Source organism: Manis pentadactyla, chromosome 4, assembly GCF_030020395.1.
Source record: "Manis pentadactyla isolate mManPen7 chromosome 4, mManPen7.hap1, whole genome shotgun sequence".
Taxonomy (NCBI): domain Eukaryota; kingdom Metazoa; phylum Chordata; class Mammalia; order Pholidota; family Manidae; genus Manis; species Manis pentadactyla.
Window position 1 is genome coordinate 183,645,397 of NC_080022.1, and position 122,633 is coordinate 183,768,029.

General features: G+C 55.1%; 5 protein-coding genes across 9 annotated transcripts; 4 read left to right on the top strand and 1 right to left on the bottom strand.

The window, feature by feature from the left end:
• Window positions 1-4,137: 4,137 nt before the first annotated feature.
• On the top strand, window positions 4,138-40,926 carry TTYH2 (tweety family member 2). 2 transcript variants are annotated; one of them, XM_036900059.2, is made up of 15 exons: window positions 4,138-4,337; window positions 11,611-11,783; window positions 16,581-16,692; window positions 21,369-21,589; window positions 24,659-24,754; window positions 25,305-25,377; window positions 29,407-29,476; window positions 29,746-29,801; window positions 30,139-30,231; window positions 30,482-30,574; window positions 32,196-32,338; window positions 33,023-33,208; window positions 33,661-33,739; window positions 34,247-34,293; window positions 39,011-40,926. In XM_036900059.2, the coding sequence occupies exons 1-15, from the start codon at window positions 4,209-4,211 to the stop codon at window positions 39,024-39,026; spliced, it is 1,587 nt and encodes a 528-aa protein (XP_036755954.2). In that variant the 5' UTR covers window positions 4,138-4,208; the 3' UTR covers window positions 39,027-40,926. The 2 variants fall into 2 exon arrangements, with proteins under 2 accessions (XP_036755954.2, XP_036755953.2); XM_036900058.2 differs by lacking the exon at window positions 34,247-34,293.
• Window positions 40,927-53,327: 12,401 nt separating this feature from the next.
• On the top strand, window positions 53,328-75,423 carry DNAI2 (dynein axonemal intermediate chain 2). Of its 2 annotated transcripts, XM_036900175.2 has the most exons (12): window positions 53,328-53,556; window positions 54,443-54,604; window positions 55,846-55,967; window positions 58,607-58,749; window positions 59,740-59,853; window positions 66,053-66,192; window positions 67,059-67,181; window positions 69,306-69,529; window positions 71,778-71,913; window positions 72,414-72,560; window positions 73,372-73,593; window positions 74,679-75,423. In XM_036900175.2, exons 1-12 carry the CDS (start codon window positions 53,374-53,376, stop codon window positions 74,769-74,771), a joined length of 1,809 nt encoding a protein of 602 aa, XP_036756070.2. In that variant the 5' UTR covers window positions 53,328-53,373; the 3' UTR covers window positions 74,772-75,423. The 2 variants fall into 2 exon arrangements, with proteins under 2 accessions (XP_036756070.2, XP_036756072.1); XM_036900177.2 differs by lacking the exon at window positions 53,328-53,556 and having other exon boundaries at window positions 54,474-54,604; window positions 55,796-55,967.
• Window positions 75,424-81,258: 5,835 nt separating this feature from the next.
• On the top strand, window positions 81,259-106,282 carry KIF19 (kinesin family member 19). 3 transcript variants are annotated; one of them, XM_036900179.2, is made up of 20 exons: window positions 81,259-81,495; window positions 83,136-83,216; window positions 93,856-93,966; window positions 94,554-94,641; window positions 94,923-95,059; window positions 96,147-96,272; window positions 96,648-96,842; window positions 97,974-98,120; window positions 99,326-99,448; window positions 100,690-100,855; window positions 101,488-101,662; window positions 101,781-101,979; window positions 102,524-102,794; window positions 102,885-103,006; window positions 103,466-103,599; window positions 103,856-103,937; window positions 104,138-104,234; window positions 104,792-105,186; window positions 105,369-105,528; window positions 105,807-106,282. In XM_036900179.2, exons 1-20 carry the CDS (start codon window positions 81,457-81,459, stop codon window positions 105,893-105,895), a joined length of 2,937 nt encoding a protein of 978 aa, XP_036756074.2. In that variant the 5' UTR covers window positions 81,259-81,456; the 3' UTR covers window positions 105,896-106,282. The 3 variants fall into 3 exon arrangements, with proteins under 3 accessions (XP_036756074.2, XP_036756073.2, XP_036756076.2); XM_036900178.2 differs by having other exon boundaries at window positions 81,261-81,495; window positions 105,765-106,277; XM_036900181.2 differs by lacking the exon at window positions 81,259-81,495 and adding an exon at window positions 84,559-84,648 and having other exon boundaries at window positions 83,140-83,216; window positions 105,765-106,277.
• A 449-nt stretch (window positions 106,283-106,731) lies between these two features.
• On the bottom strand, window positions 106,732-111,481 carry BTBD17 (BTB domain containing 17). The gene is made up of 3 exons (XM_036900183.2): window positions 111,330-111,481; window positions 109,463-109,739; window positions 106,732-108,071 (listed from the first exon to the last, which is right to left on the bottom strand). The coding sequence occupies exons 1-3, from the start codon at window positions 111,412-111,414 to the stop codon at window positions 106,997-106,999; spliced, it is 1,437 nt and encodes a 478-aa protein (XP_036756078.1). The 5' UTR covers window positions 111,415-111,481; the 3' UTR covers window positions 106,732-106,996.
• Window positions 111,482-115,690: 4,209 nt separating this feature from the next.
• GPR142 (G protein-coupled receptor 142) lies at window positions 115,691-118,305 on the top strand. Its single transcript, XM_057499539.1, has 3 exons — window positions 115,691-115,715; window positions 116,418-116,663; window positions 117,335-118,305. Exons 1-3 carry the CDS (start codon window positions 115,691-115,693, stop codon window positions 118,234-118,236), a joined length of 1,173 nt encoding a protein of 390 aa, XP_057355522.1. The 3' UTR covers window positions 118,237-118,305.
• The last annotated feature ends 4,328 nt before the right edge of the window (window positions 118,306-122,633 follow it).

A 122,633-nucleotide genomic window follows, 5' to 3' on the forward strand; every position in this document is an offset into this window, starting at 1 on the left:
AAACAGTTGCAAATTCAGCCATCCCATCCTTGGGATGTAGCGTGCTTTTATACTTCCGCGTTGAAGTAGTCCTTGATGCAAGCATAGGAGTAAGGTTTTTTTATTCAGACAGACATTTGTGTGTTTCCTAATTGCTGCTCTTGATGAGGTGGAGTTGAGCAGGATGGGATGTGCTAAGATATATGCAGATAAAGGACAATCCAGATGAATAGCTCGGAGAAGCGACCTTTAAAGCTGAGAGCAGAGATGAGTGGCTGTCAGCCTAGCAAAAAGAAGAGGGAGCTTCCAGAAACACGGACCTTGGGACAGAAGTCGGTCTACGAAATCCAGTAGACATTTAAGGGAAGGAGCCAGGTTCCTGCAGGGATCTGACCCTGGGCCCAAAGGCCAGAAGATAGAGGTTTGAGTTCACTGGGGTGGTGGGTGTGAATGGGGCACCCTATTTCAACAGGCACAAAAGGCCTAAATCCCCATGTGAGCAGTGGCCCAGGTCCCAGCCACACCTGACTGGGCAGTTGAGTCCTGGTTCTGCCACTGCCAACTGGCGTGATCTTGAGAAATGACTGTCAGGCACCATCCAGCCACACTACAAACGTTTCTGCCCACTGCGTCTGAATTGGACAAGGACACCAGTCCATCCACATGCACTCCTCCTGCCTTGGTAGGAGGAACCCAGAGGATAGAGAGCAGCGTTGGCCAGGTGCCGTATGCTGCACACGTAAGCAAACGACCCTCACTGAGCCTGAAACAAGGAAAGTCCTGTGTGAGGCAACAAGCCCAGCATAGGACTTACACCCTTGGCCAGAAGTCTAATGTACCCAATACACGGTCTTGTGCAGCTGATAGAGGTTGCCATGCTGATGTGCTTTCTATATGGTTATAGCAGATAAATCATACTAATGCCAATCTGGTTTAAGGATAAATGAGTAACAAGTATAGCAAAAGTCCTGCCACAGCAAATTAGGGAGATGGTTATGGGTCATACATGGGCAGGCCACAAGGTGGCGACATACTACAACAAATGAGCGCCTGTGAAAAGTCTGGAAATTGTTTACGTGATAAAATCCATTCCCAAGGAGTTAAGCGCCTGAGATCATTAGCTGACTTTTTTTCGACAACTGTTTTAAGGGTGTGAGGTAGTATTTGAATCCAGTCACGAGAGGTGTAGGTTTTGTTTACTCCAAGACTGTGAGTGTTGACAGGTCCAGATGGGGCACTTTCCAGTCTCCCCATTCTTTCAACGACCAAGATTCCCAGGGAGAGGGAGGGTTTAACACTTGGGCTTCCTTTGTTCCAGCACATGGTCTAGAGACTAGCCCCAGCTCCTAGGAGACGGTCCCTGCAGGCTTTTGGCCGTCTAGTCTGGAGAAAGCACCCTTTCATTCTGTGGTTCTCAGCCCTAGCTTGTGCCTTGAAGTCATTTGGGGCACTTTTTAAAAATATGCCATCGTGGCCAAGGCTAATTCCAGAGATTCTGATTAAGCTCCTTTGAGGCACAGGTATGTTTTTATGACCTCAGGGTCTCAAGACCAAAGTTGACAACTGCCTTGCTGAGTGAGCCTATTCCGCCGGCTCCAGATGAATGTCCTGGCGTGGGCCACAGTTGCTGGTCGGACCCACGGGAGTGCTATTCAAATTCAACTCCCTAATGTCCCTGGAAAGTCTCCTGTTCTGTTCTGCCCCTCTTCTGCCCTGGCTCACCCGCCTAGGTCATCAGGCCCCTGGGGAAAGAAGCTAGAATGGTCACTGTCTTGCTGGCTGCAGACTGGCCAAGCAGGTTTGGGTGTGCATGCTGCACCCAGGTGGCTCCGGTGATGGCCCTGGGGGTGAGTTTTGCAGTTAATGTCTCCAGGTGTATGTGCAGACGTTCCCCCTTCCCCCACGCACTCCCTCTCTGGGGCCTAGCCCCAGCTCTGGCAAGGTTTTCCTGTACCAGTCTCAAGGTCAAGCCTCCAGTCAGACCCCACCCCACTTCCCAGGAGACCTCTCCCACTTGGGAGTCTCTCGTGTCTTGCACCACTTTTCCCCTAAGGCACTCACAGTTCACAGTTGTGACTAATCTTCCTAGAGGACTGCCAAATCCTCAACTTTCCAGGCACAAGGATCAGCAGCTGTAGCCGGATGTGCTGTGGACAGGGAGGAGGGCGGGGGCCTACGTGGCACCAGGCAGGCCTTTCACAGATGCCAAGGCGGCTGGGGTCGTGCGGGTTATCTGTGCCCACTGAGGGGCCTGCAGAACTGCTTGAGGCCTGAGTTCCTCTACGACCGGGTGCGGCCACTTCAAACACCAAAGCCCTTCCCAGGGCCTGTGGGGCTGCGTGTGCAGCCCTGCCTGTCTCCCTGTGAGGTATTCATTTTAAAGCAAAGTTTAAAGTATAATTTACAGTAAAATTCATGCTGTAGCCTTCTTTGAATTCTGACCAACACTTACAGTCGGGCAACCACCACTGCAATCCAGAGAATATTTCTGTTGCCCAGCAAGTTCCCTCTGGCAGCCGGCTGCCCATCTGTCCCCCTGCAGTTTGCCAGTCTTTCCTTGTCCCTCCCCTCCCTACGGGTTGCACTTGCTTGATACCCCTTCCACTGATGCCTCCAGCCCACCGTGGTCCCTGCCCCCCTGCTCAGAGCCCTCCCCTCCATCCTGCGCTCTGTCATTCTTCAGGAGACAGTCCTGGCCTCAGGCCCAGCGGGGCTCCTGACAGCACTGAACAGGGTTGGAAGCTGCATCACTGCGCGAGGTAAGGCTGCCTCCCCTGCCCTATTAGACTCTAGACCCCATGCAATGGAACGTGGGAGTTTTATCTGTCACTGTATCCCCTAGAATAAAGGAGGTGCTCAATCAAGATTTGTTGAATTAATGACAGAAAACCCGGATGAGAACTAGGGTTCTCCAGCCTTCTGGGCCCCAGCTTTGGGCATGCACAGATAGGATGGCTGCAGTCAGGCTGGGGGAGCTGTGACCCGGACTGTGACCACGGGGAGGAGAAGCCCCCACCAGAGGACAGGACTCTCTTCCCACCCCTGGCTCTCTGATCTGCACCGCAATAGGTCTGTTTTCGCCCAGCAGCCACGCGTGTTTGCGGGCGTTTTGGGAGCACCGCAGTCAGCTCCCCAAGCCAGGACAGGAAGTCTCTCCTGGTCTCCTTTCCCACCGGTGTGTCTGCCCCCTCGCTACCGCCCATCAGACTGGCTGCCAGAGAGCCGAGTCCAACTCAGGCGCCATCCCTGCAGGACCTCCTAAGTCCAACACTCCCACTAGGCAGACCTCAGGCGGCCCTGTCTCCAGCCCTACCCGCCCTGGCCTGCCCGGCGCATCCACGGGTCGCAGTGCATTGTTTGCAGCTGCAGGACGCTCCTCTGGGCGCTCAGAGCCGGGCGAGCACCTGAGGGCGTCGCCGCACCTGGGGGCCCGCTGACCCTGCTCTGCCCTGACTTTTCTCAAAAGCACCCCCCGACAGCACGGATTGTTTCCGCAGGTGCTGCTGCCAGGCCGCTAATACCCTCCGGGTCAAGGGCTTTCGTCTGCTTTTGTTCACTGATATATAACAGTGCCTGGCAGGTAGTAGGTGCTTAGCAAAGGGGTTGTTGGCGGCCTTTCGCGGGTTCCCCGTGCTGCCCTGCCTCCTCTCTGTTCAGCTCAAGGGTCCCTTCCTCCGGGGGGCCTGTCCGTCCCGTTCCGCAGGCAGAATCAGGCGGCCCTTCTCCACCGGGTGCTTCCCGGTCAGCATCAGTTGTTGCAGCAGGTGGGCCAGGCGCGCCCTAGGGCAGGATGGCGTCTTACTTCTTTGTCCCGTGGCTTACACAATGAATATTCAGTAAATGTCCGGAGGTGAATTTAGAACTAGTGACCCAGGGGCTGAATGATGCTCCCTTCCGCCCCCAATGCATCAGCAGCTCCCTGCACTTTGACACTCTATGTCCTTAACTTGTTAAGTAATGAGAAGCCGCGGGGCCTAGAAGCTGCCGTGAAGCCGACTCAGGAGAGTTCTGGGCCTGCTTTCAGTTCTCCGCGCTCTTAAATCGGTGGGGTCAGGACAGATTCCAGACCAGAAAAATGCGGCGGATTCTCGCGCGCTGCCCCTTGGAGCCGGAGGGTGGGCCCAGGGCGGGGGCGGGGCCTAGTCCGGCCGGGGCGGGGCCGGGGCGCGGGCGGACGCGCGTCCCGGGCCGGGTGGCGGCGGCTGCGGCGGCCGCAGTCCTGCCAAGCCATGCCGGCCGCGCGCGTGGAGTATATCGCACCCTGGTGGGTCGTGTGGCTGCACAGCGTCCCACACCTCGGCCTGCGCCTGCAGCCGGTGGACAGCACGTTCAAGCCCCGCGATGAGCGTTACCAGGAGGTGAGTCCGCGCGGTCCCGGACCCGGGCCACGGCCGGCGCCGCTAGTCCCCGCACCGCCCCTTCCCCTTCCCAGGCGCCGCTCCCTAGCGCCTCTCAGGCGCCCCCTCTGCTCCGCAGACTCTCCACCCCTCTCCCCTTTCCCCCGGGACCCTGGGCCCACGGTCCCCCCATCCAGGAATCTCATGGACCGGGAAAACTGGGAAGATGGGAGTTGAGTCGGCGTTGGGAATGGGGCGGAGGGACGGAGGCTGCCTGCAGGGGTGGGCGGAGCGCCGAGGGGGAGGGCGGCGGGGGGTGTTTGTGCCTGTACCCCGGTAATTCCCGCGCGCGAGCTGCAGGGCGGGGGCGGGAGGGAGGGAGCCTCGGGGTTTTCCTTCTACGGTTCCAAACCCGACAAATCCGCAAACCCGGGCGCTCTCTTCCCGGGTCTGTGCGCCCTGGGAGAAGTTCGGGCAGAGCCTGACGAGTCTCCCTAGTTGTCTCCGCGGCAGCCCTTCCGCCCCAGCCCCTGCCTGCAGGGTGGGAGCCGCCGCCAGCACCTCTGCCTGGGCCCCTGGAGGAAGGCTGCTGAGCTGCGGGAGGTGACCTCCCTACGGGGCGCTGAGAACCCACAGCCCCGTGGATGTTTGGGGGGAGGAAGGTGGCCCCCAGACTAGCCTCTCACACAGGCCTCCCCTTCCCCTCTGTACATGGGGTACACACCGTCTACGCCCTGGACTTCTAGGGTCGTGGCTTCACCCTTGCACTTCTGTGGCCTCTCCCTGCTCTGCTGGCTCTGCGCTCTGTGGTTTCTGCACCACTGGGGGTAGGATTGGGGTGGGGGCTCCCAGACTTCTCCAACCAGAGACGGCTGCACTCTCCTTGCCTTCTCAGGTCTGGCCAGGCCGGCTCCTGCCCTTGTGGCCTGGCTGAGTCAGTTCTCTGCCTCCTCAAAGATTCAGGCTGGGAAGCCCCTGACAGGGCGCATCTCAGAGCTTTGAGGCCCAATGGCCTCTGTCGGCAGTCAGGTTCTCAGGCACCTCTTCCGGTGTGGAGCAGTGGGGCAGAGCGGGGGAGGCGGGGGCCTTCTTGGAGGCTTAACCAGGAGTCAGCTGTTCGCTTCTTCCCTCTCCAGGCCCTTCTGCAGGGCGCAGGGGATCCTGATCCCATAGGGTGTGCAGTGCATCGGTGACAGGGCGGCTAATAATAACCCCTAGCGTCCCTGTCACCCTCAGGCCCCAGGCAGGTAGATGGTGCCTGCCCTTGCAGGAGGGGAGGCTCAGGACCCCTTCCTGCTGTTAGGCAGGGACGGGGAGGCAGTCAGGCGATTTGCCAGGCTCCCTCCTGGTCTGTGTTTGCCCCTCCCACTCCCAGAGCCCTGCGTGGGGAAGTCAGTGCTGCCTGAGAATGTGGCTGCCCGAGGATGGCCCCAGGGAATCTTCCACTCCCCAGGAGTGTATGAAAAGAGGCAGATACAATTTCAGAGACAGCTGTGTTGTTGCGTGTGTGTGTGTGTGTGTGTGTGTGTGTGTGTGTGTGCCCGTCCTTGTGTCCCAAACCCTGCACCCCTGATACTGCACCTGGGTCTCCAACCATAGCTTTCTCCTCCCAACTGGAGGAAATCTAAACTCCTGTCTGGGTGGAGAAGACCTCCGGATGTGAGCAGGACACTCCACCACCCCACTCCCCACCAAAACAGCTCCTGTCTGGCCAGCAGCTGTGGCCGGTGGGACCTGAGCCTGCCCCACCTGCCTCAGTCCCATGGAGAGGTGGCGGCTGAGCTAGAGACACCCATTCACAGCCGCTGGGCCCCCAGCTGCTCGGCCCACCCCTGCTCTTCTCAACTTGTCAGGCCTCCTAAAGGCGCTGACTGGGAAGTGAGTGCAGAGGGCCTGGACGGGAAGTGTGACTGGTTGTTTCTTAAGGTAGCTCCTACTTTGGCCATTTCCCTGGTTGTCTGACTGTAGTTTCTCCTAGAAGTCCCTTCGTCCTGAGTGACAGTCACTGCCAGAGTCCACTGGCAGGTCAGTTAATACCAGGGCTTGGGCGCCTTCTGCTGTCCGTCATCTCAGTACTGAGCGAGCCTGAGTGGGGCCTTGGGGTCACATGACACCCAAGGCAGCCAGGCCTTCTGGGCTCAGGGCTACAGCAGCTGAGTACCTGGGCTGGGGACTCTGCCATCATCCCACTGTCTGGGTTGGAATCTCTTTTCCCACTGTGTGACCACAGCAGTTTTCAGTACCTCTCTGAGCCTCACTTCCCTCATCTGCAAGTATTGAGATAGTCCATGTAACATGCTTAGTACATACGGGGTCCCATACCACGTAGTAGGACCCGGGGATATGGTCCATTAGATGGACTGGCCTTGAGGTTCAGCTGTGTGTCCAAGTCCAGTACCCACTGGGACACAGGAAAGAGATCTGCTTCAGACACTGGTCAGGGAAGACAGATACACATGCAGACCGGGTTTCCACTCATGCCCCAAGTTTCCAAATGAGCAGGGTGGCTTGTGGCATGGTGCACGTGTGTATGTGTGTGTGTGTGTGTGTGTGTGTGTGTGAATCCACACATGCATTAAAGACTAAGGGGAGATGGAAGCAGGTAGATGCAGCTTGGCAGAAGCAGGACCTGAAGGCAAAAAGGGATCTTAGAAGAGCGGAGGTGACAAGTTGCATGGTGAACTGGAACATCTGAGCAAGTTCACTTCCCAGAACTTCGTGAGGAGATGGGGACTCACACTCACTTTTTCTGGTCTGCGTGAGCAGTGAAAGTCCCCTGATAGCTGATCTTTCCACCCCTCACCCCCAGAAGACCCTGCCCTGAGCTCAGGCCACCAAGCTCCTGGGAAGGTTGGTGGGCAGGCAGAGGTGGGTGAGGTGAGCACAGGTGAAGGAGGGGATCCTGGCCCTGCCGGGCCTGCAGCTCCAGGCTGCCTGTCGTGGCTGTGTGTCTGCACAAGAAGCAGCCCAGACCACCCAGCCTGAGCCTTCCCACCCTGACAGGCAAGGAGTGGAGATGGAGATGATCCCCTCTCCAAAGAGATCATGAAAGGACGCGCTCAGCTAATGGATGTACAGAAAGCACGCAGCCAGTGCCTGGCCTGCCATGAGTTGCCACAAGCACTGCTTGGGAAGGAGACCCAGCCAGCCAGGTGTCCACTGGGCAGAGTTAGGGACAACAGACAAGGCACGTGACTGTGCACCCAGCTGTGTCTTCTGCCGGTTGCCACTGTCACCTCTGCTCTCAGGGGGACGATGTGCTGGAAATGTCTTAGTAAGCGACCAAATGCTGTGCAAACACTGCCTGTTGCTACTGCCACCATGCAGGAGCCCCATGCGTGCGTCCTGCCTCGGCTCCTTTGCCTGCTTCTGTAGGCCAGCCGTGCATGAGGAAGTTGGGGGGTGTTTTTAACTTCTTATATTTAGGCGTGTGTTTTCATGTGTTCACATTGGGTGGTTCAGTTCATAGACTCCCCAGAGAGTCCCAGGTGTGTGTCCTCATGCAGGGGAGGGGACAGAGTGGGGCCTAGACCCAGAACTACAGCTACCCCCACCCCCGTCCAGGAGGCAAGTGTCGGGAGGAAAGGCCAGGCAGAGAGCACAGCCAGTGGGATCTGACAGGAGCCACGGTCAGGACGAGGGAGCCCCATTCATCCAGCCTGAGCAGTCGTGGTCATCCGCAGGCACCCGCACCCCACCCCTGCTGGGGGCTGCGGGGGGAGGGGGCAGTAGTCGGGGAGGAGCCTCTCCCTCCATGTGCTCCAGTTCCCTTCCTCTGGCCTCACGCGAGGCTGTCTCATGCTCTGTATCCTGGGGTCTTAGGGTGAAGGGACAGGCTGTCCCTGCTGCCCCCACTGCGGGTCCTGGGTCAGTGCTCTGGGTTTCTCAGTACAAAGTGACAAACTAGAACTAATTGAAATTACTCTGGGTTCCATGTTGGGGCAAAATATGGGAGTGGTGGGGCTGCGGGGCACTGAAGAGGCCTAGGGAGACATGGGAGACTGCTTTCTAGTGTGTCTGTCAGAGCAGGAGGGACTGAGAGCTCCCAGCTCCCTCTGGAAGATTGTCCCTTTCCCAGCTTCCCCCTCTCCCCACTGCACAGGGGACATGCAGTGTTCATTACAGGCAGGGAAACACTTGCCTCTCAGAGGGTGGCAGGTGACAGCAAGGGGATTATGGGAGATGGATCTGCAGGTTAGGCCTCCTCTCCCTCCCTGTTCCCTCCCCCGCCTCCCCTCCCACCTCCTTCTCTCCCTTCTGTCCCACCCATTCCCTCCCAGCACCCAGGGACAGTTCTGGAGGTGAACTGCTGATAAAGGGGCTCCTCCTGCATTTGGGTTTCCCAGGCCTGGCCTCCTCGGAGCTGGACTACATCATGGGTGACCTAATTGAGGCCAGCTGTCCAACTTGGAGAGGCCCCAGCCGCACAATCCCAGGGTCCTGCCCATGGGACTGAGCTTGCAGGAGGCCAGGAAGCTGAGTGGCTGTGAGAATATGAAGTAGGAGGGCCAGCTAGCTGCAGGGACTGGGGGTGGGGACAGGCTGTGGTTTGCAGAGATTGAAATGGCCCCAAGCCATGTCTTGACCATTTCCTGGGGGTCCTCCTTCCCTGCTGGGTGGAGACACGTGGTATAGAGTCCATGGGCTTTCTGTTTGGGGGTCGACTGAGAGTGGGACGGTCCAGGAGGCCAGCCAGAAGTCAAGGGTACCTGGGTGATGTGGATGTGAACCACTCTCATCTATACAGATGGTTTGTCTGGGTTTTCATTGCTTTTTTTCCATAAGGAATAACTTACAGGGAAGTGCACACTCTTCAGTGTTCACCTCAGTGCATGAGTATGCTTGTGTGGATGTGTGTTTGTGAGAGAGAGAGAGAGAGAGAGCAGCACCACCCTGATCAAAGCGTGTTCTGACCCCAGGAGGCTCCTCCCACCTCCCCCCCAGCTGATACCCTCCCAAATTATTGCTGTTCCAACCCCTGCCACCACGGTTGAGCTTCTCTGCTTTGGGCGCCTCATATAAAGTCAACCCTGAAGTCACTACCGTTTTGTCCGGCTTGCTTCCGCCTCCTGTGCGCCTGTGACATGCACCCGTACCCCCCTGTGCGGCTGCAGCTGCTCATGGCTGCGTGGTATTCCATTGTGTGACTAGAGCGCATTTTATGTATCTGTTCTCTTCTTGGTGGTCATTTGGGTTGCTTCCAGTGTTTGGCTATTACTGCTGTATTCAGCCACTGTGAACATTCGTGTGTGTGTTGGGGGGACATGAGCCCTCCTTTCTATAAGGTAATTATCCAGGAGTGGAGTTGCTGGATCACAGGGCATGCCAGTTGCCCAGCACTTTGCAAATTGTTAAGAGGATCCCTGCATCTTAGCAGAGGGGCCTCAGGGTTTGGGGGTGGCGGGTGGCCAGGACAAAGTGTGGCATTTACATCCACTCCTCTGTCAGAGGAAGCTCTGAATATTGGGCTCTGCTAGGTGAGTCTGTTTAAAAAAAAAGGTCAAGCTGGAAAAAGCTTGAGAAAGAATCAGTGTTTCCCAGACTTGAATGGGATACAGATCTCTCTAGATGCAGCTTGATTCACCATCACACCCACGTCCAGGGTGGGCCTGAGATTCTGCCTTCTGACAAGAGTCTGTGTTGCAGAAGATGTCAGCGCCATGGTTTTAAGTAGTGAGGCTCTAAGTGTCTGTCCTTGGCCCGGCTTGCCGGACGCTCCAGTGAGGGGGCCCAGGCCAGGGACCTCCTGGGCCAAGCCTCCTGGGCCAGGCTGGGGAGTCCCAGCCCCGCCCCCACACCAGGACTTCCGCAGGGGCACTGTGCTCAGGTCTACAGGGCCCTCCCAGCTGCCTGGAGGAGAGCTGTCCATTCACACTGCTGGCGGCCGTGCGAGGCTGGGGAGGCAGGTCCTGGCAGCACCTATGACGTGCTTATCCCCGTGCAGGTGAAAGCCACACTGGACCACACCCACCATGCCCACTCCCAAGTGAACCACCTCCCCTTCCCCTTCTGGGCTGTCCCCACCACTTTGGCCATTTTCCTTGGTCCAGGTGACCAGCAGAGCAGGTCAAGTCAGGGGTCCCAAGGCCGGCAAGAACCTCCCAAGCTACTGCTCCGGCCCAGGGAGGAGCAGGGTGGGTCCCGCAGGCATCCTCACCACTGAGAGGCTGTGCCCCGCACAAAAATGGCCCCAGGCCTCAGGAAGGCAGACCACAGCCTCTGCTTTTCAGGGCTGTCTCCTGGCGTGTACACACTCCTGCACACATCTCGTCTCCCCCTCAGACTGGAAGGGTCCCAACAGCTCCCCTACCCTACTGATCACCACCGTCAGCTCTCGCCTCCCACCCTGACAGCCCAGACTGGAGCCCTGGGGGTTCCAGACCTGGAACTACTTGGGGGGCACGTGGGAGGCAGGGTGAGGCTGTCAGCTTGCGAGCCTGACTTAGAGCCACGTCTAGCCCTGGCTGGTGGCCACCAATCCTGGTGCCATCTGGTGTCCATCTGGCTGAATCGAGACACTGGGCAGCAAGTGGGGTGTGGGCTCTGGGCCTCCTGACAGACAGCAGCTCCCCGTGCAGGACCCTCGGTGCTCGGTGGACCTGAGACAGCACTTTCTGCCCCCTTCAGAATTCTGGGCTTTGCTGCTACCACTGGCACAGGGCAGGGTGGCGGAGGGTGGAGGGGGGCGTGGTGGGGAACAAGGTTCAGAGGAAGCAGATGCCCCAGGCTGTCCCTCCTGGCCCCGCCCCAGGTCCCACTCGGATTCCAGGCCATCTTGCCCGATACCTGTGTCCTCCAGGATTCCCCAGTGCCCTCCTGCTCGTGGGCATCCCCCTCCTGGTCTGTCCCCATCAGTCTTGAGGCTCGCGGTCCACAGCACCCCCTGCCAGTTGGCACCCCTGCCTTGTCCCTTGAGCGGCTCAGAGTGGCTCATCAGGCAGACGCTAATGCAGATCTCCATCTAGGTGCGGAAGCCTCAGCCCTGGGGCCAGCGCTGGGCTGCTCCTTCTCCCTCACCTCCCCTAGTGACCGTGCCCCAAAGACTCATCCACAGCCTCTGCCCACCCTCCAGGTCTGCGCTCCATCTCCCCAACCCAGCCCAAGTGACAGGCACTCAGGGTACAGTAGAAGCTTCAATCATAGGGAGGAGGAGGGAGGGACGGACAGGGAAGGGACGACAGACATCTAGGGCAGTCACAGCTCCCACCCCCGCACCCAGCAGAGCTCAGCCAAGCACAAGGCCCTTCCTGGATGCTGTGGGACCCCACACTGACGCTGGCCTCTCCCCCTTCAGTCTCTGCTGTTCCTGGGGCTGGTGGCCGCTGTCTGCCTAGGCCTGAACCTCATCTTCCTCGCGGCTTACCTGGCCTGCGTGTGCTGCTGCAGGCGGGACGATGCCACACAGAGCAAGCGGCGCAGCTCCTGCTGTGTCACCTGGACGGCTGTGGTGGCCGGGCTCATCTGCTGGTGAGTGACCTTCTGTGCTGGGTCTGGTGTGTGCAGCTCGGGGGCTTCTCAGTGCAGTGGGAGGCGAGGCGGGCCCAGTGGATGAAAAGTGAGCTGACATGGGCCTGAGCATGTGTCTTGCCAATGGTTGGCCCCATGACCATGACAACCCCTCCTTCCCTTTCTGCCACCAGTCCCCCAGCAACCCTAAGTGGCTCATCAGCTGTCTGGACACATTCTCCTAAGTCCCAGCACCTCAATGGAGAGAGCCTGTGCCTAGGGAGGACGCTGTCCCTTTTCCTGCCTAGCAGTGGGAATTGGATGCCTGAGGGAGGTAGGCGTCTCTCTAGTGCACTCCAGCCCCTGCTCCCACGAGGGCCTGTTGAGCCTGGCAGGGATGTTTCTGGCAGCCCCACCAGGGAGCTCCCTGAGCAGTTTCCCAGACAGCGTTCCTGGACTGAGGGTGTCTCCTCTCTGTGTTCCTGTCTCCTTCCAGCTGCTGCCCTGGGTCTGCAAGATCAGAGAAAATCTATCTGCAGCCCAGATCAATTCCATCTGCTCGTGAGATCAATAGCTCTTAGTGCCATCTGCCAGGTCTCCTTTGCTTTGGATGGTGAAGTGAGGATTTCTAACCCCAGGCAGGAGCCCATGCTGCTCCATGCAGTGTCCACTCAATGCTCACTCTGTTTTCAGGCATTAGTTGTTGTATTTTCCTTATTTTCCTATCTACAAAGGTTTTTTCCAAAGCCTCAGATCCACCCTGAGATGCTCCCAGGGGTGGTCACCCTCAAGGGGCATAGGTCCTCAATGCTAAGTGTCCGTTGCCCCCAAGAACCCACAGTGGGAGGTACCCACTGTCTCGGCAGCAGGGCACAGTCAGTCCGGGAGTGAGCCCGCCTGGGTTCTCATCGCCGGCAGCTCACCCAGCCACTGCAGTTTTCCTCTCTGCTAGAGCATGTTCACGGTGCGGTCCTGCTTGCAGTGTGAGGGTCACCTAAGCCAAAAGACAGGCAAGAACCTGGAGCCAGGGGGCAGGGAGACATGCACTGAGCATACGTGGCTGGCTAAAGGCTGCAGCCGAGGCTAAAAGCATTAACTTAAAGAAAAGTGTTCCATCCCAGGGCGGGAGTTCCGAGGTGACTATGACGCCCAGCAGAGAGGGGCTCTTGCAAAACACCTGGAATGAAGAAGCCTCCTGCTGGGAGCAAGCAGCTCAGCGGGCAGGGAGAGGCCGGGTGCAAGAGAACAAGAAACCAGTGGTGCTTGCTACACGGGGAACCCTCTCTCATGGGAACTCAGACTTTTAAAAACACGCTGCAAGTGACAGAAGAATGCTTAGGAACAGCAAAAATGACTTTGAGGTCAATTCCAATAAGTAATAATTACCTGACATGTAAGAATAACTCAAAACAGAAGGAGTGCATGTGGCATTTTTGAAATTCCACGTTATTTGTACCAGGCAAGAGTGAGCCAGTGGTAAGAACAGGCACCAGTCCTACCTTCTTATAGCTCGTGGTCTACTGGGAGAAGCAAAGAATCACATGCTTGTTTGGTTTGAGTAATTATAAACTAAGGAATAAGCTTGAAGGAATAGGCATAAAGTTGGATGGCACACCCCAGTCAGTATCACTGGGTGGCAAGGGGCCCAAGATCCAAACAATGAGGTGTTAACTAGGCAAAGGTGGGAGCAAGGTAGAAGGAGGTGCTTCCAGGCAGAGGGAAGAGGAGTATGGGCAAAGGCCCTGTGGCTGGAGGGGGTGTGGAGCACTTAAGGAACTGGAAGAAGCCAGTGTGGCTGGAGCAGAAAGCATATGAGAGGCCTGGGCTGGAGGGTGCTGCAGGGGTGGGGAGACCAACAGTACTTGGAATGGACGGCTTGGTCCTTCCGCTGGAGCTGGGCTCAGATTGGAGTGAACTGAGGGAGGGAGCTAGGGAAGGGGAGTTGAAAATGCAGAAGCCTAAGGGCGTGAGGTGAGGTTAAGGGATTAAGAAGGAGGGATCACGCTGAGCTCTGAGAGCAAGGATCCTGGAGAAGAGGCGAGATTGAATCCATGGAAGAAAGTGTAAACAAGGGGTTCCCAAAGAGGCAAAAGGAATATGAGGAGAGCCCCTTACGCTCCACTATTCCGGGGACAGCGGTTTTATATTTGGAAAGGATAGTGGTGTCACCATGGAGAGGGCATAAATCGCCTGCTGTTTTATTTTGTCTTTTTCCCCAAGCAGAATGGTCTTGGGGCCCAGGCAAGACTGATGTTCCCAAGAGGGAGCTAAGGGACCCTCATTAAACAGCTAGGGTGATTTCTGGTCCTGGAAGACCAGGTGTGACTGCACAGCCCCTCCTGGGCCGCCTCCAATGAACCCACAGACCAGGGTAAGGCAGGAAAGAGAATGCCTCCGTTCTCAAAAGCAGGAAAAGGGAGGCTTGAGAAAGGATGGAAAAGCATTGGCTTGATGCAGAATCCACAGAAAACACTAGATGATGGCACAGATAACCAGAAGAGGAAGTTACAAGGGGCAAACCAAAGGTATTTTTCAGAGAATAATAAATAAAAAAATTAACTTACTAAGTAGAAAATTACAGAACTACAATAGGTTTAATGGGTGAATGTTTCAGCTGGGCATTTGATCGGTTTCCTCACAGCATCCCAGTGGCTGCTGTAGAGAACTTTGGACTGGACAGTGGTGCAGTTAAATGCATTCAAAGCTGGTTGACCACTTCTGGTGAATACAAAGAATACTGATTGCACAGTGGCACCCCAAGCTGTACTAGTGGGTACCTGTGCATGTGTGTTAGACACACAAAGCCTGTAGGAACCTTGTTTTAAAACGCACATGCCCAGACCACACTGATTGGGTGGGTGCCCGTTACCTACACTTGAGCAGATACCAGAGTTGATCCTATTCTGCAGTCCAGGGTCCACTTCCTGAGAAACACCAATGGAGGGCACCCTGGGAGGAGGTTTCTGTATTCCTTCCTCGGTCCTGTCCTGTTAAAAGGAAAAGTGTAAGTGTACACATGTGTACACTCATCTCGTCCCCTTAAATTGGCGTTTGGGATGCAAACACAGGAGGCTGCCTAATGAGTCTTCAGGTGATCCCTGGTGGTGCGGGCCAGATAAAATATGCTAGAAGACAGGAGCAAGCTGTGAACTGATTTGTTCAGGCTGGAACGTTGGACCAAAACCAACTAGATGAAATTTCTCAGGGACAAACTTTTGGTTAAAACAAAACAAAAATCAATACAGCACTTTAGGAAGGCAGAGAGCTGGGCTTCAGACAGTGTGACGAAATCCAGGGGTTCGTAGGCCATGAGGTCAGAGGCGGGGAGAGGAGGCTCCCAGAGTGTGAGGCTCCTGGTGCTTGGAGCTGGGTGGACAGCCTGGCCTTGGGCGCTTCACTCGGAGGCCATGATTTAGGGCAACGCCGGCCAGTTAGAGAGGGTCGGACCAAGAGGGTGGTGGCGATGTACACAAGGGTCTGGAGGCCACATGTCTGACTTGGAGAGCAGGAGAGCAAGGGTGACGCAGAGCCACATTCAGAGGCTTGGCGGGGTGTCCTGGAGAACAGGAGGCTTATTCCCAGCAGCCCAGAGGACAGCCAAGGACCAGCAGGTGAGGTTAGGGAGGTAGGATTTGACTCGATCTAGGAAGGAACTTTCTACAACCTGGAAGTTTTTGGTAGGACTGGCTGCCTCATGGGGGGTGTGGGGAAGCAGGGGGAAAGGGCAGAGAAGGGAGGAGGAGTCCCCAACTCCTGGAGGTTTCAGGAGAAACAGGTAAGGAGACCTCCGTGGCTACACCCTAACTCTGTTGGTCATCCGGGAGCTGATAAAGATACAGGTTGCTGGGACCTGCCCAGACTTCCTGCATCAGAATCCCTAGGGCCGAGTCACAGTCCTCCACCCTTCGGAGCCACTGGGCTGGAGGGCAGTAGTATTTTCCTGCCCCCTGAATGAAATACGCTGTCGAGCTAGTCGGCCAGGTCAGGGGCAAGCTGACCCTCAACCTTTACCACCCTCCCCACCACCTGCCGGAACTGACATCATCTCCCCCCTCCCCCCCAGGAAAGAGTTCTTCAACTAAAGTGAAAAACCTGCTCTCTAGGGATGTTTATTGCAGCTTTATTCATCATCACCAAAACTTGGAAGCAACCAAGATGTCCTGCAGTAGGTGGATGGGTAAATAAACTGTGGTCCACCTAGACAGTAGGCTTTCAGCACTAAAAAGCAATGAGCTATCCAACCATGAAAAGGCATGAAGGAACCTTAAGTGCATATTGCTAAGTAAAGAGGCTGTATCCTGTGTGGTGTATGACATGCTGGGAAAGGCAAAAACTATGGAGATGGCAGAAAGATCAGTGGTTGCCAGGGGGAGGGGGAGGGAGGGATGGATAAGCAGATCACCCATTTCTAGGGCAGTGAACCTGCTGTATATGAAGCTATCCATGTCATTATAGGTTCGTCCAAACCCATAGATTGTACGATACCAAGAGGGGACCCTAAAGTCAACCATGGACCAGTGTAGGGTCATCGCTTGTAACAAACGTGCCAGTGTGCCGGGAGGCTGTGCCTGTGGGGGGCAGGGTTTGTAGGAAATCCCTATACCTCTGCTCAGTTTCGCTGTGAATCTCAAACTGCTCTAGAAAATAATGTGTTAAATGAGAAACAGACCTGTTCCCTCTGAGCCCTGCTTATCCTGCACAATCATGAGCAAATAAATGATTGCTGTTTACGCTGCAAAAAAAAAAAAATTGTGTGTTAAAAATGACACCCCCTTCTCCTGTGGGCGTCACCTCTAACTTTGGGGTCTTGCTTTGTAGTGCTGCAGTGGGCGTTGGTTTCTATGGAAACAGTGAGACCAACGACGGCGTGTACCAGCTGCTCTACTCCTTGGACAACGCGAACCACACCTTCTCCGGGGTGGATGTGCTGGTAAGGCTGGTGGGCAGCTGGCCCAGCTGGGCCTCAGTCTGGCCCCAGCTAGTTGGGCTCCAGGGTGGACTGACCTCCCTCTGGGGCTACAGTTGGTCCTGCCAGGAGCAGACGAGCAATGCCTGCTCTGGGGCCAGGAGGGGCGGCAGGGACAGGAGCGAGGGCCAGAGGAGAAAGGCTGTATGAGTCCGGGGGGCTGTGGGATCAGAGCCCTCCTAGGCTCTGTCTCCCCACTTCCTCCGCCCCAGCACCAGAACCCCTGGAGTAGGAACCCAGCCCTGAAAGGACAGTCCCCTGGGCTGTCCTGATGGGAAACTGGAGCTCATCATGTCGGTAGCCCAGGAGAGCTGCACCTTCCTGTTGGCCCAGGGACCCTGAACGTGGAAAATCAGCCCCACAGTGTTTATATTCACTTTAAGGGCCATGTACCCAGTCTTGTGTGGTCCAGGAAATGCAGGGGGAAAATTCTTCAAAACCCCCGGAAGCCCCCTGGGTGGTGAGACTGCCTGAAACCCAGTGAGGTGCCCTCCGGACGCTGGCTTCCCGGCTGGGAGCTCGGGATGCAGGATGGTGCCAGGCTGGCCAGAGGAGATGCCAGACTTCCAGTGAAGGGGCTGCTCTGTTGAGCCTGAGTGAGAGTCTGAGCTGGCAGGACCTTGGCCCCCCGCCCCCGGCCCCCAGGTGCATGCCGCCGCCGCTGTGAGCAGCAGGTCTCTCTGGCTGACTTCCCAGGCAGTGCCCGAGCACCTGGGAGCTGGGCTCCAGTGGGAAAGGCAAAGGGCACCTTTTAGGGAAACTGGTCCTTGGACATCCATGCTGTCCCCCATCCCATCTGGGCCAGGTCCCCAGCAGGGGGGTGATCTCAGCAAATGGTCGTTTGTGTCATCAGGCAGCCTTAACCACAAGACCCAGCCCCAACTGGAGCATTTGTATGCGTCCTGGCATTCGCTGGAAGAGGATTTGACTTCGTTGCCCGCCTCCTTGCTAAGCTCTTTCAAGGCGTTAATCCCTTAGCTGGCCCCGGAGCGTTGGGGGCACCTTAAAGAGACAGCTGTGCTGCCCACCAGCACCCAGGACGGCTGCGTGAGGTGGCTCTGGCCTCAGAGGCGCTTCTCTGAGCCCTTCCTCCAGAGCTCGCCATCCAGGCCCTGTGGCCGCTGGGGCCTGACCCTGGGAGATAGAGCTGTGTGGACACTGGGCTGGGGCAGCAATTTGCTGTGAAGGTGGGGCAGCCTTGTGGAGCCGAGCACAGCTGAGCAGCCCATGGAGGCATGGGTACACCTGACCTGGGGTCACCCTCTGGACACCCGCACCCCCGCCTCTGCCCTGGGTGGAAGGGCCTCCATAGTTACGGCTCCTAGGCTCTGCCTCCCCCCTTCCTGCACCCCAGCACCAGAAGCCCTGGAGGAGGAACCCAGCCCTGAAAGGACAGTCCCCTGGGCAGTCCTGATGGGAAAACAAGCTCATCACGTCCGTAGGCCAGGGGCTAAGCGTGTGCCGGGAGCTGAGCTGTGAACAGGGCCCCGGCTGGGTCTGTGTGCCAGAGGGCTGCGTGCTCCAGCCCGGGAGGACGTTTCCGCAGCAAGCCCCATGTCTCTGCATTCCCACAGGGAAGCGTCCTGTGGGGCTCAGCCCCTCGGCTTCTCTCCACCATTTCTGAACAGTGAGGGTGGGAGTCCTGGGAGTGGTCCAGCCATCTGGGAACTGCCTCCATCCTGGCACCGCCTCCTCCAGGCGCCCAGAGGGTCCAGGCTTGGGCTGCACCCCCGGTGGAGAGGCAGGGCTCTGGGCCCTTGCTGGGGCCTGGGATGCTGGTTTGGGCCTCAGGGTGGGCACCCAACACTCCCAGTCCCAAGGGCTCCAAGAGGGGCAGCAGAGCGCAGAGGACTCCCCCGATCCCGGGGTGAAGGCCAAACATCAGAGAAATGGTGCTGGACGAGGTCAGGCCGGGAAGTGCCTGGTAATCTACATGGTACCCTCCGCAGGCGTGGCCGCGCTCCTGAGGGCGTTGTTATCATTCCCGTATCACATCATTACTTCATCACCTGAAGGAGAGAGACCTGGGCTGGTGGGGAAGGTGGCGGAAGGGCGGGACTTCCTAGGGGCAGGTCAGGCAACTCAGCCCTGGGCCAGAGTGAGGTGGACCGTCCTGGGGCCCCTTTCCCAGGCCAGGAGCACCCCCAGCCCACCCACCCCATCCAGTGAAGGAGGCCTGTGCTCCTGTGACCCACTCGGGGCCCAGGCACACGCCTCACCCCTCAGGGTCTCAGCTCAGAATAAGGGTCCCTGTGAGCTCTGCTGACTCAGGTTTGAGCCACATGATCCAGAGGCCAGGGTGGCACCTTGAGGCTGCAGACTGAACTATCAGCAGGCCTGCAGGCAGCCCTTGGGCACAGGAACTGGGGCAGAGGGGAGGTTGCCTTTCTGTCTCCTCTGGAAGCCAGTGAGTTTCAGAGCAAGAGCTAGAACCCAGGGGTTCTGGTCTCTGCCTCTCCCTTCAAGGACCTGGGATGGAGGCCCTCCCGCCACCCTGCCGAGGCCCCAGCCCTCTTCCTGGCACATCTGCCCTACTAGAAAGCCTCCTCCTTGAGAAGCTGCCTCCTTCCCAGAAGGTTTTTAAACTTCACCTTGCGACACAATCCCCCAGAGGGTTCGAGAAGCACAGATTGCGGGCCCACCCCAGAGCTCGCGAGTGTGTCGGTCTGGGGCAGGGCTGACAGTTCCCAGCTGATCACCCTGTTGCTGCCGGTGCAGGGACCTCACCCCAGCCCCACCCCAGCTGGGGAGCGGAGCCGGGCCTCTTCCCCATGGGAGAGCCCCATTCCATCTTTAGGGCACCCCCACTCTGTCTCCCTGTGGGACTCGGTGTGCAGAACCCTTAGTGGGGGGCAGGGAGGCCATAAGTAGGTCAACGTTGTGATTTTGATTTCTTGTTTCTTTTTCCATCTCGTTTGCCATGGGAAGACATCAGGAGGGAAGAGAGGACCTGGCAGATGTTTACTGTGTTTTGTTTTTTTCCAAGGTGGGATCTAAGAAATAGAGAAGTGGAGCTCTAGAGCTGTGGAAGGGGGAAAAATGTGGTCTTACGGGAAAAGTTTACGGACCATTTTTAACAGCTCTGCTCTAACGTGTGTTAGGTATGACATAGGAACATCAGAATATCACAGTACGAGTTCTCCTGATGTTAGCATTTAATAATAGCGCCTTTCGGATCGATGGTTACAGAACACTTGTCCATCAACCTTACTGGATTGACAAGGAAAGTTTATTAGGGTGATGTTTAGTTACTGAATTTGCTTTTACATGGTTTTTTCCTACCTCCGTGTGAGGCTAGCAGCTGCCTGATCTGTAGGATACAGTGTATCTCTGCGTCCTGGTATCTTAGTCCATAACCGTAACCAGCTGCAAGAACAGAAACAAGCTGCTGACATTGAAAAAATAAAACCAAAGGAAACAAAGAGGGCCATTCTCTTTTCTGGAACCAGGAATTCACAGAGCAGCGCAGATGGGAAGGGCCACAAAGTTGCTGTCAAGGCCCCCAGCTCAACACCAGGAGTGTCCTCTAATCGGCCTCCCGTAGCGCTCTCGCTGTGGGAAGCTCCTGCCCTCTCCGTGGTGTCACTTTTAGTGACCTTGCAGGCCACGGAGAGCAGAAGGCACCCGCCCTCCCTCCCCACCAGCTCTGTTTGTTGGGGCAGCAGGACAATTTCAAAACAACAAAGCCCTTCTCCCTCTTGTTGCCAACACCCAGGCTCAGAGCAGGCTTCAGGGGAACCTGGGCAGGGGGTGGGTTCCCAGCTGCACCCTGGGTCCTGCAGGGTCCCTGCATCTGGGCTGTTTGAAAGCGTCTTTCCAACCCAAGCCCTACTTGTGCTCCTTGTTTGAAAGCCCAGGGCAGTCACTGCCATGTCCTTCCCTTTCTGCCTTTGAGTAAAAAGTTCCTTCCTTCCGGGTCAGCTCAGCTCCAGCCCCCAGGCCCTTCAGGCCCAGCCAAGGGACGGGGGCCTGTACATCCACCCGGCAGGAGACACGTGCAGAGGCGACCGGAGCTCACAGAGAAGGCGCCGACTTCCTCCTCCTGTCACATGTCCAGGCTCTTCCGAGGCAGGGTCGGGTCTCTCTATGTCATTTCAAAGTCCCATTGTTCGGCCTCGCCTCTGGCTCAGGGCTCAGAACATTGTGCTGTGCACTGTTGCTCCCTGGACAACAAAGCCTTTCTCTTGTGAGCCATTTAGAAATCCTATTGTGGGAACAAAGGTCAGGTAGCAACAGAGGACTGTTCGGTCTAAACATTCTATTCCTCACTCTAAAAACCGATTCCATAATCCAAAGTGTTCAAAGTTTTAGGAGAACCTTCAAGGAAACAAAATAGATTCCCTTGCTTGTTTCCCCGTCTGGGTCAGTCTCTACAGGAAGATGCGGGATCTCGGAGCCCAGGGCCTGGTTGAGGCCGGATCGGGGCCTGCCCCCTGCGGGAAGGGACAGGAGGGCTGGGTGGGTCCTGGGGGCCCCTGTGTCACATTTCTCTCCCTGGGCAGAGCCTCAGGGCTGGTGGAGGCGTCATGCCCACAGGTGTCTCCTGCTGCCCATGACCTTCTCGCATGTCAAGTTAGGGGGTCTCCCTCTCTGGCTTCCTCCCACCCGAGGCCAGTCTCGCAATCCCAGCTGCTCCCCAGGTGTCCGGAACCACCCAGAAGATGAAGGTGGACCTGGAGCAGCACGTGGCCCGGCTCAGCGAGATCTTTGCTGCCCGGGGAGATTATATCCAGACCCTGAAATTCATACAGCAGATGGCGGGCAACATCCTTGTCCAGCTGTCAGGGCTGCCCGCGTGGAGGGAAGTCACGGTGCGGCTGACCGAGCTGGCTGAGCAGACTGGCTACGTGGAGCACTACAGGTGAGGCGCCAATGTGGGGCGAGGGAGGGGCCTTGGGCTGCACTGGCATCCTTCATCCAAGCCTGCATCTTAGGGCCCACGCAGGGAAGTGCCACCAGAAGTCTTTATTAAGCCCTTAACTTAAGTCAGAGCTCAACATGAAAGCTTGTGGGGCCCTCATGGTGGGCATGTAGAACAGCCTCCTTAAATAGGCAGTTACCGAGGCCCAGAGAGGGGCAGCAAGGTGCCAGGATCCCCGTGCTGGAGGCTGGACCTGACCTCGGGCTCCTCTGGAACCAGTGTTCTCTGTGGCTGGTGCTGGGTGAAGTGCAAGTGGTTCACAGGGGCCCCCTGCCTGCTAGGGTTTATGAGGCAGGACTGCCCGCACCTACAGACTCGGCCACAGGAGTGCAGGGGGTCAGGCAGACAGCAGCCTGTTTGTGTGCACAGAGCCTCCCCTGATGGCAGCTTCTCAGCAAGCCTGGAGATGCCGCCAGCCCACTTATGTAGCGCCTGGGTGATGGGGGCACCAAGGGGCACCACCCCTACCCTTGATGTACTCAGGTGTACAGACTCATACCTACATCATCTAAGCTTTGGAGCTCCATTTATGTTTCCTCTGCCTCCCATTCCCCAAACCCCATCCCAGGTGTGGACACTGGCCAGCCGGCCAGGGCCCACTGCCTTCCTCCCTGGGCAGGGTCTAGTGAAGGTCACTCTGGGGAGAGCCAAGGAGGGAGGCAGCAGCCTCTGCTTTGCGTGGCTTCCTGCCAAAGGGCAACGCCTACTCATGAAGTGCGCCCAGGGCCCAGGGCCCAGCACCAGGAGGCACAAGGGCGCGCTGAGTGAGCGAGCCCTGAAGAACAAGTATGAGCCCTTTGGAAACCTCCCACCACGTCCACCAATTCGTCGGCCCCTCTTCAAGCTGTTCGCAAATATAGGAGCCTTGCACGAATTAGTCTGGCTTTCCGGATTCATTTCCCCTTTATGAGAAAGCTCACCCCAGGCTGAAATAACACTGACCCGGAGAAAATGCCCCTGACAGTCCCTGTCCAGGGCTCTCCTTCCCCAGGGTGGGAGACGGCAGGGCCCTGAGCAGAGAAGCTTCAGGAGTTCCGGGTCCTGGATAGCGCTCCCCGGCCCTCCCATCCCCAGCCCATCAGCCCCTGCATTCCCAGCATCCAACTTCCCTCTAGATTTTTTTTTTCTCACATGCAAAAGTGCCTTTCTCCCAAGCAACAGAAAGAAACTGCCAACTCTAAGGGCTGGCTGTGACCTGTGACCCAAGACAGTGTCATCTGATTAATCCTGTGACATGAGGGCCTTTCATTGCCTGAGCCTTTGAAATCTTATTGTCCCTGGGGGCAGGGCAGGTAGAAAGCAAGTGCCCATCCTGACCCTGGTATTCTCTCTGAGCAGACCTAGTGTAGGACCATGCATGTTAGTAACATGCACGCTTAGGAAGGAACCTGGTATGTGCATTTTGTTAATGACAATGATGAAATAAGTTTATTTATATATGAAAAGGAGTTTATCTGAAAGGTGAATTCATTAAAAATGGGGAAGGGTGGTGACAGCTGCACAGCAGCTATTTGAATGTGGGTGATCGAGGGGCCCCTCTGCCCTGTCCCCACTTGTTTAGATAGAGGCAGAAAAGGTCTAGTCCAAGGTGAGCGCCCTTGGCTCCTAAAAGCCGCTGTGTTCTGTCCCTTCCCCTCATCTTCTGCTGTTTGCTTGCTCCGTCTTGCACCTCTGCAGCCCTGGAACAGAGGCTTTACAACTCGGGCTACCCAGCCTTAGGGGCTGGGGGTCCTCTTTGCTTTCCAGATGGTTCCAGAGCATAGCCATCCAGCTAAGCAAGTATTTCTTAGCACTTTTATACGAGGCGGTTCCCACGGTTCCTTCCAGCTCTGACCCTGGTTCTAAGAAAATTGGCCCTTTGGTGGCCTTGTCTTAGTGGGGGATAGGCTCTGTACTTTCCCAAGAGCCCCCAACTCCATTCCTGGGAACCCCAGACACCCCTCCCTATGCAAGGAGTTGCTCTGTACCGGGAGTTGAGGGTTTTAATGAGGGGGAAAGACTCACTTGGCTGCCTGGTGGCCTCCGGCATGCTCCCTGACCCTGGGAGCCTCTGTCATTTTCTCCTGCCCCACCTTGCCCCCTACCCACACTCCGAACTCCTTCTGACTCTCTTTACAGCGTTAGTGAAGTAGAAAACCATTGCTGGTGGGGAGGGGGCCAACCAACTTGTTTGGCTCTTCCATCAAGAGAAATAATAATGATCAAAAAACTTCCCTCTCTTGGGACTCGGGAGAAATCCCTTCCCTCTGCCCCTTGCCTCCCCTGTCCACCAGCCCTCTGCTGCTCAGGCTTGTCCCGGGGCAGGGCAAGCGGAAGTGGCCGCTAGGTGAAGTGGACACTGAGCTGTGAGGACCTCTCCTGGATCCTATTTGGAAGGGAAAGGAATGAGGGGGCTTTACGTGGGGCCACCCTGGACCTCAGGCACTCCAGATTCTTCAGCCTGGGCTTTGGAGAAGCAGGAAAGCAGGGACTTTGAAGTCTCCCCCTCCCCCTTGCCTTATTATCCTTAGCATTGAGCGAACACTTAATCCTCACCCAGCCCTGGGAGGTGAAGCTTCCAGCTGCTTGTTCAGGTTTGGAAGCCAAGGCCTAGAGGGGTGAGGGACTTGCCAAGATACCCCAGCTGGTGTGCAGTCGCCTCTCCCCTCAGTTCAGCCTTGGAGGCGGCAAGGCCCAGGGAGTGAGGGGTGCCCGGGGATGTCCTGACCTGGGGCTCCCTGGTGATCTGGGATAGAGCCCACTCGTCCAGACCTCCCTGGCGCTACGCTTAGTGCCTGCTCCAAATGTTGGTTGAAATGAAAAAAGATCATCTGGTGGCGGGTCCCAGGCAGCCCCTGGAGAGCCTGTCCTCTGTATCTGACTTCGTCCTGTCCAAGGCAGGGGACGGGCCCTCGTTGAGTTTGCTTGGCTGCTGGCTCTGGCAGCTTGTTAGAGTGGAGGCTCAGGCAGGCCTGCGGGCTGCCATTCAGGCACCAGGTGGGGTCCCCTGACCATCCCCCCTCCACCCAGGTGGCTTTCCTACCTCCTGCTCTTCATCCTGGACCTGGTCATCTGCTTCATTGCCTGCCTGGGGCTGGCCAAACACTCCAGGTGTCTCCTGGCCTTGTGAGTATCCCTGTCCGGGGGCCTGGGACAAAAAGCCCGGCTGTTACTGGGGTGACTGCACCGCCATCAGAGAGAGACGAGGGCCTGACTCGGCCTGGCCCTGCCTTCCGACCCTTCCTCAGCTCCCAGCCCAAGGGAGGTAACAGCCCCAACTCACTGTCTGGGCACCAAGCAAGAACTAGGCTTTCCTCCAAGTGTCCCCGCCCTCCCTGGGCCTGACTCTGTTGAGCAGGTAAAGAAATACAGCCCAGGCACTAGAGCCTCTTGCCGTCCCTCAGCAACCCCTCTCCTTCACTCCCATGTCACTGCTGTGTCACTCTGGCCCGGAGACCTATGCCCCAGGCAGTGGGTTCCATATCCCCCTCCCGTATCCACATCCGATGGTCGGGCAGGGCCAAAGGCTGCCTTCAGGGCCACTGCAGCCATCTCGGGGCCAGGGAGGGCAGGGTCATGGCTGGGAGGAGGGACACTGAGTTTGGTGGGGTGGCAGCCATCCTGGTGTGCCCGCCTGCCAGCCGTGGCCCGGATCCCACCAATGTGCCTCTCCCAGGATGCTGTGCTGTGGGGTGCCGGCCCTGCTCCTCAGCTGGACGTCCCTGGCTGCTGACGCAGCTGCAGCAGTGGTGAGTGGGGGGCTGGGGTGTGGAGGTGGTGGGGCGTGTGACCACGACCATCTGTCTGGTGGTCCCTCAGTGTGTCCGATCCAGCACCCTCAGGGCAGGGCCAGCTTCCGGCCTCTCTCCCCTAACCTAGCATCCCGGAATCTCAGAACAGAGGGGGGCTTAGATCGTCCGCACCAGCCCCTCACCCTTCAGATGGGCACACAGGCACAGAGAAAGGAAGAGGCCTGCTCACAATCATGAGGCACTCAGGGGCAGAGCCCAGATAAGATGCCTGATGCTTGGTCCCTTTCCTATACCCCACTGACTCCTCCCCAGCCACTCCTTGTAAGGACCTGTGTGGGTGGCCAGGTGACTTCCCTCTGGGTGTGAAGAACTAACCAGGTCCGTGGGGGCGGGCAGGGTATGAGCCTCAGGCTGGGGAAGCGTCCAGCTTCAGAAGCACATTCCTGGGCCAGCTTCCCCAGGCACTGGGAGCTTGGAATGTGGTGTTCAGCTTGCCCTGTCCCCCTGCCTCACACTCACACACACAACCTGAAACACAATGGTATATGTTTCTGGATGTGGTGCCTCAAAATGTTTAAAAGCACACACACACGAGGTGGGAGGAGCATTCTGTAGAGGTATGTTTCATCTTCAGTAGACCTAAGCTGCGTGCATGAGTCACTCATTCATTCGTTTGTTCAGATGACTTTTTGGCTGTGTGGCACTCAGGAGTGCCAGGTGCCTCGGGATGCAAAAACCAGGAGGACATGTTTGCTCGTGATAGAGTCACAGCCTGCAGAAGAAGGACTTGCAGGCGGGTCGCTGCCACCCTGTGTTAGCAGATACAGCGGAGGTGCATGCTGGGTGCGGGAGGGTGGGTAAGGGGGTAGGACTTACCAAGGGGGTTCAGGAACCCCTGCCTTATTCAAGGGCTGCCAGCTAACCCCATGACCCACATCTGTTCTGCCCTAGCTCTCTGGGAACAAAAGAATGGGGGCTCCTGCTGGAAGGTGTCCCAAGCTCGCCTGGCCTGTGACTTGGTGGCTGGCGAGGAGCTCTGGCCCTGGGCAATTTGCCTCCGGGATGTGCTGGGCTCGTGGCAGCTTTCCGCAGAGTGTCTCTGGAGGAGAGAGGAGGTGGTGCGGCCTGTTTTGCGCCCCCTTTACCATGCACTTTGGGGAGGTGCAGGGAGAACTGGACAGGCATGTGCCTACGTCTCAAGGGCTGGGTCCCCTCCAGACACAGGGGAGGAAGAGCAGGATAGGAGGGCCGAGGTCAAGCTCAAAAGTGTCCTGATGTCATCAGAAGCTGGGTGGGCTGTACATAGTCCAGAGAGTGGCTGCTGGCCAGGGCCACATGCACAGCCGCCTGGCAGACAGCCCCTCCCACTGGGACAAGTGTAAGCACAAGATGCTTGCACGTGGCAAGCTTTCCCCGGGCCCTCTTGTCCCTGGGCACCCTCTGCCTTCTGGAAGCAGCAGTGGCCTCCAGCTTGCCACCATGAGCTGCCCTGTGGCAGACAGCTCCCTCCCTGAGGGGCTTCTCCCCACCAGGCTTCCCTGTTCAAGGAAACCAGAGGCGATTTAGTCTCCCAGCTGGGTGCTCTGGAATGCCAGGGAGCTGGAGAGAAAGGCGTTTTCCTGATCCTGATCCTCCTCCAGGCGGGCCGTGTGAGGGAGATGGTGTGGAGCTGAACGGGCCTTTGACGAGGCTGCACGCTCTGCTGCATTTTAATGGGAAGCGGGGTGAGGGGGACGCTGGCCACCCTCAAAGGCTATTGTGGGGAGTTTCTGTGGGGCTTTGCTGCTCCTGCTCTGAGGACTGGTGTGTTGTTTTTGAGAGCTGTGGGACTGACACTGCACCCCCCGCCTGTCCCGCAGAAAGGACCCCTGGGAGGAGGGGGCACTGCCGGGAGAACTACTCCACTACTCCACGTCTGGGGGGTCAGGCCAGAGCTGACAAAAGGGCCCAAGAAGGAGGGAGAAAGCAGATTCGGGAGGGGGGAAGAGGGCCTTCCGGGCACTGCTGCAGAGCTCCTGCCACGCAGGGAGGGCTCTGGGAGGTCCGCGCCAGCAGGGCCCGGCTGCCTCACTGAGCCCGCCCCAGGGAGGTCGGGGAGCAGCAGCGAGGCCTCTGGGACCCCCACCCGGGTCCACATTCCCTGCCCCCTTCCCAGAGGTGGGCCCTCGGGGGAGTCACGGAAGTTCTTCAGGCCTCAGGCTCTTCATGTGTAGAGTGGGGACATGAATGGTGCTTGCCTCACAGGGCTGCTTGTTAGCCCACGGAGGCACATAGCGAATGTCCAGTAAGCAGCTCACCGCACACTTAGCCATAGTATGTGAAGGTCAGGCGGACCCCTTTAGACCGTCACCTCCGCACTCAGGAGCTGCCTGCAGGCCCAGCCACTAGCCAGGCTGGGCCCTGGGTGGCTTCTCCTCCTGCCCCAACTGTGCTCAGTGCCCCCCACCCCACCCCCACCCCCACTGAGTGAATGATGCCTACACACGCACTGTAGAGGCCTTGTCTTCATTGACAGCAAAGGTGAATCCCCATGAAAGGGTCTGGGGGTGCGGGGAGGGGGCCGTGGGAGGCCGCATCCCTGGTGGAGCCTCTCTGACAGGGCCCCCTGTGCCCCCCTCAACCCCCCACCCCTGTCACTGTTTGGATCCCAAACTTCCTGACGGTGACCCAGACCAAGATGGCAGCCTTGCTGGTTTTTTTCCCAAAGCCTCCCCACCCCCAGCTCTGGCCTGGCTCCCTAGTCTCTGCCACTACAGCGATGGAGGAGGGGGTGCACCCCCCGGGCCTGCCGATGCTGCAGCTCTGATTTATGGTAGTAATCCAGTCTGGTTGGTGATGTTTGTTAGGGATTTGTGTACAGAGCAATTCTCCCAGGGTCCTGAGCGCGTGGCTATGTGTGGGCACGTGTGCATGTTCAGATGTGGCTCTTTGGAAGCTCTAGAGGGGCATTTTACTTCCCAACCCCACCCATACACACGTGTTCTAGACTGTAAGTGCCACAGTACAACTCGCCACTGTATCATGGCATCTCGTAGATACTCAGTAAATATTTATCAATGCAGTGAATGAATGAGTGATCCTCCAGGGTGGGTCCTAAAGGAGGACAGGGCATGGTAGTTCAGGGCCATGGGGAGGGGCCCCCTGCTTGGGGGGCATGCACTGTGCCAGGGGCACCCCTAGGAACAGGCTGGGAGACCAGAGCCCACCCCGGCTGCTCTGAAAGTTCCCCACTGGCACCTCCGGCTGGACCTGCGGAGGGCCTGGCTAAGATGGCATCCTTGCTGTCACATCTCCCACGGCCCAGCCTGCTCCCTCTCAGCCCCATAGGCCCTTGATGGCCACCTAGCCAGGCCCTGCTGTGGGGTCCAGGTCCCCCAGGTCATCAGTGGTAGAGCCTGGAGCCCATACCCTCTGACTCCCAGCCCCCCACTCTTCCTGTTTGCCATCTCACTGTGAGCAGGACCCCCACACAAAGGCTCAAAGATGGATTCAACACCAACATAATTCTTTAGAAAGAGGGTCTGGGAGGGGCTTCATAGATTGACACCCCCAGAGTATATGGGACTGGATAACAGCAAGACAGAAAATAAAGCAGAGATGGACACATGAGGCCACAGAACAAATAACTCCACACACCCTGCAGCTCCCCCTGGGCCCAGGTTCAGCTGTCCCCGCAGTCCATCCCAGAGGAGGCATGGGAAGCAAGAGTAAGAGGGCCAGCACATAGCACCTACTCTGCCAGGTACTTGTCTGAGCACCGTACTCAGATTCTTTCACAGGTGAACAGCGTTTTTCTCTCCATGTTATAGGTGAGGCAGCTGAGACAGAATAAGTCACCTGCCCAGAGTTACAGAGCTAGGAAGGGGCAGAGCCGGGGTTCCAGCCCAGGAAGGCTGGCTCCTGGCTGTGCTTGCCCACCAGGACTGAGCCGAGAAGTCCGCGTGAGTGGAGCCGAGGGCGCCTGGCCCTTCCTTGGGCCCTGGTGTCCTGACCTTCCCCCACCCCGCCCGTCTTTCCCTGGCTCAGGGCACCAGTGACTTCTGCGTGGCTCCAGACACCTTCATCCTGAACGTCACACAGGGCCAGGTCCACACAGGTAACAGCTCTCGGGCCTCCGTGGTCCATGCCATTCTGGATGCTCAGGCCAGGCCCACAGCCAGCCAGTCTGTGCCTCTACTTACGTCTTTTCAGCCTTGCAGTCTCCCAGTCCCCCTACACACCCACACTTCAGGTCCAGATGGACCTCCGGGCCCTTTCTTAGAACCTGCCTTCTTTGGGAGCTCGGGGACTAGCTTGGCCACCGAGGATGGATGGGACCTGGTCATTTGTGAGCTCCTGCCTGATGCCATTGTCTTTGCCCTACAGAGGTGACCCGTTACTACCTGTACTGCACTCAGAGTGGGAACAGCCCCTTCCAGCAGGTATGCCCACCCAACCCAGGGGAGCCTGCCCATAGCGCCCTCCATCCTCTCACTCCCTCTGGACCCCAGCCCCAGCACTGACCCGTAGGGTGGAGGTGGCTTCACCATGAGGCCGATGCCACAGGTCCAAGGACCACACTTTGAGTAGCAAAGAGCAAGAGGACTACAGCTCCCAAGAAGCCTGAGGGAGAAAGGAAGGCTTCCTGCAAAGCAGGGCCATGATCGGGGATGGGACCACAGCAGTGGCTGGCAGGAAGGCTGCAGGAGGCAGGCCCTCGGAGCTGAGAGGTGCCTGGGAGGTGGAGGCTCACGGGAGGTGGGCTCTCTCCCGGCGCAGGCACTGACCATCTTCCAGCGCTCGCTGACCACCATGCAGATCCAGGTTGCAGGCCTGCTGCAGTTTGCTGTGGCCCTCTTCCCCACGGCAGAGGTAAGGCACACTTCCTGTGGGAGCCGTGCTGGGAGACAGACGGGGAGCCCAGGGGACCCTGACAGCCCTTCCCCCGCCTCGCCCCCACCTGAGCCCCAGGCTGTGGAGGGTGTTCACTCCCCCAGGAGTCTAGCCTCTTTGACTTTAAAGGCCACTTGGCCGCACTGCTGTTTGTGGTTTAGCCACAGGCTCTCCCCTCTGCTCATTCTCAGCCTCTGTCCATCTGCATCTTTGTCTCTTTCTGCTTCAGAAAGATCTGCTCGGAATCCAGCTCCTGTTGAACTCCTCAGAGTCCAGCCTCCACCAGCTGACAGCCATGTTGGATTGCCGAGGGCTGCACAAGGTGCTGGGTGGCCCTGGGGGCGAGTGGAGGGCCAGGGGGCACCCCTGCAGGCCACATTTTGCCAGAAAGAATCCCCTAGAGGCTGGAAGAGTGATTGCCTGAGTTCCCTTCAGGCCCCAGAATGGGGCAGAAACTAGACAACAGGAAGTTGGAAGAGGAACCTGGCTTCTTGATTCTCACAGTAGCTGAGACAGGGAGACCGTGAAAAGTACCAGGGGGCAGGGCCAGGAAGAGTGGGTCAGGCTAACTAGAACGTTGGGAGACACTGACCCCCATGAGGAACGGAGGCTGTTCCTCTTTGTCCAGACTCCCGGCCATCTGGTCAACCCATCCATCTCCCTGGGATGCAAGCAGATGCCCACTCTCATTGCCTGGGTCACCCCTCCAGGACCTCAGAATATCAGATGGACACGAATGCAGGGGACACTCTGGGAGTATGTGAGCCCCCTGTTCCCAAGCAGTCAGCCAGTGTATATTGACAGCTTTCACATCCCAGGCGGATTTAAAGCAAATAGTCGTCGTAATGATCATGGCTATCACTGATTCAGCACTTGGTTCAGTGTTCAACCTTGTTCTGTGCACTCTGTATCCAATACGTCATTTAGTCCTCACAGTTATACTGTGAAATACATGTGATTTCATGGAAAATTGTAAAGATAAGGAAACTGTGTGTGTGTGTGTGTGTGTGTGTTTATAGGTAGGTAGGTAGATACACATGTATTTACATACACAAATGTAAATATCTAAATATCTGTGTATCTATAAAGTAGCTTACTGAAGATTCCAGAGCTGTCAAGTGAAAGGCTTGAGTTCAGGACCCTGGCAGTCTGACTTCAGAGCTGAGAACATGGGAGTCACCCTTGTGCCCCCCATCCTTCCCCTCCACGTGCAATACCTCAGCAAGTGCTAGCAACCAGACTCTCAACTCCATGCTGAGTACATCCACTTCTCTCTCCCTCCATAACTTCCACCATGATCCAAGTACTATCCTCCCCTGGGGGCAGGTAGGACCTGCTAACTGGTCCCCCACTTTCTCTTGCTCCCTTACCACCCATGACCTTTCACACACAGCAGCCAGAGCAGTCTTTTTAAAAATGAGTTGGACCACATCCTTTCCATTCCCAAAACCTCCAATGTCTTCCCATCACCTTAAGAAAAAATGCAAAATTCTTGCCTGCCCTGAAAGGCCCAGGATGGTCTGGTGCCATCCCACCGCATCTCCTGCTGGCCTAGTGTTCTTTCCTGAGCACGCCAAGCTTATCCCCTCTGCCTCGCCTGCTCTGGGCATACTCTGCTCCTTCTTGTCGTCCTGGCCTCAGATTAAACACTCCTGTCTCCTCGCTTCCCCTGCCTGCCTACAACTGCATCGGTCGTATTCAGAGCCAGCCCTCCCATGCCTAGCACACAACAGGGTTCAGCAAATGCTCATAGCATGAACCCAAGAAGCCCCATGTGTGGGCTCCAGAGCATGGGCCCTTAATGGCTGTATAAGATGCCTGGGATGGGGGAAGGGAGAAGCTCCTGTGTCCAGCCTGGAGCAGAGGGGCTTCCAGAGAAGAGCTCCGACCCCAGGCTGTGCCCCCACTTCCCTTCCAACTGCGTGTCCCTCCTCTTCCTCCAGGACTACCTGGACGCCCTCACTGGCATCTGCTACGATGGCATTGAGGGCTTACTCTACCTCGGCCTCTTCTCCCTCCTGGCCACCCTGGCCTTCTCCACCATGATCTGTGTGGGGCCACAGGCCTGGAAGCACTTTACCACCAGGTGGGTGCCCAGGGATAGGTGGGCTCCTGTGGGAGCAGGTGGGGGCTCTGCTCTGTGGCTGACCAGACAGCTGAGAACCTGGGGCAGAACTAGGCAGCAGGGGCCCCAGACATTCAGCCCCAACAGGCTGGCTGGATTTCTGCAGAAACATCCCTGAGAGTCTAGACAGAACCACCCAAAAGGAGGTTCCAGGCTGAAGATGATGACACTATCTTGCCACCACCTGGCACCCCTTTTTTGTCCTCTCTTCCTCCACAGGACTGTGTGGCCTGAGTTGTTGATGAAAGCTTTTGGTGCCAGGAAGCATACCCCCAGAATGCCACAAGGACAGATTGTAGCACTGTTATCAGGGCACCTACAGTCTCACTGAGGAGATAGAGATGAGGTGGTATTTCAGCACCTTAAGGGTAGATCAGACAAGAGGAAGCAGAGTTGGGGGGTGTCAGTGTGCACAGGGTCACCATGGAGGGCTGCCTGGAGGAGGTGGGTGTGAAGTTGGGAATGGGTGGAGTGATCTGCATGAGGCAGGGCTGTCGAAACGTTTTAGAGGAATCTCAGAATCTCAAGGAGACGTGTGACAGAGAGAGAGCTCTGGGAGTAAAGATTTGGAAGCAGGCCAGGACTCCACCGCCTCAGAGCCTCCCGCGCCCCTCACCACTGGCCATATCCTACGTGTTGTTCTAGGGACAGGGATTACGATGACATCGACGATGAGGACCCCTTCAACCCCCAGGCCCGGCGCATCGCTGCCCACAACCCGCCTCGGGGGCAGCTTCGCAGCTTCTGCAGCTACAGCAGTGGCCTGGGCAGCCAGACCAGCCTGCAGCCCCCGGCCCAGACCGTCTCCAATGCCCCCGTCTCGGAGTACATGTACGGCAGCCTTCCTGGGGCCTTGCTCCCGCCTCCCCAGCTCCTGGCTGGGGCAGCGCCTCCCCTCCTAGCCCTCGGGGAGTGGGGTGTGCAGATAGCACGTGGGGTCCAGAAGCCAGGCAGGGAAGAAGGCATCAAAGGCAAGCCGTGTGCCCCCCACTGCAGCCATGGGCTGCCTGGCGGGAAGGCCCCCCAGGGAGCATCTACTCAGCCCTGCACATCCAGATGAGTCCGGGCTGTGCTGCCCCGGCGCCCCCTCTACTGCTTCTCCCCTGGGCCACCCGGAGTGCTGCTTCCCGAATCTTCTTGCCCACACTCCGCCCCATCTGTGGTCCATTTCCATTTGCCCACTCCCATATGGACACCCAGGGGACCCACCCACAGAAATCTGAGTGCATCCCCCCCGCCCCACCAATGCCTTTCCTTCCTGAGCTCTCCTCTTGGCCCCGCAGGAACCAGGCCGTGCTCTTCGGTGGGAACCCGCGCTATGAGAACGTGCCACTCATCGGAAGAGGCTCCCCTCCCCCCACGGTAACTGGGCTCCAGAGGGAGGCAAAGTCATGGCTATGGCCCCTGCTAGGGAAATCATTAAAGATAAGATCTCCTGCCAACCCAGTGAATTAGCTCCATAAAGGTAGAAAAAGTGAAACAGTTTTATTATCGAATAACCTTTAAACCAGCCTGCCGTGCACATCGCAGGCAATTCACTGAAGCGATTGCAAAGACAGAAAGCTCACCCGTAGAGCCAGACAGATACACCCCATGGCACAGCTGCCCTCAAGATATACGGCACCTGTCCTCAGGCAAGAGGGCTCCACAGCACCGTTTGTCATTAGCTCATCCTAAATCCACTGGGTAATCGGGGTGGCTGTCAGTGTTCGCTAATTGCCCTGGAGACGGGGACTGTCTTCCTTGATGCTTACATTGCAAACAGATGCTCCCAGAACCTTAAGAAAACGTTGCTGGATTGTAAAGCAAGAGCCTTATTTAGCCTTTAAAAAGGTTTACAGGCATACCTCGTTTTATTGCGCTTCGCAGATATTGTGTCTTTGGCAAACGGAAGGTTTGAGGCGACTGTGCGTTGAGTAAGTCTATCCACCACTTTTCCAACAGCTTTGCTGTCTTCATGCCTCTGTCACATTTTGGTAATTCTCACAGTATTTCAAACTTTTTCATTATTATTGTATTATGATTATCAGTGACCAGGGATTTTTTTATGGAAGTACAGTTGACATACAATATTATGGAAGCTTCAGGTGTACGCAGTAACTATTTGACCGTTATATACATTACAAAATGCTTACCACAATAGGGGGCGTTGCCATTTGTCAGTATGGTCAGTGATCTTCGATGTTACTGTTGTCATTGTTTGGGGTATCATGAACGGCTCCCATATAATTAACTTAATTGATAAATGTGTGTCCTGACTGCTCCACCAGCTGGGTGTTCCCCCTTATCTCTCTCCTTCTCCCTCCTTCTCCCTACTCCCTGAGACACAGTAATATTGAAGTCAGGCCAATTAACAATGCTACAATGGCCTCTAAGTATTCGAGTGAGAGGAAGAGCCGCCCGTCTCTCACTTTAAATCAAAAGCTAGAGGTGGTTAAGCTGAGTGAGGAGGGCATGTTGTAAGCCCGGAGAGGCTGAAAGCTAGGCCTTGGGCCAAACAATCGTGAATGCAAAGGAACGGTTCTTGAAGGAAACGAAAAATGCTCCTCCAGTGAATATGTGAATGAAAAGAAAGGGAAACAGCGTTATTGCTGATGTGGAGAAAGTTTTTGTGGTCTGGATAGAAGATCGAACCAGCCACAACCTTCCAATAAGCCAAAGCCTAATCCAGAGCAAGGCCTTAACTTTCTTCAATGCTGGGAGGGCTGAGAGGTAAGGGAGCTGCAAAGAAAAGTCAGAAGCTAGCAGAGGTTGGTTCATGAGGTTTAAGGGCAGAAGCGTCTCCGTAACAGAAAAGTGCAGGTGAAGCAGCAGGTGCTGATGGAGCAGCCGCAGCAAATTATCCAGAAGATCCAGCTGAGATAATGAACCATGGCAGCTACGCTAACCAAAAGATTGTCAATGTAGACGAAACAGCCTTATGCTGGAAGACGGTGTCATCTAGGACTTTCATAGCTAGAGAGGAGAAGTCAGTGCTGCTTCAAGGCTTCAGAGGACAGGCTGACTCTCTTGTTGGGGCTAATGCAGCTGGTGACTTAAGTTGAAGCCAGGGCTCATTTACCATTCATTGCCCAGGGCCCTTAAGAATTATGCTGAATCTACTCTGCCTGTGCTCTAGGTATGGAAAAACAAAGCCTGGGTGACAACACATCTGTTTGCAACATGGTTTATTGAATATTTTAAGCCCACTATTGAGACCTGTTCAGTAAAAAAGATTAATTTCAAAATATGACTGCTCATTGACAATGCACCTGGTCACCCAAGAGCTCTGGTGGAGGGGGACTAGGAGATGTTGTCCTCATGCCTGCCAGCACAGTGTCCATTCTGCCCAGGGAGCGAGCAGTCATTTTGACTTTCAAGTCTTATTATTTAAGGAGTACATGTGATAAGGCTGTAGCTGCCACAGTGATTCCACTGATGGATCTGGGCAGAGTAAATAAAAAACCTGGAAAGGATTCACCATTCTAGATGCATTAAAAACACTCATGATTCATGAGGAAGGAGTCGAAATATCAACATTGACAGGAGTTCAGAAGAAGCTGATTCCAGCCCTCATCGATGACTTCAAGGGCTTCAAGACTTCAGTGGAGGAAGTCACTGTAGATGTGGTGGAAACAGCTAGAGAGCTAGAACTGGAAGTGGAGCCTGAAGATGTGGCTGAACCGCTGCCACCTCATGGGAAAACTTCAGTGGGTGAGGAGTCGCTTCTTACGGATGAGCAAAGAAAGTGGTTTTTTGAGATGGAAGCTACTTCTGGTGACGATGCTGTAAAGACTGTTGAAATGACAACAAAGGATTTAGACTATTGCGTAAGGCTGGTCGAGAAAGCAGTGGCAGGGCTTGAGAGGGCGGACTCCAGCACCTGGCTTCTGGAAGTGTGTGATCTACGTGAGAAAGCAGCTTGTAGTAAGTGCCATACAGGACTTTGGGACCTGGAGGCAGGAACTGTTCCTGCTGCTCGATGGGATCTGAGCAGGTCCGAGACAATACATGGCATTCAAACCAGACCTGAGAGCAGGGCTTCTCAACCAGCGGTGATTTCACACCGCACCCCCCAGGGGACATTTGGCTGAGTCTGCAGGCAGTTTTGATTGTCACAACTGGGAGTGGAGCTGCTGGCGTCTAGTGAGTGGAGGCCAGGGATGCTGCTAAGCCTCCTACAGCACAGGACAGCCACCCGCCCCCTCAAAGAGCCATCCGGCCCCAAACGTCCATCTTTCCCTGACATGATCTCACCTTGGTTTTGCCCACAGCGCCTCACCTGCTGCCCTTTTATAAACAGCGCTAGACTCGTGCCTCACTCTCACTTTCGGGGTTCCTCAGGAAGGGTGAGGGGGCTGGCCAAAGCCTGCATTCAGAGGCAGCACGTTTTAAATCCCAACCAGGCTTCCTTCTCTAACCAGAAGCCTCCTGGGTTCCCTCTCTTCCCACCAGCTGCTATAGGCTCAAGAATGCAGATTGCCTTTAATATTAGTCTGAGCACAACATAATTAGAGGAAATCTGTTGCTGTGAAAAAACAATTACTCGATGCCCTGTGATGCCAAATACAAATAATTTTCAGATTACCTTCTGTTTTGAAAAAGTCAGGCCACTCTCCCTGCCATGAGCAGAATCAAGAACTGACCTTTTTCACAAGGCTTAAGGTCAGAGCACACCCGCCTCGCTAGAATTAAGACGTGCCCAGAAACTCTGATTGCTTTGCAGACTTGGCTCCCCTGCCCCACCGAGCTCTACCTGCCCCAGGGAAGACCCTCACCCCCTGCCATGGGAGGGGCCTAAAGGGACCACTTTGCCGCTGAGGGTGTGGGCCCCCACCCTAACAGCACTGGTGGCCGCTCCGCACCCTGCCCTGTGCCTGCTCTAAATATTCACCAGTACTCGGCGAGGCTGACGATGGACCACTCCGTCCCTCTGCCAGCTCCATCTCTGGCACACATGCGGCTTTCACCACAGTGGGTGATGCTAAGCAAGGCGATTCGAATGTACAGCCTATTCCCTTGACTAGAAATGTGTCTTCCCCAGGCTCTGCCTTCCAGGAGTGCCGCCTGTCCTCCCGGGCCCCTTGTCCTAGGCTTGATGGGCAAAAATGACCCGGGCAATTGTTAAAAAGACCAACACCGGACTTCACTGTGGAGACTCGCTGAAACAGAATCTCCAGGGAAGATGCTTGGGAAGTTCAAGTGTAACAGGCAGCTCGGTGGTCCTTATAGCACATGAGGTTGGGAAATGCTGCTTCAGGGAGGAGGCTCTTGCCCTTGAGCATGGATCAGAATCCCCTGGAGGGCCTGTTAACAACACAGGCTACTGGCTGTCACCCCCACTGCGCCCTACACACCCCCATTTCTGATTCAGAAAATCTGGGCTGCGCCCTGGGATTTGCCTTTCTAACGTACTCCCAGATACGGCTGAAGCTGCCCGTCGGGAGGGCCCCTGGGAGAACCTCTGCCCCAACACAGGCTTCCTCAGCCTCCACGGGGTGACGGTGTGCCGCAGGGTGTTGGCTTGCAGCCCCGGCCTCCGCCCACTGGGTCCCAGCAGTGCTTTCCACTCCTTAGCCCCCGGTGGTGATGACCGAAGATGCCTCCAGACACGGCCAAATGTCCCTGGGGGTGCAAAATTGCCCTGGCTTGAGAACCCCTGGGTTAAAGAACCTTGGCTCAGGCTCGGACACACCCACAACCAGCTGGCAGCGTTTGTTCCCTCCCCAGTGGCCTGGGACACTCAGGGTCCTGCTGAGCCTTGCTACTCGGAGTCAACAGACCAGCAGCCCCTGGAGCTTGTTAGAAATGCAGAATCACAGGTCCCACGAGGCAGGGTGTGATCCCGTGAGAAGCCCCGTCTCGGCTGCGGAGCAGCGGCTGGCAGCTGCAGAGCACCTACTGTCAGGTCGTCGCATGTCCAACCTGGCTCCATTTGGAAGAGCTGTTTGAAAAAATGCTGGTGGTACTTTAAGATGCCTCATTTTATGTTATGTGCATCTCACCTCAATTTTTAAAAACATTGCTGGGTGTGACCTGGCTATCAGGTCTTTCTAGGCTCCGCAAGTGTTTCTTATGCCCAGCCAAGCTGTGTTAGGGGTCTGGCTGCTTTGTAGCATTTCATCCTTTCCATACAAGTGCTGAGTGCTCGTAAATCCATTTTGCAAGTGAGGAAACTGAGGCTTGGAGATGTTGGAGACAAGGTTATGAAACGAGTAAAATGCACAGCTTGGGTTCAAATCTGGGTCTCGGAGTCTATGGGCCTATGCCCTTGGCCTGCTCACTGGGCAGGCTCCTAAGTGCACTTGTGCGCCCTGACGCCGTCCTGTGTGTTGGTGGTGTGCACTCGAGTGGATGTGGCAGCCACGGCACAGGGAGGATGGCCGGGCTGTGCGTGCACCTTGCATTTGAGGCTGGAAGCACATTTCCTGGTGGCTCCAGGGCTGGAAGCGTTGCCGGCTGTGACGCCTGCCCAAGCCACTGCAGTCTCCCCCCACTCCCCACGATACCTGTGCTTAAAACTTGGAGCCTGGCCGCGGTAGCTGGCCCAGCTCTCATTCCCCAAGTTCCTGGCCCTGTGCTAGTACAGTGTCCAGCTTAACTGGTGACGTGGTGTGACCCCGCTCTGACTGTCCCCTCTTCTCTCTCCCACAGTACTCCCCCAGCATGAGGGCCACCTACCTGTCCGTGGCGGATGAGCACCTGAGGCACTATGGGAATGAGTTTCCAGCCTAACACACCTTCAGGGTTCCGGTCACCTCAATCTGTTTGGTTTTTAATTACTGCAAATACAAGCCCCGTTTCTTTAATAGAAACCAAAGGCCTCTGGAGACTGCGTGCAGGGCCGTGAGATTGGCAGGCAGAGGAGTGGCCGAGATTCAGGGAGAATCAGCCTGGGGTTGGTGCGGTTCCCGACCAAAGGCCCAGGCGGACAGGAGACTCATGACGTGGGCCAGCCTCTCCCTCTTCTGGCCTCCTCTCCACACCAGAAATGCCCCCCAGGTGGTTGGCCATCACTAAATGGGAGCCTGATTCAGCTCACCCCTACATTCCACCCTCGCCAGGTGGGAGGTGGCAGTGAGGAGGGGCCGGGTCAGGCGCCACCATCCTGGTGTATGTTCTCCAGGTCCCCATTGCCAGGACTGTGCCTCCTGTTAGCATGGCCAGAAGCCCAGTGACCTCTCTCTCTCAGTCACTCTCTCCTCCTGGCTGCACAGATGGGCAGCATGTCCCTGCAGGTCAAGGTGGAAGGGCTGAGAGGAAGATGCTTTTAAGGGAAGCGATGTCACTGATCCCCAGCTGGGCACAGAGGGAAGGCGGCAAAGAGCTCTGCAGCAGGTGACTGGGGGCTGCAGAGCAGGGGGACCGCAAGCTCATGCCTTCCACGGTGGGCTTCCACGGTGGGACCCCATGGGAATGTGGGTGACAGCCTGCCATGTTCTGCCTTTCTGCCACCCTCCGTTGCCTCAGCTCCACTGCAGAATCGGTACTGTGAGTTTGTTCACCACACAAAGGAGAAGTCTCAGGTATTAGCAGACACTTTGAAAGCAACTTTAAACTCCTTTTTTTCCCAATGTTTTAAATATTTTGATTATGCAAAGAATTAAAACTCCTAGAACATCCAGGTCTTACAATAGATTGGGGGCTTATCCCTTCCACCTGGTTTGCAAACCATTGCTTTAGCAAATTTTGCTAGCACCCAGCCAGTTCTTTAAGATCTATGGGGGGGGGGGGGGTTTAAACAAAATAAAGATCAGTGAGACATCCTGTCTCAAGCTGCTCTTTGACGGGGATATGGGTTCATCCCACTCAGGGAGGGAGGCCCTTTTAGACAGGAAAGAACTAAGAGAAAACTGAGCCGAGTGCCCTGGTCCAGGGACTGCCCAAGTCAACTGTCCCCTCCCTTTATCTTTAGATAAGTTTGTTATAAAAAGTTTTAGCAAAGTGGGACAATTGTGTCTTGACCTGAAGTCAGGCCTCCTCTCCACCTCGCTACACCCTGTGCCCACCTGTGATCCTAGGCCCCCAAGCTGTACCTGGAAGGTGAAAAGAGTATTGACCAGGAGGAAATAATGACCTACCATCCTACCCACTGAGGGTCCAGGATGAGGGTATTTGGTGCTTCCAACCTCCTGCCAACTCAGAGTGTGCAATACTGATGACCCCACAGCCTTGCACACCAAAGCCAGGGACACGGGGTGGTATGGCTTGGGACAAAGACTCCATTTCCGTTTTGGAAGCGCCACCTTCTTGTCAAAACACTGACAGCAGAGTGGCTCTCAGACCCCAGCCGAGCCTCCAGGACAGAATGGGGCCCACTGGGCAGCCAGGGCTCTCACCTGCATTAACCTATACATACCATGTACCGCAAGCACACCTATGGCCAAGCCGCATACAGAGAGGAACTCTGCAATGTCAAGATGTTGCTTCTTAATGTGTCATTGGTGACTAGAGAGTTGTTTTTAATGCATGTAAACTAAAGTAGAATCCCTTGGGTTCCTGAAGGAGCCAGGTGGGCACACCTCTGTGCCCTTGCCTGGGGAGAAATAAACCACTTGTACTAAAACGTGCATTCAGTCTGTAACTTCCTCCACTGTGGGAATAGCTGGGGTACTGACCAACCCCTTCCAGCTGGGTGAGGGCTTCAAAGCAGATTTCAGTGCGAGTATTGAAATATGGGGCTGTTGAATGTCATGGTTCCTCTAGTTACTCTTCAGGACCAAGGGCAGACCTTGTTTTTGCCCTAGTCTTTCTCCAAAGTTCCCCCAAAGATCATTGCCCTTAATGTTGCTAATAATAAATAGCATTTATTGAACACCTGCATGTACCAGGGACCTCCCCAGGTGTTTACATTAATTGTTAATCAAACCTCACAACACAGGTCATTCTTTTTGCAGATAAGCCAGCAGAGGTGCAGAGGGGATAAGGACTCCGAGCGAGTGTCTAACCCAGAACCGAAGCCAGGCCCCTTTGCAATGCTAGGGGTTGGGCCAGTGGTCACTCAGCAGGCCACCTCCCCGGCTTTGCAGTGAGTCCCAGCTGCACTTGCTTCCTAAACTCTGTACCTCCATGGGTGCCTCCCCCGGCAGGCAGGGGCTCCCAAGTCACACTGCATTCTTCATGCATTCTTTGCAGTATCTCATTTGTCTGTGAACCACGGAGCCAGCTGGGATGGCTGGTAGGAAATACTCCAGCTGTCCGCCCATGGCCCTAAGCTACTGTTTACTCTTCTGTGCAGCACCTGTGCTTTTCACAGGTGTTTGACAGCATTTCATGGAACTCCCTGAAGGGAGCAGCATATGCATCCTTTGGGAGCACTTGAGACGAGATGCAGAGTGCCCCGTGCAGCGCAACATGCCAGGCTCAGACTGTGCATCCCTCAGAGCTGAGCATCAGAACCCGGGTGTCCCTGAAATGGAAATACTCCCCCACCCCATCCTGCAGGATAAGCTCCTTTCTTATCTCAGGAGACCAAGAGCGGAAGAGAAACTCTTCTAGAACCACTCTTGATTTTTTTTAAGGTAACTGCAGCTCAATACCCAAAGGAGATTTCGCTTTGGAAGCTTTCATTGTCTCCAATCTGCAGTGAGCCCTGAGCTGGGGCAGGCCCTGCAGGAGGGAGGGAGAGGACCACGGGGGAGGGCACAAGCTCAGGGGGAATTTGGATCACCATGTGTCACCCCCTTTCCTATCTCAGCCTGTACCAATTTCTCACCCAAGGAGAAGGTGTGGGGTGGGCAGGTCCCCCAGCCAGGCATGCCCCTCTTCCGCCTGCCAGCTTGCCAGCTCTGCCTTACCATCCCCAAACACGTCTCCATACCCAGGAGTCTACTCCCAGAGAGAAAGAGCAATGAACCCCATTAGGCCCCTTGGGAGGCAGACCCTCTGCCAAGAACAGGCATATGTCTGAGTCAGTCATTCAGGGCCAATGCACATGGAGTGGCCCACAGACTGGATAAAACCTTCTCCGAACCTGACTCATCTCCAGTTGTCCTAAGCCATACTCTCCTCTGGTTTTCCCCCCTCCAAAGCTTCCAGGTCTCACATTTCAAAGTGGGGGAGCAGGGAGGTACATGGAGAAGGGTGGAGGGAATATTGCTGCCTCTTCTCTGCTAAATTGCTGATGTAACAACACTCAAGAGCCCTGGTGTGCCACTGACAGATGTACCCAGATCAGGATAATTTATTTTCCTTTCTTCCCCCTTCCAATCATGTAACTGAAAATGCTTTGATTGCTTCACTGAGGCCAGCAAACCAGGCAGGGAGTCCAGCCTGACCTGCTGCCCTGTACAGACTCTGAATATAGTTTTTACATTGTTTTTAAATTAAGGTATCATTGATACACACTCTTACGAAGGTTTCACAAGGAAAACAATGTGGTTACTACATTCACCCTTATTGGGTCCTCCCCATACCCCATTGCAGTCACTGCCCATCAGTGTAGTAAGATAGTTTTTCCATTTTTAATGTTTTTTAGTGATCAAATATTTGCAACTGAATTTGATGGTAGCGAACACTAATTCTGAACCTCAATCAAGCAAAATGTTATCCTCCCCAAAGAATTCCATTCTTCTCACTAATAGAGTATTACATTACAAAAAAATTGTAGTCAATTAATACAACATTTTGAATTTTGTTAAAAATGTATAGGAATTGGTTTTCTCTCTTGTCACGTATCTACAAAACATCTTCGATTTTACCTCTTAATCCACAGCCTAAAATATTTACTATCTTTTACAGTAGTTTACGGTTTGCTGGCCCCTGGCCTAGTACATCACCTTCTCTAAATCCTGGGACTACAGAAGTATCTAAGGCACCTGTGATCCTTGACTTCATAGAATTTACAAAGAGGCAAGGTGTCCTGGTTCATAGATGGCACCCTTTCTCTGTGTCCCTGGGAGTCCTGTGGAGTCTCTTCTATAAGAACATTGATCCCATTCATGAGAGATCCACGTTCATGATCTAATCACTTCTCAAAGGCCACTCCTCCAAAAACTATAACATAGAATTTCCATATCTGAATTTGGGGAAGACATAAACATTCCAGCCATATCAAAGGTATCTTTATAATTTTTCTGTAAATCTAAACTGACAATGAACAATCTGAAAAGAAAATTTAAAAGACAATTCTATTTATAAAAGTATGAAAAACTACTTGGGAATTAACCAAGGAAATGAAAGACTTGTACAGTGAAAACTGCAAAACATTGGTGAAAGAAATTAAGTCATAAATGGAAAGACATCCCATGTTCATGGATTAGAAGACTTAATATTGTTAAGATGAAAATACTACCCAAAATGATCACCAGATTCAACACAATCCCTATTAAAATCCCAAGGACATTTTTTGCAGAAATAGAAAAAAACATCCTAAAATTGTAGAATCTCAAGGGACCCAAGTAGCCAAACAAATCTTGAAATAGAAGAGCAAAGTTGCAGGACTCACATTCCTGATTTCAAAACATACTAGAAAGCTACAGTAATTGAAAGAGAGTGATGCTGGTATAGTCAGACATACAGACCAATGGAATAAAACAGACCCAAAAATAAACCTTCACATATAAGATCAAATGGTTTTTGACAAGGGGGCCAAAGCCATTCAGTGGGGAAAGGACAGTCTTTTCATCAGAGGGTGCAGGAAAAACTGGATATACACGTAAGAAAAAATTAAGTTAGACCCTTACCTAAGAGCATATACAAAAATTAACTCAAAATGGAAGACCTCAGTGTAAGACCTAGAACTATAAAACTCTTAGAAGAAAACATAGGGTGATTGCTTTACAATGTTGGATTTGGCAATGACTTCTTAGACATGACCCCAAAGGCACAGACAATGAGAGAAAAAATAGACAAACTGGATGCATGAAAAATTTTTAATTTTGTGCATTAAAAGACACCATCAACAGAGTAAAAAAAACAACCCACAAAGTGGGATAAAAGATTTGCAAATTATGTATCTGACAGGAGATTAATATCAGAAATATAGAGAACTTGACAAGAACAAAAAATTTTCAAAAACAAAGGACTTGAATTGATATTTCTCCAGAGGAAATATACAAATGGCCAATAAGCACATGAAAATAAGGTCAACATCACTAATCACCGGCAAAATGCAAATCAAAATTATAAGATACCGCCTCACACCCATTAGGATGGCTGCTATCAAAAAACCAGAAAATAACCAAGTGTTGGCCAGGATGTGGGGAAACTGGAATCCTTGTGCACTGTTTGTGGGAATGTGAAACAGTAGAGCTGCTGTGGAAAACAATACTGTAGTTCTCCAAAAACATAAAAATTAATAAATTATATTGAATAAATAAAATTCCCATATGATCCAGTAATTCCACTTCCCCAAGAGAGTTGAAAGCACAATCTCAAGATATTAGTACAGCCACGTTCATAGAAGCTTTGCTCAGAATAGTAAGATGTGGAAACCACCCTCGTGCCCATCAGTGCCTGAATGGATAAACCAAATGTGGTATATATACAACGGAATGTTGTTCAATCCTAACAAGGAAGAGGATTCTGACACATGCTACCACATGGGTGAACCTTGAAGATATTAAGCTAAGTGAAGTCAGTCACTCACAAAAAGACAAACACTGACTCCACTGATATGAGGTACTTAGAGTTATCAAAACCACAGAGGCAGAAAGTAGGACTGTGGTTGTGAGCGGCTGTGGGTGAGAGGTGGAAACGGGGCCTTATTGTTTAATGGGGACAGAGTTTCAGTTTTGCAAGAGGAAGAGCGTTCTGGAGACAGATGGTGGTGATAGTTGCACAAGAATATGCATTTGCTTACTACCACCGACCTGCACACTTGAAAATGGTTAAGGTGGTAAACTTTGTGTTATAAGTATTTTACCACAATTTTTAAAAATTGGAAAAGTAATCGAGGGGTGGACAGCAGGGTGAAGGATTACGGACTGGCCTGGGGAATGTCCAGGGCCAGAGGCTGTTCTCAGCAAAGAACTTCAGGTGCTGATTCTGCTGTGATTGGGCAGAGATTTGAGAGGCACCACACTTTTTTAAACTGGATCCTTGTTCATATTCCTAATTATATGCACTCATGCTGGCTTCCCAGGGCGGCTGACATGGGCCTGCCAAGGGGGTAGTGACTGGCCCGTGAACAGAGCTGCCCAAGGCAGGTACAAGCACACAGGCCCGAGTGAGCCTGTAATAAATCATTGCAATGATATGAGAAAGGTGCCTGCAGTTTCCCTTTCAATGTTTCCCATTTCTGCATCTTTTCTACCCCTCCCCTCACCTCTCCGGCCAGGGAATCATGTGTGTGCAGAGGGCCTCAGATTCCCAGAGCTGGGGGTGGGTGGAGGAGGGTGTCTATGATTGCATTCCCAACCCTCCAAGGCTCCATTGTGGAGTCCATCTGCTTCCTTCTGAACACCGTCTGCGTCTGATTCGCCTCTGGCTACACAAAGCGGGTTCAGTGGGGCTTTCAGATGCTCCTGCACCACCCGCCCTCAGCACCTACCCAAGGGAGTCCTTTGCTCGGCTGGTGGGAGGGGGAGCAGAGGGGCCCTTGGTGGCAGCAGTCCCTAGGGGCTTGTTAGCATGGGTGGGCAAAGTGCTACCTTGCTGGGAATTTTGTTGCACCTGCACAGTTAAAAGTGGGTGGGTAGTGGTGAAGACACGGTTAGGGAACTTGGGCTCTGGAGTGAGCTGCTTGCTTTCTCCCTGTAATCTCACAGCTCCAAAAACCCACAGGAGGCTGCCAGGTGCCTTGGCCTGCCCCTCAGGAACCCCCAAACTGGTCCCAGCTGACCTCTGCAGATTCCTCTTTCATTCTTCCCTCCAGGGCTGTCAACATGAGCCACTATGATGTGCCAACCCCAAAATACCTTTCTGTCAACCACCCCACCCTTGCTTATGTCATGCCCTCCCCTGAATCTGGAAAGCTCTTCCCACTCCTTTCCCCATTTTTCAAGGTCCAGTTCCAACCCCAAATCCCACTTTTTGGATGACACACCCCTTGTCTACACCAATCCAAATCTCTAGCACCCATCCCAGAACTCAGGTTAGCAGGAAGTACAGAGCTGGCCTGTGTTTGGGCGCAGACTCTGCCATCAGCATGTGCCTGGGCACTCTGCCACGTCTTCTCGCTTGGCCCTCCCAATTATACTATCACTGTCCCCCCACTCTGCAGACAGGAAGGTTGAGTCTTAGGAAAAGAAAGTAACTCACCCAAAGTTATGGGATTAGTAAATGGGCCCTCCAGGATTCAAACTCAAGTCTTCTAGCCCCCAATCCCGTTTAGCTTACATTATCCCATTTCATTGCCTTAACCCCAGGAAAAATCTCATTTCATTCATTCATTCACGAAGTGAACATGAATCCATGTTTACAAAGTGCCAATCACGCAACTAAGCCCCTAGCTAGGTGGATACACCTAGCCAGCCCCTACTCTCCAGGGGTTTCCACGCTGGTGCAGACATACTTAAGGTTATTATACAAAGAGCAGGGGACATAGCAACAGAGGGGAGGCTGGGTGTTATAATTCCCCTTCAGTGGACAAGGAGATTGAAGGAAGGCGGGTAAACGACCTGCCAGACCACAAGCAGATGAACAGCGGAGTGGGCCTCACCAACCAGGGCCAGGGCCCCGGAGGCGCTGACTACCATGCGCACGCTCACGATCTTGCTCAGGGCATATCGGTAGTCTTGGAAAAGCGCCTTGGCAAAAATCTACAGACGTTTACTGCTACAGCTGTTTGACTAGCGCCTCCTACGCTGCGGGACGGGAGGTCACGTGCTCCGCGCGCCCTCCACGCCGCCACGCGACCCGGGCCGGGCCAGGGTTGCTAGGCAACAGGTAAACTGCGCGCCTCGGAGCCGTTTGAGAAGCCCCGAAGCGGGCACCGAGCTGCGGCGCTCCCCCAGCGGCCGGGCGGCAGGAGGAGCGGACCGGAGGTAAGGCGGGTGCCGGAAGGACGTGAGGCTGAAGAGAATGGAGGGAGAAGGGGAGAGCCCCTGAGGGTAGCCGCCGAGAGCGCAAAACCTCCTCGCGGGGCGTCCTCTGGGGTAGCGCTGCCGGCCGGCGGACGCCAGGACCCGCGCTCTGAGGGTCCCCCGCCCCATTAGCCCGCCCTGCCCTCAGGACGCCCCGAGTCCCGGGACCTGCAGGTTCTAAACGCCTTGCCTCCTGCACTGCCCGCTCCCAGCCAGCTGGGTCCTGACACCACCCTCTCCTGGAGGCGGCGGGAGGCCTAAAGGAACTGCCCCTGAATGGATGGGGAGAACAGCCTGGCTGGGGTGGCCTGAGGTTGGGCCTCTGAAGAGGAGGACTTTCTGATAAGAACGGAGGGATGCAAGTTCCTGGTGACTGATCACCTACTAGGCGGCAGGTCCTCTGAATGCATCATTCGGTGCATCCCTCAGCCCATGGAGTGTCAAGCTGCAGGCCACCGGGTCGGCTTGTCCTTCCCACAAGCTCAAAGTTGATCCCCTTCTCTGGAACCGCGAAGTTGCCTCCTCCCAGTTTTCAGACTCTGTTTTCCCCTCTCAGATCATCACCCGGCTGTGCTGTTTTACAAACCAGAAGAGGAAGAGGAGAGAGAGAGAGAGAGTGCTCTAGGCGCAGTGCCCTGGGGGGAGGGTCACAATTCACCTCCTCGGCACGTGTCAAAGGGAGAACTGGGCTCCTCCTCTGCGCCAGGCACTGGGATGGGGCTGAGTAAAAAGACCCCAGTCTTTTCTCAAGGAGACAGCTTTGTATTGGGGAGAGCAGGTGAACACTGGCCAGAGTCACCCTCCAGTTCTGGGGACCCCCTCCCACCTCTCCCTGTCCTCACCCTCTGCCTGCCTGGAGCTCACCCAGGTTGACCCCAGAGTGCGTCTGCAGCCCTGCCTCCCCCGGGGAAGGCTGGTGGGGGGGATCCCAGGGAAACAGGCCTCTTGCAGGCAAGTGAGTCCCTTAGTGTTAGTGGGTGAGTTAGTTCTCCTCAGTGCGTGTCCCACCGCAACAAAGAGTTGAAGGGCAGAGATGCAACAGTGAAATGGAGCACGAGTTTTATTTTAATGCACTCTAAGGGAGGAACAGGGCCGGAGTCAAAGTGGACAAATGCAGGTTTACTTGAATAAAGCAGAGAGGAAGGGGAAGCTCATTGACGGGAACTTGCAAGCTCAAATCAGAGCTCTCAGAGGCGCTTACTTACCTGAAATAGGACAGGGAGTGAAAACTTGTGCTTAAAGTCTGGAAAACAGAATGAAATAGCAAAGTGACAAAGACACCACCGGAAGAACAGAAACTATGTAATAAGTTGAGCAATAAGAAATCTCTTAAAAAAACGCACTCTAAGCAAGGGGAGTGCAGGCAACCTCAGAGAGAAGGCACACTTAGGGACTTAGGATTTTGTCTTAAGGCTTTGAAGAATGGGATAAAGGGTTGGTGGGGAGTCACAGGCTTGTCATGTGGTCTTATGATGTCTATCTCCAGTGAAAGACCATGTGTCACTATCTATAGTCCTCTAGATAATTCTGTAGGATAAACTTCCTGTTCTCCAAGATAGTGGCTACTCCCAAGCACTGGGAACATAATAGTTGACTGCTTGCCCTGCCTTAAGATAAGTTGTTGGCAGATTACCAAAGAATAGTCCAGGAATCTAACTGCCCAATTCTCTTTTAAAATGGAATCTTGGCCTTAAGATAAGTACTTCTTATTCTTATTATGCTATTCATATTTCGGCATTTTTTAAGGAAAATTAATCATGATGCTTGTCCCAGGTCTCTGCCCTAATCTCACCTGCCTTAGCTAGCAGGAGTCTCCAGGTCAGCCCAGATTCAGAGCATGTGGAATGAACTCACATTGCAAAGGGCGTCATCTCTGTGAGTCCTTTCTGGCTCCCTGGCTTTATCTGATCAACTCCCTGAGTTCTTGGTGGGCCCCACCCTCTTTTCATCCCACTCATATCTTTCTGTGTAACATTAGGACCCCAAAGTTTACAAGGTGCACCCAGACATAAGGAGTAAGGAAGGTCTCCTTGCATGCCTCTGCCCTGCCAGGTGTCCCACAGAGGCCATCAGACCCTGGCACAGAGATTGGGGGCCGCCCCAGGGACCACAGGAGGAGGAAAATGTTCTTGTCTTTCTACTGCCGTGGAGCCTGGTGCCACCTTCCATTGCCTCCCTAAGCTGCTACACTGAACTCATTCCCAGAGCTCCCTCAGCCTCACCCCTGGCTTGGAAAATGAACTTGCTCTTAAGCTGGGAAGTTCTTTCCAGGAATCACTTCGCTCATTAGCATTGCACAGGAAGAGTTTTGTTTTTGTAATTGGTGAAGGTTCCCATCTGACTGCCCCCGGGATGCAGGAGACGGTTGATGTTCAGACTGGCACGTCTCCAGTACTATTGTGTTTGAGACTCACTGCAGAATGCTGCCTGCCTCTGGGTCTCTAGGTTCCCACAGGCAGGTGATCACCTCCCCAAAACTCCCAGAGGGCAGCGACACCACTCCTGCCTCCCTCTGCAGCCCTCTTTGCAGACAGCACTGTTGGGGAAGCGCCCCACACACCCCCATGGCACTTGTCTCACCAGGGCAGGAGGACCTCCTGAGACACCCTATTCTGACCTTGTGAGGTCTTCACGCCCTGCCAGCTTGTGAGAAAGAGCCTGCTCTGGGTCCTTGAATGAGCTGTCTTCCTGTCACCAAATGTCCCCTCTGTCTGCCTCCAGACAGAGAACAATGCCTCTGTTCTCACTGCTGGCGTGGCCTTGGGAAGCACCACAAAGGAAAGCAAAGCCGTTATAAATAAGATCTGGGCCAAAGAGGCTACTTTTGTCTTCCTGCAGTTCTCTCGTGCCCTCAAGCCTCCTCCTGTCCCCTAAGAGCAGGCTGTCTCAGAGCGATTGTCTTTTCATGAGGGAGAGACAGGCACGCAGGTGCAGCCCCATTGTACTTCCACAGTGTGCTGGCAGAGGGGGGAATTTAATTCAATGTGATTCTTTTCCACAAGGCCCTGATCTTGTCCATATAGAATAAACACATTAGAGCAACCTGCTGCAACTTGGGCTCGTGTCCCCACCCTCTGCCCCGCCAAGCCATTGCTTCTAGGGTAGAAGAGTTTCTAAACCACAAGAAAGCAGAAAACATACTTCTCTTTTCAGAATACACTGCTTTCTACCAGTCTGATTCAGGTCAAGTTGCCCTGGGGCTGGGAGTGGGATGAGGTGGTGCACTCTTCAAGGAACACTGTGGATGCAAACCCTCCCACCCCCATCCTGCCCCAGCTGCTCCAGGGCCCAATGCCACCCCAGACACATGCTTCCAGGCTGTCTCGCAGCTCTCGGCCCTACGTCTCCGTGGTCAGCAGACAGGACCTATGGGTCTGGTTCCCTGCAGCCCTGGAGGTGAGGGGCAGGTATATTAGACACATGCCTGGTCATAATATTCATCTGGGGTGATTGTGGAAAGCACAAATTGCTAGGCCCCCTCTAAGACATGCAGACCAGCATTTGCAGGGGGGGCCTGGTATCTCTGTATTTTGAATGAATGTCTCAGGTTTGAAAAGTTCTGGCTGAGTGATTAAGAACCCTCACATTAAATTGGTGATTCTCAACCTTGGCTGCATGCTGGAATTATCTGGGGAATTTTTAAAAATACTGCGGAGAGAGTAGAACCTAGTGAGTCTGCAGTTCAGCCTGAGCATTGTGACTTTATAAAGCCCCCCGACTGCTTCTAAATGAGTAGCCAACACTAAGACTCTCCATTTAGAGCCAGATGTGCCGGGTCCTGGCCCCACTGTGGACTTTTCACAAGGTATCTAATCTCTCTGGGCTTCAGTTTCTTCATATACATATATAGGATGAGAATTGCGCTGTTTTGCGGGTTGTGGTGGGCAGGCAGTGTAGGTTTCTGTAACTGCTCTTCCCAGCGCCCAGAACCCCAGGACCCAGTCGGTTTTCAAATATTCTGGATGCAAGTCCTTTCTCAGACACAGGATTTGCAAATATTTTCTCCAAGTCTGCAGCCTGCCTTTTCATTTTCTTAATGTTGTCTTTGGAAGTGCAAAGTTTTTCATTCTTACAAAGTCCAATTTGTCATTGTTCTTTTCTTTTATGGACCATGCTTTTGATGCCATATCTAAGAAGTCTTTGCCTAATCAGGGTCATGAAGATTCCCTTTCTATGTCCTTGCCCCTAAGTTTTGTAGTTTTAGCTCTTAAATTTGTACCTACAACTCATTTTGCGAGAATTTCTATGTATGGTGTGAGGGAGAGGTCTGCAGTCATTCTTTTGCACTTGAATGTCCAGTTTCCCAGCACCATTTGTTGGAAAGACCATCTTTCTCCAGGGTGTGGCCTTAGTGCCTCTATCAAAAATCAGCTGACCATAAATATAAAGGTTTATTTCTGAACTCTCAGTTCTGTTCCACTGATATCTATCTTTATGCCAGTACCCCACTATCTTGATTATTCATAGTTTTGATGTTTGCTGAATAAGCAAGTGAAATAATGGAAACTATAATCTGAACAAATGTAAAGCATGCAATTTGGCATTCATACAATCCGTTAATTCCTAGAAAAGTCCATGTAATTAGATTTTTTTTTAATAGAATCATTTGGAATGCTCCAGAGGGCATTCTTGGGCAAAAACTCCAATACAAGTTTGCTTGGTAAAGTGAATTACTCCTCTAGCATTTCTGTTGCACTTTTTTCATATATTTCTAAGTTTTGACATCTGCCTATGAGTTTGACCTAAAATAGGGGAAACATCATCCAAGCATTTTCCCTTTTCATTCAAAAATAGCAACACCCATTCACAGGCAAGAACCTAAACTCTTGGGCGTGGAAAGACCTTCAGGTAGGTCCTCCCACGGCAAGGCTCTTGCCCAGTTATCTTCTCCAGCCCCCTCTTCCCAGCCACTCATCCTACAGCCTTTTCCCCAGGGCTCTGTGCAGCCCCAGGAGCCCCACAGACCCGCAGTGTGAGCCTTGGGAACTTGCCATCAAAGGCATACTTTCTGGGGGTTAGGAGTGGCCAGCGAACAGATGGCTCTGCTAAACTCCATAGTATATTATAGACAGACCCCAGCAGATGGCCAGCCATTTAAGTTACTGAGGAGCACCCCACAGAGTCTATTGATGTGACAAGGGTCAAAGTGGTCAAGGTCTCTTTGGGGTGAGTTGAAGAGCAATTTTGGGGAACTGACCACTGCACTTCTTAGACCCTCAGTTAGCATCAGTGAGACAATGCTTCCTGGCTTTGCATTTGAACACTGGAGTGCTTGCATTTCACCTTCTCAGCATCCCGGCTGACAAGTCAGGTGTCGGAATGATGGAGTGGTTCTGTCAAGGTCAAGCAGCTGTCTGGTGGCAGGGCCAGGACTTGAGGTCAGCGCCCAGCCCAGCCTGCTTTCCAGTCCCCCACTTTCATGACCAGGAACACAGGCAGAGGGTTTCTCAAAGGCCTCATTATTCTGTCTATGGAGGAAGTGGTCTGGCTTTCTCCCTTCTCAGGTGGGCTCCCAGCCCCATCCTGGGGTGATGTGGAGGCAGGAGGTTCCAGAGGGACCCCCAGAGAGTGAGGGAGGGTAGATTCTAGTAACCGAGCACTCTGGGAATGGGTAAGCCTTTTGGACAGTCAGGTGGTTGGGTGGGAGATTTTCTGAAGAGGACTGGGGCTCTGAAGTCCATGTACTGTCTGATCAGGGCCAGTGAGAGGCTCCCAACAAACACATTAGCTCAGTAAAAACAGTATCTCTTGGTGACGAAGAGCTCTGGAGTCCAGCAGGGCAGCTGTGCCACTCTGGCTCTGCGACCCTGGGCAAGGCACTCGGGGTTTCTCTGAGTGTTAGATTCCTGCAAAGTAAAATGGTGATTTTACCATCCACCTCAGAGGGCAATGGCAAGATAGTGCTCAATAAACGTCTTTTTAAAATACAGATGCAACTTCTGGTCAGATCCCCTAGGGCCCCTCCCTCCAGACTAGGAAGCTGGAGCCCCGGTGAGGCCCATGGGGACCCTCACTGCATACCCTCCCTGTGCCCCCACAGCGGCTGGTACCATGGAGATTGTGTACGTGTATGTCAAGAAGCGAAGCGAGTTTGGGAAGCAATGCAACTTCTCAGACCGCCAGGCAGAGCTGAACATTGACATCCCAGCCAACCCCGAGCTGGCCAAGCAGTTTGTGGAGAGAAACCCTGTGGACGTGGGCATCCAGTGCTCCACCAGCATGTCGGAACATGAGGTGGGTCCCTGCCCCAGGGCCTGGGCCAGTGTGATGTGGTCTGGGAGGGGGGCCAAGCAGGGCGGATAGGCGGGACTGGATGACTCCATCCACCTGGGAGCTGGTTAGAATGAACCAGTGCAGAAGCCCGAAGTGCGAGGCAGACCTGCCCCAGCGCCTGCCACAGACCTGAGGTCAGGAAAAGACCCAGGACCAGGCCATGCCCTGGGTCAGGTGGATTTAAATCAAGATGCTGTCTCCCATGAGCTCGGGTCTTTCCTCTAAGGCTCTTACTACAGTCCCTTAAGGCATTTGTACAGCAGAAGAGGTGTTCTGAGGGAGCAGACATTCGTGTCTACAGCACCGGCCCAGCTTGTGGGAAGGAAAGGGTGCCATAGAAAGTTCTATCAGAGGGGCCTCTGGGGTGCACTAACTGAGGATCCTGCTGCTGTTTAGACTCCCAGAGAGCTGCCTGTCTACCTGAGCCAAGTGATCAGCTCCTGAATATGTCAGGTACGGCTGAGAGAAAATAAGATCAAAGGAGATACTAATTACATCATGTCCCAAATCAACTGAGTGAAAATCACACTTGGTTTGGCCCAAATCCCTTATGGCTGGTTCCAATAACTCACAGTTCAAACAGAGTTTCTTGTGTTCCCAGAGCTAATTGCCACCGGCATCAGGTGCAAAGCGGCTAGCTCCACAGGGGACACTTTCATGGCTACCCGTGACCAGCTGAGGACCAGAAAGCTCCTTGGAGATACTGTGGCTGTGGCCAAGGGCACGTCACTGGTCCGTCGCTAGGTGCTCAGAGCCCAGGGGCCGGAAGACGGAGCCCCTGCTTTGCAGAAGCAGCCAAGTGTTCACATGAGGGGCAGGCGTGTTCCCACCGTGGCTTTCTGTATAGGTCAACACGGAGCGGCTTGAGCTGGAGACCCGGGGGATTAACCACGTCGAGGGGGGCTGGCCCAAGGATGTGAACCCCCTGGAGCTGGAGCAGACCATCCGCTTCCGGAAGAAGGTGGAGAAGGATGAGAAGTACATCAACACCGTCACGCAGCTAGGCTCGGTAAGGCGCCCTTCAGCTCCGGCTGCTCCGGCCTCAGCCGTCGCTCCAGTTCCCCAGCTGCACATCAGGCCCTGAACGGGCCCGGCCCTGTGTCTACCTCCTGTGGCCCCTCGGGGGAGGAGCACTGGATTCCTGAAGGACCCTTCGGTCTGGGATCAGGAGGACAGGACCACCGCAGCAGCCCAAAGGGGGAGGCGGGGAAGTACGAGAGCTGAACAGGCTGTAGGAGGAGTTCGGGAAGTGCTCCCCTTGGGCAGAGAGAACCTCAGAGAACCCCACCTAGCAGCTACCTGTCATTCATTCATTCAGCACTTTTAGATCAAGCTCCTGGTCTCTGCCAGGCACAACAGAGATTGCAAAAGTGAAATTCACATATATCCTACCCCAAAGAGTTTATAACCCACCAGAGGTCAAGGACAAATACACAGATACCACCATATAATGCAGGAAGAAATGCTGTAAGATGGAATGCCTTACCAGTTCTCCCCGTAAAGAGGGAGAGTTGATTTCCTGCTGAAGGGATCGTAGAAGGCTTCCTGGGAGAGGTGGTGCTTGAGCTCGGGATTTTCCTTGCTGGACATTTGGAGGCATGCGGAGGGCCTTCTGGGTGGAGGATGCAAGAGATAGGTCCTGTCTGTGGAGTCATTACTAACTCTGTTCAGCTATTTCTTCACCTTTTTAAAATTCTTGTCCCCCCAATGAACCTTTCTAGACATTTTTTCCCTAATTGCCTCTTCCTATGAAATTTTAGTATCATGTACACTATATGTTATTTATGTACTGTATGTATTTCTATGCTTTGTACATAAAAAGTAATATTATTTTACCTCAAAGAACCAAATTTCACCCCCTTGGGGGCAATGTTCCCCCACTGAAAATGTATGGGCTGGAAGGATGGGGAAAAAATACTGAATATTTCCTTTTTTTCTAAATTTAAAATACGGTGCACGTGCGATATTATATTGGTTTCAGGTGTACAACATAGTAAATTGACAACTATATGCACTATAAGATGTTCACCACAATAACTGTAGTTACCATCTGTCAACATACAGAGATACTTCAATATTATTGACTGTATTCCCTATGCTGTACTTTTATCCCTGTGACTAATTTATTTTATAATTGGGATCTTGTACCTCTATCCCCTCCACCTGTTCCCCCACTGTAGATACTTTTTGTCCCTCCCAGACAACAGGCCCTCCCTTTCCTGCTAAGAGCCCCTGACGTGTCCTCCTCAGATCATGGAGCAGTGCATCAAGCAGAATAATGCCATTGACATCTACCAGAGGTATTTTGATGATGAAGACGCAGTGGAAGTGATGGAAGAGGCCCCTTCAGCTAAAACCATCAACGTTTTCAGGTACCTCGATAACTAGGCAGGTCACCCCTGTAGGGAGATGCTTTCGAAGGTGACTCCTTGCCAGTTTACTCTCTGCCAGAGGTGCAATGTCCTCTGTGCTCTGAGCTTGATAAGGGGCAGAGCAACCAAGTGGCTGCCACCTTGGGAGCGAGTCTGGTTGATGGAAAGGGAGGACTGACTCCAGGGAAAGACTAAGTGAATTTGCAAAGCTGTGTGCAAGGAGATTGATCCGTGCAGTGTAAAATAAGTACAAAGAACCAGATATCAGTGATCCAGGAACACTGGGGGCAACCAGGGCCCTCGACCCCCGCTCAGAGCAGTATAGCTTGTAACAATGTCCAAGGACAGCATTTGACAACAGCAATTTCCCCCGCCAAAAAACAGGTGCGTGAAATCACTGTGGGGCGGGGGGGCGGGTAGTCACGCAGCAGGGTGTGTGCTAGCCAGGGACTGGAAGCAAGCTAAATCCGTCTGTGGAGGACGGTTCTAGCAGTTCTGCCATGCTCACACAGAGGCACACACACAGCTGTCAAAATGAAGGAGGTAAATCCCTGTGTGCTGATAGGGACTGTCTCCAAGGTTTACTGCGTGAAGCCAAAGCTAAACAAACAAGGTGCAGAACAGTGCATCAAGGGCACTGCTTTTTTAAGATATACCTATGTGTATAAGGGTATATGCATATATGCATGTGGATACATGTGCGTGCGTATGTATGTATATATGGGCGTGTAAGTGTATGTGCTTATATATGCAGAGAATGCCTGAGATTTCAAAAGTGAATAGCTGAAATGCCAACTTTGGGGGGTTCATTTTGCTACCATGACCCCCTGAGAGTCCTGAGAAGTGTTTGACCCAGTTCCAGCATGACCAGGAAGGACCCTTTTCCAGTCCAGGGCGGAGTGGTGGAATGCGATGGACTCCAGCAGAGAGCATGCAGGCGAGGGGCCAGGGTGGGCTGGGGGCTGCCTTCCCTGCTGCAGCCCTGGCGTCTGACCTTACATAGGAATATGCAAGCACGATGATGCGTTAGAAATCATCCTATTCAAACTCCACATTTGACAGATGAAGAAAATGACTCCAGGGAGGGGACAAGCTCAGGGCACACAGGGTGGGTGACCCAACCAAGGATGGGACTCTGGTCTCCTGGACCCCAGCTGGCACTCTTTCCACTGTAATATTCTCCAGGGAGGAGTGAAGCAGTGGTGAGACAGCATCGTGGTGAGAAAGTCATTCATTCCCCCCTTCCATTCATTCTGATGACTTCAAGGAGAGTCTCAATTTGGGCCATTAAATCTTTAATACTTTTCCAACTTGGGCTCATTCTCCCTCCTCCCTTTTTTAAATCAAGAGTTTATTTTTTAGAGCAGTTTTAAGTCACAGAAAAATTGACCAGAAGATACAGTTCCTACATTGCTCCCTCCTCCACTAACCACACAGCCTCCCCAACTATTAACATCCCACTTCAGGGGTACACTCGTAATCAGTGAACCATCACTGACATATCACTGTCCCCCTGCCTTTCAGCTGGGTGGCTTATAAACAACAAGAACTTATTTCTCCCAGTTCTGGGGGCTGGAAGTCCCAGACCAAGGTGCCAGCATGATACGGTTCTGTGTCTGGCGAAGGATGCACGTCTTGGCTCATAGATGGTTGTCTTTTCTCTGTGAACTCACATGGTGGAAGGGGTGAGGGATCTCTGGAGCCCCATTGATAAGGGCACTGATCCTATTTATGAAGTCCCCACCCTCATGATCTAACCACGTCCCCAAAGCCCCACCTCCTAATACTATCACAGTGCAGATCAGGTTGCGACACAGGAATTTCAGCCCAAAGCACACCCGGAGTCCATAGTTTACATTACACAAAGTTCAGCCTTTGTGTTGTACATTCCACAGGTGTTGACAGATGTATCATACAGAATTGTTCCACTGCCTGAAAACCCCGTGTTCCACCTATTTATCCCTCCCTCTGCCCAGACCCTTGGCAACAATGGATCTTGTTTTGCCATTCCCAGAATGTCATACAATTGGAACCATAGGGTATGCAACCTTTTCAGATTGGCTTCTTTCACTTAGTAATATTCACTTCTGTTTCCTCTATGTCTTTTCATGGCTTGATAACTCATTTCTTTTTAATGCCGAACAATATTCCTTGTCTGGATGAACCACACTTTACTTATTCATTCACCTACTGAACGATCTCTTGGTCGGTTCCAAGTCTTGGCAATTATGACTAAGGCAGCTATAAACATTCATGTGCAGTGTTTTGTGTAGACAGAAGTTTTCAACTCATTTGGGTAAATACCAAGGGGTGTGATTGCTGGATTCCCCGCCCTCCCTTTTATCTTCATATTAATGGAAAATCAAGCATTGAGTTCAAAACTTCCAGCAAGTGAAAATAGCTGACTGGAATTTAATGTTTTGTTTCTTGTTTTAATTTTTATTATTACCTTGTACTTATGGCTGGCTGGTGAGATCAGTTTTCCAATTAAGGGAGTCCTGTAACTTTGTTTTTAAAACCAATTTCTCTGAGTAAATGCAGTTGCTTAAATATGCCTGGATTTTATAAAGCAATAAGTTAGTTAATAAATTTCGGGAGCCTTGCCCTCCAGTCTTTTGCCGTCCTGCTCTTCTGCAAAGGGATCCCCAGGAAATCAAGCGACCAGCCACACACCTCTCCTGGCACCCCGATGGCAACAGAAAGTTGGCAGTGGCATATTCTTGCTTGAATTTTCAACGGGCGCCTGAGGGCATGAGCCACGAGTCATACATCTGGGACCTGGGTGAGAAGCAGAGGGGTCCCGGGGGCCGGGGAAGGCTGAGGGAGCAGAGCAGAGACCAGCGATAGCACAGGAGGGGAAGGCAGAAGCAGCGGGCCTGGGACCCCCACAGGGAGGGCAAGGGGTTCAAAGGAAGACACTCACCCTTTCCTTGTCTGGGCTCAGATACAGCCACGCAGAGCCAGATCAGAGGCAGGGAGCTCCGTTCACTTCCAGGTCCTTAATCGGTTCACTCAAGACCAGACCCCATGGAATCCCAATTCAGATAGAGACCCCAGCAGACTGCGCAGGGGCCCAGCGGGGAGGTGAAGGGGAATCACCTTTGTCCCACCTTTCCTGGGACTTGTCCTTAACTCATGGCCAGTAGGGGCAGTATTTCCACCAGGGAGCACAGACCGTTGTTGACAGAAGTGCTCACTCTAAAGGCAAGAGCCTAGCAGGTAGCAGGCAATGGTGGGCTACATGCTCTCAGACATCCCTTTGCTGTTGCAATATGAAAATAACTGTTAGCTGTTATTAGCAGGTATACGTGCTTATTAATAGCCATTAGTAGCTCAGAACTAAGTACATTACACTCTTGAACAGCTCAATGAGTTCTTATGGCATCCTCGAGGGATGGACGCCATCATTATCCCAGGATACAGACAAGGAAACTGGTTTGGGGAAGTCAGAGGAGAGCTGGCTTTATGTAAAAAACTTAGGATCAAAACCTTGTTTCTTATGCAATCTGGAAGTGGACTAGAAATACAAGCACACACACACAGACACACACAGAGGAACCTGATCACTAAAAATTAAACCATTAGAAGAGCTCCTAAGGGCCAACGGTACTAGATTCTGGCCACCAGGGACCAGAGGTTGCAGACTGGAGAAAGACAGGAGGGGCTTCCAAGATCCCCACTGCCATGCCCCACCTATAGAATGGGCTAAACTGTTTGACCCTGTCCTTTTCTTTCCAGGCCTGATGGGGTAATTTCTTTTCCTGCTTTATAGAAAATCCCAACAAGCCTGAAATTGTCCTGAAGCCATCTTCTCCTCTTGTCACCTTGGAGTACAACCCCAAAGATTCCCATGTGCTCCTGGGAGGCTGCTACAATGGGCAGATCGGTAAGGAGGGACCCCAGGCACTTAACCAGGAGCCAACCCAAGTCACCCCAGCTCTGAGGAAGCCCAGCCCCTACTACTGTCCAGCCAGGGCCCACATGCCAGCCCGGGCTTGCTGTGGAGGATGAAGTGGGGTGGGGACTTTCCACAGCTGACCAGCTCTAGACATCCAGGTGAGTCATGTTTTGCTGGTACCTCAGCAGTGTCTCCAGTTCCAGTAGTTCAAGTCTAAAATTAGTTCAGTGTAAAAAATTAAGAAAATTATAGTCAAGTGAAGTCAATGAACATTTAGTGAGTACCTACCCTGAGGTAGGCTAGGGCAGCTAGAGGCAAAGGGATAGTGAGACCACCAAGAACCTCCATCCTGGGAGAGGCAGTCAGGGGGAACTACTGTAGCTGCACCCCATACATTTTGGTATGTTGTGTTTTCATGTTCATTTCATTTCAAAGCATTTTCTAATTTCCCTTTGATTTCTTCTTTGACTCATTGGTCATGTAGGTGTTGTTTAATTTTCATATATTTGAATTTTTCAGTTTTCCTTTGATGACTTATTTCTAGTTTTATTCCATTTTGGTCCAAAAAGAAAACTTGCATGATTTTCATCTCTTAAAATCTGTTGAGATTTTTTTTATGGCCTAACATATGGTCTATCCTGGAGAATTTTCCATCTGCACTTGAGAAGAATGTATTCTGCCTATCAGATGATGTGTTCTATAGATGTTATGAAGACTGGTTGGTTTATAGTGTTGTTCAAGCCTATTTCCTTGTTGGTCGTCTGCTTAGTAGTTTTATTCGTTATAGAAAATGGGGTATTGAAGTTTGTAACTATTATCATTGAATTGTTTCTTCCTTTAATTCTGTCAGGTTTTGCTTCATGTACATTAGGTCTCTGTTGTTTGGTGGGTGCTATCTTAATCAGAACACAACAGATTCTGATGTATATTTTCTTAATATAATAGAATACCACAGACTGGCAGCTTAAGCCATTAACATTTACATCTCACAGTTTTGAAGTCTGGGAAGTCCAAGATCAAGTCACCAGCAGATCTGGTGCCTAAGGAAGGCCCACTTCCTGGTTTTTAGACAGCCACCTTCTTGTTTGTATCCTCCCATGGCAGAGAACAGAGAAAGGACATAAGCTCTGTGGGATCTCTTCTTACAAGGGCACTAATCCCATTCATAAGAGCTCTGCCCTCGTGACCTAATTACCTCCCAAAGACCCCACCTCCTAATACCATCACATTGGGAGTTAGGATTTCAACATATGAATTTGGAGAGGGCACAAATACCCCACCCTTAGCAGGGGCATATACATGTCTATAATTGTTATAGCTTCCTAATGAATTGACATTTTTATCAGTATATAATATTCTTCTTTGTCTTTAGTAACAATTTTTGTCTCAAAGTCTGTCGTCTCTGATACAGACACTCTATAGCTCTCTTTATTATTTGCATGGCGTATCTTTTCCCATCTTGCTTTCAACCTACTTGCATCTGAACCTATAGTGTATCTCCTGTAGATAGTGTACAGTTAGCACACAGTTGGAATATGGGTTTTTTTTTAATCTCTTCTACCAATTTCTGCTTTTGATTAGAGTTTACATATAACATTCACATATGACATAATCACTGATAAAGTAGCATTTACACCTTCCATTTTTCTATTTTTTTCTGTGTCCCATATCTTTTTTGTTTCTCTGTTCCTCTATAACTATGTTCTTTTGTGCTAGATATTTTCCATTTCATTTCAATTCCCTTGTCTTTCTTTTACTATGTATTTTTGAGTAATTTTTAAGTGATTGCCCTGGGGGCTAAAATTAGCATCTTACTTTATAACATTCTAGTTTGGATGAATCCAGCTTAATTTAAATAGTGTACAAAATCTCTGCTGCTGAATAGCTGCCCCCATTCCCTCTGTTGTGCTGTCATTGTCATATAGATTGCATCTTTAGACAGCATGGACATCATCACATATTTATAATTATGTCTTTATGCAGTTGTCTTTTAAATAAGATAAGAGAAAAAAGCTACAAACAAAAGTATATGTGCTGTCTTTTGTATTTGCCTATGTATTTATCTGCTTTGGTGCTCTTTATTTCTTCAAGTTACTCTCAAGTAACTTTCAGATTAGCCTGCAAGGTTGTCTTTAATATTTTTTGTAGGGCAGGTCTCCTAGCAACAAATTCACAGTTTTTACTTATCTGGGAATGTCTTATTCTCTCCATTTTGAAGAATAATTTTGCTAGATACAGAATTCTTGGTTGACAGATTTTTTTTAATACTTTGAATATGTCACCCCACTGCCTTCTGAGCCCCATGGTTTCTGATGAGAAATCAGCTGTCAATCTCATTAGGGTCCCTTGTATGTGATGAGTCATTTTCCCTTGCTGCTTTTATGATTATTTCTTTGGCTTTGGCTTAAGCCAAAAGGATATGTGTTTAGGATATAATGGGGATATCTTTGAGCTTATCCTACTTGGAATTCATTTAACTTCTTGGATATGTGGATTAATGGTTTTCATCAAATAGGGGATGTTTTCAGCCATTATTTCTCCTAATTCTTCCTGCTACATTCTCTCTCCTGTCCTTCTGAGACTTCCATTGTGTGTATGTTGGTATGTTGATGGTTTTCCTGAGGCTCTCTTCATTTTTCTTCATTCTCCTTTCTTTCTGTTTCTCAGACTGGGTAATCTCAAGTGACCTACCTTCCATTCAGTGATTGTTCTGCTTTCTCAAGTATGCTATTGAGCTTCCTACTGAATTTTTGTTTCAAGTAATATATATTTCAACTACAGAATTTCTATTTTGTTCTTCTTTTTAAAATAATCCCTATTTATTGATATTTATGATATTTAGTAAAATATCATTCTCATACTTTCCTTTAGTTCCTTGAAATTTTTTAAAAATAGGTGATTTAAAGTCTTTGTCTAGTAAATCCAACTTCTGGGTGTTCTTGGGTACAGTCTCTATTTATTGCTTTTTTTTCTTGTGTATGGACCACACTTTCTTGTTTCTTTGTATATTTGTAAGTTTTTTGTAGAAATTGGTCTTTTTGTGTAAAATAATGTGGCAACTTTGATAATCTGATTCTCATACCTTCCCAGGGTTTTTGTTGCTGTTTATTGTACTTGTTTGTTTATTTCTTCTGTGAATTTTCTGAACTAATTCTGTGTAGTCTGTATTCTTTGTCATGTATGACCACCACAATCTTGGTTAACTTAGTGATCAGTTAATGATTGGACAGATATTTCTTTAAGCACCTGGATCCAATAAATCGCCCAGTCTTTCCTGAGGATCTCTGTATGCGGGCTTGAGCGTGCCTTCAACATTCAACCACACAGTTGTCAACTCTACCTCCGGCTCTGCACAGAACCTCATGGTCAGACAGAAGTGAAAGCTTGAGGCCTTCTCAGTTCTTTCCTAAGCACATGCAGAGCCCTGGGCATGCACACAGCCCTACATGTGCACTTGGCCTTCTAGATCCCCAGGAATGTATTGGAGATTTTCAAAGCCCCTATGGGCATCTTATTCTCCAGGATTTCCTCTTAATGTTTTTAGTTAGCCTATTTGTTTCCTCCCCTGTGATCCACCACTTCAAGATGCTGCAAAGTTAACCAATTGCTTGTAATTATAATTATTTTCAACAGTTGCCTCTATAATAAGACTTTTTTCTTGTGCGAGCTCCAAGTCAAGTTGAATACAGACAATCAGGCAAGTGGGAGTCTTCCAGGGAACTACCAGACAAGTCAAATAATGACAATTGTTCAAATGGCAGACTTTGAAAGAGCTCCAGTCCCATTTTGGTCCCTCCTGTGGATGCCAGGCTACTGCTTTTAACAGGAATGCAGAATGTTACTTTTTAAGGCTTCCAGAGAACTGAAGAATGTGGGATCTTTTTTTTTTTGAGGTACATAACAATGAAATGCATAAATCTTAGTGTATGGTTTGATGAATTTTAACATATGTATGCACTGATATAACCATCTCCCAGATCAAGATATTGAACATTTTTCATGAATTAATTTTTCCCCTTTATCTATATCACCCATTCCTTCCCCTCTCCCCATGGAAACCATTGGTCTGTTCTTTGTGCCTATGAGTCTATTTATATTTTATTTGTTTGTTTGTTTTGTTTTTAAGATTCCACAATAAGTGAAATTATATGGTACTTGTCTTTCTGTGTCTGACTTATTCCCCTTAGCGTAATACCCTTTAAGTCTGTCCATGTTGCAAATGGCAAGGTTTTGTTCTTTTTTATGGCTGAGTAATATTCCATTGTATATATGTACCATTACTTTTTTCATCCATTCATCTATCAGTGAACATTTAGGTTGTTCTATATTTTGGCTAAACCTAGGAGGGCACATATCTTTTCTAACTTGTTGTTTTGTTTTCTTTGGGTAAATACTTAGAAGTGGAATTTCTGGGTTGTATGGTATGTCTAGTTTTCATTTTTTGAGAAACCTCCATACTGCTTTCCATAGTGACTACATCAATTTGTAATCCCATCAGCAGAGTACAAGGGTTCCCTTTTCTCCACATCCTGTCAACACTTGTTTCTTATCTTGTTAATATTAGCCTGGAGAGTGTGGGATCTTAACTAGGACAAGTCAAAAATGCCATAAAGCTCACTGTCCTTACCAAGATTCAGCAGCTTTGTTTTGTTTTATTAACACTCTCTGGATTGCTGAAAGTCTTTGGATAATTTCTTGAGTTCTGAAAAAGTTGATTCTGACAATTCTTGCCAGATTTCTCATTGCTTTTATGGAGGAGAGGGTTTTCAGAGGCCCTTACTCCATCATTTTTGCAAATGGCACAGCCAGAAATCTGCTTTTTGATCCCTGGTGAGCTCAGAAGAAACCTGCCTGCCTGCACCTCTGGCTCTGAAGTAGCCAGACACTCAAGCCCCTGGCCTGCCCCCCAGGACGGACTGCACTTGGTCGGGAAAAGGGCCCCCACCCTCCTACCTTCACATATTCTCTTACTTCCCCTGCTTCCTTCAGGAGTAGAAGCTGGAATGGCTGGAAAAATTCCTCTGAGAAACTCTGTGTAGCCAGGCTGTCTTCCGCCTTCTGTGGCCTCTGCTCTCCCTTTCAGGCCTACCGTCTCCTCCCTGGTGGATGACCTTAGGTTATGGGGTACACATGTGTTCCCATAAATCTCCCCACCAAATTACCTGGGTGCCAGGGCTCTAAAAGACTGAGCAGAGCTATTTTGCCATGATTTATTCAGAAGCCTTGCTTGCTCATTATTCATAACCCCTTTCTGTGGCTTTTCATGCCAGCTCAGACCAGCCCAGGCTCTGCGGCTCCGCGGCTATAGAACAACCTGCCCTTGAGCACTGTTGTGCCCAGGAAGAGCAAGCTTAGCTAAGAAAACCCATTTCCAGGCCAGGCTGGTCCAGGATCAAATGCCTTAGATTTTATTCCATAAATAAAAACGTAAAGATTCGAGGGTTTTTTTGTTGTTTTTACTGTTTCACAAAAGTATCTTTCCTAGAAACAGCTCTGAGCAATAGGATGGGTCCTTGCTGAGACTCATGGGAAAATTAAAACAAAAACTAGATAAGCTTCAAGTCTTTCCTGGAAAGCTAAAGACGTAAGGCACTACTAATGGGCGGGAGTAAAGGATGAAGTTCCCTCTGTGAGCCGCAGCCCATCAGAGGCAGCAAAGGTACAGAGGGTACAGGGAATGAGTTCATGCAGTGGAGGAAATCGGCCCCACCGCTCTTATTTTCAGGAGCCTTTCTCTGTGGTGGAGACACCACTCTTCCCTCTGCCTGGCTCACTCCATCCGAGGGTCATCCTCAGCCTTAGCTCCTTCTCACTTCTTCCAGGAAGCTTTCCCTGACCACCCCCACATGTCTCCCCCGGAGCAGTCACAGCATGAGCTGTACATGCAGGACCACTTCCCGCCTCTCAGGGATGGTGCCTGTCCTATACCCAGTGGCTTCCCGAGGGCCTGGTGCAATGCACAGCCTGTGGGAGGGGCTCAGAGGAATGCATGAAGCTTTCCACAGAAGATCGTGTGGGCACTTTGGTGGCCAGTAGGAAACTCAAGCTGGTTGGAACATAGCATTGATTCTAAACAGTCACATACCTGCCAAACCAGGAGCAGCAGCATCCTTCTCTGCCCTGCTCCCTGCACCAGGGAAGAAAGCCTGTACCCCATTCACCTCCCTCTCGTTTTCCCCCCGACCAGCCTGTTGGGACACCCGGAAGGGCAGCCTGGTGGCAGAGTTATCCACAATTGAGTTCAGCCACCGAGACCCCGTGTATGGCACCATCTGGCTGCAGTCAAAGACGGGCACCGAATGCTTCTCAGCATCCACAGACGGGCAGGTACCAACTGGCCAGGCACCGTGCAGGGTGAGAGGGTGGAAGCAGCAACCATTCCCTGGTTCCCCTTCGGAATCACCTGGGGAACATTTCCTTTTGCATTTTATTTTTAAATTGAGTAGAGGTCGTACGTGCACATGAAACAAAATCCAAAAGGCACAAAAGGGCAGACAGAGAAATAAATGCCTTCCTCCCACCTCTGCCCACAAGCCTCCTATTCCCCCTCCAGACCAAGTGCTGGGTGCCCATCAGCACCAGCTTCTTCTGCATACGGAAGCCAACATTTCTGTCTGTCACTCTCCTCCTGCGCATCTTACCTGTCCTTCTGCACCGGTGTTTCTCTTTTAGCATATCTTGATTTAATGTTTCACAAAGCACTCCTCGCCCGTGCCTGTTAAGGACTGCACTGGGTATGCCATACTTAAAGTGGATTTTAATATTTTGTTGTCACCCAAAAAATGTAGCAAAGAGTGTATTTGTGTAAAGATTATCGCACATATGTGAAGGTTCATCTACAGCAATCATTTCTGGCAGTCGCATTTCTGAATCAAAGCATATGTGCATTTTGTTGCTATATGTTGCCATATCATGGGGAGCCTTTAAGAATACAGATCCGAGGGCTCACACCTGATGATTTTGATATGGGGAGTCTGGGATGAGGCCCTGGCATCTGGAGTTTATGGAACTTGCCCATGACTCCGACGGTGCTCCAGGCTTGGCACTGCGGACCAGAGCGGTGATTCTCAAAGTACGGTTGCTAGTAGCCTCTGACACACCCCCTTTTGAGACAGGCCCCAGGAAGGTGGGGAAGGCAAAAGCCAGGAGGACCGTGGGGCCTCAGGTCTCACAGACAGCTCTCCTGCCACCAGGTCATGTGGTGGGATATCCGAAAGATGAGCGAGCCCACCGAGGTGGTGATCCTGGACATCACCAAAAAGGAGCAGTTGGAAAATGCCTTGGGGGCCATGTCTCTGGAGTTCGAGTCTACTTTGGTGAGTGTCCCTTCTGCTCCGTTCCCCGACGTTCGTGTCTGGGGCAGCCAGAGCCAAGGGCGGGCCGCGGCTAGCGGATCATGCTTGTGAACCTGCCCCGGCGGGCTCCGGGAGCATCCCCACGGCGGTCGCCCCGGACCTGGGCGGTGTTCACCACGACTGTCCAGCAGGGGGCTGCGGAGCTGCTGGAGCAGGGAAGCCGTCCGATGCTCTCACAACGGCCGTTTGGCTAGTGGCTGGGCCGAACAGAAGGCAAGCTTTCTGACCGACAGGCTTCCGGAAAGGCCCCATTCTATGGGGGGAGCCCTTCGCAGGACCAACACCAGGAGGCCCTGCCCCTGCCTCACACTGGCTCCCTGGTCTGGTCACCTCGCTCCCCGTGGGGAAAGGAGAGAGGCTGGGGAAGGGAGCAGGATCAGAGGAGGCTCCCTGGAAAACTGGAGCACAGGCATCATTAAGGCATTCAGTACCTGAGAAGGGACGGAAAGAAATAACCACAGTGGGGCAGTGATGTGAATGTGTCAGAGGAGGGAAGCCTCTAGAAGGAGCGAATGAAGACTCCCACCAAAGCAAGAAAGCAACCTTCCCAGATGGCTCTTGGCTTGGACTGGCTCCTGGTTTGTTTCACCGAAGCCCGGGCCGGGCCCCTTCAGGATGGTCACTGGTTTGGCCCCCATGCCATGTGACACCATTCCCAGGCCCTTGGGAGGTGGAGGCCCCCTGGCGTCCCCCCAGCACTGGGAGTCCTCACCCAAGGCTGGGGATGAATCCTGGTGGGTGTGCTGGTGGAGGCGAGGAGGACTCAGAAACACATTCCGTCCTGGAATCAGGGATTTCCCGACCAAGTGCCGGGCATAATGACTATGCCGCCACTAGTCCCCCATCCCCACACTGTCCCTGGACACCTGTTATTGCTCTCCGTGACGAGCTTGAGTGATCACCCGTGGCTATCTTGTGAGGTAATGTGGGTCCCACTTTCCAGATAAAGAAGGTGAGGCTTACTGAGGTATGTCACATGCTGTAGAGCACAGTGAAGCAGGGGTGCTGACTCAAGGCCCAGGCCCTCCCCCCAACCCCACCGAGAAGTCTGTGGCCAGAGGCAGGCCTGGGACCCTCCACACTAGCCTGTAGGAGCCCTGTGTTACTTTATTACTTAGATTCCGGGCCTCTCAAGCTTCATGTCTTCACTTCCCTCTTCATTTTGCAGTTGGTGTTCTTAATTGCAGTAAAAGACACAGAACATTAAATTTCCCATCTTCACCATCTTCAAGTGTACATGCAAGTAACATGAAGTACATGCACATTGTTGTGCAACAGATCTCCAGGACTTTCTCATCTTGCAAAACTGAAACTCTGTCCCTATGAAATGACAGCTCCCCATTCGCCTGCCCCCAGCCCCCCTGCCTGCTGCCTTGTGAGTCTGACTCCCCGGTGCACCCCATGGAAGTGCGCTCTTGTGATTCTTGTCTTTCGGTGACTGGCTGGTCTCACTTAGCATAATGTCCTCGAGGTTCATCCACATCATATGTGGCATGTGTCAGAATCTCCTTCCTCTTTAAATCTGAATAACATTCCATTGTGTGTACAGACCACATTTTGCTTATCCATTTATATGCGGATGGACTCTTGGGTTGCTTCCACCTCTGAGCTGCTGTGAATGAAGACGCAGTGACAGGGGTGTGCAATGTAGCTCAGTTCTGCAGAGAGTAGCCGGAAGCTGCGGTTGAGGGGTGGCTGTTCTAGGCTCATGTTTTACATTATCCATTCCATCATTTACTTCATCTGCAAACAGACATTCAGGATCATTCTAGCAAAGTGCCTGGTGGACAGAGTGGTGCTACTTTAAGAGGGTTGAGATGAGACTCTCCACAGGTGCGGGTCAGGGGGGCTTCCTTAAGCATGGGGTCCTTGAGCAGGTTCTGAAGAAGGTGGGATCTGATGAGGCGCAGAAGAGTGGGCAGCTCCCTAGGAGGGGAAGAGGCGCAGCCCACTCAGAGGTTTAAACAGAAGGCCCTTCAGCACCTTCAGACTCCCTGCCCCAAGCCCTAAAGGCCGCCCTCCGTGCCAGCTAAACCCTGAGCTGGGGTTTCACGGAGCCCCCCACTCCTGTGTCACCCTCCACAGCCAACCAAGTTCATGGTGGGCACCGAGCAGGGCATCGTCGTCTCCTGCAACCGCAAGGCCAAGACGGCAGCTGAGAAGATCGTATGCACCTTCTCAGGCCACCATGGCCCCATCTATGCCCTCCAGAGAAACCCGTTCTACCCAAAGAACTTTCTGACCATCGGTGACTGGACCGCCCGCATCTGGTCAGAAGACAGCCGGGAGTCGTCCATCATGTGGACCAAGTAAGGGGGAGGCTGGGGGCCGGAGAGGGATGCAGGGGGTGGAGGGGACAGAGGTGGCCCAGCTCTGGAGTGCTCTGAGCCTTTGTGTGCCCACCATAAAATGGAGAAAACACCCCTCCACAAATACCCACGGTCATGCAGTGGCTGGCAGCCACTTCATAAAGGAATTCGCTTCAAGCTGCTCAGGTTAGTGATGACAGCAGCCATGGGTTAATGTTAGTAACCCCTCAAGACAATCCTAAGGGTAGGCAGTGGTGCTCTTGTCACCTCACGGCTTGTGCTAGGGACTGGAGCTACAAGAAGCAAGGCCACTTGCCCCTGGTCTCTCAGCTGGTGGGGAGCAGAGCTGGGTGTGAACCCAGGAAGCCTGGGGGAGAAGCTGGGAGCCTCAGCAGGAGCCTGGGGTTCTCCTTTCCTTCCAGGGTGGGCGGGGACGAGCAGCAAGGGGGCTGAAGACAGGGCCGTGAGCACCACTGTGGGATCAGAGAAGCTTGGGGGCTCACCCAGCCTGCCCAGAGAGAGGCCAAGGGCATGCCGTGAGGCTGAGCCCCCTCGGGATGGCCCCATTGCCCTGGGCGAACCCCGCTCCTCAGAGATGCTGCAGTGCAGGCTGAGCCCAGAGCCCAGGCTGGGGCTGGGGGAGTGCTGCACTCTTGGCCTTCAGATGTGTGGCCCTGGGCTTCCAGCCCAGGCAATCACAGACTCCTGCAATGCCGATGCCACTGTGACCCTAATGGGCATCTTCAGTTCTAGGTGTTCCCAAATCCGGTTGCATCAGGATCTCCTGGGAGCAGTTATATGTTTTCAAATCCAGATTCCAGGGCCCCAAACCTGAGGTTCTGCTGCACTGGATCTTGGGTCTGGCCCAGAAATGAGCATGTTAAGGATCTTCCCAAGGCTTCTGATTCGGCCTGTCTTTGCTTTTGAAGCAGAAATCTAGTCCAGTCTCCCCATCCTACAGGGATGGGAATGGAAGCACAGAGGACAGCGTTTGTTCCAGGTCTGGGAGCGAGTTAGAGGGCTCTGCACTGCCTACCGACGTTCTGAGTGGAAGTAGAGCCTCCAGCACTCCTTGGGGTCTGCAGCTGCAGGGTGTGTGCTAGCAGAGAGGGGCGAGCAGTGGTGATGCGCAAAGCACCTGCCCTCTCCCAGGCCTTTCTCCAGGCTTGCTCCCAGAGGGAGGTCGAATAACAATAATTATAGCATAACTGGTGCACCTGTGTCCTATAGCTTGTGCAGCTCCCTTCCTCTCCTCCTGCACAGGGACATAAAGGGAAACAAATAAAAACTCTGGACACCTAAGTGAAATTTGAATTGCAGAAAAAAAAGATTTTTCTTTTGTGTAAGCATATTCCATGCAGTATTTGGGACATATTTATCCTAAAAATTACTTACTGTTTGTCAAAAATCTCCAGATAGTTTCTTTTGTCTTGATCATTTCTGTGTGGCTCAGCTGTCCTTACACTTAGTTGCAAAGGAAGTTGGGAAATGTAGTCTCATGGTGAGTGGGTGTCTCCCACCACGGCCCAGTGGCAGCAGCGTCCCTAAAGGGAAAGCAAGAGCAGGAAAATTCAAGTGTCCACTGTGTGTGTGTGTGTGTGTTCGCATGCCGCACATGTGTTTAAATGGTCCATGTTCACTGCAGAATTTCTTATTCAAATATACATCATTATGTTTATTATATACATTCTCTTATTGAGAATCTTATAGTCAAGGAGCTTTTCCCCTGTTTTCTTCCAGGAGTATTTTGGTTTCAAGTCATATGTTTAAATCTTTAATTCATTTTGAGTTTATTTTTGTATGCAGTGTAAGGTAAGGGTCCAATTTCATTCTTTACTGCAGAAATCTTTGAAAACCTAGATTAAAACAAGTAGGAAGTATAGCTCTCTTCTAATCTCAATATCATGAACTTTTCTGAGCACATCGTTCCTCTGACTCCATTCAGTGAGTCCCAAGGCTGGAGGACTGGGCCCAGATCTGGCAACACATGCCTGTTCCCTGGAGTTGGCTGTGGAGAAACACCAGTGGCCAACTCCCAGGAAAGGCCATATCCAGAGCCCTTTAACGTACACACAGTGAGCTGTGGGTGAGTGAGGTCGGCATGGCCAGCAGTCAGACATGAGGAAGAACTTCCTGCCCAGCAATGAGACCCTGGAGCCTGGCAGGGCTGGAGGAGGAGAGCTGTGGCTCAGCAGCCTCTCTGCCCATCCCACAGCATCCCTGACCGGTGCCACCTGGCTCCCCACAGGTACCACATGGCTTACCTTACCGATGGCGCCTGGAGCCCGGTGAGGCCAGCAGTTTTCTTCACCACGAAGATGGATGGGACCCTGGACATCTGGGACTTTGTGTTCAAGCAGTGTGATCCCGCCCTCAGCCTGAAGGTTAGGAACACTGCCTTCCCCAGGCATCCGGGCTTCAGGCCCTAGTGGTTCGGCAGAATCCCCTAGGGGAAATTTAAAAAGAAAAAAAAGTGGATGCCTGGCCTCTTGTCCTGCCAGACCCATTCCTGCAGGAGCCCTGGGTGCAGGCTCCAAGCAGCTGACCCTTCCAGGCTGAGCTGACGTTATCATATTAGCATAACCAGAGCCTCAACCTACTGGCTGGGGCCAGGGAGGAGCCTGGGGTTTGGGAAACTGCAGGACGAATGTGGGGCTGAACTGAAGGGGTAGCATGATATGGTGGGGTGGGTAAGGTGGGGGACGAAGAATCTCAACAGCCAATCTCAGAGTGTGAATTTCACCCAGTGGGTCAGCAGGAGTCACTGAGGGTGTCTGGATGGGGTGCTTGGCTAAGCCTCCCCAGGGGCCAGATAATCAGACAAGCAAAGAGTTACTCTGCTCCTCTTTTCTCCCCCACCTGGGTCTGCCTGGCTCCTCAACAGGTGTGTGACGAGGCCCTCTTCTGCCTGCGGGTGCAAGACAACGGCTGTTTCATAGCCTGTGGTTCCCAGCTGGGGACGACCACACTGCTGGAGGTCTCGAGTGGGCTGTGCACCCTGCAGAGGAATGAGAAAAACATAGCTTCTTCCGTGAGTGCTCGGTGCCGGGGCAAGGCGCACCCCAGCCCGTGCGGACCTGGGCCCTTGGCAGAGCAGGCTAGTCAGAGGAAAGGAGCCCCTCCCTCTCGCCTCCCAGGAAATGCGTGGACTTCTGGGGGGAGGCGGTGTGGTGTCCTAAGATGAGCACTGTGAGTGGGTGTCAGGGTGTGTGGGTCCACCCGGCTTGACCTCACAGTAGCTAAGTGGCTGTGGGCTGTGTTACCTCTCCCCTGACCTCTCCAGGCTTGTTTTCCAGCTGTCGAAGTGGTTTGATTGTCTAGTTTGAAACAATGTATTTTTTTGCGGCAGAACTTATCAAACGAAGGCTTAGCAGAATGCCAATAGAGAAGACACGAAAGGGGGCTGCCCTGGGGAGGGGCCCCAGGGCTGAGATCTGTCATTATACCCAACCCGGGGCAGCCCTGGCAGTGTCTCCCCAGAGCTGTGGGCACACTGAGGACCTGGACACCTACAGGGAGCCCCTGGCTCTGCCTGAGATGGGGGTGCCACCATGGAGCGTGCCCCTGCACTGGGCCAGGGCTGCCGCGGGGCACAGGTCCAATGGGTGTTCTTCCCGCTGTCGCCTGTGTCCTTGGCACTCCTTGGAGCTGAGTGACTGGCGTCCCTGCCCTGCCTTCCCACTACAATATTCAGCCTCCCTTCTTGCTGTCAGCCCTCTACAGATCCCTGTGGGGGCTGCTTTGGGTGGGGCAGGGAGAGCACAGCCCGGCCCTTGTGCCGGGAGCCAGCCGCTGGCTGCTACGCTCTCCCCACCGGCCCCTCTGGCCCTGTGTGTCCCCAGATGTTTGAGCGCGAGACCCGGCGGGAGAAGCTCCTGGAGGCCAGGCATCGGGAGATGCGGCTGAAGGAGAAGGGCAAGGCGGCGGGCAGGGACGATGAGCCGAGGGAGGAGGGCGCCGCCACCAACCTGGAGGAGCTCGTTACCCAGGCGGAGGAGGAGTTCTTCGACGTCATCTTCACGGAGCTGAAGAAGAGGGAGATGGAAGCCATGAAGTCAAAGACCGTAGGGGCCTCGCATGGGGGCGGGGGTGGGCCGGGCAGAGGCTGTGGTGCCTGGGGTCCGCCTGCTTGCTGGCCCCCCAGGTGACCAGGAGCAAATAGCCTGGCCACATGGACTGTAATCTGTCCGTCCAGCAAACGGGGGGAGTTGCTCCCTCCTTCTGAGGAATCCGAAGTCTCCAAATGGCCATCACGCCCTTGAGGGCAGGGCCAGGCTCCGTGCTTCTTGGGATCCTCTCCCCACCATGGTGGGCCGGCCCTGCTCGCAGAGCTGTGTGGGGAGTGAGTTCTCGGGACGAGCGGGGCAGACGGGGTGGCCGAGATGAGTGAGCACACGGAGGAGGTAACTGCGCCACCTCCTGACCTCTGCGGACGTTTTTGGTTATGAGCGGCTTTGCGCTCCCCCGACCGCGTGGTACAGCTGCAGCAGAGGGCTCCCCCCACTTACGGCAGAGGTGACACTAGAGTCCAGCTTTCTGACCCACAGCCGCAGGCCCCTGCCCCACCCCTGCCTCCCGGCCCTCCAGAAGGCAGTGCCAACCGTGGCCACCTTCCTCAGTACAGTGCGGCTGACAGATTCCAATGCCTGGTTCTGGGGGTCCCAAAATGTGCTCCTTACAGCAGCTTGAACGCTCTAGACAAGGAAGCTGAGCCTCAGGAGGGGTTAAGGTTCACAGAGCTGACCCCCACCCTCTTCTGCCTGCTATGTACCTCTTGTAACTCTTAGTTTTCTGCAGTTGGGCAGAAATTCTGGGGTCAGAGCTGAGAAAGCAGTGCTGGGTCCTTACCCCCACGGTCTCTCGTCCCAGCCACTGTCCTGACGGGTGAGGTGTCCAGGAGGAGCTAGCCCAAGGTTGCCCAGGCAGCAAGCGGCAGAAGCAGGACCTGTGCCTGAGAGTGTCAGATGCCCGTGGCCGTGCCCACTGTCAGCACCGGCTGGCCCTGAGCACCCACTAGGCCCTCACGGTCTCCTGGGCGCACGGCAACCCAGGCTCCAACCAGTTGGCTGTTTTGGCCTCTGTGGTTAAACTCCCAGGACGCAGGGGAGGCCTGCCCCCCACCAACGATTCTGTGCTTTTTCCTTGGCAGAAACAACCAAGTCTGGAGGCAGAGGAGGAAATGGAGGGAGAGGACGGAGGGGAGAAGGGAGGCGGCGGCGGCGGCGGAGAGATGCCGGTCTAGAAGGTCAGCCGTGACCGCGGCCCTGCGCACACCCTCACCTGTTTCCTGCCTCTCAGCATTGCCCTAGTTTTACGGGGGGAGGACTAGACTCCTCCCTTAAAGTGTCGCTGGAGAAGGCCAGGGAACAAAAGGGCCCTGAGCCAACCCCAACACCCCACAAATCTCTGGCCCACCCTGACTCACCAAGCCCAGTCCCCAGAGACCCCAGAGGGAGGGAGGGAGGGAGGGCTCAGCCCTGTACCCCTCATCTCAGTCACCCCATGCACCTCCCGGCCTACCCTACCTCAGATCCCACCCAGTCTTTCAGCCTGGCCCTGCGTGGCCCCCTGGATTCACTTCTCAGGGGCTTTCCCGACAATCATTTTCCTTCCCAAGCTTACAAAGCCTCGACTGGTCTTGCCACAGCCATGGCGGGGCCTCGGGCAGACTGTGGGTGAGGAAATGGGTTTGTCCTTCTGTACTGACCCTCCCCATCCACACGCCACCCAGAAGCAGGAAGTCTGTCCCCTTCTAAGATGTCTTTCTCGGCAACTCCCCAAGGCATGTCTACCTCCCAGAGCGTGAGCGTGGATCACTCACAGCAGCTCGGTGCTTCTTGTGCATGTGTGAGCGTCCCAGAATCTTCATTCTTGTCAAATTAAACTAACAGTAACAGTCACGGTTAGTGTTCATTATGTTCCCTGCGTTGAGAGCTTTTCATGTTATCTCATGTAATTCCTTTATAAAGTCCCAGGAATATTTGTACTCTGACCATTCTTACTCCACAGAGGAAGAGGCAGGTGCTGGGAGAAGAGAGGGGACTTGCCGTGTCACAGAGCTGGTGGAGGGGACAGGAGCCTGGCAGCTCATGCCCAGCCCTGCAGGGCGGTCACCTGTGGACCAGGCTCCGGGCAGGGCCCGTGGGGCTCCACAGAGGGCCATGGCTGCCCTGAAACCACAGCACACCAGAGAACATTCAGTGACCACTGCCAGAGCCGTCAGTGGGCGAGAGGGCCCCTCAAAGCCAGCCTTGCACAGGAGAAGGCCCCCAACTACCATTCATACTATGGGTGTCAGGAGGTCCTGATAGGGACCCAAAGCGCCTTTTAAAAAATGCCTATGTTAAGAACCTTACTGAGGAGGAACCCAGGGCAGTCACCCTTTGTGCTCAAAGAAGGAAAAAAAGAAAACAGTGAATTGTCACTGTGGCTAGACCTTGTTATAACAATCATCATGGGTCACATTTCTGCCCCAGAAGAGTGCCATCACCATCATCAACCCCTGAGTCACAGATGTCCCAACTGAGACACAGAGAGAGGGAGTAGGTTGCCGGAGTCTCTTGGGACCATGTGGCAGAGCTGGACTTCAGCCCACAGTGCCCGCCCTAGAGCTTACACCCAAAGGCATGCCATGCCCGGGCCTCCCAGGAAGAATAGTGGGCCGGCCAGGTTTCCACTCCCTGCCCAGCACTGCCACCCAGGCAGAGGATGCCCACGTGTCACACATCCTGCTCTGTACAGTCTCCTGTGATAGGTCCCTCACTGTGCGAGGACCCAGGGAGCCCTGGACCTGAGCATAGAGCAGTGGCTTCAACTGGGGGTGATTTTGCCCCTGGGAGGACATTTGGCAATGTCTGGGCACATTCTGGACATAGCTAGTTAGAAGGATGCTACTGGCATCCAATGACTAGAGGCCAGAGGTGCTACTCAACACCCTACAGCACACAGGAGGGGCCCACCACAAAGAATGATCCAGTCCCACAGGTCAGTAGTGCCAAGCGAGATTGAGAAACCCCAGCTGAGAAAATTGGCCCAAATAAAATATGCCAGGGAAAGTCACAGCTCCTCATTGCACTATCCTGGGCACACTGAGGGGCCCTCAGGGAGGGGCTGGGACCATGAGCTCCAAGGGAGAACACTCTAGAATTTTGGCCTTTGGTTTATGTGTGCTTGTGAGCCACCTGCGGGGGCCTGCAAACCCTTTGCTGTGGGTACACAGAATGCCACTGTGCCATGGTGGCGTTTGAGGGATGGGCGTGGGAGAGGAGAGGAGGACCCTACAGACCTCACTGGGCAAAGGGCAGTGTGCGCCCTCTGAACGCGACACCCGGTGCTCCCTGTCCTCACAGCCATGCCCTTCACTTCCACGTTCACCAGCCTCACCCAGAACCTGCTGCTTAGTCTCCCCCAAGGGGAGCAAAATACACCGCGATACATCATTGGAGAACCAGGGGCCTCTGGAAACCCTGCACTGTGGGTGTGGGATGTGGGATGTGGAATGTGGAGTGCTGACAACGGCGCCCGGGTGCAGGGACACATCCAAGCCAGGTCGGAAAGTGGCAGAGGCACCAGCCGGACGCAGGTGTCCGTGGCACAGTTAGGTCCCTCCTGCCCGCGCGCACCTGGGGGAGCGTGTGCTCCTTCTCTCGGACCGGTTCTACCGGCTGACTTGATTGGTAAATATGCCACTTGACTGATGCTGCTTCGGCTTGCAGCTGCGACAGCCCAGCGGGCTACCAGGGAATCGCTGCCCCACATTCCTGTCTGTGAGGCAACTGTACCCTGGGCCCCGGGGCAGGACTCTGAAGAAGCCCCCCTCACCAGCTTTGTTAGAAACAAAATTAAGCAGTCCCTGGGACCCAGAGGCTGCTGGGATGACTCTGGCCTGGGGGTGGAGGGGCACAGAGGCGACCGCAGGGTCAGACCAGCATCCCCTTTTGGCTCTTCTCTGGCTGCTAGAACCAGAGAGCAGGGAGCCAGCCCCTCTGGGTGCTAAGGGAGCCAGCCCCTCTGGGTGCTAAGGGAGCCAGCCCCTCTGGGTGCTAAGGGAGCCAGCCCCTCTGGGTGCTAAGGGAGCCAGCCCCTCTGGGTGCTAAGGGAGCCAGCCCCTCTGGGTGCTAAGGGAGCCAGCTCCTCTGGGTGCTAAGGGAGCCAGCCCCTCTGGGTGCTAAGGGCCTGCGAGCCGGAAATGGGAGTGGTGAGCTGAGGCAGTGTTATGCCTCTCAGAGGCCGTTGGAAGTCCGCATGAAGCTCAGACCTTGCCCTCTGGGTAGCGTTGCCCTCACACAGCACTGCGCCAGGTGCCGACCAGAGCAGCGGGTAAGCCAGACACAGAGACGCTGCCGTCCCGGAGCTTGTATGCTAACGGAGGAGACAGAGCTGACAGACACACGGGCAAATACAGAATGACGGTGGTACAAAGCAACATTTTAAGAGTTATACAAGGCGCTATGAGAGGGATAATAGGAGGAACTAACGTAGCCTCCAGGTGGGGGAGGAGTTGTCAGGGAGCCCTCCAGGGGAACGCGACGATGAAGCTGAGACTCAGAACAGGCAGGAGGCAGCCAGGCGGTGTGTGCGTGGGCATCCGTGCACATGTGTGACTATGGAGACATACAGGGGAGGAGTCCAGGGAGAGGAGAGAAGACACCCAGTGTGGCTGGGTCTGCCCACCTGTCGGTGTGGCAGAAGTGCGGTGAGCAAGGGCTGGGGATCCGGGAGTGTCTGGGGAACACGCAGGCTCCGGGGCAGGCGGGGCCTTGAGTTTTCACTAGGGATTTGACCTTTCCCCTAAGGCCATGGGGAAGCGGGATTGGCTTGGCCAGATCTGTATTTTTACAGAAGCACTGGGCAGCTCGTGGACGGTGGCCTGGAGGGAGGCAGCCCAGAGACTGGTTGGGAGGACATTGGGGTGTCAGGTGAGAGAAGGTGGTCGTTTGGATTGGGGTGATGGCTGCAAAGTTACTTACCTCTTTGCACCTCTGTTAACTGCCTCAGGGGTTTTCTGGGGGAGTAAATGAAATAACACATGTCAATGTAACACAAGCACCACAGTTGGGTCGGAAGTGAACGCTCAGTCCCTGTGTGTGACCTCCCTCACGCGGAAGCACCTGGTGGCCCCCCGGGACAGCCGTCACCGTGGGCAAGTTCCCTTGGGCTCCCAGGGGGCTTGGGCTTTAGGAAGAGCTCAGGGCTCACTGAAACCAGTGGGTTCCAACTGCAGGTGGGTTTGGAGGGAGGCAGAGAATGTCGCATATCTGGGATTGAGAATGTTGCTACATGGAAATAATGGTCACTGATGACATCCACAGCTCAGGTGTGCAGCAGCGGCCTTTTCAGATCAGGGAGTTTTGGCCCAGTGGAAACTTAAGGTAAATGAATAAAGATCTCAATGAGCTCAGAAAAGCCAGAAAAGGGGGAGGGCACACATAAGATGACTTTTAAAGGACTTGGGCAGACAAATGTAAACAGAAGATGGACCACCAGGACAGAAAGGACGGCCAAAGAGAGCAGGGCACCCAGAGCAGGGGGTGTGGGCCCAGGATGAGGTGGGGAGGGCCGGGACTCTGGGCCAAGGGTCAGGCTCAGTAAGGAGGGCGACGGGGAGCCCCGGCAGGATCTCGTGTGAGGTGACAACACCCATCTGTCTTTTAGAAGGAAAACGGTGGAAGTGGATTGGAAGGTAGGGAGGCCATGCAGGCTGCAGTGGCCATCCAAATGGGACGTGGGCAGCGGCGGTGGATGCAGAGGAGGGACAGAAGCAACGGGCCCAGAGGAGCATCAGGCGGTAGGAGAGTTCTAGAATGGGGAGGGTATGTGAGCACTCACTGAGCGCCTGGGTCCCTCGGGGGGCTCACTGCCGTGGGTCTTTCAGGGCATAAGTTAGAGCTCTGTGGAGAAAGGAGGAGGTTATGCAGAGCCAGGTATCTGCAGGTACCTCCATGTTAGAGCCGATGTTTCACGAGTGGGGGAGGCCACAGCAAGAGGCCAGGATGAGGCGCAGGGGAGAACAGGTAAAAGCTCGGGCCTGGGGGTACAGCCAGGGGAGGAGGAAGAGGAGACACCCTGGCAGAGGCAGCAGCTCCAGGATTTGAATACAGACAATGAGGCAAAAGGAAAAGGGAGAAATGACTACGGAGGTGAGGCTAGGATGAGGATGGAGGTGTCATTAACAGAAGCACAGAAGGCAAGAGGAAGAAATGCTTTGAGAATAGAGGTGACTTTGTAATGAGTCTGTAAGATGGGCTGGGACCTCCTGCTTAGACGCTTCTCTTATTTTACCTCCATGGGCCATCCTGGTGAGATATACGCACAGGGAGGAATAGGAAAGAAAGAGAAAATAGCTGTAGGCCAATTGACCAGGGGCTGATCCAAATAGATTAGATTCAGGTGTCTGATATGCAAGCCAGGAAAGTTTTTCCTGCCAAACAACACAGTTTCAAGACACATCTTCAAACTTACCTGATTCTCGTTGCAGCATGCCCGTCTGCAAATGGGCCAGCCTCGGTGTGCAGCCTCAGGGGCAGCCTGGGTCTGAGAACAGAACAAAGCCTTGGGGCCCCCTGCAGAAGCATTTGGTTTCCAGCAAGCTTTACTTGGTTTATCTATTTATCAAATCCAGGGCCACAGGTGGCTTCCTGCCACTGTTTATTAATAACTATACCTGACACATGCTCCTCAGGGGCAGCCGGGAAAGCCAGTCCCAGGGCACAGGCTGGCATCACGCTCTGCCTCTGGCCGTGAGCCAGGCCGTCTGCAATAGCCCCCAGGGGGTGAGCAGCTCTTCCTCACCCAGCTCCCTGCATGGGAAGTGACCCTCTGCTTCCCTCACCTGGCTCCAACAGGGGTGCTGCCTGCCCCAGCTTCCCTGGGGCAGAAGACAGGAGAGATGAGCCATCAGAAACCAAGGGGGAGCCCCCCATCCCCAGGAAAGGAGGCCCATAGCGGGCAGGGAACCCTGGCTCCAGGTGGTTGGGCAAGCTGGATGCAGAGCTGGGAAAAAAGTCCTGTTTTCCTGCGGCCTCCTGAGGCCAGGAAGCCACCCACTGGGCTCCCTGCGTGTGTAATTGCCGGTAGTCACCCACAGCAGAGACTGCAGCCTCCGACCTATGCATTCTCGCACAATACTGGGGCTCTTCGGGCAGGCAATATGCTGGAAGGGCACCGAGACCCAACTTTCAGGACCTAGAACCTGGGTTTACCCACACGGGCTTATTTGCTAGTGGGGACACTGAAGAGGGCTCTTCTGTGACCCACTCTACATAATAAATAGATGCTCCCCTGCACCACTTGGGTGGGCGGGCTGGACAAAGAGACAACGCTTTACCCCCTCTGTCACAGGACCCTGGGCAGACACCACGCCAGAGACACCGGCCACAGCCACGATGCAAGCGGTGCCCTTGGAAACACAGGGCAGCGACCGCCCTGGAGACGCTGAGGGCAGGCAGGCCGCTGATGCGCGTGGCCCGAGGGCCAGGAGAGCGTCTGCCCGCCAGGCCTCGCGGCTGGCAGGGCGCCCCCTGGAGGACAGTGGGAGAGTGGGCCCGGCCGCGAGCCGGGGGGCGCGGTGAGGCTCCGAGCAGCTTCAAACAGACGCTGCGGCGGCGCCGCTCCGGGCGGGCTCAGGGCCACGCCGAGAGCCGGGGAACGTACAGGCACAGGCGGCGCAGGCTCGGGCGCCTCCCCGGCGGAGGCGGCCAGCTCTCGGCCTCAGCGCGGGAGGGGCAAGGGCTCAGGAGGCGGGAGGCGCCCTCGGGTCCCTCCCCCGGCCCCGCCTCCCGGTCAGCGCCCTTGGCCGCGGGCGCGTCGTTGGTTTCGGGTTGTCAGGCAGCAGCGGCGCAGGGTAGGCTAGCAGGGAGCCGGCGGCGGTGGGGTGCAGCTGGGCCATGCCCGCACCCGCGTCCTGAGCCCCTCCACCTGCCGCAGGCATGAAGGACAGCGCGGACTCCAAGGACCAGCAACTCACGGTGAGACCCCGTCCGCCCCCATCCATCCGGGGTCCCCGACTCTCAGTTGGCGCCCCCAGAGCGGTCCTGTCCCCTCCCCTCACCCCCACTGAGAGAACACCCAGATCAGGGCTGGGGCCGCCCAGAGCGACTTTCCCCAAGTGCTGGCTGTCAAGAAGGAGGGCACCACCGGCATCGGCAGAGGCCTGAAAATGAGCCTGGCTTCAACCGCTCTCCCACTTTGTACCTCCTGCCCACCGCACCACCCCCAGAGCCCGGGCACATGGGTCCCTGGGGCGAGACTGCTCGCCAGCCAGGAAAGCCAGGAACGGGGCAGTCTTGACCAGCCTGCTGGAAGAAGAAAAGTGAAAGTTACGTAGTGAACAGAGGGCACCCCAGCCGGTGGGTGCAGGAGTTAAAAGGTATTGGGAATCAAGGTAGGCAGACAAGAGCAGCCAGGTGCCAGAGGAGCGGGCATGGGGTGGCGGTGGCTGGTTATAGGGTTGCAGCACAGATGCTGTCCGAGTCAGGGCTCCGAATATTTCAGAGAGGTGCTGGAAGCCACCAAGAGGCCCCCAGGGCCCTGGGGTCTTGGCCAACGGAGAGGTGTGAGTGGAGGCCTGGCGGAGCAGGAGGAGACAGAGGACAGACCCCTCCATGGTGCCGGGCCCAAGTGATGAGCAGGAGAAATCAGTGGCCCCAAGGCTACGGCCCCCTCCCAGCCCCCTCCTCATTCCCTGACTTGTGACAGCTGGGAAGGGGCTTTCATCGCCAGCAAGGGGAGGGTAATTCTGCTCCCAGAGATGCCTGCTGCCTCTGGAAGGTGGGCTTGCTGCTCCAAAGAGGAACCTCAGCCCCAGCCCCCAGCAAAGTGGGGCTCTGGAATAATCTCTTTGGCAGTTTAGAATGTCTCTCTGAAAATGGCTCACGCCTGGTGTGCCCCCACAGGGTAGGGAGTTCTCCCCACCACCAGTGGAGTTTGGCTGAGGAGGCTGGTACAGATGATCTGACAGGGAGTGGGGGTCCCTCTGAGGGCCCCTGAGTGTTCTCACTTGGCACAATAACACCCACACATCCAGCAGGTATTTCCCCTTGGTCAGCAGAAGAAATGCACCCTCTTCTGTTGGGGGGGATCCATGCCCGAGATGAAAACCCACCGTTTCTCACGGGTTCATGCTATCCTCGGGTAGCAATATGGGTACAGTTTGATGAGGCAACAGCCCCTGAGACCCCAGCCCCACCCAGGAGCCACAGCCCAACACCAGCAGTTGCGGTGCTTGTATTCACAGACACACAGGCTGCTCCAGGGCCAAGGACTCCAAGTTCAAAGCCCGAGGGAGCTACAGGTGCTTAATTTGGTCATGTGGCTGACGCAGCCTGGAGGAGCAGACGGCTCTCTCCCCAGGTGCTCCCCCTGAGGCCTAGGCTCCTGAGGGAATTCGCTGACTCACATAACCCACATTCTGTGCACCTGCTGCCCTCAACCCAGGCAGTGGCCTTGAACCACTGAGTTTTCCTTAAGACAAAGGATTCCTGGGTTGGCTGGATGGAGGAGAACCCATGGAGCTTGCCCAGTGGAATCCTAGCCTCCTCTCATCTTTCTCTCTGTGGCCAAGGCCAGTCCTCTCCACCTAATGTCAGGGTCTGGCCTTCCCTCCCAGGTGGCGCTCCGGGTCCGGCCCATCAGCGTGGCGGAGCTGGAGGAAGGAGCCACCCTCATCGCCCATAAAGTGGATGAGCAGGTACATGGGGCTGTGGCCAGGAGCTGCAGGGCAGGGTACAGGTCTGCTCACTTCTGGCTGGGGGCAGCCTGGGGAGGGGGCAGCAGCAGGAAGGGCCCCTGTGGCTTGTAGCACCGTCCTTCCTCTACCCACTGACCTCTTGGCTGTGTCATTGATAATCTTGTCAAGGAAACCAGGGTTCCTCTTCCAAGAAGCTTTCCTAGGCTGACTCAAGAAGAGCTAAAAGCTCCTCCAGCCTGGACAGGGAAGGTAGACTGAGCCCCTCAGTCTGTCCTAAAGATTTCACACACCTGCCATGTGCCCATGACATGACTGCCCCACCCTGATATGTCTACTCCCACAGAGCATATACAGATAAGGTCTAGAGCTAAAGCCCACCTCCAGGCTGTTTTTCAAAGTCCTGGGATGTCTGTTTGCTCTTTTGGTCCTCATGTCATCGCGATGAGGTGGGTGGGGCGGGTCCTACCTCCGCTTACACAGGAGGCAATAAATATTTATCAAGTACCCACAACACACTGACACACTGAAGACAGTGCTGGGAGATGAGGGAATACAGTGAACAGAAAAGACCTTGTCCTCCTTCAGTTACCTTACAGTCCAGTGTGGGGAGATGAAAGTGATCAAATAATTAAATCACAAACAGAAGAAAGTTTGTGGCCGAGGTCAGGAAGGCTCCCTTAGGAAATAGTGCTTGAGCCAAAATGAGAGGAATGAAGAGGAGGTAACTAGGATGTGCATGGCAGGAAAAATTTCAACCAGAGGGACTTGCATGTGTAAAGGCCCTGTGAGGAGAGGGACTGGGATGTGCTGGGGTAGCAGAAAAGGCCAATGTGGCTCAAGGAGGAGAGGGGGTGAGATCAGGTGGGGGTGTGGCAGGGCCAGACTGCAACCAGGATATCGTCTGGGTAGGCGGGTGAGGACTCAGGTGCTGGGGATGGCCACAATGGTGGGGGCAGTGGAGGCTTGGTGCCCAGGTAGGAGTGTCATGGTGGGGGCCTCTGGGGAGCCTGAGAGCCAACACTTGGCTCTGCTCAGTGGCTGGCTTCTTCTGAGCGCCAGGGCTCATCAGGACGGCAGGATATGCTGGTGGGTCAGAGAAGTCGGCTGGCACCGCACGATGTAGAGAAAAGCATCTGCTGGGCCTGGGCCTGGCCTCAAGAAGCCCATGGGCTGGGAGAGGCTAGCTGGAGGTAGACAGCAGACCTGCCCACCCTGGGGCCCCCCTAGGGTCAGGTGCCCACCACGGCCTCTGCCTTCAGCCCTGTCTGTGGAACTGTGCACACAGCAGAGCCAGGTGGCACCAGCCTCCTGATTTCCCCTCCTCTGTTCCGTCTTGGAAAAGGGCCTTCCTCAGGGAAAGCAGGGATGACTGGGAAGACCCCACCTAAACGGGCCCGGTGGGAGCAGGATGGATGCAGGACAGCCGTGTAGGGTAGGTCCGGCCGTTTGCCAACGTGTGGCCTTGTGTGGGAGCCTCGGTTGCCTCACCTGTCAGTGGGGACAGTGACCACACCTTCTCTAGAGGGTCTTGGTGGGCTCTGCCTGCACAGTGCCTCCCCAGTGTCTGGCACACAGGAGGAGTTCTGCAGCAGTGAGTTCTCGTTGTCTGTTAGTGACAGGCATTCCCCAGGGCCACCGCATTGGCCGGTAGAGGGGTCAGCCCTGAGAGCCAGAAACCTCCTTCCAGGCAAGGCCACTCTCTGCTTGTCCGACTTGTCCGCAAGCATATCAGGTCCCCAGGCTGGGACAATGATGCCTCTCTGTCTCTGCTGCTCGCGGCTCCCAGCCAGAGTGGGGGCTGAGAGATATTAACTGAGGCTGATGGAAAAGCTCTGTCAAGGGTACAGCCCATTGTGTGCCCACACACAGCAGACACTGGCTCCTTTCTGTCCCCAAAAGTGGGAATGGAGGGCCTGCCCATCCAACGCAGCCGCCCCTGGGAGAAGGTCCTGCACTGGGCAGGCCTACCAGGCCACTCCTTCGTTGGCTTAGGGGCACAGGGAGGGCTGTCCAGGCAGCGTGGGCTCAGGGCTCCCCACACATGCTCCAGCCCTGTGGGACAGAGCTGGGCTTCTGGCCGCAGGCTCCTCTGTCCCCATGGGTTCAAGGATGGGTTTGCCTGGCCTGCAGTTTGGGAGCAGCCACAGCAAATGGCAGGCTGGGGACCCCCTCAAAGACAACCGTCCCTCAGTTGCTCTATCGCTCTAATAAATAAGGCCCTGGCAGGTAGCAGATGAAGACACAGAGTCCAGGGAACAAAGTGGACAGCCGACTTCCCTTGCCTCCCACTCTGACCCATCCCCAGCCCCCAGGACACCCTATCCAGTGACCCCCACAGCATGTCTGCTGCCTGGCCTTTATCACTGGCCCTGAGGGAGACGTAGGGCTACAGGTCTGGTCAGCCGGCCAGTTCCTCCTGAGGTCTGGAGCCCAGCGGGCCAGTGGGGTGAGTTTGGGTGACTCCACAACATGGCTGTGGAGGGTCTTCCCAGCAAAGGTGCGGTGGGGCGCAAGCAGCCAACACAGTGCCCTGCCCCCTCCAAAGACATCTGGCGAGGATGCGTGGTTGCCCCTCACCCACCCACTTCGCATTGCTCCCTGGGGGTGGCCGTCATGACCGGAGTGGCAGAGCCCTGTGGAGGGGCTCCCCAACCCAGTTCCTCTGGCCGGGGTTCTGGGCTCTGCCTCCCCTCTGAGACAGTGGGTCACTTTTCCCTGCCGGCACCACCTTGGGCCGAGGGGTGGAGAGCAGCTGAGCAGCACAGCCCGGAGGTCACTGCCAGCCCCTTGGTGCCCAGCAGGAAGGCGGGCCCTGCCAAAGCCCACAGTTAGTGTGTCCTGAGCAGGGAGATGTGGACGGAGGGCCGAGTCCCCACTGTCTTGGGCCAGCAGGAGGGGTCCTCGAACAGCCTTCTGGAGACGCGAGAGGTTGTGGCAACGAGGCTTTGCACATGGGGACACTCCCACAGGCGCAGTGTCCTCTGGGGCTAAGAGGCCAGTGTGCCCGGGTTAGGGTTTCAGTTTGTAAAGGGGACGGACGGTCCGTGTGCCTTGGCAGGCCTGTGGTCTTAGGCCCCTTTGGATTCGGGACTGTAATCGTAAGGCCTTCTTTAGGGGCTAATGTATTCACAGTGCTTATCCCAGGGCCCAGCACACAGTAGGGGGCTAATAGGCGTTAGTTTATCTCAAGTGCTGAAATACAGGGTGGTTTCAAGCCCTGGAAGTAAGTGAAACCCGGCCCCCTTCCCGCCTTCTCGCTCCTGTCTGAGAGCTCACAGCCCGGTGGTCCCCAAAGGTCACCTGACATGTGTGTGCTCCTGGAGGAGTATGGTAGGAGCTTGGTCTCCTAGTGGCATCTGGGGTGGGACTAGAGCCCTACACCAGACCCCTTGGGGATGGCATCAATGACCACAAGTGCAGGGGACAGAGGCTCAGAGGCGGGTGGGGCCCAGAAGTCCCAGGGTGGGAGAAGCGACTCCAGGACAAGCGGCCACCTTCCCCTTCCCACCTCCCCCCACAAAGCCCACGGCCTGTGGATCCTCCTCCCGCCTTTCCGGCCTGTGTTTATCTATTTAGGATTTAAGTCACCTGACAATATGTATAGTCCCATAATTAGCCTTTCTCTGCTCAAAGCCCAGCTGTCACCCCTGTGCTCCCGGGTCCTGTCTGGGGAATCACGCAGGTGCCCTCCGCATCCCGGCTGGGTCCGCTTCCTCACAGAAAACAGGCTATTACGAACCTGCCCCGCCCAGCCCAAGAGCTGCTGAGAGGATTATAGGGGAGGCTGTACAGGAGAGCGGCAGCCGCACAGCTACCGTGAAAGATAAAGTATAAGGCGACAGACTCTGAGAGTCCGACAGTGACTCCTGTGGGGGGCAGCCGCCTTGGGCCCACTTGCCTGCCTGGGGCAGGGAGCTCCCTACACACCCACCATCTGGACGCTTCTTGGCCCTGTTGTCCCAAAGACCTGAGACTGGTTGAGAGTGACTGGGAGAGGGCCCAGTGTCCTTTGCTGTGTGCCCCTTAGCCAGCACCCCGCCCAGCTCCCCAGCCCCTCCCAGCCCAAGCAACCACCCATTTACTTTCCCTCTCCTTTGATTGACCTATTCTGGACAATTCATGTAAATGGACCCGTACAATGTATGGTCCTTCGTGTCTGGCTTCTCCCACTGAGCATGTTTTCAAGGTTCATCCCCCCTGTAGCAGGTGTCAGAACTTCCTTCCTGTTTGCAGCTGAATAATATTCCACCATGTCGATGCACCCCATTTTGTTTATCCATCATCAGCTGATGGGCATCTAGGTGTTTCCCACTTTTCAGCTGCTGTAAGCAGTGCTGCAAGGATTCTTCCTTAGTGTCTGGATGGATTTGAGGCAAGAGTGCTGGTTCAGAAGGCAGATCTCTGGGCCCCAAGATGCTGATTCAGTGAATCTGGGTGGTACCTGGGAATCTGCATTTTACAAGCTCCCTGGGGGGCTCTGATGAAGGCTTTTGCAGACCCAGACCCAGTCCAGAGACACAAGCTCTAGACTATCTTCTAAGTCATGCCTCCCCTCATCCCGGGCATCACAGTCCTATAGGCAGATAGGGACATGGCCAGGACACCAGCCAGGTGTGGCTGTGTCTTAAACAGCCATCTGGGCCTTGGTGGCTTTACGAGCTCAGCCAGCTCCTTTCTGGTCTTTTCTGTCTAGCCTAAAGGCTGACAGAGCCCAGGGACAACCTTCCTTTCTTGAGCAACTAGAAATATGGCCAGTAAGAGATTTTTCTTCTTAAAAAAAAAGCAAACACACCAAAATCCAGAAATAGCCTAACAGAAGTGATATCCACCTGGAATCAGGCTTTTATTTTGCTCGGTCCTGTTTACACCCTGAGAATAAAGGGGCCTGGCTCCCTGGACTGGAGATGAAGTCTCCTAGCCTGGGACCTTCCCAGATTCCAATTCTCTGTAGGCTGGTGGTGTTGGCAGGACTTCTCTCAAGGTTGCAACCCTGCTGGTCCCCCTAACTGCCAGCCAGGAAGAACTTGAGCTCCAGAGAGGTGAGGCAGCTTCCTCATGGTCACACAGCAGTGTTGAATCTGAACCCATTCTGTGGCACCCCTGCCCCAGAGATCTTTCCAGTCAGTCTTGGAGGTTTAAGAAGGAACAGTCTAGGCCTGAGGTTTTTAGTCAGGGGCGATTCTCTTCCCAAAGGACATTTGGCAATGTCACAACTGGGAGGAGGTTGTGCCACTGGCATCTAGTGGGTAAAGGCCAGGGATACTGCTAAATAATGGGATAATTCCCGGTAACAGTGTTTCAGCCCAAAGTGTCAATATGCCAAGACTGAGAAGCCCTAGTCTAGGTTCAGCCACTTGGAAGCCAGAAAGGAGCCAGTTACCACTGAAGCCCCGGCAGCTTCAAGGTGGGCAGCAGGAAGAGCCCCTGGTGGGCTCTGTTGATAATGTTTGTCACCCAGGAGGTCCTGGGGTGGGTCTGATTCCTAATGGGGACACAGTTTATGGATTACATCCTCCCTGTAACCTGAGGTCCCCTACTTCCCAGAAGATCTTGGGTTTCTGGGCTCAAAGTCTGGAGCTATAGAAAGGACAAAACCTGTACTAAATTCAGAGTGGGGCTGGGAGTGGAGGCGGTGGGGCCTCTGCTGACTTAGGAGGCCTGGGGCTGCAGGCGCAGAGCCTTGCTGTGAAGTTGCCCACAGGCCGGCTCCTGGCCTTGCCTCCCACCCTCCCACCAGTGTTGGGAGGCGCCCTGTGTTATCCATGAGCAACGTCGCATTGCAACTTCCCATTGAGAACTCCCAGTGTACCCAGGGCATGAACATTTAAGAGCCAGGGACCGTGAACGAGGATGCCCACGCTGAGCCCACCACCATAGAGCCCACACCCACCCACCCCGCAGCAGGGGAGGCTGCCCTGGGTGGTGTATTAGCTCGCGAGGCTGCTTGATGGACTACCACAGACCCGTGGCTTATGGCTTAGACAACACAAGTGTGTTCTTTCAATTCTTGATGCCAGAAGTCTGAAGGGTCAGCTCCTTCTGAGGCCGTGGGGGAGAATCTGTCCAGGCCTCTCTTCTTGGCTTGTAGACAGCCATCTTCGCCTTGTATCCCTTTACATTATTTCCCATGATATGTGTCTGTGTCCAAATTTCCCTTTTATAAGGACACAGTCACAGTGGATTAGGGCCCATCCTACTCCAGTGTGACCACATTCTAGTTTAACTAATTACATCGGCAATGACCCTGTTTCCATATAAGGTCACAGTCTGAGATGCTGGGGGTTAGAACTTCAACATTTGAATTTTGGGAGGACACAGTTCAACCCATAACAGATGGGCATTTGCCCAGCCAAGCCCCTTTGATCCATTCGTGCACTTGAGAGGCAGGGTGGGCAGCCTGATGGTAAGGAGCTTGGATTCTGGCACCAAATACTGTGCACTTGGCAGTGCAGCTCTGGGTTCATTACCAGTCTGATTCCTTGTTACAGTGTAGCCATAAGAGTGCCTACTCTAAGTTGTTAGAGAAAATGTATGCATAGCACTTGGCACTGTGCCTGGCACTTGAAACTCCCCAAAGGCCACTGTATTCAGCAAACATTCCTTGGACATATGCTGGGTGCCAGCCTAGGTGGCATTTAGGGGGAGCCTCCCAGAGTGGGGAGCAGCATGTCTCACAGAGGGTCCCAGACTTCTTGTTTCTGTGGCCATCTTGGGTCTGTGCTCTGGAGGTTCCTGGCCTGAGGACAGGAGGGAACATTCCCAAGCTCTCTTCCCAGTCCTGCATTTCTCCCAAGAACCTCCAGTGATTCTGGGCTGCCTTTCACCCTGTGGCCTTGCACATGCTTCTCTCTAGAATGCTCTCCTTACCTCACATTTCTCAGCCAACTCCTGCTCATCCTTTAAGCCTCAGTACTGATGCCACCTCTTCCAGGAAGCCTTCCTGCCTTCCTCTGGTGTTAAGGCTAGGTCAGTTTCCCTCCTCTGGCCTCCGATTGTCTCCGATAGCCAGGCACTTGTTATTAGAATGATCTGTTCCTTACTCAACCGTGAGTGTCAGAGGTAGAATACCCCACTTACCTTCTGTCTTTCACAGGGCCTCACTGTCTGCTACATAGAAGGTGCCCAGCAAATGTGTCCACCTGGCCTGAACTCCCTGTGCTGCTCTGTGGGCAGCCCAGAGCAGCCCTCCGGGCTCAGCTCCAGTTCACCTGGCCAAGGGGCACAAGGGCTCCATTGTATACCAGAGATGACTGGGGCGGAGGCAGAGCTCTGGCGGGTGGGGTGTGGGCTGGGGCCCAGACAGATGGAGACAGAGACAAAGCCTCTTTAAGAGGGGATCATGGCAGCTGTGCTGACAATGTACTGATTCAGGAGCCTGGACATCAGGCACCAAATGCCCAGGGTGCCATGAACTTGGCAGTGCCCAGAGGTCGTTTGAAGGTGATCAGTGGATGATGGGCATTTGTGCATGCTGCTCACCCTGCAGTGAAGGCACCCAGAAGGCGCCCCTCAGGCCACTGGCCCTACCCAAGTGTACGGGAGCATAGTGCCCAATGGTTGAGGGCTGGCACGGCCGTCAGGTTCCCATTGCATCCCACTGGGACTTGTAGGCAGGTTTATCTTCATTTGGGTCTGAAACTTGATCAGGGCTCAGGCTGCAAGCTTTAGGGCCTGGAACTGGATCCTGGGAGAGGCTTACAGGACACTGGGGCTGAAGCCCTGCGGAGGTGGCTGGGGATGGGTGGGCACCCGGGTACCAGCCTGGACGCCCTGCGCTCAGTTTACTGTGGCCACCCAGCCTGTGGCAGGCTGTGAGGCGGCCTCCATCAGGACTTCGTTCTTCCTGCACAAAGCCGCAGCTCAGCCTGTGTGGAGTCATCCGTCTAACCGGTTTACCTGGAATCCCATCTGAATAGATAAGGTCTGGCCTCTTGGGGGAGCTGCCTTACCCCCTCTCTCCTTCCTCCTCCACTGAGAATCCCAGAGGGGCCCTGCTGGGACCCTGAGGGTCCTTGGCCAGTTTAGATGCGGTGAGCACAGTGCGTACCTACTGCAGGGGGCCAGGTAGTGCAGGAGGGGCAGTGGCATCAGGGCATACAGAAGATGCCCCGAGGAGACTGGTGGGACTCCCAAGGCCGTGGCCCTCCAGACAGGGCCCCCTGAGTCCTGGTCCTTGACAGGGGCAGGCCCACTCTGGGTCTCCCGAATGCACAGAGTGGGGCTGGACTCCCAGGTCAGCCTCCTGCCGCCTCACCATCAGCCCCCTCTGGCCCTCAGAGTGGCTGCCCTTCATACCTTGTCATTTCTCAAGCCCTTTTCAGGGCTGCCACTGGCCCAGGCTCCCCTGCTGACCCAGGAAGGGAGCTCAGTCACTATCTCTGTGACCTTGGACGGCCCTAGGGCAGCCCATCCTTCTCGGGGCCTTGTCCTCTGTTAGGACTCAGTTTACCTCCTTGGCCAGCACTCATCACCTAGGTTGAATTAGGTAGGGTTAATGCACCCAATGGGCACTGGGCCCCACTGTGGGACTAGGCAGGAAACCCTCCCATCACCCCACCCCACCCACAAGGCCCCCGTTTAAGCAGAGGGAGCAGAGGGGATGTGTGAGAGCAGCTCAGGATGGTAGGCAGGGTGTCAGCCCAGAAGTCAGATGGCCAGGGCCCCAGTCCTGGCCTTACCATTTCCAACTATGTGACTTTGTGCCTCAATTTCCCCATCTGAGAATAGTTATCATGAATTAATGTGAAAGAGCTCGATAAAGATCAGCTATTATTATTTTGTGCTAGGAGGTGGGGGCTGGGAGAGAAGCTGCCCACCCCACCCCTCTGTACTACCTTCCCTGCCACCAGGTGGGGCTCCCATGCTGGCTGAGACCACCTGTCCAGCCCTGGAGCGCAGTCACGGCTTATTCACCCCGGGATGTCTGGCATGAGCCCAGGTGCTCCCCAGCACAGAGCAGCACTTAGAGGTGCCAGCCACTCTCTAGGGGCAGAGGCAGGGACACAATGTGGAGGCTTGGCTCCTGAGGGGCCTCGGGCAGGCACAGAGCTCATGGCATCACGGTGGCCTCCTCCACAGTGGGAGTGGGGTCCCCACACTCGACTCAGTGCAGTCCTGGGTGTGTGAGCCTCACACCAGCTCTGTCTCATAAAAGCCCCTCGAATGGAGGCCCTTGAGCACGCAGCGTATGCCCAGCGCTGTGCTCATGCATGGGGCATGCGTTATCTCATGGGCTCTTCATGGGCCTGCAGGTAGACAATACGCTGGTCCCACGTGACAGGGGGAGATCCAGGCTCAGGCAGAGCAAGGCACCGGCAGAGGCCACTCCGCTAAGAGGCAGGGTGGGAATGCAGACCCTGCCCCGACTCACCTCCCCTGCCTGTTACCCTCTTCTTGACCATCTGCTCCCAAACTGCAGCCTTTCTACACATCTTTGAGTCTTCTGGCATTTCCATGAGTCTGGGCTCTGTCTCCCCACTCCTACCAGAGGCCAGGAGCCCTGGCCAGGATCGTCCTCTGTGTGTCCCCAGAGTCCTGGAGCAGGCTTGGCACACCCACGATACCTGGACCAAGGGAGGGATAGAATGGAGCAGGGTGTGGAGGGGGCTGGGAGTCTGTTCTAGAAACTGGGTCCCTCAGTCACCGTTGCAGCTGGGGAAGAGCCCAGCCACACACACAGCCCCACATACACACAGCACAGATGTCCCCACCCTGCAGGGAGGGGAGCCCAAGCCTAGGTGACCCTCCTGTCCTCTTTCCCTAGCTCCCGGCCCTGGGTGCCCACTTCCACCCCCAGCTCAGTCTCAGGGCTGCAGAGGGCCACTCATAAGTCACCCACAACCCCCCACCTTAGACCCAAGTGGGCAGTCCCCAAGCGCAGCCCGCTTTCTTCACCGCGTCACCCAGCAGCCCGGGGCTCTTTGCCCTGCCCCTGGGGCTACCCACGGCTGGGGCTGGAGCACGGAGTGGGAGGCGGGGCAGCGTCCGGCTGCCACACGGCTCCAGTGCGGCTCGGGAGCATCTACCGGCTTTGAATCCAACCCTGGGTTCTGAGTCCTGGTCCCCCCAGTTGCTAATGTGAACTTCCACTTCTTTGGGCCTGGATTTTCTCATCCGTAAAGTGGGAATAAGGACACCCCTCACCGTCTGGCCTTGCAGTGGGGATTAAAGGAGCCTGTGTACGTGAAGTGCTCAGAGCGAGGTGGCACCAACTGAGGGCTTAGTAAACGTGGGCGCAGTTGTTCCTTTGCTCCTCCTTTGATAGGGGTGCGCGAGGTGTAGTGCTGCAAGTAGAGGAAGGGGCCCCCCGATCTGGGGCCCACGCGGCCTAGGGCACCAGGGGGCTGTCCGCTCCTCTGGGGCACTGTCTCTTGTTAGGAAGGTTCCCCCTTTGGGCACCCAGGGCCATGCACCCCGACTGGACACCCGAAAGCTGATGGGGGCAGGGCTGGGCCTGGAGCTCGGAGACCTGGGACTGCCTGGCTCCAGGATCCCCAGCCAGACCCAGCCGTGGACCCCTGGCCTCCAGCTCCCACTCCTTGCCCTGTATCCTGAGGGAGGAGGAGTGGGGTCAGCGATGACACTGGTGTGGCCCAGGGCTCCCCAGTGACTGCCCGCACCCCCTGGGGGACCTTTGCAGATGGTGGTTCTCATGGACCCAATGGAGGATCCTGATGATATCCTGCGGGCGCATCGCTCCCGGGAGAAGTCCTACCTATTCGACGTGGCCTTTGACTTCACTGCCACCCAGGTGAGGGAGGGCCTAGGCCTGGGGACATGCAGGAGCCCCTCTCTGACCTTTGCTGCACTCAGGAGGGAGCTCGCAGGAGACACTGCCACTGCCACTCAGCCTTCCCTCCACCACTCGCTCTCTGGATTTCCACTCTGCTGCACCCACAGGCTCCCGTGTAGGGGTGCCTGCATGGCGCACACGCAGTCTCCCATGTGGGCACGCCCTGCAGGTGGCCCCTAGGGGAGCCGGAGGAAGGCACCCAAAGCCCATCTGGTGCGAGGAGGACTGTCGGGGAAACTGACACCCTCCCTGGGACCCCCATCTCGCCTGTCTGCGGGATGCTCCCAGGAGCAGGTGTAATGCATCCTTGGGGCTGGGGTCCAGGAGCTGGCTATTGGGGAGGCATCTCAGGTGTCCTGAACTCTCTTTGGCTGGTGTCCCCCATGGGGTGTAAGCAGAGACATCCATCCCCCACCTCCCACCCCGACTTCTCTAGGGCTCCAGGGACAGAAACTGCTCCTGTTGGGGGCCAGGACATGCCAGTGGGCATGTGTGCTCTGCCCTGCTTGGGTCCAGACCCTCGATGGGTCTTCTCCTCCCTGCAGGAGATGGTGTACCAGGCCACCACCAAGAGCCTCATCGAAGGCGTCATCTCAGGCTTCAATGCCACTGTGTTTGCCTACGGCCCCACAGGTGAGAGGGAGAGGGCCGTTTGTCCCTGTCGCCCCCTTGAGGAACAAGCCCCCTGCCCTCCATCAGAGAACTAGTCTGGCCCTAGCTGGGGCAGGAAGCAAAGATATGGCTGATCCAACCCCCCAGGACCCTCTGACCCCAGAGGCCCTGTCCCTGGCCAAGGAAGCACCCTCTCCGCCCTCTACCTCCCTGGCCATCTGGGAGGGCCCAGCCTTGGGAACAGGTTTGCCAGGAGCATCTGCCCTGCAAGGCTGCTCACCAGCCACCATGCCCTGCTCTAGGCTGTGGGAAAACCTACACCATGCTGGGCACAGACCACGAGCCCGGCATCTACGTGCGGACCCTCAATGACCTCTTCCATGCCATTGAGGAGACCAGCAATGACATGGAATATGAGGTGTCCATGTCCTACCTGGAGGTGAGCCCTCCCCACACCCAGGCTTGGAGAAGAGGCCCGTAGGATGGGGCTGGCTTGCCTCACTGGGACCAGGTCACTGGGAGTTTCTGGGGTGCCCATCCCTGCTGCTCTCCCACACACATATTGTTGGCCCCACTTTACAAAAACCTGAAGCTCAGAGAGGTTAGGCAACTAAGCAGTGTCACGCAGTCAAGTGAGGGCGTGGGGACCAAACAGGACCCTGGGGCTTTAAAGGCAAGCCCTTCCCGTAGTGCCACCCTCCCAGGTGGCTTTGTCAGTGAGCACAGACCTCAGCCACGTTCCCAGAAGGCTCACCACCTTGCCATCCTCACAGGCCCACTACCTAAAGCTGACCCTCCCTGTCCGCCTTCCAGGCTGCCTCCAGGCACTCGTACACACAGGCACAGGTGACAACTGCCTACACGGGCAGGCTTGGACCTGCCGGCCTTCGCTACCTAGCCGCAGCCCCCAGTGCCCACTCCGCGGGCGTGCTACTGACGGGACCCAATGGGACAGCAGGGTGGGGGCACCCAGAGGCCAGAGGAGGTGGAGGAGCCGGTGGGCCGGCCTCCATCTGGCTCCCGGCTGCTCCTGCTCCCTCTGGGAGCTGATAATCTCCTGGGGGACAGCTCAGGAAGGGCACTGAGGCGTTGCTGCCAGTTGCTGCTCCAGCCAGCATGGTGGGGACTCAACCAACAAGATGTATTTTGGGGGAGGTGGGGTGGGAAGAAGCAGTGTAAGGGTTGTCTAGCAAGAAGCAGGGCTGGCCGTGCATCAGGTCCCCGTCCTCTGCCCAGTGCCCAGCCTGTCTGCAAGCAGATGCTTTCTGTATCCTTGGCTGGGCAGCCTGATGCTTCCCTGTGGCTGCTGAAGCCTTCTTCCCCCAACCCCATAGAAAGGAAGGGATCTTCTCCTCAACCAGGATTCCCCAAGAGGAGACCTGAGCTCCCAAACTGGGGCTCACACATATGAGCTCTTGTCCCCCTTCCTGCTCAACAGGGCTGGGAGACCCGGCCCTTGCCTGGACCTCCTGCCTTAGTCTCCTCTCAACGCCTGTCCCCGGGCCCTATCCCACCTGTTCCATTAGATCTACAATGAGATGATCCGGGACCTGCTGAACCCTGCCCTGGGGTACCTGGAGCTGAGGGAGGACTGCAAAGGGGTGATCCAGGTGGCTGGAATCACCGAGGTCTCCACCATCAATGCCAAAGAGGCAAGTCTTGTGCAGACAGCCCGGGGAAGTGGGCAGGAGTGATGGCAGGCGCAGGGGGGCAGGGAAGTGCCGCCAGGGAGCAGCTGCCTGCTTGGCCAGGGCTGGGGCAGAGAATCCTGTACTCAGCACACAGGGACTCTCCCACCTGCCTCCATGCCGCAGCTGCACTGACCCTGAGGGCTGACCAGGCAACACCCCCGCCCCTGACCCCTCACAACCCCACCCCAGTTTGCACACAGACCCTGACCTCCCCAGGCCCTCAGCACACGGGGGCCGCCCCTCCCCACCGAGACCAATCCCAGCCTCTCAGATGCATGATGGGGGAACATCCCCACCGGTCCCTGAAAGTGGCCTCCCTCCCCACCGCCCCCCCAGATCATGCAGCTGCTGATGAAGGGGAACAGGCAGAGGACCCAGGAGCCCACGGCCGCCAACCGGACGTCCTCCCGCTCTCATGCCGTGCTCCAGGTGGCCGTGCGCCAGCGCAGCCGCATCAAGAACATCCTGCAGGAGGTGCGGCAGGGCCGCCTGTTCATGATTGACCTGGCTGGCTCTGAGCGCGCCTCCCAGGTAAGGCCTGCTTACCTGGGGAGGACAGTGTGTGTGTGGCGTGGGGGAGCGGGGAGGGCAGTGCTGCCAGCCTCCTGGGCCCCCAGGGAATGGAGGGAGGCCATCCAGGGAGGATGGGAGCGAGGGGGCTCCCCAGGGGAAGGGATTGAGGAACATCACAGAGGAGCTGGAGGGGAAGGGTGGGTGGGATATCCCGTGGAAGCACCCTGTGCTGTTTGTGGGAAAGGATGGGAGGATAAGTATTCCTCCAGGGACGGAAATTGGCTGCCTCGAGGAAGGGGAGCAGGAAAGAGAATAAATGGGTCCAAAGAGGAGCTGGGACAGTGGGAGACAAACATCCCAGACTGGGGGCACCCTGGGCAGAGCCAGGAAAGGGCCTGCCAGCCACGTCAGGAGGTCTCATGGCCACCTGGTCAGTGAGGCTGGGCAATGTTACTGCTAGCCGAGGCAAATGCAGGGACAGACAGGACAGTCGGCACAACTAACAGGGTTTCTTGCTTGAGCATGGGCGGTGGGGTTTAAGTAAGGCAGAGTCTGAGAAACACACCTGTCTTCCAGTAAGGCCCAGGGACTTTCTGCAGGGGCCCAGGGGAGCAGCCTGGCAGAGGGGGAGCCACTAGAAGCAGGCTGGGCAGGGACACCTTCTCCACGTGGTCACTAACCTGAGGGCCCAAGGAAAGGAGGGGAACCCGCCACATACACACATTCACAGCCCACACCTGTACACCCATTACACACACACATGTGCACCGCACACACCCATCCTTCCTCCCTGAGGTCTGGGGTGCCCTCCAGAGGCCAGTGGCCCGGCAGCTCTCAGCCACATCCTCCCCAGCCTCATCCTCCCTTCTTGACGCCTTGCTCTGGGGGAGGCAGAGAACCCAGCTCAGCTCACAGCTCTGCATGGAAGCCTCCAGTCTATTAGTCCATTCAGAGGCTTTCCTGTCCTCTCATACCTTCTGGAATGCCCTAATGTTCCCTGGGAGGAGGGCAGGACAAGACCTCAGTCCTCTCCACATTCCAGAGCCAGGGACAGCGAGGGGTTCAAGACCCAGGACCACGCAGGGTGTTGGTGGTGAAGCCCAGCCCCAACCCCATAAGGCCACAGCTCACCCACTGCTCACGCCCTAGACTCAGAACCGTGGGCAGCGCATGAAAGAGGGGGCCCACATCAACCGCTCCCTGCTGGCGCTGGGCAACTGCATCAATGCGCTGAGTGACAGAAGTGGCAACAAATACATCAACTATCGAGACAGCAAACTCACCCGGCTCCTCAAGGTACCGGCTGCCATCAGGCCCCGGGCAGCGGTGGGGCCGGGCAGTGGGGCCCGAGGGCAGGGCTGCCAGATTTAGCAAATGAAAATGCAGGACACCCAGCTGCATTTGAATTGCCACTCAACAACACATTTCTTTTAGTATAAGTATGTCCCATGCAATATTTGGGATATACTTATACCTAAAAAAATCATTCCTTGTTTACTCAGAAATTCAAATGTAACTAGGTATCCTGCATTTTATCTTGTGACTCTAACCAAAAAGCAGGCAGCATGGAGGGAAAGGAGCTGCACCTGACACCCCAGAGCTGAGGGTGGGAGGGAACCAGGAGCCATCTGGATTGGGGGTTCAGGTGGAGGGCCCAGTGAGTCTGCAGGGGCCTGTTCCTGCTGGGTTCCATGGTCAGTGCTTCACCCACTAGCTCCTTCCTAGGAGTTGGGGCAGTCACGATGTCCCTTTGCAGATGAGAAACTGAGGCACAAAGGGCTCACACTGGTAAGTGCTGGAAGGAGAATCCAAGCAGAGGTCTGTCCGGGCTAATCCTGGGCTGCAGTTAAGTTCACGCCCACCACACACAGCGGGCTGTGCCTCCTGCGCCCACAAGCCAGGAGGGGGTGTCGCTGCTGTGCGGGAGCTTGAGGTCACTCAGTGGCAACTGCGGGTGGGAGGCAGGGCTCTCTGCCCCGTCCCCCCTCCCACCCCCACCCCCGGGGCTGTTCCAGCCAAATTCCACCTTCTTACAGAAGGCTCCATGCCCCCACCCCCCTATTCCAGCCAAACAACAGTGCTGTTAGCAGTCAGAAACAGTGTGGGGGGACCTGGGAGGCTGTGGGGGGAGGGCACGGACGCACAGGGCCCCACGGGGCACTGCCTACTCTGGTTCCCAGCCAGCCCCATCTGCTGCCTTTGCTTGTTCTCACATGTGAGGGGAGGAGAATGGAATTCCTGGAGGCCCTACCGGGTTCCTAGAAATCTCAAATGCAAACTCAGAGAAGAAACTGGAAGGAGGGACACGAGATGGGGAGGAGAACCCAGACTCGCGGAGTCCACGTGATGCTCAGCACCCGCTAGTATAAGTGTGTGTGTGTGTGTGTGTGTGTGACAGAGCAAGTGAATGCACACCACGGAGGGTGTCATGGACAGCCAGCAGCAGCGGTCCCCAGAGGCAGGCCCTGGCTGACCCCGGCCCCATCCTCCCACCCATCCAGGATTCCCTGGGGGGGAACAGCCGCACTGTGATGATCGCCCACATCAGCCCAGCCAGCAGCGCATTTGAGGAGTCCCGGAACACCCTGACCTACGCTGGGCGGGCCAAGAACATCAAGACCAGGGTGAGGGCCCCGGGTCTGTCCCCCAAGGGTATGCCTTCCCGGGCTGCGTGCGATTCAAGCCCTTGGACTGACCGCTGCCACCCCACCCTACTCTCTCTGAGCCAGCCACCACTGTACTGGCCTCATTCCCCTGCCAAGGGTCACCTCTGTATCCTTCCTGGTACTGGCAATGATTGCTTGCCTGCCAGGAAGCCCACAGCCCCCGAGGGTCCCCTTCTTGTTCAAGGTCTGTGTACCCCCTGCCCCATCCCCATCCATCTTCAGATGCTCATTCAGACGTTTCCGTTTTCAAAGCACCTAAACATGATAGTCTACTAAAAGTGACCGCTGTTGAGCACTTACAGGAGCCCTTTAACATTCCATCTCAATAGCTCCTCAAAAGAGGCAGGAATTATTGCTATCCCCATTTTATAGTTTAGGAAAATGAAGCTGAAAGAAGTTAAATGACTTCCCAGCAGGTTCTGCCTGGTTTATAGGCAGAAGTCCATGTTTCTCTCTCCGGCAAATAAGTTAGCATCCCCACTACCTATTAAGAGGTCCGTTTCCACCTGAGTGTGTGTGGGGGGTGGGGGGATGCATAAAGGTAAGTTAGAATTGAACAAATATTCTCCCAACACTACAGTTTGCCAGCCACTGTCCCAGGTGCTTTAAGTTTTACCCCAACCCTCAAGGAACTCAGTGGGAGGGAGGGGGAGACAGAGACGTGTCTTTGAAATGACTAACTGATCAGAGTATTACTAATAGCAGGTAACTGATGCCAGGAGTGACCGGGGAGATGGGGGTGGGCTGGTGGGATGCTGTGGAGCTCTTTAGGGAGCAGGATGCTGAAGGGTGGGGAGGACACTCCAGAAGGTGGAGTTTAGCAGTAAGGGAAAGGTTTCTAAGACAGGAAGGAGTTGTCTGTGGAGGTGGTGGAGACAGCACAATGGAGGAGAATATTCATGACACAGCAGGAGGCCAGAAGAAAATGGAGATAGTGGTGGGCCCAGGGGAGGGAATTAGACCATTTCCCACCCCGCAAGCAGGGAGAGAGCCGCTGAGGGCTGATGTGCAGGGGAGGCAGCCTTAGGAGTGTGGGTCTGGCAGAGGCGTGTGGTATGACAGGTTGTGGGGGTGGAAGCGAGGGGCCTATTACCGCCATTTACAGAAGGACCAGGGGGAAGAAAGAGAAACGAAGAGCCCTCAGGTAGGCCCCAGCACCTGGGCAGACTGTACCTGCGCGCCCTCCTGTGCTCCCGTAGGTCAAGCAGAACCTGCTCAGCGTCTCCTACCACATCGCCCAGTACACCAGCATCATTGCTGACCTGCGGGGCGAGATCCAGAGACTCAAGTGCAAGATCGAGGAGCAGGGAGGGCGGGGCCAGGCCCGCGGCCGGCTGGAGCGGGGAGACATCTGCCACATCCAGGGTGGGTGGGAGTCTGTTTGCAGGAGCCCATCTCAGGAAGCCCTCCAGGCAGTCCCCAATTGCTCTGGGGCCCCAGCAGTGCTAGGTTCTTCAAACCCAGCCTCAGGCTATTTCTGGGCTGTGACAGTTGTTCTGAGCCTTCTGTCCTTCAGCTGTCACAAGGAATCACCATCTCTGTTTCAGAGACTTGACGTTAATATTAGGTGGGATCACAGAGAGACACTTGAGCATGTAGCTGCCTGGGACATCACTCTGGGGGCTGCAGTGTAGGGCTGTGAGTCTCTGCCTTGCATCACCAGAAGTGGTACCTTTCTCTTAGAGATTTGTGTATTTGCTCTGATGGTTTTCCATCAGATGACAGCAAGTCTCTAAGGGGCACCTTTTCATAGCTGACGTAAAGGTGCTGTAAGGGTTCAGAGAGGCCCAGTTCATTCACAAGTTGGGAATCTCCTTTGGACACAGCCTGAAGACTGTGGAAGTGGGGTGTGGGAGGAGGTAGTAATCTAGGTCTTTCTGGAGGAAGTGGATAGGAAGCGGTTTGGGAAGGGAGGGGAGGGCTCCATGTGGCCCCAGACTTTCTTGGCTTGCCCTCCCTCCTCCACTGACATCCTCCAACCCCCATCCTCTGGGCAGCCGAAGTCCAACTGCACAGCGGACAGGGTGAGCAGGCCGAGATGGGACAGCTGCGAGAGCAGCTCATCTGCGCTTTGCAGGAGCAGATGGACGTGCGGAGACGCCTGCTGGAGCTGGAGAGCCGTGCCATGGAGGTCCATATCGACACCTCCCACCACCTGCTCACCATCGCTGGGTAAGCACCCTCTGGCCCGGGGCCCTCTGTGTCCCACCCCTGCAACAGAGGGGCAGGGAGCTGTAGTGTGGCCCCTACAGCCTGAATCCAGTGTCTCCTGGGGGTGGGGCCTTGGCAGCTGGGAGCATGAGAAGTCACGCAGGGCACTCAAATGGCGGGAGGAGCAGCGGAAGGAGTCCTACACCAAGGATGACAGCGAAAAGGACTCGGACACGGGTGATGACCAGCCAGAGGTCCTGGAGCCCCCAGAGGTAGCCTCAGCCCGGGAGAGCATCGCTGCCCTGATGGGCGAGCAGAAGCAGCTGAGAAAGCAGAAGGTGCCCAGGGTTTGGGGCATGGGGAGAGTGGTTTTGAGAGGCCCAGGCCTGGAGGAGCTGGGGGGGGGAGATGGGGGAGGAGTGAGACCTGGAAGCTCAGGCCACAAAGTCCTTGTGACCTTGCTAACCCTCACCTCTCTGCACCACTTATCTGGAGGGAGTAGTCGTGGTGCAACCCTGCTGGGACTGTTAGAAGATTATACAAACACCTTTCACATATCAAGGACGACCTGGTAGCCAATATTATAAGAGGGTTTTCTAGATAACAGATCTTTGCCTTCTGTTCTGGAGCATAACTATACAAGAGGGCTCCAGGGGACCATGAGCCCTGAAGGCATCAGAAGGGCTTGGTTGAGCAGAGATGCGGCGGGCACAGAGGGGCCACTTAAGAGCAGCCGCTGGTTGCAAGGCCCAAGACACAGCTTGAGGGCTGGTCTTGTAATGGAGTTTCAGCCGGGAGCCCGGAGTCCCTGGACGGGAGGGATGCAGACGGGCTCTGACGACGAGGCCACTCCTAGCCCCGCTGACCCCGAACCGTCCCCAGCTGGCGCTGGAGCAGCGCTGCCGCGAGCTGCGCACACGGGGACGGCGCCTGGAGGAGACGCTGCCGCGGCGCATCGGCTCCGAGGAGCAGCGCGAGGTGCTCAGCCTGCTGTGCCGCGTGCACGAACTCGAGGTGGAGAACACGGAGATGCAGTCGCACGCGCGGCTCCGGGACGGGGCGCTCCGCCACCGCCGCGAGGCCGTGCGCCGCCTGGAACAGCACCGCAGTCTCTGCGACGACATCATCCAGGGCCAGCGGCAGATCATCGACGGTAGGTCCCCGGAGTCAGAGTCACCCAAGGGCCGCATCGACCCACGGAGGGTCCGAGGGCACTAGCTGAGCCCTGCTGTTTGCCCCGCAGACTACAACCTGGCCATCCCGCAGCATCTGGGGGAGCTGTATGAAGCCTACCTGCGGGAGCTGGAGGACGGCAGCCTGGAGCGGGCCACCATCATGGACCGGGTGGCCTCTAGGGCCCTGAAGGTGGGCGCCTGGGCTAGGGCATGAGCTCATGGACTGAGGGAGGGGCTGATGCCCCGGCAAGCCTGTAGGTAGTGGGGCTGAGGACTGGACCAGCCTCGCTGGCACCCCAAGGAGTTGATTCCCTTTCCTTCTTACCCCACCCAAAGCCTTGCCAAGCCAAAGTAAGGTCCCTGTCCTCAGGCATTCTTCTCTGGCAATGTCCCCACCCAGGGTCTGAGGATCAGGGTTGGCTATCTGAGATATCACAAGTGGCCCCAGAGGCCCCCCCAGGAGCCCACACCCTCTACAGTGCCGCTAGAGATGCCAAACAGACCTTTACCCTCACGACCCACTGCCCCCCAGGGACTCCCAGTACAAATATAGCAGCGGTCACCCTGTGTGCCTTTGTCACCCTGTGCTGCTACCTGGTCCAGGACCAAGTGTTCTCTCTCCTCCCCACCTTGCACCTCCCCTCCCCAGGACAGCTCCTTGCCCAAAGTCACACCAGCAGGAACCACGCTGACTCCGGAGTCCGACCCGGAGAATGTGAAGGTGCTGAGCTCCGAAGCCCAGCACCTGCAGAACTGCATCTTCCCACCTGTCAGCAAGGGGAGGTGAGGCCAGGGACCACTTCCAACCAGTCCTGCCTGCCTGAGCCACCACGCTGTGCTGTGACCCGGGGGTGCCAGCCCCGATCAGGACTACCTGGGGATGATGGAGCAGGGACAAAAGAGAAGGTGGCACTGATCTGGAGCGAGGACTTCTGGGTTCTCAGTCCCTTGGCACGAGCAGCTTTCCCCTGCGGTGGGAGTGGGGCCTCGGTGGGACTGGCCTGGTCAACAGCTGCCCTTCCCCCTCTGCCAATTTCAGTGAAGCCAACTGTGTGTTCAAGGCCAGCCCCCGGGCCTGGCGGGTGAAGAGCTCCTCTGTGCCCACCCCACCTACCATCCAGGTAGGCAGCCTGGTGACCCAGGAGGTGAGCACCACTGCCCCATGGGCTTTGCTGCCGGGGGTGAGGGCACAGGGGTGGAGGCCTCATGGTCGGGAGAGAGCCTTTCCCGAACGGCCCCGCCCTGAGGCCCCACTGTCTCTGCTGAGTGGGGCACAGGGCCGTGTCCAGTGCCTTCCTCTTCCCAAACACTTCACCTGCAGGCCCCTACTCAGGACAGCCTGGTCAGCCTGAGCAGCCGGATCAGCTCTTCCCCCGACAGCACTGAGAATCTGTCGGAGATCCCCTTGTCCAGCAAAGGTGTGCCCCCTGCCAGCCCTGTGGGCCCGAGCCTGACATGGTCTCAGCCTCTCAGATTACCCCGCCCAAAGCCCATTCCTGCTCTCTGCACCGCTGAATGTACCCACATGCTGGGTGCTATGCATTCTATAAAGAGAGGCATCAAAGCCAGAGAGGATCAATCACCTGCTCAAGGACACACACAGAAAGCTAGGTGCACAGTCAAAAATAAAAATGGAGAACACGTGGCACAGAGGATCATGTCCCCCCTTCCTACTCAGTAACAAGTGTAATAGCGATAGAGACTGAAGCCCTGCTCCCCAGCTGTAGGCTAAGCCCATTACCTTAGTTATTTCTCACGATAACCCTATTTTTACCATTCCCAGTTTGCAGATGAAAGTAGAGCTCAGAAATTTGCCCCAGTTTCTGAAACAGCAAACAAATGGGAATGCTGGAATCAGAACCCAGGCATTCTGGCTCCTACTCAGCTCCGCTTTGGCAGAGGGATGTTGGAGGCGCAGGATGGGGAGGATTATGGGGCCTTGATCCTGGGTTGGGGGCTCTCTGTCCTGCTGCAGAGAGGAAGGAGATCCAGACGGGCACCAAGTGCATCTCGGTGAAGGCTGCCCGGTGGCGCTGCCAGGCCCTAGGTGCCAAGGGGCGCCGCCTGCTGGCACCTGCAATGGAGTGCAGCAGCCTGTCTCTGAACTCACTGAGCGAGGCGGAGGACACGCGGTCCCCCAGCCTGCTGGCCTGCAAGCGGCCACCCAGCCCCACACTGCAGCATGCTGCCAGTGAGGACAACCTGTCCAGCAGCACGGGTGAGGCCCCCTCCCGAGCAGTCGGGCATCATGGTGACGGCCCTGGGCCCTGGCTGCAGGGCCAGAAGAAAAGCCTGGGCAAGAAACAGGAGTCACTGGAAGCGAAGAGGAGGAAGCGGAGATCCCAGTCCTTCGAGGTCACGGGACAAGGGGTGAGGCGAGGGGCAGAGGGCAGGGTATCTGAGTCCCTTCGTTGCAGGTGGGAACCTGAGGGCTGGATTCCCCCAGAGGCCCCAGGGCCCCTCCATGTACCACCCTATGTGCCTCTGTCCCCCAGGCGGGCACAGTAGCTGCTCAGATGCTTCCTCACCTCACTGTTCTCCCACCAACACAGCTCGCCCACCCCAAGACACACCTCCTGGGGCCTCGTCCCATGGAGAGCATCTCAGATCACAGGATGCCAGTTTGCAGGCGGCCAGCCCCTGGTATCCGGCATCTGGGAAAGGCAACACTGCCTTTGGCCAAGGTCAAACTCCCTCTAAGCCAGAATACAGGTCAGTACGAGCACAGGAGGGGAGGGGGAAGGGGAGCCCTTGGCCAGCCGAGGGAGGAGGCATATTGAGCTCCCTACCCTTGTGGCTGCCCCTTGCTGGAAACCAGGTTCTTGAAGAATATTTGTGGGACTGGCATCTTGAGGTTGTGCCCCTAGGGAGTTCAAGGTCACTGGGTGATCAGAAAGAGGTTGGAGAAGCATTCCTAAACCCCTGCTCCGGTCCTTCCCCTGTTGCAGGCCCTGGGGACTCTTCACCCCTCACAGTTCCCTCAAACCCAGCTGGTGTTTCCCAACGGGCTACCCGTGGGCCCCGCATGACCCATGGCACAAAAACCCACAGCAAAGATGGACGCTTCTGGCATAACTGAGGGGCCCTGCCTGAAACTGGCCTTCCTGCCTCCAAGACTGCGGTGTGGCAGGAAATGGGGCATGAAGGCTGGGCAGGTAGGGGTGACCTGGGAGCAGCTCAGGATCTCAGAAGGCTCCTTAGACCCAGGAATTGTGAGCGGGTCTGTCCAAAACTTCCATGCTCTCAGCGCTACCAGGGGAGGTGAGCGCAGGAGGTGTGGCTGGGATAACAGGACCCCCTGGCCTCCCAGCCCTGGATAGAACCCTGTTGCCAAAACCCTGCAGAGACCTGTGGCCAGACTCAGCCTCAGGAATGGGGTGAAGGGAGCTGTCAGGGGGACAGGGCTCTTGGGTCCGCATCTGGGGCAAGGGGCCCACAGCCAGTTCACATGCTGTGGTTGGGGTGGGGGAGGGAATCTGGGTTTCTTACTTAGCAGTGGCTTTCCCCCCTTCTTTTAACAATAAAACCCCATTTGGGTCTTGATGGTTGTGTTGGAAACAAGACCTTGTCTGGATTGTGGAGTGGCCATGACTGCTTAAAATTCAACCCAACTCCTTTCTTCCTCCCTCCCCGACACCCCATCTCCTTCTGGCTGGATACATAGCACAACCCGCAACCTGGGGGAAAGGAGTTTTCCTCTAGACCGGGAGGACCCCCCAGGAAGGGTGGGGCTAGCGAGGTCCATTCCTGCCCCATCCCACCAGCCTCCACCTGCCCAGGCCCCCTCCCAGGAGCGGTGCTGCTCTTACCTGCCCTCTGCTGTGCGCGGGCAGGGGAAAGCTAATGAAAGCCAGGGAACCCCCAGCCCTGTGTGGGCCCTCCGTGGGCTCTTTTCCCCCCAGGAACTGGGGCGTTCAATCATCCCCTCGCCTCTCTGAGCAGCGGTTTATTCAACCAAGGACATTGCCTTCAAGTCAACTGTGAAATCAGCTCCTGAAGTTGGGCATCTGGTCTACCAGTCCTCACCTGGCCTCCACCCAGTCAGTGCCTGGCCACCCAGGGGGCCAGTGTACGCACCTCCACTTGCCGGGTCCCTCCCAGGCCCTCCGAACCCAGGCCTTCATTTCCCAATCCGAAGGCGTTCCGGACGCCTAGCTCCCCACCCACTGGTCCCACTTGGCTACTTGGGGGTACGGATGAGGGTGTGGTAGACGGGCTTGACAATGAGGTGGAGGTGCAGGGCGTTCTCCACCAGGTACTCCGAGTTGCGCCGCTGCAGGTCGGCTTGCGCCAGGAAGTCGCCCGCCTCTTCGCTGCTCTGGTGGAAACTGTACGCGTGGCGGACCAGCAGGCGGCCGTGCTGGCGCGCCCCCACCAGCACCGTCTTCTGGAAGCTCACACCCGCCGCATCGCCGCCACTGCTGGCCGGCGTGACTACAAGCCGCGGCCGTCCGTCCTCGGGGCGTGCAGGGGGCAGCGCAGTGCCCGCAGCGTCTGCGTAGACAGGCCGCAGGCTGACCGGCAGCCAGCGCGGCGAGAAGAGCACATTCCACGTGACCCGACGGCCGGAGTCGTGGCCGCTCGGGCCCAGCTGCGTCTGGAAGCTGGTGCTGCGGTCGTCGCGTGCTGGATTGTTGATGACCCACGGGGCGCCCCAGGCGGGCGCGAGGTAGTTGCGGGGCAGGAAGGCGCTGCCGTTGACATCGAAGAACTTGGCGTAGTGCAGCGGCGAAGCGGCGTGGAACTGGTAGGCCTGTAACAGCAGGTCAGCCACGGCCTCGCTGTAGCGCGCCAGAGCCGCCGAGCGCGCCTGCAGCTGGAACAGCTGTGCGGGCGGGATCATGGGGTAGCGGATGGCGCGTAGCGCCCGCTCGGCCACGCCGGGCGGCGGTCTTGCGCGGCCCAGCCACGCCTCCAGTGCGTGGAACAGCTCCAGCTCGTCCTGTAGCACCAGGTCCGAGCGCGGCAGGAGCTGCCCTAGCAGCTCCGGGCTCACCGCGCCCCATTCGGCGCTCCCCGCCACGGCCGACAGGTTCCAGGCCAGGAATTGCAGGCAGCTCTCGCGCAGGGCGTCTTCACCAGTGCTCACCGCGTAGTGGTACCAGCCTACCGCCGGGCCCGCGCCACCCGCCAGGTGCGCGCGCATGTAGTCGGCCACGCCCCGCTGCAGGGACGCCACGCGGTACTTCGTGGCCAGCCTGTGCAAGGGGATGGCTTGGGCCAGCAGCACAGTCAGCTCGCCACAGTAGAGGTACCTGCCGGAGAGGCACAGAGACAGGGCAGGTTAGGACCAGGCTGTGCTGCACCCACTCAGAGCCACTTTCCGAGCCCAGAGCAAGCATGGCCTTGGGTAGAGCACTTGTGGTCAGGGATGCAAGCAGAGCAGTGGGCCCTAAGGCTTCCCGTCTTTTCCTCTCAAGGACCGTCCCGTGGCAATCCTACTTCATGGCCTCTTCTTTCCGTTTCTCGTGCATCTGCTAGGTCCCGAGCTCTAAGCTAGAACCAGGCAGACGTGGCTCCTGCCATTGTGGGGTTTACAGCATGGGTTCAGATCTACATCCTGCCACCTTCTTGCTATGAGTGGGCAAGTCTGCTGAACCTGCGCTACTCATCTCGGAAAGGGGGATAACAGGGCTGTTATGACAACCGAAGAATGAACGGTACATGCCACAAAGCAGGCAGTCAACACCAATTACCTCTCATTCTCCCCTGCCGGCTTCCTACAGCCCCATCTTTCTTGCTGTCTTTTCCACTCCTTATCCGTTCTCATTCTTGCTCCCTTTGTCTCTGTCTGCAGCCATCCCTCTGCCCGCCCTTCCTGCCAGTTCCCACGAGTACTGCACCACACAGGTGTAGGGGCAACTGCCAGATACCTGCCCCAACAGCCATGTCTTCACTTTCCTCAGCATTTCAGCCCCACAAATTTGCCTCCAGGAATGCAAGATGTTTCCCAGCTTCTCTATAGTAGATGTGGCCATGTGACTAAATTCTAGCCAATGAGATGTGGAGGGAGGCAGCCTCTGAGACTGGGGGAAGGTTGGTTGGATAAAGGGGACTGGGGTGGAGAGGGCCCTTTGCCCCTCTGTGCTATCCCTCTTCCTGTTGCCTGGAACTTGGAAGAGATGACTGGGATTCTGCAGACATCTAGTCTAAGCCATTGAAACAGGGCTACTTTCTCAGACTACAGTGTGAATGGTGCCCCCTGTGCAGCACACTGGCTTGAAGCAGGAGATGAGGGAGAGGGCTGGCTAATTTCTGCAGCTCCCTAGCCCTATGGTTCAAAATCCGGCAGCAATACGACATGGAGGCTTTAAAATAAAAAATGACTTCTGGGCCCAACCCCAGATCTGAAGCCAACAATCCAGGGCGGGTCCAGGAATCTGTAGTTTTTAAAAGTTCTCAAGGCCAGGTTTGGAAACAACTCTGAGAGCATTTGGTAGCTGACATCAAACCACACTGAGTTTACAGGCAAGGGCAGGGGAATCACATTGCATTTTGCAAGAGGGCGGTGGGGGAAGGGATGAAGAAGATTGTTTGCATTATCATCCTAATGACCTGCAGGGATGGACAAAGTCCTCTAAGAGGCCAGGGCATCCTTGACCCTGTGAGTGGAAAGGGATGGAGCCTTCCCCCAATCCTTCCCCACCTGATGAACTTGTCAAAGACAGCAGTGCAGTCCCTGGGCTCCTGCAGCACCACCTCACTCTGGTTGCTCAACAGCTCCCGGAACAGCTCACTGTGCAGGCCCAGCAGCAGGCGGTGGGCATGAAAGACTCGGACCTCATCGGTGCCCACAGCCTGCACCCGCAGAACTACATCGCTGGCGTTGCCCTGCCGCAGCAGCTCCTGCAAGCGCTGGAACAGCATCTGGGAGTGGTTGATGGAGGTGCCCATTGACTCCCCACCAACATCAGCTCTCTGAGCTGCAACAGGAGAGAACACAGCACAGCCTGAGAAGTCACCCGGGTCCTGGGCAGTGATCTAGGGGTACAGAAGGACCAGCTGGAGAATCGTGTTCTTGGGTGTGGGCAGGGGGTGGGTGGGCCTGGGGAGGCTATGTGCATACCTGTTTGTGCCCATGAAGTACAGTGATGCACATCTGTGCACAAAGCACATTCTGAATTAGGAAGGTCATGAACCCGCCCAAGAGCAGACCCCAAGAAGATGCTCTTGGAAGGGAGTGGATTCCTGGCAAGGAGAGGTCATGAACTTACGTGGGATGAAATGCCCAGAACTGGCATCCATGATGCCAGACCTCCACGTGAGGGTTGAGAAACCTCTTGGTCCCCACCCCTCTCACCTCCTGAAGAATTGTCCACCTAATCCCTTGGAAAAGTTGTCAAAAGTGGTACTTTCACTATCAAATATTTATTGAGCATCTATTATGAGTGAGACATTCTCCTGGTGAGCCCAGAATATGGCAGTGAACAAAACCAGTCAGGTCCTTACACTCATAAAAGCACAGATGAGCTTATTAGACTGGTAATAAGAGATATAAGCTTTCTAGTTTTAGATTTTGATAAATAAGGGCAGTGCTAGCAGTGGGGGGCGGGGCTACTTTAGGCGCAGGAATCAGGGATGGGTTCCCTGAGGAAGTGACGAGGAGGAGCCGGCCAGAAGATGAGTGTCCAGGCCAAAGCACCAGCCCTGCAAAGGCCCTTAATGAGAATGGGCTTGGAGAGCTGGGAGCAGAGAGAAGGTTAGGGGGCCCGGGCACTGAGTAGGAGGGGAGGGCAGGGCACGAAAGGAGGCTGTGGGCATGGAGGGGAAGCTGCCCTGCTGGGTCCCAGTCTGTGAGACTGAAGTCCACTCTCAGCAGGTGGCCTGTGGGGGACCAGAGAAAGTACAGAGAGCGAGCCAGGGCTGGAATGGAACTCTCTCGGTACATGCTTATGGAGGCTGGTATTCCCCCTCCAGGCTGGCCACCCTGAGTCCTTCTCTCATGTTTCCAGAGACTCCATGAGGGTCAGATGGGGACATGCACACAGTTACAGGAAATTCAGTGACAGAAAATGCTGCTAGCCACTTCCCCAAACTGAGAACAGCATGAGAGGCCTCAGAGAGGGAGTCAGGGTGTCTGACAGCAGCAGATGGGCACCCGCCCCAGCACACCCAGGCCCGTGGCCCATGCGGACTATGGGAGAGCAGGTGCACACGAGAGCAGAGCATCTGTGTGTGAGAGGGGCAGAGGGAGAGAGCGAGGCTGAGGGGCGGGTTGGCGCTTCATGCCCAGCCTTGCCTCCCAGGCTGTCTCTTTGAGGGGCCTGAACGCTGATGGCATCCCACTCGCCTCAGCTTGGGACAATGCACGGTGGAAAGGTCTCGCCGTTAAGCCCCCTGCCTGCCTTCCCAGCCCTCCTCCCTTCCTCCACGGAGCCGTCCTGATCAAATCAACTCTGCACACATCCTGGCCGGCTAGATATCGCCCCCTCCTGGCCGTGTGCAGCTAAGCCTGGAAAGTCCTGCCCCTGTGCCTTGCTCCCCACCATCCCCAACCCCCACTGCCCACTCACCTGCACGGGTAGCCAGGCCCACCAAGGTCAGGATGGCCCAGAAGCTGGCCCAGGACCTAGGCTTGGCATAGCCCAGCCTAAGCATCTTTGTGCCCGCCCCTGAGCCCAATGGAGGGACCGCAAAGCCCAGACCACTCCGCTCACATTCCTCCTCCTTATATAGGATCCAGTGCAAGGGGCCAGCACCCCCCTTCCTGGCCGGCTTCCCTCCCCCCACCCAGCCTCTGCCTTGGATTGGTGGAAACAGGCCCCAGCTGTTGCCCAGGCAACCACTTAAGCCAGAGAGTGGCAGCCCGGGGCTATTGTGCTGCCCATGGGCCCCTGAAGGGGACAGATCCGGCACCCTCCCCCACATCTCCTACCACCCAGCAGAGCTAGTCATGCCTCTCCTGGGAAGTTTTAGGCTCTCCAAAGTGCAGGTAAGGGGCTCCCGAAGCTAAGGGCCCAGAGGGACCCCAGCCCCCAGCCCAGCCCCAGGCACAGCCTCCATCCTGTCACAGGGCACACTTGCCAGCATCACGGCTGGAATGCCATGGTGAGCCGACTGCAAAGGAAGGGTCTGGAAGGAGAGAGGAAAGACGCATCTCAGGCTCCCATCCGCCCCCCTCTCCCATTTTGGGGTGGGCTAGCACTCCAGATAGGAGGGCAAGGGTCTTGATAGGAGCCCTTGGGGTAAGTGCTGTCATTTTCATGATTTTTGTAGAAGCATGTTCCTGCATGCTCTGTGGTGGGTGATGGGCCCTTAGGGAGGCTCCACAGGGACTGTGGACATCACGCATCCAGCATCAAGGTGAGCTAAGACAGCAGGGCTGGGCATAGAGCAGCTACACCCGACCCTGTGCACCCCTGCCCAGAGCAGAGAGGCTGGCCCTCAGCCTATCCCCCTGCCCAAATCTGGGCCGGGGGACTAGAGGTGCTGAGGTGGGCACATACCTGCTTACCACTCCCTTCACTTAATTCAACTTCCCAAGTGGCCTCAGGAATCTAGGTTCATCTCCTTGGAAGGCTTTTCTCACCACCTTCTGTCTGACTTCCAGCTGTAATTTTTCCCTTCCCAGGGTTCCAAGGAGACACACAGCAGATCTGGCATACCACCCCGACCACAGGAGAAACTGAGGCAGAGAATGAGGTGACAGTCTCGGTTGGGTTAGTGCAAAGGAGTGCTCTTCTGAAAACAAAGAGGGTGAGGCCTAGAGCCCATGGGAGTGGGGCTGTGGGTGGGTGGGCCTCACCTTTTCAGGCGACAAGCGGAGCCTGGCCCAGTTCTCGGTGGTGGGGACCCCTTCAAAGTTGATGAGCTGAAGCAGGGGGCTCCCAAGAGATCCATCTCAGAGTCTCTCCCGAGGCGAGGTCCTTGATGGGGGAGGGCTGGAGCCTGCCCTCCCTTGCTCTCTGGATCCCAGGGACCAGCTCTATGCATTGATTTCTGCCCCTGGCTGGCACAGAGACAGCCAGCAGTCCCACCCCCTCTCTGGAGCAGGAATTGGGTCTGGCACCTGTCTCGTCCGGGTTGGCAGAGATGGAGCTGTCCAGCCCAGCGGAAACCCCTCCCAGCTGCCCTGACCTTCACGCCTGGCTCCCCTCATCCAGATCCACCATCCCTGCCCACTGGCTGCCTGCCTGCCCTTCCCATGGGCTGCACCACGTCCCCGGACTAGCCCAGCAAGACAAAGCCTCAGTGTAATGGGGCTCTGGGCCTCTGAGGGCATCCCAGCTTCCATTCACAGCAATGCTTTTCAAAAGAAATGTTACTGATGACAAAGAGATGATAATAAGAGAACCCACTATTCAAAAAAATGGTCTTTCAGTAAACAGGGTTCCTTGAGGCTGCATCTCTCTTTTTAGAAGTGTAACCCACCTGCACTGGAATCTCCTCCATCTACCAGGGCACCTCCTGGGCCCTGTCATGTACACCCCAAACTAAGATCTACTTAGTAGAATTAGACACACGTCATTTCAAGTGCGCAGGGATCAGGGAGGCCTCGAGTTATGAAGAAGATCCAGGAGGATCACCTCTGACTTCCCATCTCTGGAAGGCTCCACCTCCTACTATTTTCAATTTCCATTATCCCTGAAATTTCTCTAATGATTTAGAAACTGATTCTCTAGAACCAGGCATTCTCTGTTCTCATTCTCTTGTCCCAAGGGTTGCTGGAATGTGCATGCATGCATGTGTGCATGCAACGTGTGTGCATGTGTGTAGCATGTGAAAGCCTTGGAGCAGGAGAGGAGGAGGGCGTCTGCCCTGCAAGGTCTTTAAGATGAGGATCTGAGTTGCTCCGCTTTATTTTGCCTGTGGATCTGGAAGCTCCATAATGCCTTGAGAGCAAGTCTGATGAGCTCACAAGCTAGAACAATTCCCAGAGAGGACTTACTTTCTGCCTTAGTGTTTACAACCTAAGTGCCTTGTCTGAGGTTTCATGAGCAGGAAGGGACAAAGCCAGAATCCAAATACTGCTTTTATATTTGACTTTTCTTTCCATGATCCCATGCTGCCTTTTCTGGGAAACTATTTCAGTAGCCATATATGATCCCCATTAAGCAAGAAGTTGTCAGGACTGTAAAAGCAACTGAAAACCCTTGCAAGCTTGATGCAGAATGAAGTTTCTGAATCTGCAGAGTGGGTGATGGGCCCTGGGCTGTGGTGATGCCCACTGCAGAGGTGTGGCCCCCAGACCCAGCCCTGGCCTGACTGCAGCCTCCCCTACATCTGGAACATGTCTCTTCCTGAGCCAGGGTGCCCTCAAACATTTTGATTAGGGAACATGGAGTCCTGACCTTAAGTTCCAGGCCTGTGTACTCAGGGGGCACACTAATAATAAATGAGAATGAATCTGTCCCTGAAGTACCTCCTACACTAGTGAAAGCTCCCCCTGAAGCCAGGGTGTCCCACCACAGTGGCACAGCCACTATCCTGCCTCAGCACCCTCTGTCATGCTGTTCCCCCCACTCAAATGCCCTTCCCATCTAAGTGCTGTCCATCTAACCACATTCTCCTCCTCCATAAAGCCTGAGCTCACAGTGGCCTCTCCCTTTCTGACCACCTGGTCTCTGGAGACACTTGTGTGACAAGGGCTCTGGGGAAAGAACAAAGCTGAGTTCAAATTCCAACCGCCATGTACCAGCTCTGTGGCTTTAGCTTCACTTAAGCTGCTGAACCTCAGTCCCCTCTTTTGTGAATGCCGGTAACCAGAGTTAGCTGGCGGGGCCGCAGTGAGGGTGACCCACGTGGGGACAGGGTGGGTGCTCAGGAAATGTTGGCCCGCACATATGGCTGGCCTCTTCAACTCAACTGTAAGTGGCATCTTGCTCACCCACAGCCCTTAGCACAGGGAGGTGGTAGCCTGGTTATGTTACTTGCACTTTCTGGGGCTAGGATTCTAGGACATGGCCACCAGGGGGCAGCATGGCCCCAGTGAGTGCCTGGGGTGGGCGCGCGGGTCGGGGTGGGGTCAAAGCAGCTCTAACCCCAGGTGTGGGATCCAACTTAAGGGGCCCAGAAGCTGACTCTGCTAAGTTCCCAGAGGGTGGGAGTGGGAAGCGATTCCACGCTGGGGCTCAGCTCTCCTTCCGGAATCAATCCACACATTGTCCCAGGTGTCCCCTGTGGCTGCACCGGTCACCTTACCTCGATGGGAGCCGGGGAGCCGGCCAGGCACAGATTCCAGCCTCTCCAGAGTGCTTGGCGCACCGGCTGGTGTTTATTTGCCAGTGACTGATATTCCTGGAGGGATGGTCCATTTCACCAGGGCCAGGAAAACAACAGCTTGCAGGGGGGCCACTGGGTCTCGGTTTCCCAGCATTGCTGGCAGCCTGGTCAGGCCTCTCCCGGTGGCCACCACTGCTGTGCAGCTTCCGGGCCTGCAGCCCCTTGGGTAGCCTCCTCCTCGTCCCATCACCCACAGCAGCTGCAAGACGGACTCTTTGAAACGTGGCCCAGGAGGCCTATCAGATCTGGGCCCTGACCGTGGCGGCCTCACCTCTCCCTACCGGTCACTGTCTTCCCCCACCCACCTCGGCAGCCCTTCCCTTGTCTCTCTGATGCCATAGTCAGTTCCCCAAATCTTTCTGCCTTTCCCCCAAATACTCACTCCTCCCCAAAGTCTCCCTCCAGCCTGCCGCCTTCCCTGCCTGTGCACCCAGGGGTCCGTTTACTCCAGGCATCATCTGCCGCATAGACTCATTCCCCTGAGCCCTGCCCCACCCTTCCCGCCCTCCTCCCTTCTCCCTCCTTCCACCTCCTTCCTCCCTGACCCGGCTCACTGCTGCTGAAGGACTCAGGCAAACCACGCCCCGAGAGCTGGCGAGCTGGGAGGGAGCCGCCGGGACCCCCAGAGAAAGCCACCAAGTGACCCAGGAGCATGACGCTTGAGAGGCAAGAGACAGGTAAAGTGCCCAGAACTGGGTGGGAGGGGCGACCAGGGCGGAGGCGGGTGAGGAGCCCTGGGGCGGGGGTGAGTGGGGTTGTGTGCTGGGGAAACTAGGTTAAGCAGGGGGCTGAGGGGTAGGGTGAGTGAGGCTTCAACAGCAAATCAAAAGCTGGAAAGTAAAACCTAAAAACCTGAAGTGTGGGCCGGCAGGTAAGGGCCAGAGCAGTCCCTGTCGCAGGCTGCCAAAAGCCAGCTGTGTGATCCTGGGCCGGTCACATTCCTCCTCTGGACTCAGTTTCCCCCATCTAAAAACCAGGGCCATTCCAGCTCTGAGAGTGCTGACCTACGAAGAGGGGTGCTCTTTGTAGGAAAAAGGGGAACCCCTAAAGAGGGGATGGCTTGCTGAGCACAGCCAGGCAGCTGCTATTAGTCACGGTGGGTCACACTGGTCACCTTGACTGGACCGAGGCCCAGGAATCTGTCACAAGAGCCCTCCCTGGCAGAGCCACCAGCCCATTTTAGGGTCCTGCTTTCCAGGCTGAAGCGCAATTGAGAAATAGTCTCCATGGCTGCACGAAACGCCACTTGTGACTTCTTCCCATGGATGGGTGGCCAGGCCACCGAGGGCTGGGGAGGGATGGGGTGTGCTTGGCCATGGGGATTGCCTTTTGGCTGGGCCTAGCCAAGGGGTCTGCACAGAGCAGGGGTGAATAAAGAGCTCAGGGCCAGAGTCAGGGCGGGGCTGCTGTGGGACCAGGCTGGAAAGAGACCGCATGCTCTCACCCCACCCTTCCACCCCTTCTAGCTGACCAGCCACGAGTGACCCTGCTGCCCACACCCAATGGCAGTGGGCTGCGCCAGGAGTTTGAAGGCCATTGGCCGGAGATCCCAGAGAGGTCCCCGTGTGTGGCTGGTGTCGTTCCTGTCATCTACTACAGCATCCTGCTGGGCCTGGGGCTGCCTGGTGAGCAGGGGGACTGGAGTCTGGGGTCTTAGGGTCGGCCAGAAATTGGGATCCTCCTTCTCTGGGTGCCAATTCTCTCTGCTGATCCCCAAGACCCAGATCAGAGACGCTGGGGCTCCCCTTGCCTTCAGGAGAGGGTGACCTGGGTTACTGGGGAGCAAACCACATTGGGGAGTGGGTGAGGGGCCAGGATTCGGGGTGTTCAAGAGCTAAATCCGAGACTCCACCAGAGCAGAGCCCCACTTCCACTCCCACACTGGGCAGCCTCCTGGATGACCAAGTTCAGGCAGGCCTGCCCTCTGCTCAGGTGAAAGCTTCCTGCACGGCCCACTGCTTTCAGAGAGCAGAGCTGGGGGTTGGGGTACAGGGCAGGGCAAGGGGTCCAGCTTTGGGGAATTACCAATCCCTGCGTGTCACCAGGGAAGCCCGCGTGTTAGACAGACCCCTCACCCCAGAGCCAAGTCAGTGGCCTCTGGTGTATGGAGGGACAGGGCAGGGCTGATCTGACTAGGCTTCCTGACAGTGTGAGTTCTAAGAAAGGTCTAGAAAGAGGAAAAGAGAGGCCAGAATAAGCAGGGGGGAGGGACGATGACAACACCTTGAACAGCGAAGCCTGAGCAGCCCTTCTAATGCCTCTGACCTCTCCCCTCTGCAACCTTGGTCACCATCAGTCAACCTCCTGACCACAGTGGCCCTGGCCCGCCTTGCCTCCAGGACCAGGAAGCCCTCCTACTACTACCTTCTGGCGCACACGGCCTCGGACATTGTCACCCAAGTGGTCATCGTGTTCATGGGCTTCCTTCTGCAGGGAGCCGTGCTGGCCCGAGAGGTGCCCCAGGCTGTGGTACGCACGGCCAACACCCTGGAGTTTGCGGCCAACCATGCATCAGTCTGGATCGCTGTCCTGCTCACCATCGACAGGTACAGTGCCCTGTGCCACCCCCTGCACCATCGGGCTGCCTCGTCCCCAGGCCGGACCCGCCGGGCCATCGCCTTTGTCCTCGGAGCTGCCCTGCTGACTGGCATCCCCTTCTACTGGTGGCTGGACGTGTGGAGGGACACCAGCACCCCCAGCACACTGGACGAGGTCCTCAAGTGGGCTCACTGCCTCACCGTCTATTTCATCCCTTGTGGTGTTTTCTTGGTCACCAACTCAGCCATCATCTGCCAGTTACAGAGGAGGGGCCGGGGTGGGCTGCGGCCCCAGGTGGGCAAGAGCACAGCCATCCTCCTGGGCATCACCACACTCTTCGCTCTCCTTTGGGCACCCCGGATCTTTGTCATGCTTTACCACCTGTACGTGGCCCCCGTCCACCGGGACTGGAGGGTTCACCTGGCCTTGGATTTGGCCAACATGGCGGCCATGCTCAACACAGCAGTCAACTTTGGCCTCTACTGCTTTGTCAGCAGGACTTTCCGGGCTACTGTCCGAGAGGTCATCCATCATGTCCACCTGCCCTGTTCCCTGGGTTCGCAGCCCAAGGGCATGGTTGTCGAGCCTATGCTGAAGCCTCCAGGACTCCGCAAAGGGGCAAAATTGCAGAGGAGGGGCCCAGCCAAGGTGCTCGGGTGACTCAGGACCAGATGGACCGGGACCTTGGTGGTTGTACCCACGAACTTTGTCGGCACTCTACTTTGCACTTGAGGAGGGAGAGGCTCCTTCCTTTGGGGCTGGCTCCCCAGGGCGAGGAGGACAAATGAGCCAACTCTTACATAAGTTGCACCAACAGTGCCCATTTCCTGGAACAAGGAAAGGGCTCTGCCAGGCACAGGCTAATAATGTCAGGAATCTTTCACCTAGAACATTATGAAGGTCACATTAATGTTGGTTAAATGAAGGAATGAATGAAAAGATTGGTGGATGAATAATTTTTAGTCCACCCCTTCTCTGGAGCCCACCTCTCATTTCCTGAGTTGATCATTTCTCTGGCTTCCAGCAGCAATGCCAGGATGAAAAGGAAGATACCTTCAGGAATCCGGGCATTTCCTGGGCTGGGGAAACCAAATGTGCTGGGCCCAGCAATGGGAGGGGGCTGCTTGGGCAAGGAGGTCATCTTAGAAAGCAGATTTGGTGCCCTAACTCTGGGATGCCACAACCCTTTGGGGCTCAAACATCCAAGTTAGAGTCCACTTAACTCCCTGTTGTAGAGTCAGAACAGGGTCGGGTCAGGGCCTCTGGACAGCCCCAGGTCTGCAACTTTCATTGTTGCTGAGGATAAGAAAGGAAATACCTTCTCAGCCCAGGGGCCAGGAGGGCTGGAGGGATGACTTGGCCAGTCCCTCTGAGCCCACTCCACTAGGAGCCCACTCTTCCTGTTTCTCCACCACAGGAGGAAGGAAACGGCTGGCAGCCAGGACCCTCCTAGACTCCCCAGGCCGCCCTCTCTCCTTTCAGCAATGATGCCAGCCGGGAGAGGCAGCTAGGAGAGATTAGCAGATGGACCTCCCACCTGCTCTGTGCATTGAGTAAACACATTAGCCGCTGCTACCAGGCTGGGGCTGCCTTCTGCTTCCTGGTCAGGCTGAGCTGAGCTTTCCCTTGAATGGGAGGTGCAGGCCAGCCCCCACCAGCACCTGGCCCCTTCATGGACCAGCACAGGCAAAAGGGCCAGGAGTACATTGGGCACACGGAGAATGCAAATAAATGCTTGGCTTTCCCCCTCTCCTTTCTACTGCTTCCCAGAGCAGGGATGTTGGGGAAGGGACTTTCAGCCAGAAGAGGAAAGGCAGATCCCCAATTCTTTATCCACAATTCTAAACTCCTAATTTTAAGCTCTGAAAGACAAAACATTTTCCCCAGGTTTCCCACAAACACGTTTAGTGGTAAAACCCCACCTGAACTGATTTGAGACAATCCGTGTGTCCACACAGTCCTGCTGCAGACTCTCAGCCCCACACCTGACTGAAGTCCAGACCTAATGACTTCACTCTGAGAAGTTCTGAATTCTAAGACACATCCGGTCCCAAGAGTTTAGAGAAAGGATTGAGGACCCAGAAGTCCCATCATTTCTGCCACCATGTGGTCCTACTGGCCCTGAGCGGACTTGGGGCATGGAGGGTTCCCCCAAGCACACACTGATGTGTCTGTGGGCAGAGTTGAGACACCAGGGCTGCATTCCTTGCTTAAGGAGGAGAGGGTAAGTGCAAGAACCCTGGGGCAGGGGGCCCTGGAGGATAGGATGATGCCTTCCCCAGCCCCCAGCCCTCCTGCACAGCACAGCACAGTCTTGGGCAGAAAGGTGCCTTTGTACTGCAGAACCAAATGGGACATTGTTGGGGGGTGACCTTGTCCAGCTCTGTATGAAACCGGCAGGGGCCCTGCAGGAGCACTGCCCAGTATCAGAAAAGAGTGTTGTCTGTGGAAGGCAGCTGCAGCTGGGGCAGGACTAGGGACGGGATGCCTCTTTCAACTGGCAGGTGGGCCATCCTTGAGGAGACAGATTCACTCACCTGTCCCTGGGCACAGGTGGAACCAGGAACTTCCAGAAAGGATGGGGAGGCTCCCTGGAGGCAGGTAGAATATTGTACAGGTGGGGATTTCGAGCCACCAGAACCTAGCTACTGATGTTAACATGACCTCACATGTACCCACAGGCTGGGACACATCAGTGTTTCCAAACAACCCTATATCCTGAGGACTGTAACCGATTCACAGGCTGATGGAAAGGGGCCCACAGAGGTTAAATGACATGCATGTAGCCCTCAGCTGGTCAAGAGCAACACAGAAACTCAAACCCAAGTCGGCGGGCTCCTGGTCCATTCCCCCCTCCACCCATCACCTCTCAGGTGCTCACAGGTGCTCTCAGGTGCTCGCAGGTGCTCTCAGGTACTCACAGGTGCTCTCAGGTGCTCACAGGTGCTCTCAGGTGCTTGCAGGTGCAGAAGATTAGAAGAAGTGTAGCTTCAGCGATGCTTTGCCTCACTTAACATTTTGGCCCTGGACTTACTGTGTTTGGGAACCAATATCACGCATTGGGTAGCAGTTGCTCTTTAACATTTTGGTTCCCTTTAATAAAATGAGAGACCATCGCTTTGATAAGCATGTTACTGAAATAAATATGAAAACTGTTATTTAAACTGCCCATTTGCCATATGCATCTTTATCGTTAATTTCCCAGCAGCTCCTGGAGGAGGACGAGCCTGCAGTGGTGTGTTTACCCGGCTCTCCTCCGACCCATCTGCTGAAATAGCTTGGCTACCGGCAATTCTTTTTGAAATTCTAAGTTTCTTCCTTATAGCTTGCCCCCCATGTATCGTCCAGTTTGTCAGCTGATCTTATGTTCTCTCATCCTCCCAAACCTGTATATGATTTTTGCTGGCTTGGAGGTTGGCTAACAAATGGTTTTCTGGTCTCTGTACCCACGCCTATTTGTTAGAACTGCCAAAGCAAAATGCCACAGGCTGTGTGTCTTCGACCACAGAAATATATTTCCTCACAGTTCTGGAGGCTGGAAGTCCAAGAACAAGGTGTGGGCAAGGTCGGCTTCTCCGAGGCCCCTCTCCCTGGCGTGCACACGGCTGCCTTCTCGCAGCAGCTTTGCATGACCGTTCCTTTGGGCACGTGCATCCCTGGTGTCTCTCTGTGTGTCCTTATCTCCTCTTCTAATAAGGACACCAGTCCGACTGGATTAGTGCTTACTTACCCTAAGTGACCCCACTTTAACTTAATGACCTCTTCAAATTCACGTTCATAAGTAGGGGGGTGGAGAGGGCCAGTTCGGCCCAGACACTGTGGTTATTTTAAAGATCGATGTCAGTTTGGCCGCATGTGCAGTTTAACTTTGCTCTTAACTTTCTGTGAAGTGTCCCTCCACGCTTCTCTTCTTTCTGGTTGGCGTAGTAGGATTCAGTGTGAGTCTCCTATCTTTAAACGTGACCTCTCTCCTTTCTTCCTGGACGCTGGGAAGATCTTGATGTTTTTTATTAAACCGTGAGGGAAGGTATCTGAGAACGAGCGTCTGTCTTTAGGAAGTTTCCCGGAATCTTTTAAATTCCACACCAAGAGTATCTTTCAGTTCAGAAAACTTATTCTTATTTCCTTAACCACGAGTGGGTTGCTGGCCCCTTTCGCCTCTGCCTCTCTCACTTGCTCTTCGGCAGGGAATACATATGTTGTTTGCCGGGTTTCCTGGGCTCCCTCCGAGCGCCCTCCAGTCTGCGCCGGGCTGGCACGCGGGCAGGCCGTCCAGCGTCGCCGAACACCCCTGCCCTCTGCCCCATTCATCCCCAGCTCACTCGAGTTCTCCCCTTGAGGGACTCTTCTGCTCTTTCCCTTTTTTCTTTTTGTCCAAAAACAACGGCAGCCGGTTGGGTAAAAGGGTCCACAGCTGCCTACCTCCTCCCAGGGTGGCGGCGGGAGGGTGCCTGACGCGCAAGCAGGGGAGAGACTTCTGGAAGATGTCCTGTTTTCAGCAACTGGGCCCAGGGGCGGGGTCCCCGCGAGCAGGACTCTACCTGCTGAGCTCAGCACTGAGCCCTTTGGCCCGCCAGGTTCTAGGCGTGCGGGCAGGAACGACGGAGACGGGAGCTGGGGTGGGAGTCGTGGACACGGGAGCGTCCCGGGCATCTTGGCTCCCCGCCCCGCCAGCCACGCCCTGTCTCCTTGCTGGGGAAGCTTGAGCCGCTCAGAGGGTCTTGCGGCCGGACTCCCTCTTTGGCCCGCTGCTATCGGCTCGGACAGCAGGGGGCGCTGCAGGACCGGCTGGAGGACCCGCCCGCAGGCTCTAAGCGGGCTTTGTAGGAAGATCCCTGTTATTGCAGAGAAGCTGTGCCTGCCCTGGGGCCCACGGCCAGCGGGGAGCAGCTGGGTGGGAGGGGTCGTCGCGTCCCTGGGTCACTCTCCTCCACCCTGAAGCCACATCCGGGCGGCCTCCCTCCTCTCCCCACCCCTGCTGGCCAAGCGCAGGGGGTCCGCAGGCTGCTGCTGCAGTTTTCTCAGATTATTCTGGTCGGTGGAAAGGTTTCCAGTGC

Coding starts and splice junctions, on each gene's coding strand:
- GPR142 (XM_057499539.1), top strand. CDS start 115,691: ATGACGCTTGAGAGGCAAGAGACAG. Junction 115,716..116,417: donor GCTTGAGAGGCAAGAGACAG/GTAAAGTGCCCA, acceptor GTGAATAAAGAG/CTCAGGGCCAGAGTCAGGGC. Junction 116,664..117,334: donor GCTGGGCCTGGGGCTGCCTG/GTGAGCAGGGGG, acceptor GGTCACCATCAG/TCAACCTCCTGACCACAGTG.
- TTYH2 (XM_036900058.2), top strand. CDS start 4,209: ATGCCGGCCGCGCGCGTGGAGTATATCGCACCCTGGTGGGTCGTGTGG. Junction 16,693..21,368: donor TCTCCGGGGTGGATGTGCTG/GTAAGGCTGGTG, acceptor GCTGCTCCCCAG/GTGTCCGGAACCACCCAGAA. Junction 30,575..32,195: donor ATTGCCGAGGGCTGCACAAG/GTGCTGGGTGGC, acceptor CTCTTCCTCCAG/GACTACCTGGACGCCCTCAC.
- BTBD17 (XM_036900183.2), bottom strand. CDS start 111,414: ATGCTTAGGCTGGGCTATGCCAAGCCTAGGTCCTGGGCCAGCTTCTGG. Junction 109,740..111,329: donor GGGCCTGGCTACCCGTGCAG/GTGAGTGGGCAG, acceptor CTCCTGTTGCAG/CTCAGAGAGCTGATGTTGGT. Junction 108,072..109,462: donor GTCTTTGACAAGTTCATCAG/GTGGGGAAGGAT, acceptor CCTCTCCGGCAG/GTACCTCTACTGTGGCGAGC.
- DNAI2 (XM_036900175.2), top strand. CDS start 53,374: ATGGAGATTGTGTACGTGTATGTCAAGAAGCGAAGCGAGTTTGGGAAG. Junction 55,968..58,606: donor AAAACCATCAACGTTTTCAG/GTACCTCGATAA, acceptor TCTTCTGCAAAG/GGATCCCCAGGAAATCAAGC. Junction 69,530..71,777: donor TCGTCCATCATGTGGACCAA/GTAAGGGGGAGG, acceptor GGCTCCCCACAG/GTACCACATGGCTTACCTTA.
- KIF19 (XM_036900178.2), top strand. CDS start 81,457: ATGAAGGACAGCGCGGACTCCAAGGACCAGCAACTCACG. Junction 81,496..83,135: donor CCAAGGACCAGCAACTCACG/GTGAGACCCCGT, acceptor CTTCCCTCCCAG/GTGGCGCTCCGGGTCCGGCC. Junction 96,273..96,647: donor CCACCATCAATGCCAAAGAG/GCAAGTCTTGTG, acceptor CCGCCCCCCCAG/ATCATGCAGCTGCTGATGAA.